The sequence below is a fragment of the Thalassophryne amazonica genome, chromosome 16, assembly GCF_902500255.1.
Source record: "Thalassophryne amazonica chromosome 16, fThaAma1.1, whole genome shotgun sequence".
Classification (NCBI taxonomy): Eukaryota; Metazoa; Chordata; class Actinopteri; order Batrachoidiformes; family Batrachoididae; genus Thalassophryne; species Thalassophryne amazonica.
Window position 1 is genome coordinate 11,728,448 of NC_047118.1, and position 144,179 is coordinate 11,872,626.

The window sequence follows — 144,179 nt, forward strand, 5'->3', positions numbered from 1 at the left end:
CATATTGAAAACTACACCACATTATTTGTCTGAACATAAAGATGCAAAAAAGGTGTAGTTTGGAATGACTGAATGTTATGGGCTAAAAACTGCAAAATGGTAACAAAGGTCAATTTCAGTTTGTACAGGGGTCAAAAGCTAAAGTTACTTCAATTTTGGTTGCCAATTATTGGTTTACTAATCGGATTAATAAATGGAATAGTTTTGACTGTGTTGACTGCTTTGTCTCCAAGGTAAAGGTCAAACATGTTGACACACATACCACACACACACTCATCTTCAACCGCTTAGTCCAATCAAGGGTCACGGGGGGCTGAAGCCTATCCCAGCAGTCATGGAGCATGAGGCAGGGTACACCAGGACAGGACACCAGTCTATCGCACACTCACAGAAATATTTACCCTAACTTTTTCAGATTTATGTAATTTTATTACATGACTAATTCCATTTACTTTTTTAGTTCATTTTAATACAAACATTCCAAATAAACCTTACATGATGCATATTCATTACTGTAATAAATCCTAGTCATTTTGAAATGCATAATCCTGAACTTTATGTATTAGTATTAATAAAATATAATTACTCTAAATCAATAATAATGGCAGTATTTATTTAAAATACATAAAGTATATTGTCTGAATTGCATAATAATTATGTTACCTATACAAGATAAATGGCATAGGTAACATAATTATTATGCAATTCAAACAATATGCTTTATGTATTTTAAATAAATACTGTCATTATTATTGATTTAGAGTAATTATATTTATTAATACTAAATTCATAAAGCTGAGGATTATGCATTTCAAATAAATAGGATTAATGAATACGCATCATGTAAGGTGTTGGGGAAAGTGTAGTGACATGGACCCACAACAGGGGGTGCAAATGAACGGTCAATAGATGAGCCAAAAGGTAACAATTTAACAAAAACACCCAGTAACAAAAACAGTCAGAAGGTGGAAAGTCACCTCACCTCTAATTACACACTCGTGCAGCTCCTGTTAAATCACTTATCTGGCTGGAGTGTGAAGCGAAGCCGTCGCTGATCACACTTTACGCCAATCCAGATAAGGAAACGCCACAGGAATACGGCTGCAAAGAAGTTCAGATTATTATTCAATGTTTAAGTCAGCAGAGACAATTACCTTCACAGGTAGATGATATCTCGGCAGCGAGGTGGAGATGACGTCCGGCTTTTATGGAGTGGATTGATGAAGTGGAGATGGATGACAGCTGTCATGAGTTGACAGCTGTCAACCCTGGCTGTGTCCGTGGCGGCAGTGCCCTCTCGTGCCTGAAGCCCACACTTCAGGCAGGGCGCCCTCTGGTGGTGGGCCAGCAGTACCTCCTCTTCTGGCGGCCCACACAACAGGACCCCCCCCCTCAACGGGCGCCTCCTGGCGTCCGACCAGGCTTGTTCGGGTGACGGTGGTAGAAGTCGGCCAGGAGGGCCGGGTCCAGGATGAAGCTCCTCTTCACCCAGGAGCATTCCTCTGGTCCATACCCCTCCCAGTCCACCAAATACTGAAACCCCGGCCCTTACGACGGACCGTCCAGGAGCCTGTGCACTGTCCATGCAGGCTCCCCATCGATGATCCGGGGCAGGAGGCGCGCCGGTCCAGGAGTGCAGAGGGTGGAGGTGTGGTATGGCTTGACACGTGAGACATGAAAGACCGGGTGGATCCGCAGTGAAGCTGGTAGCTTCAGCTTCACTGTGGCCGGACTGAGGACTTTGAGGATCTGGAATTGTCCAATGTAACATTCCTTCAGCTTAGGGGAGTCCACTTGTAAGGGGATGTCCTTCGTTGATAGCCATACCTCCTGCCCGGGCTGGTAAGCAGGGGCCGGGGCACGCCGGCGGTCTGCATGGGCCTTAGCCCTCGTCCGGGCCTTCAACAAGGCAGAGCAGGCGGTGCGCCACACCCATCGGCATCTTCGCAGGTGGGCCTGGACCGAGGGCCACACGACCTCTCCCTCCACCACGGGAACAGTGGGGCTGATACCCCAGACACACCCGAACGGGAGAGGCGGTGGCAGAGGACACCTGGCTGTTATGGGCGTACTCGATCCAGGTCAGATGGTCACCGCTTGGCGGTCCTGATATACTCCAGGTTCCGATGGTCAGTGAAAACCGTGAACGGCACAGACGCTCCCTCCAACAGGTGTCTCCACTCCTCAAGAGCCTCTTTCACCGCAAGGAGTTCTCGATTGCCGACGTCATAGTTCCGTTCAGCTGGGGTCAACCTGCGAGAAAAGTAGGCACACGGGTGATGAACCTTATCGGTCTCTCCGCTCTGGGATTGCACGGCTCCTATCCCTGAGTCAGAGGCATCCACTTCAACCACAAACTGGCGGCTAGGGTCGGGCTGCACCAGAACTGGTGCAGATGAGAACCGGCGTTTCAACTCCTTGAACGCGGCTTCGCACCAATCCGACCAGGTGAAGGGGACTTTTGGAGAGGTCAGGGCTGTCAGGGGGCTAACTACCTGACTGTAGCCCTTAATGAACCTCCTGTATAAATTTGCAAAGCCGAGGAACTGTTGCAGCTTCCTACGGCTTGTTAGTTGGGGCCAATCTCTCACCACCGCAACCTTGGCCTGATCAGGGGCGACGGAGTTGGAGGAGATAATAAACCCCAGGACAGGACAAAGAGGTGCGGGTGAAACTCACACTTCTCGCCCTTCACAAACAGCCGGTTCTCCAACAACCGCTGCAGGACCTGACGTACATGCTGGACATGAGTCTCAGGGTCCGGCGAAAAGATGAGTATGTCATCCAGATATCGAAAGACGAATCGGTGCAGGAAGTCCCGCAAGACGTCGTTTACCAAAGCTTGGAATGTCGCGGGGGCGTTAGTGAGGCCGAACGGCATGACAGGTACTCAAAATGACCTAATGGGGGTGTTAATGCCATCTTCCATTCGTCTCCCTTCCGGATCTGAACCAGGTGATACGCATTCTAAGGTCCAGTTTGTTGAAAATTTGGGCTTCCATGCAGGGGCGTGAACACTGAATCCAACAGGGGTATAAGGGTATCGATTATGAACCGTTATGTCGTTCAGCCCCCTGTAATCAATGCATGGACGTAGTCCCGCCATCTTTCTTGCCCACCAAAAAGAAACCTGCACTCATCGGGGAGGTGGAATTCTGGATCAGCCCGGCAGCTAATGAGTCAGATTGGGAGGGACTTTAACCTCCTCATTAGCTTTTACACCAGGAGGAACCGAGGATCCTAAACAATTCCGGTGGCAGGTTTCGCTCCACTGAGCCACAACCCAGACGGCCAATCAATCCAGGGATTGTGTTAATCATCCATGGGAAGCCCAAAATCACACGGGAGGTAGAAGGAGTCACAAAAAACTCAATCTCCTCCCGGTGATTCCCAGACACTACCAGGGTTACAGGTAGTGTCTTGTGTGTGATAAAAGTGAGAAGAGTGCCATCTAGTGCTCGCACCTTCACTGGCGAAGAAAGCGCCACCAGAGGGAGCCCTACCTCCCTTGCCCATCTGCTGTCCAGCAGATTCCCTTCTGACCCCGTGGCCCCAGTGCTGGGGCTTGAAGGGTTTAAAATCCCCGCTCAGGATTGTAACTGGGAGTCCGTGTTGAAAGATGTGTCAGACCCACGTGAATGTTTTGACCCCTCCGTCAGCCCAGTCTGTTTTGACCGTTGAGGCAGTCTCTCTGCTGATGGTTCACTCGGCCGCAGACAAAGCACTCCCCCGGACCAGCCTCCTCTTGCTGAATGTGCCTGCTCGTCTCCCTAGCATCGTCAGCAGGGGGAGCTGTAGCCACACGGAGCGCTGTGCTGTGGAGCATGGGGAAGACGGCTCCCTTTTGGACCTGGAGGAAGAGGGGCGGCTTGTACCTGACCACGCCCTTCGCCTCGCTCCCGTCGGCATTCTTCTAACGATTGTCCAATCGTATAACCAAATCGATAAGCTCAGCCAAATCCCGCGGTTCCTCCTTAGCCACCAGGTGCTCCTTCAGGGACTGACGACAGTTCATTTATGAAGGCGGCGCGGAGCGCAGTCATATTCCAGCCGGATCTTGCAGCCGTGATATGGAAGTCGACTGCATATTCGGCTGCGCTCTGGCGCCTCTGTCTCATTGACAGCAGCACGGTAGACGCGGTTTCACCTCTGTTAGGGTGATCAAAAACAGTTCTGAGCTCCCTCACAAACCCAGTATAAGAGGCAAGGAGCCGTGAACTTTGCTCCCAAAGCGCTGTAGCCCAAGCGCGTGCCTCACCTCGAAGCAAATTAATCACATAAGCCACCTACTGCGTCAGACGCGTACATCACGGGACGCTGTGCAAAGACGAGTGAACACTGCATAAGAAAGTCCGCACACATTTCACACAACCTCCGTACGGCTCTGGGGGGCTTATGTATGCTTCAGGGGATGGTGGGGGGGTTGTGAATGACCAGTGGAATGTCGTATTCAGCACCGGGTCGGCAGGAGGAGGAGCTGCAGCAGCGCCCTGAGCGCACGCTTCCACCTGCGCGGTGAGAGCCTCCATCCTGCGATTAAGGATGATGTTTTGCTCGGTCATCAGGTCTGTCCGAGCGGTAAAGGCGCTGAGGATGTGCTGCAACTCACCAATCACGCCTCCAGCCGACGCCTGTGCACCCTGCTCTTCCATTGGCTGTCCAACAGATGGTTGGCGCCCCTCGGGATCCATGACATTGGCCGAGATATCCTGTTGGGGAAAGTGTAGTGACACGGACCCACAACAGGGGGCGCAAATGAACGGTCAATAGATGAGCCAAAGGTAACAATTTAATGTTGTGAATGTGCACAACGATTATACAGACAATCACAGAATCTGATATTCAATACACAACGTGACGTGTGGGCAGGCTCGAGGATAGAAGACGTCTGTCCTGAGAAGAGCCGGAACCACACGATTTCCACCGCCACCGAACCTGGTGAATACTGGAGCCGCCAAGTCCCGAATTCCCAGGTGTCACCATCCCCGACTGTCAGATCTGGTACTGCGGCGAGGAGCACAACAATGAGATGTGGGTGTGTGAACACCCAGTAACAAAAACAGTCAGAAGGTGGAAAGTCACCTCCACCTCTAATCACACACTCGTGCAGCTCTGTTAAATCACTTATCTGGCTGGAGTGTGAAGCGAAGCCGTCGCTGATCACACTTTACGCCAATCCCACAGATAAGGAAACGCCACCAGGAATATGGCTGCAAAGAAGTTCAGATTATACTCAATGTTTAAGTCAGCAGAGACAATTACCTTCACAGGTAGATGATATCTCGGCAGCGAGGTGGAGATGACGTCCGGCTTTTATGGAGTGGATTGATGAAGTGGAGATGTGGGTGACAGCTGTCATGAGCTGTGTCCGTGGCGGCAGCGCCCTCTCGTGCCTGAAGCCCGCACTTCAGGCAGTGCGCCCTCTGGTGGTGGGCCAGCAGTACTCCTCTTCTGGCGGCCCACACAACATAAGGTTTATTTGGTAGGTTTGTATTAAAATGATCTAAATAAGTAAATGGGAATTTGTCATGTAATAAAATTACATAAATCTTAAAAGTTAGGGTTAAATATTTCTGTGAGTGCAGATGTTGACATCCAGTGGCTTCTATATGTGGCATATATACCTGTAACGTGATCTAAGCATGACATATGGTGCAAACTTGTCGTTTTTAAAACCCTATCAACAATAATTTGCATCAGTTTTTTTTTTTACAAAATCAAAGTATCTTTACCTTTGACCCCTGTACAAACTGAAATTGACCTTTTTCACCATTCTTGCTGTTTTTACCACATAACGCCATAACATTCAGTCACAGATAGTCCAAACTATACCTTTTTGAAATCTTGTGATCAGACAAATAATGTGATATAGTTTTCAATGTGATTGGGAGCATCCACTGTGTAATTCTCAGTTGACCCCTACCTGGCAGCCTATTGAAAATTCAAGTAGCCAGTCTGTTTTTCAAAAGAGTAATGTCGAAGGAGTATTTGTGCCAAATTCGGTGCTTGCATCACCTTTTGAAGGATTCCTCTGTAAATATTCTGTTATCTGCTGTACTATTATGGAGACTGAGATGAGACATTCTCCTGGCATTGGAGGAAATGTCAACTACAATACCTTGGTTATGTGCTGCATTTTCCGGAGTGTGATCCACCACACAAGTATATCATTGCTGTGGGACCCCGCAACTGGGAAAGGCCAATGTGACACTCACATATCATTTGGCTATGGTAGTTAGGTGGCTACTATTTGGAGGTGGTGATGGACTAGTTGTCTGCATGGGTAGTTGCCCGTCATGAATCCAGGCAGAGTATGAATCATTCATTGACAATCACAGATGGGGAGAGATTAAATTTAGTCAATTCAATTGTAACTTAAAAGAAATGCTATAAATTAGATAACGTTAGCATTATAAGTAGACGCTGATAAAATCTAATTAAGAAGCCTCTGAAGCTAAGAAAGTAAAGTGTTTAAAGCAAACAGATAGCTATTTACATTAGTGTTGTGTGTTGGGGGGTTTGGCTGGACATTTTGGTGGTTGTTTTCTTTCTTTGCTCTCCAGGTGGTATGCAAACTGGTTTTTGTCTGTGGAGAAGGTGCTGGCAGAAGAGTCCTTCACCCTCATCAGCATTATTAGCTGCACCTGTGGATGATGCTCACGTGCAAACTTAAGACTTTCAGCTGAAGCAGAGATAATGAGATGGTGTTCTGCATTTAAGCCATGAGTGGTTCAAGCAGAATTGCCGGGGAACTCGACCTTGTGACGTTCGTTTGTGAGACGCTGAGGACCGCGCCTGGGTTTGACACATCGTGCCTGTGAAGGAGGACGGGTGAGGGACACATGCTGTCAGCACACATCAGAGGTGATGATTGTCTGAATAAGTGTTAACAGTAATTTGGTATTTTGTTACGCAGTATATTTGAACATTGATGTGAATTGTGCAGCTCGCTTCTCACTGCCGTGGCGTACGGAATGATGATCCTCCACCTGTTGTGAGAAGCTGCTCATTACATAAAGCTTAAATTCAGACCTGAATGTGTTGCCGATAGTGTGTGCCTTTGAAGGATATTTGTTGTAGCTGTTGACTTACCTCACCTTTGCATCCTTCACAGAGCAGTTTGTCGTGTCCACCTGGGGGTGGTTCGGCGGTGAGTCTGGGTCCAGAAGCGTCGGGCTTCGATCCATTGGGTGCTGGAGAGCGCGCCGTCCTTCACCTCGCCAGATAACCGCACATTTATGTTGTACACAATTATTGCACAGACGGGAAATAAACTTGTTTGTTTTGGAACCGCTTCTGGTTATTTAGCGCTGGGTTCAGTCAGACGCTGGTCCGCTCCTCAACTCGCGTCTGCACATAACAATTAGCCTATTACGTATCTGTTAGAAAACACTAGACACTGAACATAGACTTAAATGAGTGAGATGTTCAACTAAAGCAAAAATGACACAGTCCACTTTAGAGGTGTCCACAAATAGGAAATATATTATATTATCATATACCTATAAATGATACGCCATATGATTGGATAAAACACAAAAGAATAAATAGCAATACACCCTTTTCGCAGACGGTTAATACTTTTCATACCACCCGAGTAATCAGCCAATCCGGGACAGCGGAGCAGTGCCACTACGAAGAGGCGTGGTCAGAGGAACTGTGAAATACTGGTGAGTCACTATTAACCCCTTAACGCCCGAATTTATATAGCTGTATATAAAAAATGTTTTGTGTGTTTTTTGACTTTAAGTAGATGGTAAATAATGTTGAGATTATTAATTTCACTTTTGCACAAAAAGTAAATAGTAATTTGGTATTTTTTTAAATTTATGTTATAATGTTATAATAATAATAATAATAATAATGGTATGTTGCAAATTTGCGACAACAGGCATACTGGTCAATTTGGTATGTTGCATATTTGAATCAAATATTGTAGCATATATGCGACAATAGGCGTTAAGGGGTTAATAATTTCTTACATGTCCAACCTCGTAGGTTGATCATTAAAATGAAATTCGTTAGTTCTAAAAGCCATCATAATTATTTATAGGAAAACATTCTATTTTTTTCTACTAAGGTTTGAACTTTGAGTGTTTACACAGGAGAGAAAAGTCAGGAAATGTTAATGCCTGTTTGAGAAAAGTGTATAAAGTGTGTAGTGAGGGGTTTTACAGCCTTAAAACATCTATAATAATTGTAAAAAATAACGCTGACTACTTTGCGGATTTCGCCTATCGCGGGTTATTTTTAGAACGTAACTCCTCGCAGTTTTGCAGATTTTTTTAGTGCAATTTTGCATGCTTCTTTTTTTTTTTTTTAACAGCACATTGTGTTCTGCGTTCTTATCAGGTGGGCCAGTCGCGGCACCGGTCGGCATCACCGTGATTGCTCTCAGTGCCTCCGATGCACTTACTGAGTCTGCGGGCTTGGTAAGCGCCTCAGCGGGCCACTCACACCGCCCCCTGTCTGCTGTGCCGAGCTGCATCCAACTGCAGCGACAGGTCCAGAGACTATGCTCGCTGTTTTGATGTGCAGCACCCGCTGCACGGTCTCGGTAACCGCAGCCGCAGAGCTCCGTGGCCATGACTTGGATTCTTTGCAGGTCCCGCATCCGTACCCCCGGAGGCAGTGAGCGAAGGGAGAGCACGCGCATTGTGTTCTGCGTGCATTTATCATTTATAGGTATATGATGAAATCGTTATCAAGTTGTTTTACCAATGAATATGGCTTTATACACCCTTACAAGTTAGAATCATATATAATGTTTCACCTCCACAGCGATCCTGATCTTACCTGAACACAGAGTGCATAAATTACATGTTAATGTTAGTTTCTTGTTTGAAAACTGAAAAAAGTACTTATTAATATAGCCATACCAATGAGAATCTTCATTAAATTCATGGTCAATATTTTTAAACAGCAGGCAAATTACTGCTCCATTACATTTTTCATTAAATGCCTGAAATCTGTGCTCATTTATAATGTTTTTGGTTTTTTTTTTACATTTGACAGTATCCATTACAGTAGCATCTACGTACGTATAAAGTGCCGAACAAAGCTCATCTTAGGATTAATTTCAAACTTACTTTTACAAGAAATTCTACAGAATGCCTCTTTTTTAATTTTATGCAAGTAAAGCGGACACATTGCCACAATATTAACTGTACATATTAACTGTACATATCAGTGCTGTTTTGAAGTATTTTGGTTTCATGGCTATCAAAGAACTGTGCTACCAGCTAACAGTGTTCAGGGACTTGGCCAGTTAATGGAGATTTATTACACACGTTTGTGGCTACATTGCCCCAATTCTAAGATACATAGTAGTGCTTCCTGTGAAGATGATGCATATGGTTATTAATAACCACAGAATGAACCAACCAGCCCTTTCCTGCCTCAAGTAGCCATCCTTAAGCTGTGGTACACACTGTGGACAGGATTACTCGTCTAACATCTGTGGCTGATTTTGACCAAATGTGATGTGCTGGTACGTAAACCCTGGAGTTGCCTTGAAACAGTTTGTTTTGGCAAAGGTTAATCAGAGTCACTGACCTTCAGCTGCTTACTCCAGTTCAGTCGATCCCAGCAGCCATAGGGTGCGAGGTGGGGTTCATCCTGGACAGGACACCATGTCTGTCACAGGGCCACATATAGACAGACAAACACATGCACACCTATGGATAATTCAATATTCCCGATTCACGCAACCTGCATGTCTTTGAATGTGGGATGAATCCGGAGCACCCGGAGGGAACCCCTGCAAACACGGGGAGAACATACACATTATTTCATTTATACAGCAAAGCTGCCTCAATGTGCGTCACACAAGTAAGGTCTAACCTTACTAACCCCTAGAGCAAGCACACAGGCAACAATAGTAAGGAAAAACTCTAATGATATTGAGGAAGAAACCTCAAGCTGACCAGACTCAAGGGGGTGATCCACTGCTTAGGTCATACCAATAAAAAACATTTTTAACAATACAGAGGAACATAAAAACTTTTGAAAATTACTAAGTCCACTCAGATGTCCAGGAAAGCACCAGTTGGTTGGGCAGAAAGGCCACAGGTGGGAATCAATCCCATGACCTTCTTGCTGTGAGGGAACAGTGCAAACTTCTAATCCACCATGGTGACTTATTGGAGTCAGTGTTAAAAAAAATGTTGTTTTCCACAGAACTTGACACACATATGTGGGTTCAAGTATTGCCCAGGCAAGGTCAAATTTCCCAAAGGTCAACCACTGAGGTAAGGTCTAGGTCATGTCTGTTGTGTCTGATTCCTGGCCATTCTTAGAATTCCTGGATATCTGCTCCTCCTACCTTTTCCTTTGGCCAGTTTCTGCCAAACTTGACATGTGGATGAAGACCCACACAGAAATTGCCCATAAAATTTGCCAATGTCATGGACCCCAATTTTAAAATTTGTATTTTTCCTCTAATTCCCATCCAGTTTGACACACATATGTGGCAATGGGTCTTCAAAGTTAATTTCTATAATTTATCATAAAAAGAGTTTAGTCTGACTATATTAATCCAACTTGTGCTTTAAACTAGTAGTCCAGGTAATGTCAAATTAGTAAAAGGTCAGTCATTGGGATCAAGGTCAATAGATCTTGGTCAAAGTCAACCAATTTGATGTGGTCTAAACCTGGCACACACACATGAAGGTGGATGCTGGAATTGCCTTGGCAAGGTCAGCCAAAGGTCAGCAATTTGGATGAAGATCAAAGTAATTTGAGATAAAAAGTTCGATTTTCACCAATCATTGAATGGCAGTGTTACGAGGAATCATATTATCAAATAGGTGAGAACATACTAATTAGTGTTAAACTTGTCCTACTAATGTGAACATCTTCATGCCCGTACATACCCGTGCCTAGTCATAAAGTCTATAAAAACAACTTTAAGAGCCACATGTACAGTAAGTTTTAAAATCTATTGACACATTTGTGACATTTTCAACCTTGAGGTGGCTTAGAGGTTTTAATAATTTCAGTGATGCAGTATGTTTATTAAAGTGCTTTGAGCTTAGCATGCGCTTTTAACTTAGTGGGAATGAAAAATGTTTTAGCCAACTACATAAAATTATTTCCATAGGGGTGGTGGCCAAGTGGTTAATGCGCTTGGTTTCAGTGCAGAAGGTTCCGGGTTCAAATCCCACCCCTGCCACATTTCTCCATGTAATGTGGAGTTGCGTCAGGAAGGGCATCCGGTGTAAAACCTATGCCAGTTCAACATGCAGATCCACCTTGGATTTGCTGTGGCAACCCCGAGTGCAAACAAGGGAGCAGCCGAAGGGACTTACTTAAATAAAATTATTTCCATCATAATTACACAGCAGTGAGCCTCATACCCGCCTCTAGGAACACACTGAACAGCTGTTTCACACAGAGAACCACAGAAAAAAACACTCACTGCCAATGTGACTTCAAATTTCTATAATTTACCACTTTGATAAAAAATAAGATTATTCTCTTTATACATTAATGCAATTTGTGCTTTTAATTAGTACATATTCAGATACGATCAAGTCACTTCATGTAGTACAAAAAAGACAAGCACAATGGCAGCAACCTGTTTTTAAGGGCTTGAATTTCTTGATCTTATCCGTTTTCTTGATTTATGTTTTATATGTCCTTTAACGTTTGACTTAGTTTTACTCGTTTTACCACACATGGTCCCAGTGGATTTTACACCAGTATTTTGGATCAATGATGTCATGTTCTTCATCAACAGCACCATTGTGAGGAGTTTGTATCTTAGCCGAAAATCACAGAATCTGACCCGGAGAAGCAGATTGCAGCTAATCCAAATTACGGAATGACTCAGTGGTGATGATTGGCCCAGCGTCTGTGGCATCTCTCTCTAAAAACCAGTGGTCACCGGGTGAAAGACTGAGTGTGCTGGAGAAGAGCTGTACTTTGTGTCAGCAGGGTCACTGTATGGAGTCCCAAAGAGGGGAACATGGAGCTGGATTACATATTCCCATGTCATCATCTGTGGGTATCCAGCTGGTTCACTGTGATAACATCCCAGATCAAGAGGAGTACTCCTCACTTGAAGCAGCTCCAAAGTCACTGGCCTCAGTAACCCAGTCATCATCTCCAAAATCATCCAGAGTACCAGCCGCCCCAACCCTCTGCTAGTGGCCACAAGAAACATCCTTCTAGTTTTGCTGTGTGGCTCTGACAAAGTCTGTAAATGAACAACCACTACTGCATAAGTCCACTGCCAGATTTAGCTATCAGAAACATCCGTTGTTGGATTTGTCCACTCAAGGTGGTTTCATGTCCAAAGTCTACAGAGCACACAAACAGATACTGTACATTTTTTGACTTCAGTCCCACTGTGGTGAGTCTTGTACATATTGGGGTGAATGATGTCTTGGCTGGGACCAAGCTTTACTAAATTATAAATAACGTTTTAATGATATGAGATAGAAACGTACTTTTTTTCCCTGAAAAATTAACGCCGCGGACTTTCGATCCACCGTCGGCCATCTTTGTACTCCTCATAGAAGCTGTGTGATGATGTGCGCAATGTGAGTGTCCAATCGGAATTGGTTCACCATCACATGGTTTTCCAAAATCCAATCGTAGGGCAGCTTTACCTCACGTGATGAACCAAAGATCGTTTTCAGGAGTGATATCTTACTAGTTGGCCCATTTGAATAGCCCCCTAATGCCTCCAATGCGCCCTGCGCCATTATGCACAGCGAAAGTGAAAGCAGATGGAGAGACAATCTCACGTGCTCAAACAAAGAGTGTGTAACTATCAGGATTGCTCCACTAGTTTGCATTTGAATGTTACTGGATTACTCTGTGGCTCTCACCCGCTGCGTAAAGCACTGTTTACCATATCAATGGGGTGAGGGAGAGGAGCCGCTCCTCAGACTCAAGCATAAATGCATAGACCATTTTTTATATATTGTTCAAAATGTGCATTTGTGTTTATTGTTTGAACTTTTTTGTTGCACAGTCTTTCACACAAGACCTCAAGTTACCTTTATAAAGTGTCAAAACAGTTGTTTATTATAGTTTGTTGTGTGTTTTGAATAAATGTGTGTGGAAAATTATTTTTCGCTTTACTTTTTCCTTTGTTATTTTTGATTGTAAACCTTTATTACACTTATAAAACACAACAAAAGCATATATATTATGAAAGAACAGGTTGTCCTGAAAAAAGAGACATAAAAGTTGATTGTGGGATGCAGGGAGAGCTGTTAACAGCAATAATAAAACATTTATGCCAGGCGAGTGAACTGTCCAAAAAATGTCCTCAGACCCCAGAGGGTTAAAATGGAATTATTTATTTATTTATTGGATTTCAGTTTCCCTCAATTGCTTAAGGTCATGCCTTTGGTTCCAGTAGAGATCTTGATTTGGCACAAGTTTTGCGCCATATGCCCTTCCTGACTCAACTCCAGTTCTACAAGGAGAAATATGCGTCCAACCCCCTGGTGTTTCAAAGCAATCTCTCAGCCAAGTACTAATCAAATAACATTTGATTTATTGTTCCATGATTTGAGTTGCAACTTGTTTCATAAAGTGATGGTTTTATAGCTCACAGATCTAGAATCACTTACTCACGCACTCACTCATCTTCAACCGCTTACTTCAATTAACGGTCACAGGGGGTTGGAGCATATCCCAGGAGTCATAGGGCGTGATGTGGGGTACACCCTGGACAGGACGCCAGTCGGTCGCAGGGCCACATATAGACAAACAAACGCACACCTGCAAACACACCTATGGACAAATTTAAAGTTTCCAAACCACCTAGCCTGCATGTCTTTGGATGTAGGAGGAAGGCGGAGCACCCAGGGGGAACACACGCAAACACGGGGAGAACACAGAAACTCCACACAGAAAGCCACAGGTGGGAATTTTTTTTTCAATATTTATTTCATTCATTTAAAAGAAAAACAGAAAAAGCAGAAATGAATATTACAAGACATTGAATGAAAAGGAGCTTTTCACAATACAATCTTTCAATTTTAAGCATCATTATTCAACATTATTTAAAAGATTACATTTTTTTGACTTTATCACAACCCACTGACTTATTTCATGGTTTCATACTTACTTAATACATCTAGTTTAATACGTTTTTTGAATAATTTAAGCGACCTTGATTCTTTGATTTCTTTGTTGAGGTTGTTCCATAATTTTACACCATTCACAGCAATACTCCTTTCCTTTACTTTGGTTCTGAATCTTGGTTTTTTAAAGACTTCTATTCCTTTCAAATTATAACTACTTACTCTTTTTTTCAAACATATTTTGAATGTTTATTGGTAAGATATTTTTATTAGCTTGGTGCATTGTTTGTAATATTTCAAATCAACTAAATCATGAAATTTAAGTACCTATACTTACTGAATAATGGGTTAGATGGATCTCTAAAACGACTGTTGCTAATCATTTTTAAAGCTCTTTTCTGCAGAATAAATAATGGTTGTGTATAAGTTTTACATGTTTTTGATCCCATGACCTTCATGCTGTGAGGCAAGAAACACAAATGTGATGATGGCTATAGGAAGTTAACCAGCCATCTCTTAGAACGTGGAAGTACTGAAGCCTATGAAGGGAAGACCGACACAAGCAGTGTGAAGATTGATGTTGCATCATACAGCAGGACAATATTCTACGTGATTTCTGTCTGTCAGTTCAGGTGAAGTGAAATTAGTGTGTTGCAGGGTATGTGTTTATGGTGCATTCACACTCTGATGATAAGCTCGGCGTTTACCGATAAAGAATGAAAAGTTGATTAACATCGACCAGCGCTGAAGTATCTGCTAGACTCTGCAGGAGTGAAGTGGACATCAGTTGGGCCATGCTGATGTCCACTGTGGTGCCTAAAAATTATTCAACATGCTTAAAATCTTTGACGGTCATGCTGAAAATGTTGCTGAAAATGCAAAAGTTGAGCCCTGCTAAAACTATAATACACCATTACTGCTCCATGACAATGTAACATGACAAATAATTACCTTTTTAGACCGCTCCAAATGCTTTCTCCAGCTCATTCAGCGAGCGCACGTGAACGGCGCTGCTGGAGCGGTCCTCTGTAATTCAGGAAGCGATTAGAGCCATTTTCAACAGACAACTTGCAGAGAAAATGATTAATCCGCTACGAAATAATTATTTTATATACGCAGCGTCCAGCGTAGAGCGCATGGCAGGTGGTGGACCAAAGGACAGCATCCAGCTGGGAACACAGCAGGTGGGATTATCACGACGACGTGCGTGCAAATGCGTGAATCAAAGTCATGCACGACGTGTCAGTGCACCTTTAGTAAGTAAGTAAAGTTTATTTGTATAGCACCTTTCAAGATAAAATCGCAAAGTGCTGTAGAAGAATTTAAGAACACAGAAATAAAAATACAGAAACCAAAAAGAGCAATAACATAAAACTAGTTAAAAGCAAGTCTGTACAAATAGGTCTTGAGCTTCTCCTTAAAAGTTCTAACAGACTCCACGCAACTTAGTATAATGGCAGTGCATTCCACAGTTTGGGTGCCACGACTTCAAATGTACAGTCTCCTTTGGTCTTCAGCCTTGACCTTGGTACAACCAACAGGTTCTGGTCCAAGGACCTCAGAGACCTGCTTGTCACATACAGGTGCAAGAGTTTACAGTTACAAAGTGGCATTTGAGCGTGCTGAGCTCTAAAAGTCATCACCGATATTTTAAATTGCAGTCTGTACTAAACTGGGAGCCAGTGCAAAGAGGACAGAATGGGTGTTACGTGAGACCACTTAGAAGACTACAACATACAACATAACCAGATGGAAATATGGTTGAGTGCAAATCTCAGCAAAATAAGGCAATAATAATAATAATAGTGCACCCCTATGTGATCTGGGTAGTTATGAGAATATTTCAAATGAGCAAAAACTATATTTTACTGTAAAACATACCAATTAGAATGTTGTAATATACAGTACATCCCCTTTAGGTATGTGCACAGGTGAGACAAGATCAGCGCTTAAAGTATTCCACCAGGTCTTGCTTACTGAACAAAATATTTTTAAATAAGAACTAAAGGTACCATTAAAGCATTTACAGTTGAAAATAAATTGCTGTGCTCTGGTTGCCGGCAGACGTAGCCACATGAGGTTCAGGAAGGCATCACCTGTGTACATATGTATCCAAATAATTAGCTCTATCTCAACTTAAATATTTTCAGATGGCGTAGAGGCTTTAAAGTGGAATTATAAAAAAAAAAAACATCAAGAAGAACCCTGAACTGTCCCTGAAATCATCCTTCACCATCCATCTGCCCACATCCCTCTGCGGTTACTTTGGAAACGAATGTCTGATAAACCAAAGCTCCCCGTTCTGAAACACGCTGCTTTTTGTAATCACATACTTTGGCATCTCTGCCTTTATTATTTTTGTTTTTTCTTTGTGAATGGTCAGCGTGAGGGACAGAGTCTAAGTGGATATGTAGGAGTGTTATTTCTTTGTTAACACAGGTTGTCTTTTTATAGTTACACTCACAACTGCAGGCTCAATTATCCGTGGAAAATAATCTAGCCTTTGGCTGAAGCACCTTAACGCTTGCCAAACTTTGCCGGCTGCCATGGCAACGGGTGACACACTGACATTTTCAGTCGGGCGCGTTTATCACCTCACACCCTCCCTGCTATGTATACTTCTGACATTTTGGGAGGGGCGGCGCTGGCACCGACTACAGAAGCAGCTCTGCTGGTGCCTTGGGAGTCTGTCGGTGTTTGTTCTTCCGCAACTTATTCAGCGTGGGTTTGTGTTCATACTTATGCATGTATGGAGATGACTGTTGTCATGTGTTTCCCAATTCAAAGTGATTTCTCACTTACGCTGTTGCAGCTTCATGTAAATGCCAGTTTTAAAAACCAACCATAACAAAAGACAAAGGCAGAGTTTTGGCCAATATGCCAACAATATGAGAAATGTAGATACGTTTGCAGAATAACAAATTATTATGTGAAAGACTATTTCTTACAGAAATGTAATCCATGCTCAGCCTCATGCTTGAAGTTGCATCTAATGGTAAGATTACAGATCGCAATCCCTCGGTGGTGAGGAAGATGGTCTCTTGGTTGATTCACAAAATTCTACATCTACAGAGTCGATCTAGAGACGCCTGTGTGTGGGTTTGTTTAACGTGGGAATGTTATCGTACACCAACAAACGCATGGTTCTTGACAGATCCTTAGCTTGGTCTGATAGCTGGGAAATGCCAGATGATGGGGGTCTGAGAACCAGCTGTAGCCTTCATTCACCTTTGTTGGGTTAGAAGCCATCACCTCCTCCACCTGATCCTCCGTTACATAGGTGTCAAACTGAGAGGGTGCAGGTTTTCTTTGTAACCACCAACTCCAGCAAGTGATTTCACTGATGAACATCACTTTGAGCAGATGGGAAGAGTTCACCAGTGAAATCACCTGCTGGAGTTGGTAGCTACAAAGAAAACCTGCACCCTCTTGGCCCTTTCTGGAATCAGTTTGACACCTTTAGGACTTCTTGTTTCACCAGATAGTGCAGCAGATAACTGAAACAATCAGTCAAATGGTGAAGCAAGCACCAAATTCAGCACAAATACTCCTTAGACATTGCTCTTTTGAAAAAAAAAAAAGGACTGGCCACTTGAATTTTCAATAGGCAGCCAGATAGGGGTCAACTGAGGAATTACACAGGGGTCAAAATTTAAAAATTATCCAGTCATGTTGAAAGCTATACCACATTATTTGTCTGATGATAAAGATTCCAAAAAGGTATAGTTTGGACTATCTACGGCTGAATGTTCTGGAGTTATAGGGTAAAAACGGCAAGAATGGTGACAAAGGTCAATTTCAGTTTGTACAGGGGTCAAAAGTTAAAGTTGCTCCAAAGTGGTGCAAATTATTGGTTGAGCTAATAAGATTAATAAATGGAATAGTTTTGACTGTGTTGAATGCTTGGTCTCCAAAGTAAAGGTCAAACAATGTTGACATCCATTGGATTCTATGACAGGTGACATGTTACCCCATAACATGATACCTAAGGATGACACAAGGTGCAAACTATTTCTTTTTGAAACCCTATTAACTTTTGTACCCTGTACAAACTGACCCCAATGTAATTCCTCAGTTGACCCCTACCTGGCTGGCCTATTGAACATTCAAGTGGCCAGTCGTTTTTTTTTTCTTTCTTTCAAAAGAGTCATGTCTAAGGAGTATTTCTGCCAATTTGGTGCTTGCATCACCACTGTCAATATTCTGTTATCTGCTGCATTAAGAGCCCTGTTATCCATTTTGTGTTCAAGGTTCCTGTTGGGCCTTCATGGCTACCATAACAGCCAAGGAGCATACAAGGTCCCAGTTGTATTTCACCCCAAAAGGCTATCCTCTACTGGACACATTACCCAGGTGTCATGATGCGGACGAGGGGTTTGGATTTTGAGACCCAAATTTCAACAAGCCATCGCTTGTCACAATATCATTTCATGTTTTCACTTATTTTGTGACAGGGATTCATGCTCCATTGCCTTGGTAGTTGCAGGTGGGCCCTCTACTGGCTGAGAAGTAGGGGTATCTTACATGGGCATGTAAGATAATTAATTATAAATATGGTAAATGGACTGCATTTATATAGCACTTTCACACTCAAAGTGCTTGACAGTGATGCTTCACATTCACCCATTCACAGACACACACTGATGTCAGTATGTTGCATTGTAAGATGCTCAACTGCACACAGGGAGCAATTTGGGGATTAAGGATCTTGCCAAAGAGCCCTTAATGATTTTCCAGTCTGACGGAATTTAAATGATCCTCTGCTCAAAAAAGCCCATTAATTTAACCTCTTAACCACTGTTCATAAGTTTGGAAATGGCTGGGCTACTGTCTCAACATGGCTGCCTCCACGAGGGGACCCGCTCCCATGCAGATATTCATTTTAAGTTTGTGAAAACACATCGATTGATTGCTGCAGGTAATTACACACTAATGAACAGATGGCTATGAATGCTATATTCCATATTTGCTCATAAACATCCCTAAATCGTACACACTGTAGCTTTAAGCCTCAAGCTCAGTAATTGAAAACGGAGTAGAACACTGAAGTTTTTTGGCTCATGGCCTAAATTGGCAGATGGCTCACTGAATCTCTCTGTGGAATCATTCCCTCCACTGAGTGTGTGTATCCCTCCTCACAGAAGAATATTCCTCAAAGTGTCCTCTGAAGGATTCAAGTTTACATCAGGATCATTGCTGTAAGTTAAAATCCAGATCATGGTGGCGGTTTTTAGTCTTTTTTTTCTTTTTTTTTTTTAGTTTCTTGACTTTCTTTTCTCCTTCTCTGTGGTCTGCTTCACCTTGTAGGGGCTCATTACCTGCTCTGCCTCTCTGAAACCTTGCTTTTATTCCCTGCTCAAACCACCACTTATAGGAAAGTCATATTTGTTTGGACTCTTGCTCTTCTACCTTGGTAAGGTGCAATTTGTATTTTAGACCTTGAGCATGAAATTTTTGAAAACTGGCAAACATGCCCTTTAAAGGTTAAAACTTGATTTTATGCTTAAAGATAATAAAGTCACTGGTTTGTTTGTGTTTAGAAACCCTTCATGGCACTGAATATGTGTGTGTAAAACCTGGTCTTGTTAGGAGAGACGGCATCCATCCCACTTTGGATGGAGCAGCTCTCATTTCTAGAAATCTGGCCAATTTTCTTAAATCCTCAAAACCATGACTATCCAGGGTTGGGACCAGGAAGCAGAGTTGTAGTCTTCCACACCTCTCTGCAGCTTCTCTCCCCCTGCCATCCCCTCATTACCCCATCCCCGTAGAGACGGTGCCTGCTCCCAGACTACCAACAACCAGCAAAAATCTATTTAAGCATAAAAATTCAAAAAGAAAAAATAATATAGCACCTTCAACTGCACCACAGACTAAAACAGTTAAATGTGGTCTATTAAACATTAGGTCTCTCTCTTCTAAGTCCCTGTTAGTAAATGATATAATAATTGATCAACATATTGATTTATTCTGCCTTACAGAAACCTGGTTACAGCAGGATAATTGTTAGTTTAAATGAGTCAACACCCCCGAGTCACACTAACTGTCAGAATGCTCATAGCACGGGCCGGGGCGGAGGATTAGCAGCAATCTTCCATTCCAGCTTATTAATTAATCAAAAACCCAGACAGAGCTTTAATTCATTTGAAAGCTTGACTCTTAGTCTTGTCCATCCAAATTGGAAGTCCCAAAAATCAGTTTTATTTGTTGTTATCTATCGTCCACCTGGTCGTTACTGTGAGTTTCTCTGTGAATTTTCGGACCTTTTGTCTGACTTAGTGCTTAGCTCAGATAAGATAATTATAGTGGGCGATTTTAACATCCACACAGATGCTGAGAATGACAGCCTCAACACTGCATTTAATCTATTATTAGACTCAATTGGCTTTGCTCAAAATGTAAATGAGTCCACCCACCACTTTAATCATATCTTAGATCTTGTTCTGACTTATGGTATGGAAATTGAAGACTTAACAGTATTCCCTGAAAACTCCCTTCTGTCTGATCATTTCTTAATAACATTTACATTTACTCTGATGGACTACCCAGCAGTGGGGAATAAGTTTCATTACACTAGAAGTCTTTCAGAAAGCGCTGTAACTAGGTTTAAGGATATGATTCCTTCTTTATCTTCTCTAATGCCATATACCAACACAGTGCAGAGCAGCTACCTAAACTCTGTAAGTGAGATAGAGTATCTCGTCAATAGTTTTACATCCTCATTGAAGACAACTTTGGATGCTGTAGCTCCTCTGAAAAAGAGAGCTTTAAATCAGAAGTGTCTGACTCCATGGTATAACTCACAAACTCGCAGCTTAAAGCAGATAACCCGTAAGTTGGAGAGGAAATGGCGTCTCACTAATTTAGAAGATCTTCACTTAGCCTGGAAAAAGAGTCTGTTGCTTTATAAAAAAGCCCTCCGTAAAGCTAGGACATCTTACTACTCATCACTAATTGAAGAAAATAAGAACAACCCCAGGTTTCTTTTCAGCACTGTAGCCAGGCTGACAAAGAGTTAGAGCTCTATTGAGCCGAGTATTCCTTTAACTTTAACTAGTAATGACTTCATGACTTTCTTTGCTAATAAAATTTTATCTATTAGAGAAAAAATTACTCATAACCATCCCAAAGACGTATCGTTATCTTTGGCTGCTTTCAGTGATGCCGGTATTTGGTTAGACTCTTTCTCTCCGATTGTTCTGTCTGAGTTATTTTCATTAGTTACTTCCTCCAAACCATCAACATGTCTATTAGACCCCATTCCTACCAGTCTGCTCAAGGAAGCCCTACCATTAATTAATGGTTTGATCTTAAATATGATCAATCTATCTTTATTAGTTGGCTATGTACCACAGGCTTTTAAGGTGGCAGTAATTAAACCATTACTTAAAAAGCCATCACTTGACCCAGCTATCTTAGCTAATTATAGGCCAATCTCCAACCTTCCTTTTCTCTCAAAAATTCTTGAAAGGGTAGTTGTAAAACAGCTAACTGATCATCTGCAGAGGAATGGTCTATTTGAAGAGTTTCAGTCAGGTTTTAGAATTCATCATAGTACAGAAACAGCATTAGTGAAGGTTACAAATGATCTTCTTATGGCCTCAGACAGTGGACTCATCTCTGTGCTTGTTCTGTTAGACCTCAGTGCTGCTTTTGATACTGTTGACCATAAAATTTTATTACAGAGATTAGAGCATGTCATAGGTATTAAAAGCACTGCGCTGCGGTGGTTTGAATCATATTTATCTAATAGATTACAATTTGTTCATGTAAATGGGGAATCTTCTTCACAGACTAAGGTTAATTATGGAGTTCCACAAGGTTCTGTGCTAGGACCAATTTTATTCACTTTATACGTTTCCCTTAGGCAGTATTATTAGACGGCATTGCTTAAATTTTCATTGTTACGCAGATGATACCCAGCTTTATCTATCCATGAAGCCAGAGGACACACACCAATTAGCTAAACTGCAGGATTGTCTTACAGACATAAAGACATAGATGACCTCTAATTTCCTGCTTTTAAACTCAGATAAAACTAAAGTTATTGTACTTGGCCCCACAAATCTTAGAAACATGGTGTCTAACCAGATCCTTACTCTGGATGGCATTACCCTGACCTCTAGTAATACTGTGAGAAATCGTGGAGTCATTTTTGATCAGGATATGTCATTCAATGCGCATATTAAACAAATATGTAGGACTGCTTTTTTGCATTTGCGCAATATCTCTAAAATTAGAAAGGTCTTGTCTCAGAGTGATGCTGAAAAACTAATTCATGCATTTATTTCCTCTAGGCTGGACTATTGTAAATCATTATTATCAGGTTGTCCTAAAAGTTCCCTGAAAAGCCTTCAGTTAATTCAAAATGCTGCAGCTAGAGTGCTAACAGGGACTAGAAGGAGAGAGCATATCTCACCCATATTGGCCTCTCTTCATTGGCTTCCTGTTAATTCTAGAATAGAATTTAAAATTCTTCTTCTTACTTATAAGGTTTTGAATAATCAGGTCCCATCTTTTCTTAGGGACCTCATAGTACCATATCACCCCAATAGAGCGCTTCGCTCTCAGACTGCAGGCTTACTTGTAGTTCCTAGGGTTTGTAAGAGTAGAATGGGAGGCAGAGCCTTCAGCTTTCAGGCTCCTCTCCTGTGGAACCAGCTCCCAATTCAGATCAGGGAGACAGACACCCTCTCTACTTTTAAGATTAGGCTTAAAACTTTCCTTTTTGCTAAAGCTTATAGTTAGGGCTGGATCAGGCGACCCTGAACCATCCCTTAGTTATGCTGCTATAGACTTAGACTGCTGGGGGGTTCCCATGATGCACTGAGTGTTTCTTTCTCTTTTTGCTCTGTATGCACCACTCTGCATTTAATCATTAGTGATTGATCTCTGCTCCCCTCCACAGCATGTCTTTTTCCTGGTTCTGTCCCTTAGCCCCAACCAGTCCCAGCAGAAGACTGCCCCTCCCTGAGCCTGGTTCTGCTGGAGGTTTCTTCCTGTTAAAAGGGAGTTTTTCCTTCCCACTGTTGCCAAGTGCTTGCTCACACGGAGTCGTTTTGACCGTTGGGGTTTTTCCTTAATTATTGTATGGCCTTGCCTTACAATATAAGGCGCCTTGGGGCAACTGTTTGTTGTGATTTGGCGCTATATAAATAAAATTGATTTGATTTGAATTGATTTGTATGAATATACGATATGCTGAAGAAAATATAAATGCAACACTATTATTTTTGCTCCCGTTTTTCATGAGCTGACCTCAAAGATCTAAAACATTTTCTATATGCACGAAAGACCTATTTCTTGAAATATTGTTCACAAATCTGTCTAAATCTGTGATAGTCAGCACTTCTCCTTTGCTGAGATAATCCATCCCACCTCACAGGTGTGGCATATCAAGATGCTGATTAGAAAGCATGATTGGTGTGCCTTAGGCTGGCCACAATAAAAGGCTACTCTGAAATGTTCAGTTTTATCACACAGCACAATGCCACAGATGTTGCAGGTTTTGAGGAAGTGTGCAATTGACATGCTGACTGCAGGAATGTCCACCAGAGCTGTTGCCCATGAACTGAATGTTCATTTCTCTACCATAAGCCGTCTCCAAAGGCTTTTCAGAGAATTTGGTAGTACAGCCAACCGTCCTTACAACTGAAGACCACGTGTAACCACACCAGCCAAGGACCTCCGCATCCAGCATGTTCACCTCCAAGATCCACCCGGGCAGCTGCTGCAACAATCGGTTTGTAGAACCAAAGAATTTCTGCACAAACTGTGAAAAACCGTCCCAAGGAAGCTCATCTGCATGTTTGTCATCCTCAACGGGGTCTTGACCTGACTGCAGTTTGTCATTGTAACTGAGTGGGCAAATGCTCACATTTGATGATGTCTGGTATATTGGAGAAGTGTTCTCTTCACAGATAGTTTTCACTGTTCAGGGCAGATGGTGTGGAATTGTGTGGGTGAGCGGTTTGCTGATGCCAACATTGTGGATTGAGAGGCCCATGGTGGCGATGAGGTTATGGTATGGGCAGGCATATGTTATGGACAACGAACACAGGTGCATTTTATTGATGGCATTTTGAATGCACAGAGATACTCTGACGAGATCCTGAGGCCCATTGTTGTGTATTCTGTGCATGACCATCACTTCATATTGCAATATGAAAATGCACAGCCCCATGTTGCAAGGATCTGTACACAGTTCCTAGAAGCTGAAAACATCCCAGTTCTTGCATGGCCAGCATACTCACCGGACATGTCACCCATTGAGCATGTTTGGGATGCTCTGGACCGGCGTATACGACAGCGTGTACCAGTTCCTGCCAATATTCAGCAACTTTGCACAGCCATTGAAGAGGAGTGGACCAACATTCCACAGGCCACAATCAACAACCTGATCAACTCTACGTGAAGGAGATGTGTTGCACTGCGTGAGGCAAATGATGGTCACACCAGCTACTGACTGGTTTTCAGACACCCCAGACCCTCCCAATAAAGCAAAACTACAAATTTCAGAGTAGCCTTTTATTATGGCCAGCCTAAGGCACACCTGTGCAATAATCATGGTGTCTAAACAGTATCTTGATATACCACACCTGTGATGTGGGATAGATTATTTAGGCAAAGGAGAAGTGCTCACTAACAAAGATTTAGACAGATTTGTGAATAATATTTGAGAGGAATTGGTCTTGGACTGGACTCCATTTATATAGCACTTTTCCACTTGCATCAGAAGCAAACAAGTGTTGTGTTTATATTTTTGTTCCGTGTGTGTCTATGTGTGTGTGTATCTTTGGTAATGGTTTGAAGAGGGGGAGGAGACAAAGACAACAACAGCGCTCTGTAATTTGAACATATGGCATCAGAACAGAATAATGTGTTTCTGAAACCCCCAAACCCTCTTGAACTGGCGACTCGGGTGCGTTCATGAGTCCAAATATTACAAACAATTTACAGATATAATTCACACCAAAAAGGAGCTGCAACATGCATTGCACCTATGTATGTGTGTGTATGCATGCATAATTAGAACAAATTTTGGCACACGTGCCCCCGAGCAAGCAGCTGGAAGCCTTCAACTTAAACTGAACTCGTGCACGCTCCTGTGTGAAAGCATCGGTGTGGCTCATCCTACTCCTTCCATATTCTCTCAGCCTTTTATCTGCACCTTTATTTAGGCAAAACTTGTGCTGTCAAGAGAAGGTTGTGTGTGTGTGTCTCCCAGCGCGCCTCCAAGCGATTGCATGATGCTGAGATGTGTCTGTCTGTGTTAGTCACAGATGTCTATTCCTCCAGCGTTCCAGCCTCCTCCAGACCTCCTGTGGCTTCTTCCCCACCTCCCTGCCCAGATCGAGGGCAGCGCAGGTGACATAAGGCAGCATGACGAGTGTGTCATATATCCATCAGATGACGGGAAGCTGTGGGAGAGAGACAACCAAGCTAAATTTGGGGAGTTATTGCTCAGAACAGACTGCTCAGAGTCATGAAGAATTTGGTAGCTTTGTTATTTCTGTTGGGGCTTCCTGGAGACTGAGGCATTTCCTTTCATTGTCCTTTCCTTTCACAGCGCTTCACATTTTCCACATTTTTTAATGTTCCAGCCTTGTTCCAAAATTGAGGAAATTCATTCTATCCTCAAAATTCTACACACAATACCCCATAATGAGAATGGGGAAAAGTTGTGGGTTTTTTGCTTGTTTTTTGCAAATTTATTAAAAACAAAGAACTAAGAAACATGTACGTAAGTATTCACACCCTTTGCCATGAAGCTCAAAATTGAGCTCAGGTGCATCCTGTTTCCATTGAGCATCCTTTAGATGTTTCTACAGCTTAATTGGAGTCTACCTGGGATACATTCAGTTGTTTGGAAAGACACACACCTGTCTACATATATGGTCCCACATCTGAGGAAACACAGAACACAGAAACACTTCTGCTGCTTGAAGGTCCCATTGAGCACAGTGGCCTCTATCATCCATAAATGGAAGAAGTTCAGATCTACCAAGACTCTTCCTAGAGCTGGCCACCCATCTAAACTGAAAGATGTGGGAAGAAGGGCCTTCGCCAGGAAGGTGACCAAAAGCCTGATGGTCACTTTGTCAGAGCTCCAGTATTCCCCTGTGGAGAGAGAAGAACCTTCCAGAAGGACAACCATCTCTGCAGCAATTCACCAATCAGGCCTGTATGATAGAGTGGCAAGATGGAAGCCACTCTCAGACCATGAGAAACAAAATTCTCTGGTCTGATGAGACAAATATTGAAGTCTTTGGTGTGAATGCCAGACATCATGTTTGGAGGAAACCAGGCACCATCCCTACAGTGAAGCATGGTGGTGGCAGCATCATGCTGTGGGGATATTTTTCAGCGGCAGGAACTGGGAGACTAGTCAGGATTGAGGGAAAGATGAGTGCAGCAAAGTACAGAGACATTCTGGATGAAAACCTGCTTCAGAGCGCTCTGACCTCAGACTGGGGCGACGGTTCATCTTTCAACAGAACAATGGTCCTAAACACACAGCCAAGATATTAGAGGCCAGACCAGCCTGGCCAGGCCAGCCAGAGCCCAGACCTGAATCTGATTGAACATCTCTGGAGAGATCTGAAAATGTCTGAGCACCGATGCTCCCCATCCAACCTGATGGAGCTTAAGAGGTGCTGCAAAGAGGAACGGGAAAAACTGCCCAAAGATAGGTGCACCAAGCTTGTGGCATCATATTCAAGAAGACTTGAGGCTGTAATTGCTGCTAAAGGTGCATCAACAAAGTATTGAGCAAAGGGTGTGAATACTTATGTGCACATTTCTTAGATCTTTGTTTTTAATAAATTTGCAAAAAAAAAAAACCTTTTTCCCATTGTCATTATGGGGTATTGTGCATAGAATTGTGAGAATAGAATGAATTTCCTCCATTTTGGAACAAGGCTGTAACATAAAAAAAATGTGGAAAAAGTGAAGCGCTGTGAATACTTTCCAGATGTACTGTAAATGTTTTTGTACATTATTTGCTTGCCCGCTAAGGTGGTTGCATTCCTCGCTTTGTCAGAATCTTTTTTATCTGGATGCGTGTTCGTGCGGCGCTGTGCGGCGGCCCTTGTTGTTCGAGTGGGAGTAATGTGGAGGGTAATATCTCCTCTTTGACTTCTGCCCTCTGCAATTCTGAGCTTATCCACCTCGCCGTAGCTCCACGCCACAGGGCCCCAAGCTGTCTGATGTCCGCTCACGCAAACACCCATGCGCTTCACGCGCACACACACACGAGTGTGCGTGTGCATACAGATTCATTGCAATTACAGTCACATGGTGTGAGCTCGCAGCCGCCCACAAATTGAACCAATAAGGTCATTTTGTAGATGAAGAAAACAAACACTTCTATTTCTGTAAGTTGCCGGTTTGAAATGTTGCACCTCACAACCTTCTTTTGTGTGTTTGTCTCTTTTTCCTAGAACTGAGTGGTAATCTGTGTTCCACTACTCATGGTGTCTTTTTCTCTTTCAGTTATCATATAGCTGCAGCTTCTGTACAATCGCAGTTGTTTGTTGTGGTTAAAAATGATCTACTTGCAGTGGCGGCGGCATTGATTTTTAAGAGGGTGCACCTTCACTTCTTCGTAAAGAGGGATTTACTATGGGGCTACATTACTTTTCACTAGGTGTACCTACTAACCTGGCAGCAGAGTGTATATTTAGCCAAATACAGTTATCTATCTATCTATCTATCTATCTATCTATCTATCTATCTATCTATCTATCTATCTATCTATCTATCTATCTATCTATCTATCTATCTATCTATCTATCTATCTATCTATCTATCTATCTATCTATCTATCTATCTATCTATCTATCTATCTATCTATCTATCTATCTATCACACACACAGTAGCACTTGTCATCAGTTGACAAAAATAATCAATGTATTTAAGGATTACGGTGTAAACTGATCAGGTGGCCCTTCAGAATGTGTTGTTATTATTACTCTGTTAGCCTATATATGAACATAGCTAATTTATCTGAACCAGCAACATGCTCCAAAACTCACCATTTAATGAGGCTGCTGAAGTGTTTCAAATTCACCCCGTGATACTAGTTACATATGACTCAAAGCTTTGAGTGCTTCGGTTGCAATGTTTGGTTCAAATTATGTGATATCCCACCTTAATATCTAATGTTATCAAGCAATAACTAGGTGTCGTAGCTTAGTTAGTTCACAGTTGGCTTCTTGTTTTGAATTCAGCCAGCAAAACGTTTTGATTCAAAGTTTGGAAGCACACTTTAAAATTCCAAAGAGTGCTTCGAGCTGATCTTTCCCTTGTTGATCTTTGCTTCAAATTATGTGATATTTCACCTTAATATCTAACGTTATCAACCAATAACTAGCTTAGTTAGTTCACTGTTGGCTTCTTGTTTTGAATTCAGCGGGCAAAACGTTTTGATTCAAAGTTTGGAAGCGCACTTTAAAATTCCAAAGAGTGCTTCGAGCTGATCTTTCCCGTGTTGATCTTTGCTTCAAATTATGTGATATTTCACCTTAATATCTAACGTTATCAACCAATAACTAGCTTAGTTAGTTCACTGTTGCCTTCTTGTTTTGAATTCAGCCAGCAAAACGTTTTGATTCAAAGTTTGGAAGCGCACTTTAAAATTCCAAAGAGTGCTTCGAGCTGATCTTTCCCGTGTTGATCTTTCCTTCAAATTATGTGATATTTCACTTTAATATCTAACATTATCAACCAATAACTAGCTTAGTTAGTTCACAGTTGGCTTCTTGTTTTGTTTTGCTCACTCAAAGCCTGCTCACAGGCGAATGACGCAACCGACAGGCGTGAAAAAACTCACGCATGCGCACGAAGGTTCAAGCTTGGCTGATGCAATCACACGTGATTCAAATCCATATGGTTTTTGAAAAAATAAAAAGGTCCGATACTTTTCTAGCAGACCTCGTAGAGCTGAATCTGGGACACTTTTGAATTGTTAGTATTATTACAACAAAATAGGCCATTTTGCTAAATAATGACTTAGTAAAATTGATATGTTTTGACAACAAAACCCACATTTAAAAAATATTGGATCAAACATGCAAATGCAGTGATAATATATTGAATTTGCACAAATGGCCTGAAACTTAAAACCCAAGGGGTTTTTTTGTTGTTGTTTTTTCCTCGTTTGTTTGATTTAGTTGGCCCATTAGGGCATGGTGGTACAACCAGTTTTTATGAACCGTGGGCCCATCCTTGAAAAGATCCTGTGGAATTATTTAGTGGATCCACATAATGATTTGGATGTAGATCCAGCACATTTTATCAGGTCTTGCAGTAAGAAATGGCAGGACACAATTGCAGGACAAAAAGCACTTAGGGTTAAGATGATTTACTGTGGTCATAAGCTGGGGCCGGTACACAAAAAGGCAGTTCAAAATAGCAACAATACCAAGTTCATGAGGCAAAAAGGCGTAGTTGAATAAACAGGCAGATGGTCAAAAAACAGGCAAGCAGGATGAGAAAACACTAGGAACAAGGCTGGAAGCGAAGGCACAAGGTGCTTCAATCTGGCAGAGGAACCAGGTGAACCAGGTGAGGCTTAAATACACCCAGGTGATGAGCTACAGATGAGAAACAGGTGTGTGAGAAAGAACCAGAATGAGGGCATGGCAAGACAGAGTGAAACGCCCACCACCAAAAACCAAGAGACAAACAAGAGAAAAGAGACAGAGAACCCCAAGCAGGAAAAAAGACAAGCAAGAAAAATCACCACATAGAAAAACAGTTCAAACTACAGTAGATAACAAAAATAACAAACACAAGCCATAAAATCCAAACCCTGACACATTTAAGGACTTTTTTAAAATGATAAATAAGTCAACTAATTAGTTGACTTATTAATTTCATTAATTAATGTTGATTACATTTTGAAGCCTGATAGGAAACGGGACCAGATTGTGAAACATCACCCCATATTGTGAAGATGTTTCACAATAGATCTGCAAAAAGGTGTGTAGCCAGAGAATTTTCCAACAATCCATTTTAGGCATTAATTTTCCAATGAGTGCTCACAAACCTTTCTCATACCTGAAGTTACTGATCTCCAGACAGCGACTGCAGGCCGTTGTTTTCTAAAAGTCAAACAGCATTTTTTTTTCTACAGGAGTACTTGACAACGTTGTTCTACATAACTTTTTCCACATTGCGTTACTGATGTTTGTTTACAAAGAAGTTTGTATGGCTTGGGTACATAATTGAATATATTAACGAAGTAAGTACTGCCTCATTACCAAGAAGCATTTTGATCTTTGTTTAAAGTGTGTTAGCTTTTTAGCCCCATTAGCGGTTTGTTCTTTGGGGTGTGTGCAACACACTAAGGAGACAGCACTTTTAAAAGGTCACTAATGCAGTCGGTTTGCTGAAGGAAAAGAAAAAAAAACACACGTTGGATGTTTGTGTTTTTTCATCTCTCTTTACAGTGAGTTCTCTGGTGATGTGGCGCTACAACATGTGAAGATGCTGTTTCAGAGAAACCGAGAAACATTTACAGCGGCGCATCCTGTCAAGTTCTGCCTGCAGCATTTGAGGGCTGACACGGGCTGCGATCAGACACTTAGGAAGAACAGCAGAGCGAGAGACAACAGATGTCAGAGGAAGGAATGATCTATAAGGGCGAGAAGCATCTGTGAGTCAGTTCTGCGCTGCTGCGGTCACCAGTATGTTACAGTCACATTGATCGAGCGTATGTATGTAAGGCAGTGGAGCGACGGGGTGGAGGTCACGGTGTCACGCGACCCCAGATGATAAGAGCCTTGGCATTTCGGGAGTGACTGTAGAGTACACCTGGCTTGGCAGCTTCGGACCGTGCAGGGACAACCGGGAAAGGCTTCGTCCTCGGCTGGAGCGCAAGCTGACAAAGGGAATCATGGGCGGCGTTGGGAGCAAACAGACCGAGTACGACAGCATTAATGTGCAACCGTGTTACCGTGCAGGATTTGTACTGTGTGTTTGTTTGTTGCATGCTTGCACGGTCGCTGGCTTCCTAACGGCTGTCTGCTCTCTTAACCTTTGTGTGTCAGCTAGAGGGGAAAAAAAAAGAAAGTCGGTGAGAAAAAAGAGAAGGTTGTGTGCAAGAGCTCATGCAAATAAAAAAAAAGTCAAAACGTTTTAATTTCACTGCATATCAAAGTACTGCATCACGACCAGATGCCCATGCAGGCAAGTTGCGTGCATCTTAAAGATCAGCGTTGACTCACTTCTGACTGACTGACATCCACTTGTAACATGTGAGTGATCTCACACCGACTAATCTGACATGTTTGTCACTGAGGAGCAGCACGCTGACATCCAGCCAATCGAGACAAATGTTCCTCTCCAAATCGTTCCAATGTCCCTTCTTTTTTGTACTGCCCCTACCGTTCAGGCAGCAATCTCACCATGAGTTAAAATAACATTATTTGCCTTTTTCAGTAAACTTATACACTACACAAACTCAAGACCAAAAAAAAAAAAAAAAAAAATCTAATCTATATATTAATCGCCAAGTGGCCTGTGGTTACATGTATGCATGTGTGTGCGCGCGTGCGTGTGGCTTCAATCACAGAAAAAACTGGGGAGAGCTGACATTTGCCGTTTGGTTTGTTTATGTATTTTGTATCAAGGATGAACTTGCCAAAATGGAACGTTGATCGGACTAATATTTTTGGAGAAACTACAGATATTAGCTAATAACAGTGAACAATGGACGGTGATAATTACATTCTGGACTCACACACCATTCCAGCAGGGGGCAGCAAATCATATATATATATATTAAAAGCAAAGGGGCCTCTGTGTGTGTGTGTGTGTGTGTGTGTGTGTGTGTGTGTGGCTGACATTTGCCGTTTGGTTTGCTTATGAATTTTGAAACAAGGATGAACTTGCCAAAATGGTACGTTGATCGGACTAATATTTTTCAATTTCAATTTCAATTTATTTTCATTTATATAGCGCCAAATTACAACAGAGTTGCCTCAAGGCGCTTCACACAGGTAAGGTCTAACCTTACCAACCCCCAGAGCAACAGTGGTAAGGAAAAACTCCCTCTGAGGAAGAAACCTCAAGCAGACCAGATGCAAAGGGGTGACCCTCTGCTTGGGCCATGCTACAAACATAAATTACAGAACAATTCACAGAACAATTCACAGACAAATATACAAGAATTGCTGCTGGTGCACAGGACAGGAGGGTCGCCAACACAAATACAACTCCCATCTCTGGATGGAGAGAAAAAACAGAATCAGGCATCAGAAAGACAAAAAAATAGTGTATAATTTGCCAGCATTAATCAACAAGAAAAACAGAAGAAATACTAAGGTGATAGCCAAAAATTCATGTGAATTTTTGGAGAAACTATGGATATTAGCTAACAACAATGAACAATGGACGTTGATAATTACATTGTGGAGTCACACACCATTCCATATCATTATAGAAATGTTGCATAATTTATTTGCACTCTTGAAAAATGTCAGCTACCTATTTTCTAAACACTACCCAATCTAGAGCCCGTGGATCCCCATGGGTAATGCGCTAGTATGTGTAATTTCTCGTAAATAAATACATAAAAATGACAAATATGTGATGCAATCAACTAACATTTAAAACATCAATAAGATATGAAAGCACACGCTTTTCGACAATGCATCTTAAAAGCTACAGTCTGTAGGATTTAGTGCCATCTGCTGGTGTGGTTGCAGTTTGCATTATGCCATTGTTGGTCATGAGGTTGTTTCTCTTCATGTTTTCACTTCTTTGTCAAATTCACCTGGAATTTAGCCTCTCTTATCTCCTCTTGTGATAATCCTTCACAAACAAGAAGGTTCTCAAACTTGTTAACGTGCACTAGCAGCCCGTAGACAGTGTAGAAGGGAGCAACTCCATTGGGTTTTATCTTCTTTTTCTTCCATCTTTCAGCAGTGTGACAAAATGCAAACGATGGAGTATGTCCCTTTTGGGGCTACTGTTTCAACACGGTGGCCTCCATGAAGGGACCCACTCCAACATAAATATGAAGAGCTAATTTTAAACTTATGAAAACATGGCGATTTGTTGCAGATAATTTGTACATGGTTGCAGTGATAGTTATTCAAGCTATAAAACATCTCTAAATCCTACACACTGTAACTTTTAAATATCTTAATATTAATATCATTGTTCACACCACTGAAAAACCTCATTTGTCATTGCAAATCTAAAGTTGGAATTTACTAAAATTGTATTACAAAGGTGTGCACACATTTTTCTTTGTGGCTGCCTCATTGCACACGTATTTGTTGAAGGTTCCCTTAAAGACCACAGTTATAAATAAATACATTATTCAACATGATTTTTAGCATTTTTACTCCTAATTGCACCAATATTTATTTAAAAGAGGATGTCATAACCCATTTATGTTTAAGTTCTCTGCGGTGGGGGCACCACAGAGAGCAGACGGAGAACGCTAGATGGAAAAGAATGTTCTCCACCATCTTAAACTATTTGAGATGCCAGAAGAAGATGGTGTCAACACATATTGATTTCCGAGACAGGTTATTCTTAAATTGGTGGATGAAAGGCAAACTATGTAGAACCACCAACTAGAAATCAGTAATAGAAATGCTAATATAAATAAAGTTTCTGTGAAGGCTCTCAGTTTTCCCAGTGGTTTCCATAGTAGAGAAGCTCGAATCTTTGACTGGACTGGGTTGCTTGACGCGAGGACGTTTTGCTTCAAATCGCAGAAGCATCCTCAGCTAAAATTCTTGCTCTGGTAGTCTGACTTCTGTCTTGACTCTTGTAGAGAAGAATAACAGAAGCCCCAAAAGCTGGAGTTTTAAACCTAACCAGACCCCTCCTACCGAGAGGCAGACTGCTATAGGCTAGTGACTAAACAATTGCTCTAATTAGTACCTATTGTGCTCTAGTTAGCACCCTCTTAATGACAGGGCAGCTGTCCCTCCTAACAATGGGACTGATGCCTCTCCTGATGACTCTTCTGATGATGTGAATGACTCATTACCATGAACAAAAGACAGAAACTGCTTTGACCTGAGTACCCCATTGTAAGGGTAAGGAAAGGAAAGGAAATGATTTGAGAGAGGAGTGAAGGAGGCATTGTATGTGAAACAGCTGAAACCCAGCCTTAACCAGAGAGGGGGTCTGAGACACGCTTTTCCCCCTGTTTACAGTGGGGTACTCAGGTCAAAGCAGTTTCAGTCTTTTGTCAATTAGAGCAATTAGCTGAGGAAGCTTCTGCAATTTGACGCGATTGTCCTCGCGTCAAGCAACCCAGTCCAGTCGAAGATTCAAGCTTCTCTACTATAATATAAATAAAATAAATAAATAAAAACATAATAATAATAGCAATTATAATAACCATTCATATTGTTATTGTTGTTCTTCCCGGTTCAAGTCCCACCCCTGATGCATTTCTCCATGTAATGTGGAGTAGGGCTGCAACAAACGATAATTTGGATCATCATTGACTCTGATGGGGTTTCGACACGATTAATCAGTTAATCGGATTAGCAGGGAATTTTTTAAAAATGTGCCAGGGAAACAATTTTTCTCTCCTTATTTAACAACAGAACATCATTTGAAAACTTGAAATACTTGAAAATCAACAAATCGTCAAATGTCCCTTGGCTGTTGAAATATAAAATAATAAAGAATAAAACAGTTTATAATAAAGAACAAAAATAATTATTTCAAATGACATTGCTTTATCAAAGTGCTGAGTTGCCATAAACCAACATTGAAACATATAAATGTTATAAAATATATGGTGAAAAAAGAGGTATTTTTGTTGCTGCAAATGAGCAATTAGCATAACCAGTGAACCATAAAACCTAAATTAAAAACTGTAGCCTGACTCATTATATGTGCAACATTCTCTGTATAACTTGTAAACTATGTGGTCAATTCACAATGACACATGTGACTCGTCTCTTTCTCTAAAACGGTATTGTAGCATTATTAGTTATTATTACTATTATTATTGTTGCTATTATTATTAATATATAAATAAAAAATATTATAATTTGTAATACATTTGACTCTTTTGCGACAACAAACGCTGAGCCATTAATTATTATACAGAAAACAAATGCACAAACATGCTGAAATGCCAGCAGCTTAATGCTAACTTTAACAATGAAAACGCCACAGACATGCTAACACATTAGCATCAGCGTTAGCTTAAAATGCATCTATCAACTGTTTCAGAAGACCATAACAGGTCAGTTTAACATAAAAAAGGTAAATATTCCTCACAGACATATGCTCTTTAGGGTTTTAGTGGAGAAAAATGAAGATAAAGCAAAATAAAACAAATGAAACCAATGAAGCAGCAGCTTGAAGCACTCCTTCATTGGTTCAAGATTCAAAGCAAAGCTCGGTTGATTATATGGAAGAAACAAAACATTTGTGGTAAAACAAAGTTATTTAGCAACTAATCGATGACTAAATTAGTTGACAACTATTTTAATAATCTATTTTAATCGATTAACTTGATTAGTTGTTTCAGCTCTAATGCGGAGTAGTGTCAGGAAGGGCATCCGGCGTAAAACGTGTGCCAATTCAACATGCAGATCCCCCTCAGATTTTCTGCGGTGACCCCAAGTGCAAACAAGGGAGCAGCCAAAGGACTTACTATTGATTGATTGATTGATTGATTGATTGATTTTCTTTTAAATGTTTGTATGTGTTATTTTGTATTTATTAATTTTATCATGTGAAGCACTTTGTGACCCTGGTCTGTGAAAAGTGCTATATAAATAAAGTTTACTTACTTACTTACTTACTTACTATTGTTGTTATTATTACTAAGTTGTGTAATTCATATAATAAACTAATTAATAATATTATTGTTTTATTATTATTACATATTATACACATATTAATAAATAAATACATAATAATAATGTAAATTTTATCCGTCTTTCTGCCTACTCCTGACCGAGTAAGAAATATAGAATGTTTCTGACACCAGTTACATGTGATGAAAAGGTGAATGATTTCTGACAAATGTGATGGTGTGAAGGGAAACTTCACAAAAAGTGACACTGAATGAAAAAAAGTATCTTGTTTCCAGAGAGATGCACATGATGTTTCTACAACATGCTTTGTTACCTCACCTCTCTCTCTCTCTCTCTCTCTCTCTCTCTCTCTCTCTCTCTCTCTCTCTCTCTCTCTCTCCTCTCTCTCTCTCTCTCTCTCTCTCTCTCTCTCTCTCTCTCTCACTTTGTGTTTTGAAATAAACTCCATGGTGTGCTGCCCTCCTGAATTCTTTAATTAAACTGTCAATGTATAAATGACCACTGTCCAGTAAAGCCCAGTAATGTTTATCTATTGTATTTATAACAGTTTGCTGTCTGTGCACGCTGTGCCCTGTGCATCTTAGCTCTGCTCCGATACACTGCAACTCTCTCTTTAACAGTGCAATAAATATCTTGTCAGCTTCTATCACATATTATTTTATTTGTTAATATACCACTTTATTTTTGGCTTATTGGGAATATTAAACAATAAAAGTCCAAACACATGAAACTGGAAAAAAATAGTTAATATTACATAATTGCTGTGGAAATTCCAATCACCTCTGGTGTATGTATGTACAATGCATCCGGAAAGTATTCACAAGCACTTCACCTTCTACACGTTTTGTTATGTTACAGCTTTATTCCAGAATGGAGTAAATTCATTTTTCCCCTCACAATCCTACTCACAACACCCCATAATAACAACATGACAAAAAGGTTTCTTTGGAATTTTTGCAAATTTATAAAAAAAAAACAAAAAAAAAAACTAGTGCATAGGTATTCACATGTTGATGCACCTTTGGCAGCAATTACAGCCTCAAGTCTTCTTGAATATGATGCCACAATCTTGGTGCACCTATCTTTGGGCAGTTTTGTCAATTCCTCTTTGTAGCATCTCTGAAGCTCCATCAGGTTGGATGGGGAACGTCGGTGCACAGTCATTTTCAGATCTCTCCAGAGATGTTCAATCGGATTCAAGTCTGGGCTCTGGCTGGGCCACTCAAGGACATTCACAGAGTTGTCCTGAAGCCACTCCTTTGATATCTTGACTGTGTGTTTAGGGTCATTGTCCTGCTGAAAGATGAACCGTCGCCCCAGTCTGAGGTCAGAGCGCTCTGAAGCAGGTTTTTATCCAGGATGTCTCTGTACATTGCTGCATTAATCTTTCCCTCAATCCTGACTAGTCTCCCAGTTCCTGCTGCTGGAAAACATCCCCACAGCATGATGCTGCCACCACCATGCTTCACTGTAGGGATGGTGCCTGGTTTCCTCCAAACATGACACCTGGCATTCACTGGAAAGAGTTTAATCTTTGTCTCATCAGGCCAGAGAATTTTGTTTCTCATGGTCTGAGAGTCCTTCAGGTGCCTTTTAGCAAACTCCAGGCAGGCTGCCATTTTGTTTTGTATTTTTAATAAATTTGAAAAAAAAAAGTAAAAAAAAAGAAGTTTTTTTTCACATTGTCATTATGGGGTATTGTGTGTAGAATTTTGAGAGAAAAATGAATTTCATCCATTTTGGAGTAAGGCTGTAATGTAACAAAATGTGGAAAAAGCGAAGCGCTGTCAATACTTTCAGGGTGCACTGTATATTTAGAGAAGACTGGATTCGGAGTTTTCTCACAAACAGATATAGAAAAAGAATTCAGGCACTTTTTTTGCAGATTTTACAGATTGCTTAAGGGTAGAGAGGCGGGTAGCAAATGAATGACTGCTATTTGGCAAGATAATTCTGTCGAGCAGCCAAAATTTGAATATGCATTTTGCTTTGCCAGAGCTTGTGTCAGGACTGCTGCTGCATTTTCATATCATACCTTCGAATCTTTTTGGAGCTCTCAGTAACTGCAATGCCACTGCTTCTGTGCTTTACCGCCAGTTGTTTTGTGTATCTTCACGTCAAAATATGGTGCATATGTCCAAAAAGTTCTTTTGAACATTGAAACACACACCACTATATATATATATATATATATATATATATATATATATATATATATATATATATATATATATATATATATATATATATATATATATATATAAAGTTATAATATAATAAACACCACTGACAGCTCTGCTGGCTTTTAGTTTTTAAGACCAAACAAAATGACATCACTGCATCCCTGGATTCAAAGTAATGGATGGCAGTGTTTGATCATGTTTCTGTAAACAGCAGCTGTACAGCATAATCTCACCGTTATTCTCATTGTGCTACTCAGTTCACAAACTGAACTTGGTTTGTGAATTTGATGGCAGTGCTGTATATGTGCTGGATTAAATCCCCAGCAAGTTTTCCAAAGCATCTGACCGGATTTTGCACAAGAAAACACATAACCGCAGGCGGGCGAGTCCATTTTCCACCAATGGCTCAACATTATGTCTTAAAAAAGTGAGTCTTTCATGTAGCATTAAATGATGGTGAAACCACCTCTTTTCCTCTAATGTGCAGTTTATGAATGGGCACCAGAAGGACATGGGTAAAATCCTGCAGAGTGAGGTTTCTTTTAAGAGCACAGCAGTGTCACATCCCATTCCCGCTGCTCTAAGGAATGTCCAGTCTTTGACACTTGTCCAGTCCGAACTCTCTCAAGTTCCCGTCTCCAGCTTCACGCCGGCTAATCTCTCCTGACACCTCAAGCCGCCCCGACAGGGAATCACTCTACCCTGAAAACAATCCCACTTCATCCCTCTCCACCACAGACTCCTTCCATCCCTTGTCATCCTCCCTCTCTCTCCACCTACTCTTTCCCTATTACTTTTCTCTGTAGACCATTCTGTCTCCATCTGTCTTTGTCAAACCATATTCCGCTCCTTTTCTATTTCACTCGGTCATCCCTCCCCCTGTCTTCTCTGCTTCTTCTTCACTTCCTTGCTGAGTGTATCTTACCTCTGTTGATGAGAAGGCAGCACAGTGGCGTCTTGGTCTGCGATGTTACCTCATAGCAAGAAGGTTCCGGGGTGAATCTAAGCTGATCTTTTGTCTGGAGGTTCCATGTTCTCTACATGTTTGTGGTTTGCTCCGGGTGCTCTGGATTCTTCTCAATTCCCAACAGCATGCAAGTTAGGTGAAATGGTGACTAAATCGACCGTAGGTGTCTCTATGTTTTGACCCTGTGATAGATTGGCCACCTGTCCCGGGTGTAACCCACCTCTCATCCAATGGCTGATGGGATAGAATCCAGCCCCCCTATGACCCTTAACTTCACCTTTTTCTTTTACTTTATCGTGGTCTTGAATGTGACCACTTAATTTCCTTTTTTTCCATCCACATTGTTTTGCTATGTGGTATGAAAGATGCTACAGAAATAAAGCTTGATTTATTGAAGGATGATGACTGAATAGATGGATTGACTGACTGACTGACTGACTGACTGACTGACTGACGGACTGACTGATAAATGGATTTGAATAAATGTGTTTGGTAAATAAACGGTAAATAGACTGCATTTTTATAGCACTTTTCCATCTGCATCAGATGCTCAAAGTGCTTTAAAATGATGCCTCACATTCACCCATTCACACAAACACACTCACACCCCGATGTCAGGCTGCTGCCATACAAGATGCTCACTACACACCGGGAGCAACTCAGAGATTACGGACCTTGCCCAAGGGTGATTTTCCAATCAGGCTGGGGTTTGAACCAAGGATCCTCTGGTCTCAAGCCCAACGCTTAACCACTAGACCATCACCTTCCAAATTAATAAATAATTGAATGAATGAATGTTGATGGAAAAAAAGGATATTTTGATTCCTAACTGAGGATTTGCCTCCGTTTCCTTAAAGGTGTCATTGGGATTCACACATATTTGACTCTGTATTTAGGTGTTGTTGAAGTTGGATGATCTGGATCTCTGAGTACACAGAGAGGAGCGCTCCACAATTACTTTCCGATGGGATGGGAGCACCAATATAGAAATCTTTCCGTAAATGCATATCACCCAAATGTGTTTTTGTTAGGATTTGACTTACGGCAGAAAATTTCTAAGTAAGTTACTTCATTTGCAGATGGGTCCATTGGTAATATATTGTTTAAACACATTCCAAATCACGTTGTTTGCACTGTAGTTAGCTCATCTCACACTTCCTTAATTATCTTAGCACGGATACAATAATCCCCGTGAGGCATGTCGCTCGAAAAAAATCCCATTTATTATTTAAATGTATTCAACAATTCCAAAAGATAAGATAGACAAACATTTCATAGATTTCATTTACAAGCTGTTTGTTCTTCTCATCATATCTATATAGAGGCGCCCCGCCCGACAGAGCACAATCTCAATGGCTGCAGAGTAAAGTATCTGTCATTGGCTGACGCTCAGAATTACTCTGAAAAGAACAATGTACGGTAGCTATGGCACGGCACATGCTAGAATGCGGACACTCACCAGTATGCACAAATACATTCGTCCTTGTGCGCACACACTCAAGCGCAGACTCACAAACGTGCAGTCATAATAGGCCGAGTCACTCACCCAATCAGTTTCATTCTCAAGCGAGCTGTCAGGCCGCCATGTTGAGTAAATATTACCATAATGCCTGTATGTCAGTGAATATGCAGCTAATAAAAGGATGACATGAAGCTCAGAGGCACTGAAACAGAAAAGTTGCCCACTCGCTGATACTGTGCCTTAACGCCCCCTCTAACTCCTCGCCATCTCGCTCACTTCTGTCTTCCTAGCTTTGTCTGTCAGACCTGCTCTTTCTCGACTGTCTGCTTTAGAAACTACAGGCCATATTCTCAAATCAACCTAAAAGGACCTCCTATTTTAATATATTTTCCGTGTGACATTCCCAAGTGTAAATCCGTTGTCACAGACCGAACGGTCCCCCTAAAAATGGGTGATGACGCGGGGTCACGGATTATCACCTCGTTTCTGCTTCTAACTGCACTCCAGTCATCGTCTATCTCTGAAGATATCTGAAGTTTTTGAACACCAGCCATTTCCACATAAATGCAGCATTATTTCATCATAAAAGGCGGTGGAAGCGTTCAGAGTGTCGCGGCTAAACGAGCTGCTAGCTCATGCATTTACTGCGCGTCTGACATTTCAAAGCATCTCTTTTCTGCTTAAAACGGCCTCATTTCTGCTTAAAATTGACCTTGGAATGATTTAAGAGGTTTTACCTTTATCATCTGATGATTAATAATCCCATTAATCCGTTTGATTGCTTTGGGTGAAGAGACTCCATCTCAGATGTGCTGCTGTGGTCCGAAATGACGCATGCGCAGATGCAAAACGCGGAACGATTTTTAGGAGCGGACTGTTCGGCCTGCAACACCGACTTCACACGGGACAACTAATCAGCCTAATATTTATACTACAGTACACTCCCATTTTCCTCAAGGTACCCAAGGCAGATACCATACGAATCCACATTTCGATTTTGTGCAAGTTCAATGCTGGATCCTCTTCTTGATGCAACTTCAGAAGTACAAGGACAAGGGGGCACCATGAGTGATTCTGAACAGGTGACCTTCCTTTTCAAAAGGAAGCGAGCTAGTAATTTTTTTTAATCACAGTGCTACAAAACACAATATTTAGGGAGTTATTCATAACCACTGTCACTAATATGGTTACCGAGGGTATAGGCATGGTCAGGGCCTTAATGGTGCATTCACACTCTGACGATTAGCCCAGTGTTTACCGAAGGAGAGTGAAAAGTTGATTAATGTCAAATAAAGCTGAGGTCTGCCAGACGCCGTAGGAGATACTATGCTGATGTCAGTCAGGCAACACTGATGTTCGCCGTGTTCCTGGAAAAATTTTCAACATGCTTAGAATCTTTGATGTTTATGTTAAAATGCCAGTGAGGGTTGAGCTCTACTACCGTCAAGTCACCTCCACTTGGACGTCATTATCTCTCTGTTCACATCTACCATCCAACATCAGAGGTTTGACTGAATGCACCACCTCCTCTGGATCCCTCGGGTATGAAGAAATATGACGAAATACGAAGGAATACTCGTATGTAGAACCTGTCTCGACAACACTCCAGTAGCAAGTGACGCAATTGCAAAGTTCCGCTGAGTTTATATAGGCTACGTCACGTGACATCTCAAACGTTGAGTCAACGATCAGCTCCGCCAGGCTATGCAACTGCTCCACAGAGTGTACTACCATTGCCCCCTCCTTCCAAGCTACGTCCTATAGTAATTCAGTGGCCCGTCGCCAGATATCACCCTCCACTGAGCTACGTCGACTTGCATTAAAGACAGGAGATTTGGACTCCTGGAGTGAGCCTTCAGTGTTTCATAGAGATTTTTGAGAATCTGTTATGTCAGCCAACATCCGCCACTTCACGTCAATGTGTGAATGGGCCCTGACTCATCTATAACACTTTGAGATGACTTATGTTGGGTTGTTAAACAACATAAATTAATTTTAATTAAAAGGTGCAGGCACAAAAATATACTTAATCCCTTCTTTGGCTTTATCCCATATTTGTGTTTGGTCAAACAGGTCAATGTGCACCAGAGTGGAGCAGGTTAGAAATGAAAGAAACTTGATATACTGTCTCAAAAAATAATTGAACCCACTAACCCCTTGATTATTAGACATGGCTGTAATAATCTGTAATTTCCGCATTAAAGGTGTAATTTCCGCATTAATATCTACGAGGGCTGTCCGTAAAGTAACGGTCCTTTTTATTTTTTTCAAAAACTATATGGATTTCATTCATATGTTTTTACGTCAGACATGCTTGAACCCTCGTGCGCATACGTGAGTTTTTCCACGCCTGTCGGTGACGTCATTCGCCTGTGAGCACTCCTTGTGGGAGGAGTCGTCCAGCCCCTCGTCGGAATTCCTTTGTCTGAGAAGTTGCTGAGAGACTGGCGCTTTGTTTGATCAAAATTTTTTCTAAACCTGTGAGACACATCGAAGTGGACACGGTTCGAAAAATTAAACTGGTCTTCAGTGAAAATTTTAACAGCTGATGAGAGATTTTGAGGTGATTCTGTCGCTTTAAGGACTTTTCATGGTGCGAGACGTCGCTCAGCGCTCTCAGGCGGCATCATCAGCCTGTTTCAAGCTTAAAACCTCCACATTTCAGGCTTTATTGATCCAGGACGTTGTGAGAGAACAGAGAAGTTTCAGAAGAAGTCGGTTTCAGCATTTTATCCGGATATTCCACTGTTAAAGGAGATTTTTTTAATGAAAGACGTGCGGGCGGATTGCAGCGTCGGCTCGGAGCCGCCGCGACGCTCCGCCACAGGAAAAACACCTCTGTTGGAAGCCTTGAGGACAAGTTGGAACATCTCCAGCTGATAAACAATTTCTCATATACTCACTCCACTGAAAGCCATCAAAAGCCGCCTGGATTTTACAAATGGTTATCAACACGGAGGTGTTTTTCCTGTGCCGCCGCGCCGCGTCGGCTGCGTCCCGACGCGCGGACCCGTCCGCACGTCTTTCATTAAAAAAATGTCCTTTAACAGTGGAATATCCGGATAAAATGCTGAAACCGACTTCTTCTGAAACTTCTCTGTTCTCTCACGACGTCCTGGATCAATAGAGCCTGAAATGTGGAGGTTTTAAGCTTGAAACAGGCTGATGACGGCGCCTGAGAGCGCTGAGCGACGTCTCGCACCGTGAAAAGTCCTTAAAGCGACAGAATCACCTCAAAATCTCTCATCAGCTGTTAAAATTTTCACTGAAAACCAGCTTAATTTTTTGAACCATGTCCACTTCGATGTGTCTCACAGGTTTAGAAAAAATTTTGATCAAACAAAGTGCCAGTCTCTCAGCAACTTCTCAGACAAAGGAATTCCGACAAGGGGCTGGACGACTCCTCCCACAAGGAGTGCTCACAGGCGAATGACGTCACCGACAGGCGTGGAAAAACTCACGCATGCGCACGAGGGTTCAAGCATGTCTGACGTAAAAACATATGAATGAAATCCATATAGTTTTTGAAAAAAATAAAAAGGACCTATACTTTACGGACAGCCCTCATACTCACAAACTTGTTTTGCTTGTTATGTGATTTTGACACTATTTGATACTTTTTATGTCAGAACCAACTGGAACACCAGTGTAGCTCATTACTGATCATTGATCTGTTTTATTCTTTTACTTCTGTTTTTAATTATGTACTTGAATTTTTTAAATTTTTATTTATTTATTTAAATGTTTATGTTGAACTGTTGTGTGTGAGGTGCCTTGAGACGGCTTTTGTTGTGATTTGGTGCTTTGCAAGCTGATTATATTGAAATGGAATTAAATTGAATTGAAATTGTTATTTTACAAATACAAAATGAGGTACCAGAGATTTAGGAAGGCTTCCATTAACAAGTCAGGCATTGGCTTTGATTTATATATAAAATCAGAGATAAATTTGAAGTTACTGAGCTCTATCTATCTATCTATCTATCTATCTATCTATCTATCTATCTATCTATCTATCTATCTATCTATCATCACTGGGCAGCTAGCTAGCTAGTTATAGCTTGCTCGATTGTAATCAAGCTAGCAACCTAGATTAGCAGTCATGGCTAGCTAGGAGGGGGGCATCAATAAACCATGAAAAACAAACAAAAAACCTCAACAACTCAATATCTTACATGGACTCTACCATGACTTGTGGTCAGGTTTAGATGTTTGTATTTAATGTGATTAAGCAAAATGTGATGTAAAAACGTCAGGAAGAATGTTTATGATGGGGAAACTATAGATCAGGGGTGGGCAATCATGGGCCATGAAGGGTCGACGCACTGCAGGTTTTCCTTGCTACCAATCACCTCAGCAGGTGATTTCATTAATGTTCAGGTGTCTCAGCAGGTGATTTCATTGAGAACCAGGTATTTATGTTCAAGGGAGAGGCTCATCAGCAACCCACCTGCTGAGGTGATTGGTTGCAAAGAAAACCTGCTGTGTCTCGGCCCTTGTTGCCCACCCCTGCTATAGATGATCAAGCAATTTGGTGATCATTTCAAGTAAGATTATTCCATCTTTTTCATTTTGTGTGTTTTGTTCAGCACGTACAGTAGTGTTTGGAATATAGTAGTGCTATGTGACTAAAAAGATTAATCCAGGTTTTGAGTATATGTCTTATTGTTACATGCGAAACAAGGCACCAGTAGATTCAGTAGATTCTCACAAATCCAACAAGACCAAGTATTCATGATATGCACACTCTTAAGGCTATGAAATTGGGCCATTAATAAAAAAAAAAGTAGAAAAGGGGGTGTTCACAATAATAGTAGTATCTGCTATTGACGCTACAAACTCAAAAATATTATGTTAGCAATCCTGTGAATCAGTAAACTAGTATTTATTTGTATAACCACAGTTTTTCATGGTTTCTTCACATCTGCAAGGCATTAATTTTGTTGGTTTGGAACCAAGATTTTGCTCATTTACTAGTGTGCTTGGGGTCATTGTCTTGTTGAAACACCCATTTCAAAGGCATGTCCTCTTCAGCATAAGGGAACATGACCTCTTCAGGTATTTTGACATATCTAAACTGATCCATGATACCTGGTATGCGATATATAGGCTCAACACCATAGTAGGAGAAACATGCCCATATCATGATGCTTGCACCACCATGCTTCACTGTCTTCACTGTGAACTGTGGCTTGAATTCAGAGTTTGTGGGTTGTCTCACAAACTGTCTGCGGCCCTTGGACCCAAAAAGAACAATTTTACTCTCATCAGTCCACAAAATATTCCTCCATTTCTCTTTAGGCCAGTTTATGTGTTCTTTCGCAAATTGTAACCTCTTCTGCACGCCTTTTATTTAATAGAGGGACTTTGCGGGGGATTCTTGCAAATAAATCAGCTTCACACAGGCGTCTTCTAACTGTCACAGCACTTACAGTTAACTCCAGATTGTCTTTGATCATCCTGGAGCTGATCAATGGGTGAGCCTTTGCCATTCTGGTTATTCTTCTATCCATTTTGATGGTTGTTTTCCGTTTTCTTCCACGCATCTCTGTTTTGTTTTGTTTTTTGTCCATTTTAAAGCATTGGAGATCATTGTAGATGAACAGCCTATAATTTTTTGCACCTGCATATAAGTTTTCCCCTCTCCAATCAACTTTTTAATCAAACTACGCTGTTCTTCTGAACAATGTCTTGAACATCCCATTTTCCTCAGGCTTTCAAAGAGAAAAGCATGTTCAACAGGTGCTGGCTTCATCCTTAAATAGGGGACACCTGATTCACACCTGTTTGTTCCACAAAACTGACGAACTCACTGACTGAATGCCACACTACTATTATTGTGAACACCCCCTTTTCTACTTTTTTTTTTTTTTTTTACTAATAGCCCAATTTCATAGCATTAAGAGTGTGCATATCATGGATGCTTGGTCTTGTTGGATTTGTGAGACTCTACTGAATCTACTGGTACCTTGTTTCCCATGTAACAATAAGAAATATACTCAAAACCTGGATTAATCTTTTTAGTCACATAGCACTACTATTATTCAGAAAACTACTGTACATGAGGAATCATGGTCCATTGTGTTGTGCTTTGCAACGAACTACCAGTGAGATGTGCCATTCCTAGCTAACTAGCTCTTTAGCTAGCTTGGTCTTTAAAAATGTCATCACAGAAATAGTCTCAACCCTGTCCTTCTTCTTTGCACTTTTTCTGTAAAAGCTGTTCTCAGCCTTATCGAACGATTTTAGAAGAGACACGAAAAACAAAACCTTGAGGTCCATTTAGCGGTGAGACAATAAGCTTTGTGAAGATGGCCCGTTTTTTTCATGTTAGCACAGTAAAAAAAGAAGTAGGTGCTCTTCTCAAGAGGTTCTCATTACGTGAAGCTTTTTCTTCATCGTCATATTAGCTGGCTGTGCCAGGCTGAGCATCTACATCAAGCTGGAACATCTGAGACAACTTAGACTTTTAAACCGTACAGCAGCAGGACATTTTCATGTCCGTGAAAATGGAGTGGACTGTGAGAAACATCAAGAAGAGATGTTACCTTCTTCGAATACATTGAGGTACAGTGCAGAATGTATTGTTCTGGGTTTTACAATATTCTCCACATGACTTATAAATATTTACCTTCAGTGATGATGAAGAATCACTGCCATGAACTGACTGACAGTCTGTCTTTCTCGGCTGTTTGGTCTCTGAGATGCGTCACAAATAACACTTCTCAAACAGGATATCTTCACACGGGACAAATATATTCTTTTCTTAAAATATCATTTGTGTAGAATATTATGCATGTCTCAAAAATAAAAGCACAATCTAAGTAGATTTTGCACAGAACAACACTATGGATTTCAGTCAGGCAAGTCCAGAGATGTCACGGCTGTCCGTCGCCACTGTGGAGAGAAGAGGTGAGATCATCTGTTTTTGCAGGGTTTCCAATTTTGCTGTTGATATTTCTGAAGAGGAGAGACGCTGAAAGCGAGAAGCTTCTGACAAGTTGGCAACATGGCGAAGAGTGCAGAAAACCAGCCCGTCTCCACCCCGTGTCCCACTCCTCCCACGAATTCCCGCGTCTTCAGACGCTTTGCATCCAGCCTCATCCGTACGGCCGAGACGTGTGGCAGATGGATACAAAGCAGAGGTGTCCGTAATCATGGAAAGAATTGGGAAAACTAGATACATTCCGGCTTTAACACACACACACAGACCCACCCCCTTTATAGTACAAGTCTTTCTCTCAGTGTCTTTCTGTCTCTCAGCACGTGTTCTCAATCTGCGTATAGGATGAAGCCAGAGAACGTGCTGTACTTGTTGTTGTTGCCTCCGTGGGCTTTGCCCCCGTCCAACTTGATGTACACCTCGTCTCCCGCATCCAGATGAAGGATGACGCTGTTGGAAGCATAGTCGTAGTTCTGATCGGCATCTTGAGCAATGGCGCTGGCACGAACCTGGAAGGGCAGATACAAGCAAACAGGAAAGAGAACGGGTAGGCTTGTTAGATACAGTCCGTACCAGAACATTTAGTTGGAATCAATTATCAGGCTTGGAAATGACCAGAACCTGCTATAGTAAGTGAAGAAGGACATTCATAGACTTTCAAAACAGGAAGATTGGTGTTTGCAGGACTGTACGTCTTATTATCATATACCTATAAATGATTCGCCAATATGATTGCATAAAACACTAAAGAATAAATAGCAATACACCCTTTTTGCGGACAGGTAATATTTTTCATACCACCTGAGTAAAACCCACAAAATCAATGTCGCCTTGCTAATCAGCCAAGTCGGACAGTGGAGCGGCGCCACGACTAAGAGGCGCGGTCAGAGGAACTGTGAAATACTGGTGAGTCACTATTAATAATTTCTTACGTGTCCAACCTCGTAGGTTGATCATTAAAATTAAATTTGTTAGTTCTAAAAGCCATCATAATTATTTATAGGAAAACGTTCTATTTTTTTTTTTCTACTAAGGTTTGAACTTTGAGTGTTTACACAGGAGAGAAAAGTGAGAAAATGTTAATGCCTGTTTGAGAAAAGTGTATAAAGTGTGTAGTGAGGGGTTTTACAGCCTTAAAACATCTATAATAACTGTAAAAAATAATGCTGACTACTTCGCGGATTTCGCCTATCGCGGGTTATTTTTAGAACGTAACTCCCGTGATAAATGAGGGACCACTGTATATGATAAAATCATTATCAAGTTGTTCACCAATGAATATGGCTTTTAACACCCTTCAGAAAACCATACAACATTTATCATTTATATGTATATGATAAAATTGTTATCAAGTTGTTCACCACATGAATATGGCTTTTTACACCGTTCAGAAAACCATACATTTATCATTTATATGTATATGATAAAATCGTTATCAAGTTGTTCACCAATGAATATGGCTTTTTACACCCTTCAGAAAACCATACAACATTTATCATTTATATGTACGAGGTCTGTGAGAAAAGTATCGGACCTTTTTATTTTTTTCGAAAACTATATGGATTTGAATCACGTGCGATTCCGTTGGAAGCCTTAAGGACAAGTTGGAACATATCCAGCTGTTAAACAATTTCTCAGATACTCACTCTACTGAAAGCCATCAAAAGCCGCCTGGTTTTTTACAAATGGTTATCAACACGGAGGTGTTTTTCCTGTGGCGGCGCACCACGCCAGCTGCCTGCCGACGCGCCAATCCGTCTGCACGTCTTTCATTACAAAATCTCCTTTAACAGTGGAATGTCCGGATAAACTGCTGATCCCGAGTTCTTCTGAAACTTCTCTGTTCTCTCACGATGTCCTGGGTCAACAAAGGCTTAAATTTGGAGGTTTTCAGCTCGAAACAGGCTGACGACGGAGCGCTGCGTGACGTCCCGCTCCGTGGGAAGTCCTTAAAGCGACAGTAAGACTCCATAATCTCTCATCAGTTGTTAAAATTTTCACCGAAAACCAGATGCATTTCTCTAATGATGTCCACTTCGATCTGCCTCACAGGTTCTGAAAAAAGTTTGATAAAGCAAAGCGCCAGTCTCTCAGGAAGAAGTCAGACAAAGGAATTCCACCGAGAGGGCTGGACCAGTGCTCACTCAAAGCCTGCCCACAGGCGAATGACATAACCGACAGGCGTGACAGAACTCACAAATGCGCACGAGGGTTCAAGGTTGGCTGATGTAATCGCCCGTGATTCAAATCCATATAGTTTTTGAAAAAAATAACAAGGTACGTTATTTTTCTCACAGACCTCGTATATGATAAAATCGTTATCAAGTTGTTCACCAATGAATATGGCTTTTTACACCCTTCAGAAAACCATACCCCCCTGAGGCCGAAACTTGATGACTGATAATATTTAAGTATTTCCAACTAAATAACACAGAAAGTCTTGTCCTGGATCTGAAAATAGAGGGACTGTGTATAAAAATGGCTGTAATTCCAAAATGGTTAATTTGAAATTTTTTTAAACTCAAACAAAGTTGAACATCTACACTACAAGTACATCTTGTTTCATTTCAGCGCCACTGATACAGAGGTAAGAATACGAAAAAAAAGCTGTCTCTGTCCAATTACTTATGGACCTGACCATACTGGCTCACTGTAGAAGGTACCAAGCCAAAGCATAACTGTTGGTAAATGCATTGTTTCATGTGAAACTGAAAGAAAAAATGCTTAAAAAATGCAACGTTGACTAAAGGAGGAAAAACTATCTATATTTGATATCCTGCTATGTGCCTTGATCTCATCAAATGAAATTATATGGAATGAAAGATATGTTATTAAAATTTCTAAAATGTTTTAGAGGAACCCTGTTTTCAAAAATACATTAACAAAATAAAATGCCCCAGTTTTGTTTTATTTTGTTGCAAAGTTCTTTCCTTGAACCGAATAAACTTGAACTTGAAAAATTTAATTAACGATGCAACAAATGCATATTGTCTCATTTGAAATAGTGACAAACAAACTCTATTGTAATTTTAAATCATTTCTATTAGACTGTTAAATCAGCACTAGTCAAGTAGTATTACAGACTAGTGGAGACTAGTAGAGTAGAGATCCACTATGATAGGGCTATCACTTTTGAATGAGACCATATACACTTGCCCCAGTGTTGATTTAACACTGCAAAATTTTGTGTTAGACTGAACCACACAATAATTTAATATCTTGACTCATGACCCAAGTAATCCTGGTGACAAACAAACAAACAAACAAACAGGCAGACTGGCAATGCTCAAAACATTACTTATTTTCTAGGGGTAGTTATTAAATATTAAAATATGCTGAAACTCAGAGTTTCTCAATCCTGGGGCCTCATGTACAAAGACTTGCGTAGATTTCTTACTGAAACATGGCATACACCAAAACCCAAAAACTAGCATAAGCACAAAAATATCTAGATGTATCAAAGTGTGCGTACGATGGATCCAAGCACTTTCAGTATGTACATCCCACTAAATGTGGAATTAAGCACACAGCCCAAACTCTGTTGTGCCACACCCCTATGAAAATATGCAAACCTATGTAAATAGGCCCTGGAGCTGGGATTCCCCATGCCGTCATATCAGACAACATGAACACAGAAAAGAATTTAATACTGAGTGGGATCTACAGATGATTGGAAATTACGTCGAGACACGCAGGGGTAACTTATTTGGTACCCTGTTAAATGGAATAATCATGAAACTGGAAAAATGTTTGTGGGAGCGTGTGCGTTTGAGGCCATAAACACGGTCGGCTCAGAATAGCGCATGCACACTGAAGTAAAAAATGCTGACAGTGTGTGACAGTCACAACTTTACACGCGTGTTTATTGAAAAATACTGAACATAGGGAGACAATCGAGGGCTTGCTAAGAAGCGCTGCTGCTGCAGTCTTACCATCAAGAAAAAGATAACACATTGATAACAATAAAAAACAACATATTTGAATGTGCACTGGTTGGCCTTGGTAACTGAAATCTGCTAATAAGCCAATGGGCTTCATTTGCAAGAAAATCCTTGCATTCACTGAATACACACTGAAGCCGGATTGCACCATTTGCAAGGTCCTCTAACAACACTAACGCCGCCATTGTTAGTGCCATTTTATGCATCGCTTTGCGCATGCTTTTATATCCAACCGTTTGTTTTGTTTGAGGAAGCTGTCATCTTTTAATATTGACAAAACCATCATGGCACTGTTTTATCGGTCTTTAATTGAATCTATTTTCTCTTGTTCTTTCGTGTCATGGTATGGTGCTTTGTCAGTGAAGGAAAGGAACAAACTAATGCAGATTGTGAAGTGGTCAGGGAAGCTGAATGGAGAGCCACAGCTTAGCCCCAAGTTGTTGTATATTAGGCATCTAAATAGGATCACGAAATCGATTCTACATGACCATTCACACCCTCTCTATGGGGAATTTCAGCTTCTCCCCTCTGGTCGGAGGTTTGCAATCCCAAAGTGCAGAACAAAGCGCTACAGGAACAGCTTTATTCCAGCTGCTATTATTCAGATAAATAAATTATAGGAGGAAAATTTGCACTAATTTAGGTCGTTTCTAAGCTGTGGTTTGATGTGGCTTTGAGCACTTTTATGAAGGTGTTGGGTCTTTAAGTATGTTAGTGTTGTCATTATATGTTCTAAGTTGAATGCTTTCTGTGATTGCAACACAAATCTACCTACGGGTATTAATAAAGTAACCTGAACCTGAACCATATAATTGCAAACACGTGGGTGTGTTAATTGTGCATAAGTGTGTCTCTGATGTGCACGTCACTCTGATGGCTTCATGTTTTCACACTATTAACAGTTTCCAAGCATCACCTCTATGTGTCGCCAGTGGAACAATAGCTGTAGAAATGTCGTACGCCAGCCAGGATTTTCACGTGACCCATTGCACATTTCTACAGTCATTTCACTTTTGATACATCTGAACATTTTTGCGCATACGCACGCTTTGTACATGAGGCCTCTGGTCCATATCCATATTTTGAACAGCTAAACCAGGTGTGTGCTGCCCGGCTTGGTTGTACAAACATTCGAGGACATTGGCAGAAGCAATGGGAAATATGCAAGTCAGGGATGCTTAAGGATCAGAAGAGAAAACCACCATACCTCAGTGATTTAACCTTCAAGCGACCAAACTAGTTTCGCGACTAAAATGATCGAGTGGGGTTATTTATGAACCCAATGACTTTATATTGGAACACTTCTATAAAAATGGTTGTTTTAAGGTTCTTCATATTTAATACAGTCATAAATAATACAGTCTGTTTACAAATCTAAAATTATCACTAAGCATTAAGCACCTTAATCATTTATTAAGCACTTTTTTTTTTTGTATCTCTAAAAAGGTCTTGTCATGAAGCTGTTCGATGTTTTTTTTAAACCTGCTGTTGTGTTGTTTTCTGTGTGTGTGTGTGTATAGCTGTTTGGAAAGTGCCATCAGAATTTCATTACAGAAATGCAATGACAATAAACACCTATTCTATTCTATTCTATTCTATTCTATTCTATTCTATTCTGTTTATTTCACTCTAATACATTTGTCCATCATTCTTTTTATCCTCACTGTGGGCATCAGGAATCAGTCTCAGTGCTTGTGCAGCTGTAAATCTTGCTATTCTAGGTCTGTTGGCCATGCTTTCCTGCAAAACAGTAAAATATAATGATTAGAGTTGGCAAATTACAATATCATCTGAAGCTATAATGTCAAAAATCTCATAGATCTTCCTGGGGGGGTCATAAGTGACCCTGCACAAGTTTAGATTATACCTGCCACACTTCTTATATGAAGAAATACAGGTCAAATAGAACTTTTTCTGATTAAAATGAGAAAAATGGTGCAGAAAAAAGTATATGCCAGGGCTCATAAATGACCCCACTTGGTCGCTTGAGGGTTAAAATAAGTGCCAAGCATCTGCATCCAGCAGAAAGAAGTAGTAAGTCCTATAAAGGTCCTGATGTCCATTGGTTTTGGTGCTTTACCTGGATCTTATAGTGTGAAATAGATGAGACTCTATGACTTCCCCTGGATAGGATGCCAGTCCATCACATGTTACTTCCCCAGTCGAAGGTGGTACCCATTTACAGCTGGGTGGACCGAGACAACGTAGATAAGGTGTCTCCAGTTCCAATGAGGCGGATGTGCATTAAAATTTAGTTACATGTTCATTAGTGTCTGTCATCATGTTGCACCAAATTCATTCTAATAAATGGGCAAGATTTGGTCCTTACTTTGGCACCAAAAAAAACAGCCTCAAGGAAAGATATCCTCCTTGGAAATAAATGTGTGAACATATGGGAGCAAGGCAACAACTTCACAGAAAAGTGTTGCCAGTTTAAAAAAAAAAGGTTTTGCTGCTGCACTGAAAGAACTGAGCAATGTTTGATACACGGGAGGATACGTCAAATAGATGATATCTTTTTAAAAGCTATAAAAGTAAAGGTTTTGAGGGACCAAATCTCTTGGTTTTTCAATCCATTCTGGAGCAAATCACAAATGAAATTAAATGATTGCCACAATAATGTTCCCAAATATCCCCGTCTATTGATATTAAAGCTGCAGGATTGAGCAGAGGGTCAGTCAAACCTTGGGCCATTCTGTCAAGCAGATTTATGGTTTCAATCAAGCCAGCCGTCTCTCATGGAAAACTTTTAACATCGGAACAAAAGATCCGACAAAACAAAAACTGTTACAAATTCAGTGACAGTACTGGCTGTGAAGGGGGCCGGTGGGATGGTGGTGGTGGTGGTGGGGTGTTCAAAAAGCCTCAAGGATAGCTGGTGAGGAACAGCAAATGTATCTAATACAAGTGCAGAATCAAAGGAATGAGCATCACAATAAAATAGAGAAAATTAATATGTTTCATCATCATGTGTTTTTCCCAAATGACCTGTCCTGGCTAATTAAGACCTCTGTCACAAACAGGCTCTGTTTCTAAGGAGACACATGCAGCTGCGGCACCAACTGGATACCAAAACAGTGCGTGCGTTTTTAATTAATGTGTGTTTGCATGGCTGACTCTGAGAGAGACAGAGAGAGAGAGAGAGAAAGAGACAGATTTTAAGACAAGAACCAGCGGAAAGTTTGGAATAACTGACAGCAGCACGCAGTTAAAGGTCACAGACGGGATGTTTGCTGAGCCGCATGGCCTAATTAAGTATTACACAGCACAAAGGTCAAGGAGGGAAACACTATTAGGAACGTGACGTGTCTGCACTCCTGCACACTGGATTTGAGATAACTGACGTTTTGAGCATCGACATCCACAACGGGTGAAGGTTTAGAACATTATAATCGAACAACAAGGCTGGTTCAGGTCACCTGATCAAGCCCTAACTATAAGCTTTAGCAAAAAGGAAAGTTTTAAGCCTAATCTTAAAAGTAGAGAGGGTGTCTGTCTCCCTGATCTGAATTGGGAGCTGGTTCCACAGGAGAGGAGCCTGAAAGCTGAAGGTTCTGCCTCCCATTCTACTCTTACAAACCTTAGGAACTACAAGTAAGCCTGCAGTCTGAGAGCGAAGCGCTCTATTGGGGTGATATGGTACTACGAGGTCCCTAAGATAAGATGGGACCTGATTATTCAAAACCTTATAAGTAAGAAGAAGAATTTTAAATTCTATTCTAGAATTAACAGGAAGCCAATGAAGAGAGGCCAATATGGGTGAGATATGCTCTCTCCTTCTAGTCCCCGTCAGTACTCTAGCTGCAGCATTTTGAATTAACTGAAGGCTTTTTCAGGGAACTTTTAGGACAACCTGATAATAATGAATTACAATAGTCCAGCCTAGAGGAAATAAATGCATGAATTAGTTTTTCAGCATCACTCTGAGACAAGACCTTTCTAATTTTAGAGATATTGCGCAAATGCAAAAAAGCAGTCCTACAAATTTAATATGCACATTGAATGACATATCCTGATCAAAAATGACTCCAAGATTTCTCACAGTATTACTAGAGGTCAGGGTAATGTCATCCAGAGTAAGGATCTGGTTAGACACCATGTTTCTAAGATTTGTGGGGCCAAGTACAATAACTTCGGTTTTATCTGAGTTTAAAAGCAGGAAATTAGAGGTCATCCATGTCTTTATGTCTGTAAGACAATCCTGCAGTTTAGCTAATTGGTGTGTGTCCTCTGGCTTCATGGATAGATAAAGCTGGGTATCATCTGCGTAACAATGAAAATTTAAGCAATGCCGTCTAATAATACTGCCTAAGGGAAGCATGTATAAAGTGAATAAAATTGGTCCTAGCACAGAACCTTGTGGAACTCCATAATTAACCTTAGTCTGTGAAGAAGATTCCCCATTTACATGAACAAATTGTAATCTATTAGATAAATATGATTCAAACCACCGCAGCGCAGTGCCTTTAATACCTATGGCATGCTCTAATCTCTGTAATAAAATTTTATGGTCAACAGTATCAAAAGCAGCACTGAGGTCTAACAGAACAAGCACAGAGTTGAGTCCACTGTCTGAGGACATAAGAAGATCATTTGTAACCTTCACTAATGCTGTTTCTGTACTATGATGAATTCTAAAACCTGACTGAAACTCTTCAAATAGACCATTGCTCTGCAGATGATCAGTTAGCTATTTTACAACTACCCTTTCAAGAATTTTTGAGAGAAAAGGAAGGTTGGAGATTGGCCTATAATTAGCTAAGATAGCTGGGTCAAGTGATGGCTTTTTAAGTAATGGTTTAATTACTGCCACCTTAAAAGCCTGTGGTACATAGCCAACTAATAAAGATAGATTGATCATATTTAAGATCGAAGCATTAAATAATGGTAGGGCTTCCTTGAGCAGCCTGGTAGGAATGCGGTCTAATAGACATGTTGATGGTTTGGATGAAGTAACTAATGAAAATAACTCAGACAGAACAATCTGAGAGAAAGAGTCTAACCAAATACCGGCATCACTGAAAGCAGCCAAAGATAACAATACGTCTTTGGGATGGTTATGAGTAATTGTTTCTCTAATAGTTAAAATTTTATTAGCAAAGAAAGTCATGAAGTCATTACTAGTTAAAGGAATACTCAGCTCAATAGAGCTCTGACTCTTTGTCAGCCTGGCTACAGTGCTGAAAAGAAACCTGGGGTTGTTCATATTTTCTTCAATTAGTGATGAGTAGTAAGATGTCCTAGCTTTATGGAGGGCTTTTTTATAGAGCAACAGACTCTTTTTCCAGGCTAAGTGAAGATCTTCTAAATTAGTGAGACGCCATTTCCTCTCCAACTTGCGGGTTATCTGCTTTAAGCTGCGAGTTTGTGAGTTATACCATGGAGTCAGGCACTTCTGATTTAAAGCTCTCTTTTTCAGAGGAGCTACAGCATCCAAAGTTGTCTTCAATGAGGATGTAAAACTATTGATGAGATACTCTATCTCAGTTACAGAGTTTAGGTAGCTACTCTGCACTGTGTTGGTATATGGCATTAGAGAACATAAAGAAGGAATCATATCCTTAAACCTAGTTACAGCGCTTTCTGAAAGACTTCTAGTGTAATGAAACTTATTCCCCACTGCTGGGTAGTCCATCAGAGTAAATGTAAATGTTATTAAGAAATGATCAGACAGAAGGGAGTTTTCAGGGAATACTGTTAAGTCTTCAATTTCCATACCATAAGTCAGAACAAGATCTAAGATATGATTAAAGTGGTGGGTGGACTCATTTACATTTTGAGCAAAGCCAATTGAGTCTAATAATAGATTAAATGCAGTGTTGAGGCTGTCATTCTCAGCATCTGTGTGGATGTTAAAATCGCCCACTATAATTATCTTATCTGAGTTAAGCACTAAGTCAGACAAAAGGTCTGAAAATTCACAGAGAAACTCACAGTAACGACCAGGTGGACGATAGATAATAACAAATAAAACTGGTTTTTGGGACTTCCAATTTGGATGGACAAGACTAAGAGCCAAGCTTTCAAATGAATTAAAGCTCTGTCTGGGTTTTTGATTAATTAATAAGCTGGAATGGAAGATTGCTGCTAATCCTCCGCCTCGGCCCGTGCTACGAGCATTCTGGCAGTTAATGTGACTCGGGGGTGTTGACTCATTTAAACTAACATATTCATCCTACTGTAACCAGGTTTCTGTAAGGCAGAATAAATCAATATGTTGATCAATTATTATATCATTTACTAACAGGGACTTAGAAGAGAGAGACCTAATGTTTAATAGACCACATTTAACTGTTTTAGTCTGTGGTGCAGTTAAAGGTGCTATTATTTTTTCTTTTTGAATTTTTATGCTTAAATAGATTTTTACTGGTTATTAGTGGTCTGGGAGCAGGCACCGTCTCTACGGGGATGGGATAATGAGGGGATGGCAGGGGGAGAGAAGCTGCAGAGAGGTGTGTAAGACTACAACTCTGCTTCCTGGTCCCAACCCTGGATAGTCACGGTTGGAGGATTTAAGAAAATTGGCCAGATTTCTAGAAATGAGAGCTGCTCCATCCAAAGTGGGATGGATGCCGTCTCTCCTAACAAGACCAGGTTTTCCCCAGAAGCTTTGCCAATTATCTATGAAGCCCACCTCATTTTTTGGACACCACTCAGACAGCCAGCAATTCAAGGAGAACATGCGGCTAAACATGTCACTCCCGGTCCGATTGGGGAGGGGCCCAGAGAAAACTACAGAGTCCGACATTGTTTTTGCAGAGTTACACACCGATTCAATGTTAATTTTAGTGACCTCCGATTGGCGTAACCGGGTGTCATTACTGCCGACGTGAATTACAATCTTACCAAATTTACGCTTAGCCTTAGCCAGCAGTTTCAAATTTCCTTCAATGTCGCCTGCTCTGGCCCCCGGAAGACATTTCTCAAAACAGAGTCGCCAGTAACCAGAGTTTGATCATCGGTGGGTGTGTCGTCGATTGGGGAAAAACGGGTTGGCGGTGTACATGGGGCTTCTGTTTAGAACTACACTTCTTCCTCACAGTCACCCAGTCGGCCTGCTTTCCCGGCTGCTCGGGATCTGCTGGAAGGGAACTAACGGCGGCTAAGCTACCTTGGTCCGCACCGACTACAGGGGCCTGGCTAGCTGTAGAATTTTCCACGGTGTGGAGCCGAGTCTCCAATTCGCCCAGCCTAGCCTCCAAAGCTACGAATAAGCTACACTTATTACAAGTACCATTACTGCTAAAGGAGGCCGAGGAATAACTAAACATTTCACACCCAGAGCAGAAAAGTGCAGGAGAGACAGGAGAAGCCGCCATGCTAAATCGGCTAAGAGCTAGTAGCTGCGCTAAGCTAGCGGATTCCTAAAAACACACAAAGTGAATAATGTGTAAATAATTTAGAGGTGATTCAGCAGAGGGATTGCTTTAGTTAAGGCACGTGAAGATTACACTGTGAAACAAATCGTTATCTAGTTAACTAGATCAATCTAACTGCGCAGATTAAACAGCTAACAAATACAGCAAAACACCGCTGTGCTCCGTAACAGGAAGTGATACAATACCGCAGTGAGAGCCAACCACCAGTAGAGGCAAGCAAGCAAAGGAGCAAAATAAGTCAAAAGTGTCATTGTTTACTGTCAAATACATATTTCATGAAGAACCTGGGAGCTTCTCAGGTTTGATTACTGTGCTGCATTTTTTTCACCACTGGGGGCAGCACAACACAGAGTCGCAGAAAGCGAAGCATAGAAGAAGCCCAGCAGATGAAGATAGTATACAAATAATGAATGTTTATGTATTCAATGGTATGAATATTTAATTTGGGGAATGTACCATTCCAGCTTTCACCAAATTAAATTTTTGTTGCATTGAAAGAATGAAAAAGCATTCATTATTTGTTTTACATAATGGCTAAATGGTAAATGGACTGCATTTATATTGCACATTTCCATCTGCATCAGACTCTCAAAGTGCTTTACAAATAATGCCTCACATTCACCCTGAAGTCAGGGTGCTGCCATACAAGGTGCTCACTACACACCGGGAGCAATAGGGGATTAAAGACCTTGCCCAAGGGCCCATAGTGATTGTCCAGTCAGGCTGGGATTTCAACCGAGGATCTTCTGGTCGCAAGCCCAACGTCTTAACCACTAGACCATCACCTCCCCCAGTTAGGCAGGTGGGGGGAGGGACAAGTATCTATTTTAGCCATAGGCTAGAATAGGCTATTTTAGCCATAGGCTAAAATAGATCCTTGTCATTTGATATTTTATTAATTTATAAACGACAGTAAAGGGACTTACATTTTGGGTGTGTCACTGCTGCTTAAAGCCCCGTTTACACATAGACGGTTTTGTCAGTGGGTAGTACGTAGACCGAAGTTCAAGGTAGTTCCGGCTGTTTTCACGGTGGAAAGGGGCGGAGCATTTCGCCGGCGTTTTGACCGCCTTACTAGCCGCAAATATGTGGATAAAATGCCGCTAAATCCGCCGAATAAAGCAGCGTTTTGACGCCGTAGCATCCGGCACATGTCAGGCAACGGGGGTTAATACCCAGTTCTATCCTTTACAATCGCAGGTTAAGACGCGCGTGAGAACGGTGGTGTTCTGCTGCCGCCGATAATGCCCTGTGTACCACTGGTTTTATCCAGGCAAATCCTGCGTTATTCCAGGAACTTTTGCATATATGCACCGCCCCCAGAGTATAATAGGCTGAAGCAGCCGGAATACATGCCTCTGTCACTGCAGGGGGAGGGAGATCATCCTCAGCCTTTTCTTCTCCTTCCTTTTCCCCTCCTCAACGTGTTGCTCCATCTCCACCTCCCCTCTGCTTCTGAACCAGACCTCTTGGTAAGTCCTTGCCGCTGCCAATTTTCTTTTAGGAGGCATACTGGAGCTTCTCTGCAAAAATATCTGGAGCTGGCCGTGATTGAGAGGCCTGCATGCAGCGCGCTAGCGTTTTTATACTGACCGCCGCCTATTGGCTGTTTGGAACACTGTTAATAACCGGGAGGTGGCGTTTAGAACGGCGTACTGTCCGCTAGCGCCACCGTTTTGTCTGCCTCTGTCGCTGATTAAAACGCCCTAGAGGACGCCGATGTGGGCTCTATCGCCATTTTACACGCCGTTGATTAGGGATACAACGCCGGCTGCCAATTACGGCGGTGTAAACTGCAGCACTACAGGAAGGGGCAGGATGAATCGGTGATTAAAAAGTATCAAACACCGTTGTTTGTGTTGTCTCCATCGTCACGCGAATTCTCCAGGAGCGCTCCTGGAATTATTCGACATGTTGAATAATTTTTTCGACGATACCCGGTAAAGTCTGAACTAAGCCACGCTCCCTAGTGCTGGAGTTAACAACGGCGTTTGATCCTTAAACGGCCAAAACCTCTTCCGGGACGCTTCCGGGAGCTCTTACCGTCTATGTGTAAACGGGGCTTAACAGTCAATCAATCAATCAATTTTATTTATATAGCACCAAATCACAACAAACAGTTGCCCCAAGGCACTTTATATTGTAAGGCAAGGCCATACAATAATTACGTAAAAACCCCAACGGTCAAAACGGTTGTCCAACACAACAGTCCAACACAAACTTTAAATTGGAGTCCAAACTTATGACGATGTAGTCCAAATAAAAAGTCTTCATGTAGTTCTTCAGTCCAGCGAAAATCACGTCAGATACTTCTCTAGCTTTTCAGCTTTTCATCCTAACAGCTCTTCATGCCTCCAAATGGCTTACGGCGTAATGGATTTGTTTGTGTGTGTGTGTGTGTGTGTGTGTGTGTGTGTGTGTGTGTGTGTGTGTGTGTGTGTGTGTGTGTGTGTGTGTGTTAGAAGAATTAGCAGCATAAATTAGCTCCTTCAAATCATTGCCCGACAGCAAAACAAACTCTGCAATGTTTAGCTAAACACCTCCCCCGGTAGTGTGAGCATGCGCGGTCATCGGGGCGTGCAATAGCAAATTTCATATAGCACCAAAATTACACGATAAAAAGAACTGTTGCATAATCAATGAAACACAATGGCAAATGGTACGAATAATCCATGTCACGTGACATACAACACACCAATCAAATGACAAAGATCCACTGATTATTGGACATGCTGATTTAGTGCAGCGGATAACTGAAAAAAAAAATCTTTCAAATGGTGATGCAAGCACCAAATTTGGCACAAATACACCTTAGGCATTACCCTTTTCAAAAGGCAGGGTGTGCACTTGAACTTTCAACAGGCAGCCAGGTGGGGGTCGATTGAAGAAGTACACCGGGGTCAAAATTAAAACATTCTCCAATCATATTGAAAACTATACCACATTATTTGTCTGATCATAAGGATTCCAAAAAGGTATAGTTTGGACTATCTATGACTGAATGTTCTGGAGTTATGGGGCAAAAACAGCAAGAATGGTGACAAAGGTCAATTTCAGTTTGTATAGGAGTCAAAAGATAAAGTTGCTCTAATTTTGGGGAAAAAAATGATGCAGATTATTGGTTGAGTTATTAGAGTTTTAAAAAGGAATAGTTTGCATCATGTGTCATGCTAAGTTATCATGTTACGGGGTAACATATGTCACATGTCATAGAATCCAATGGACAATGTTGTTTAACCATTACTTTGCAGACCAAACACTCAAGACAGTCAAAACTATTCCATTTGTTAATCCTATTAGCGCAACCAATAATTTACACCACTTTTTTACCAAAATTGGAGCAACTTTAACTCTTGACCCTTGTGCAAACTGAAATTGACCTTTGTCACCATTTTTGCTCTTTTTTGCCCCATTACTCCAGAACATTCAGTCATAGATATGATAGATGCCAAGTGCTTGCTCACAGGGGGTCGTTTTGACCATTGGGGTTTTTCTGTAATTATTGTATGGCTTTGCCTTACAATATAAGGCGCCTTGGGGCAACTGTTTGTTGTGATTTGGCGCTATATAAATAAAATTGATTTGATTTGATTTGATTTGATAGATAGTCCAAACTATACCTTTTTGAAATCTCTATGATCAGACAAACAATATGGAATGCCTTTCAATATGATTGGAGCATTTTTAAAATTTAACACCTCTGTAATTTTTCAGTTGGCCCCTACCTGGCCACCTATCGAAAATTCAAGTGGACACTGCTTTCTCAAAGGAGTAATGTCTAGGAGTATTTGTGCCAAATATGGTGCTTGCGTGACCATTTAAAGGATTCCTCTGTAAATATTCTGTTATCTGCTGCACTAATTGTAGTTTTACTTCACAATGTTCACATTTCTCTGACCACCAGTCTCTCAAGAGCCTCACACTGACCTTTCAGCTTTTACAAGAGCTTGACAGAGCTGTGAAAGAAGCTTGACTCAACTGATTTATGATGTTAAAATCGATCCATCGGCCGACTCGTATTCGGACGTCTACGTATCAATGTAGTTGTAAAATTGATTTCCAGTTCATATCAGTTCAATTGATTTTCACACCACTAATTAATCACATCAGAAGACAAAATTAACCTAATTTATATTTTACCTAGGTGATTTCATCAAGCACATTCCTTATTCAGTCTTTCCTTTGCACAGTACTGAATATAATAATTCATGTTAAAGTCTTAACAAAATTAAAACAAACTGACTTCCCCCAAATATTCTTGCAAAACTGATACGGAATTCAGAAACAAGAAAGGTTTGGGGAGCATGTTGTATTTCTCCACTAATCCAGGTGTCTTTTATACAGGTAACGAGTTCAAAGAGGTACGATTGATACAGGTAAAGAGTGCAGAATAAGAGGGCTTCTTAAAAAAAAGAGCCACAATTCTTGCAGGTTGGTAGGTGATCAAATGCTTATTTCGTGCAATAAAATGGAAATTAATTATTTAAAAATTATACAATGTGATTTTTCAGATTCTGTCTCTTATAGTTGAAGTGTAACTACAATAAGAATTACAGACCTCCTCATTCTTTATAGGTGGTAAAACTTGTAAAATCAACAGTGGATCAAATACTTATTTGGCTCACTATATATATATATATATTTCATTTCATTTATTTATTTATTTCATTCTTTTAAAAGAAAAAAAAAAACAGAAAAGCAGAAATAAAGCATCTCCATTACCAGAATGAAAAGGAGCAGAGAGAAGAACAAGTCTTATATTTTCTGCCCCTTTTTACAATACAATCTTTCAATATCCAGCGTCATTTTTCAACATTATTTAACAGATTGTATTTCTTTAACTTGTCACATACCACTGACTTATTTCATAATTATGACCATTATTAAATAGATTACATCTCTGACAGGTTACATTTTTAAACTTAAAACATTTTATACATTATTAACAAATTACATTTTTTTTTTACTTCCTTACAGCCCACTAACGTATTTTATAGTTTCATACTTACTTAATACATCTAGTTTAATACGTTTTTTAAATAATTTAAGCGACCTTAATTCTTTAATTTCTTTGTTGAGATTGTTCCATAATTTTACACCATTTACTGCAATACTCCGTTCTTTTACTTTGGTTCTGTATCTTGGTTTTCTAAAGACTTCTATTCCTTTCAGTTTATAACTACTTACTCTTTTCTCAAACATATTTTGAATGTTTGTTGGTAAAGCATTTTTATTAGCTTGGTACATTGTTTGTAATATTTTCAAATCGACCAAATCACAAAATTTAAGTACCCTGTACTTAATAAACAATGGATTAGATGGATCTCTAAAACCACTGTTGCTAATCACCCTTAAAGCCCTTTTCTGCAGAATAAACAAAGGTTGTATATAAGTTGTATATGTTGATCCCCAGATTTCTACACAATAAGTTAAATATGGGAAAATCAATGAATTGTACAATGTTAATAAACCATAACTATTTAATGAATATTTTACTTTATGCAAAACAGCAATGGCTTTCGCTATTTTTCCTTTTATGTAATTTATGTGTGACTTCCATGTAAGATCTTCATCAATTATGACTCCTAAAAATTTCATTTCTTTTACCCTTTGTATATCCATTCCATCTATTTGTAATGACACGTTATTTTTTTTTGCTCTGTCATTAAACAATATGAAATTTGTCTTATTAATATTTAGTGACAGTCTGTTTATATCAAACCAATGCTTAACCTTTTCCAATTCTGTTTTTATCACTTGTGCTACTTCCTGTGTATCTGATCCAGAGTAAAACAGCGTTGTATCATCAGCAAATAAAATGCTACCAAGCACATTAGATACATTCACAAAATCATTGATATACAAAATAAACAGATGGGTCCAAGTACTGATCCTTGTGGTACTCCATAAGCAATATTGCACAATTCTGATTTGATATTATTTATCTGAACAAACTGTTTTCTGTTTTCTAAGTAGCTTTTTACCCACTGATGTGCAATACCTCTTATTCCATATTGTTGTAACTTGTGAAGCAATCTTGAGTGGTCAATAACGTCAAAAGCTTTTTTCAAGTCAAAAAAAATACTTACAAAATAATCCTTATTTTCTATTGTTGTTGATATTTTCTCTATTAATTCCATAATTGCCATAGCTGTCGAATGTTTTGTTCTGAATCCATACTGAGCATTATTTAAAATATGATGTTTCTCAGTGAATTTATCCAACCTTGTCACAAAAACTTTTTCCATAATTTTAGAAAACTGTGGAAGCAATGATACTGGCCTGTAATTAGAGAATTTATGTTTGTCTCCATTTTTATATAATGGGACTACCTTGGCAATTTTCATTTCATCTGGAAAAATCCCTGTTGACAGAGACAGATTGCAAATATAAGTAAATGGTTCAATAACAGTTTCTATTATACTTTTTACAGTCATCTTGTCTAAATCTTCATGGTCAGTTGATCTTTTGCTTACACAGTTTTTTTACAATATTTCTTATTTCATCTTTTTCCACATTGTCCAGGAAAATACTATTGACCGTATTTACAAGTGTATGTAATGTATCTTCTACTATTGGTTTATTTCCCACCAGACTTGATCCTACATTTGAAAAATAATCATTAAACCCATTTGCCACTTCTTTTATGTCATATATCTCTTTATTTTCTTTGACAAAGTAATTTGGAAAAGTTGCTTTCGCTCCATCACTTTCAGTCACACTTTTTATAATTCCCCATGTTGCCCTCATATTATCTTTACTCTTATTTAATTGTTCACTATAATAATCTTTTTTTTGTTTCCTAATTATTGTCAATAGTTTATTTTTATATTTTTTGTATCTGTGTTCTGTTTCCTTTGTTTGTATTTTTAAAAAGCACCTGTATAAATAGTTTTTCTTTGCACAAGCATTTTTTATTCCCTTTGTCAGCCATGGTTTATTTACTCTTTTCTTACTAATTTCTATTAATTTACAGTTTTTATTATATGATTTCATCAATATTTTCATAAATGAGTTATATGCTACATTAACATCACTGACATAAACTTCTTCCCAATTTTGATTTTTAAGATCATATTTTAATGCCTCTAAGGCTTTTACTGATTTGTCTCTTTTAAAGTTTATAACAGTTTTTTTCTTGTACTTATTTTTATATTTAAATATTGAAAAGACTGGTAAATGATCACTAACATCTGTCATCAAGATCCCATTCCTGATAATTTCATCTGTTCTATTTGTAAATATATTGTCGATTACCGTTGCACTTTGCGATGTGATTCTGGTTGGTTTTGTTATCAAGTGGAATAACCCCAAACTATACATTGAATTCACAAAATCACTTATTCTTTGGCAACTGGAGCTCTCTATGTTAATGTTAAAGTCTCCACATATAAAAAGCGTTTTGTTTTTAATTTGATGGAATAACTCTATTATTCTATCTGTAAATTTCACAACACAAGTGTCTGGTGCTCTGTATACACAACTGATTAAAATATTTTTAGATGTTTCATGTACAAGTTCCACTGTTACAATTTCTATGATGTCATCCACAGTTGTCATTTCTTCTACAATTGTACATATCAGATCTACCTTTATGTACAGAGCAACACCACCGTCCCTTTTATCTCTTCTGTTCACAAAATACAGCTCATATCCCTCCATTTGAACATCAGCCATGAGATCATCATTAAGCCAAGATTCAGTGATTGCAACAATACTAAATCTATTTTTAAACTGATTTAAATAATCTTTTATTTGCAACATTTTACAATACAAGCTTCGACTGTTTATATGTAAGAGTGACAGGGTATCTTCTGCAATTTTTTCACTATTTAGCTGTTCTACCGTATAATACTCACAACCAATCGTTTTTAAGTCAGATCTACTTTCATCAATATTAGTGTCTATGTCATATATTTTATCATCTATTTCCATGTTTGATCAGATTTTTTTTTTTTTTTTGGTCCAATTACCAACAGACGTCATATTTGATTGTCTATTCAGGTCTGTATTTCGTAAGGTCCTCCATGTTTTTGATTTGTATACCGTTTGTTCCTTCTTTTACTCTAATCCACACCCTACAATTCCAGACCCATGTAGCAACAATGTGCTTCTGTTTTTTTTAATAGTCTTGCTTCCCTAGCAATATCTGCATTTTTTTTTTGTTAAATGCTCATTTATATAGACACTTGTTCCTTTCAAATTCTTTGCCTGTCTTAATACTTCATTTTTATATTTTCTGCTTGTAAATCGTATAACAATGTTAGACAGTTTATTTTTTCTATCTTTAGTTGGAACAGTATAGCAGTCTGATATTGTGTCTTGATGGATGTCAACGCCATTTTGATATAAAAAGTTTGTAATTTGTTGTTCCAATGTTTGTTGTTCTTCAGGTGGTGCATTCTTCCCACTGGTTCCACCAGAATCCACCACCCTTGCATATGTCCGATGCCTTGTTTCTAGTCCAGATATTATAACATCATCTTTTCTAGTGAATTGTTCAAGTCCCCTGACTTTACTATATATATATATTGTAAAGTCAGGGGACTGATTCAGTATGTCAGAGGAAGGCTATGTGCCCCCGCCCAGCAGTGTATGCATCCCCCCATCCCTTCATAATCATTTTCATAAAATTTTTTTGGGGGAAGGGGGGCCGAGAAAGATTAACATTGACTAATTCTAATTATTTAATAATATGAAGATTTTCCATTTTCTTTTTGGGTCATTCGAAGAAAAAATGTATTTTCAATTACTTTTAATTGTCTAGCAGCAAGTATGTGACTTTATTTAACATATGCACAATTAATTTTGACGACCTCAGAACAGACAAAATCTGTTTGACCCTCTGTGACCAGTTTCTTTCTTCTTTTTTTTTTTTTTTTTTTTTTTTTTTTTTGAGGGGGGGGTTGGACCTCAGGTTGAAAACAGAAAGCTAAATCACTGAAATTCATTTCTTAAATTTGAAATCATCTGCAATCAACATGAAATTTAAATAAAATAATGATTTTATTTAATTTTGATTCTATTGAGGTATGCTTTTATTTTGACATTAAGGATTGCATCATTTAGAATATAGAGTAACATAGTAATATAGTAACATACACTCAACAAAAATATAAATGCAACACTTTTGGTTTTGCTCCCATTTTGTATGAGATGAACTCAAAGATCTAAAACTTTTTCCACATACACAATATCACCATTTCCCTCAAATATTGTTCACAAACCAGACTAAATCTGTGATAGTGAGCACTTCTCCTTTGCTGAGATAATCCATCCCACCTCACAGGTGTGCCATATCAAGATGCTGATTAGACACCATGATTAGTGCATAGGTGTGCCTTAGACTGCCCACAGTAAAAGGCCACTCTGAAAGGTGCAGTTTTATCACACAGCACAATGCCACAGATGTCGCAAGATTTGAGGGAGCGTGAATGTCAACCAGAGCTGTTGCTCGTGTATTGAATGTTCATTTCTCTACCATAAGCCGTCTCCAAAGGCGTTTCAGAGAATTTGGCAGTACATCCAACCAGCCTCACAGCCGCAGACCACGTGTAACCACACCAGCCCAGGACCTCCACATCCAGCATGTTCACCTCCAAGATCGTCTGAGACCAGCCACTCGGACAGCTGCTGAAACAATCGGTTTGCATAACCAAAGATTTTCTGCACAAACTGTCAGAAACCGTCTCACGGAAGCTCATCTGCATGCTCGTCGTCCTCATCAGGGTCTCGACCTGACTCCAGTTCGTCGTTGTAACCGACTTGAGTGGGCAAATGCTCACATTCGCTGCCGTTTGGCACATGGAGAGGTGTTCTCTTCATGGATGATGTGAAGGAGATGTGTTGCACTGCATCAGGCACATGGTGGTCACACCAGATACTGACTGGTATCCCCCCCCCAATAAAACAAAACTGCACCTTTCAGAGTGGCCTTTTATTGTGGGCAGTCTAAGGCACACCTGTGCACTAATCATGGTGTCTAATCAGCATCTTGATATGGCACACCTGTGAGGTGGGATGGATTATCTCAGCAAAGGAGAACTGCTCACTATCACAGATTTAGACTGGTTTGTGAACAATATTTGAGGGAAATGGTGATATTGTGTATGTGGAAAAAGTTTTAGATCTTTGATTTTATCTCATACAAAATGGGAGCAAAACCAAAAGTGTTGTGTTTATATTTTTGTTGAGTATAAATGTTAATTTGTCCATGGCTGCACAAACACTTGCATATATATCAGATAAAACTGGTTGCTGTTACACATTAAAGCGTAAAGTTGAAACTTTTACGTCACTGCATTGTTTAATGTCATATTCAGTGCTCAGGTGCCCGTGTATTCGATTTACGATGTCAGATTTCCTACTTTCTAAAAGCGAATCTGTCGGCGATCTCACTTCTAATAAGCACTCCCTAAAAAGCAGAACTGCTGCGGCAATTACTTACACTTAAGTAGAACAGAATCGAACAAAGAAGGTCATTATTTTCTCTTGAGACGAATAAAAAGAAAGCACTGTACATCTTTAAAAACGGCCACCAGTTAAATAAGCCAAATAGCCACTTTGTCTGGTCAGTGATGTTGAATCAAAATCAATAATCTCCGTGCATTTGAAGTGTTTTCTTGTGGCTCATTATTGGGTTTCCACAGTCCATTTTAACCCTTGCCTTAGCTCAGCATTTGCTCACACGGCTTTAAAATTGGGTCTTTTGGAGCAGGTGTCGACAAGCCGGCCCGACAGGCGGCACAGAGGATGGCCAATAATTAGCCTGCCTATTTAGGGAACACGCACAGCAGGCATATTGACCAACGTCAGACAGAGAGAATCACATCTGCCAAACCTCACAGGCCTCTCTGGACATTTAAATACATTAAGTGCCATATCTGTGCAGGAGTAGAGCCGACACAGGGATCTGTTTTATGAACGACGCTCCAATTTAGTGGCAGTTATTTGTACATATTTCTCCTCTGCACTTGCCAGATATGAATCACTGCACCTCCAACTTGTTCAATGGATGCCGCCGACAATGTTCCAGTTTCTTGGAGGTGATGCTGCTTCCTTTGTCATTTCCGCCTCCACATCTTTGGTGAACTCAGCATAAATTGTGCAACTGTTGCTTTTAAAAAAGTGCTCTTCTGCCGAGCCCCGAAATGACAGGCAGTCAGGTTTGGAGTGAGGCCATGGAATCAAGCACAGTGTCATGCCTCCGGTCATTAAAAGCATTTAAGTGCTTTTTAGTGTAGCAGAGTGGGCAAGAAAACACCGCTGCACCATAGGCTATATGTGACATTTTATTTTGAACTCGCCTTAAGAATGCTGGCAACATTTGATCTCAGAATATCTCTGCATGACTGTCACACTGGAGCAGCTCTCATGCTCAAATTGATCACAAATCAGCGTTTCAAACTGTTATTGCAGAACTATTGAACTTTCTAACATAACGTAACCATATCCTCAAAGCATAGACCGAGTTCGCCTCCATTTCCAAACATCTTATTCCTCAGTTTTTCTGAATGATTTTTCCAAAATAAATGAAGAGCTCTTCTTTGTGATGTTATCAGCTGACATTGAGCAGGCAGAGAGGAGCAAGGCTGAACCTTCTTCAGCACTCACATTGCATTTTTTTTTTGTAGAATACAAATGAAAAAAAAGGACATAAGTGTCTATAATGATGTGGATGAATTTACACGTAGCTGTGGTCGCAAGGTCTCTGGTGCCTGTCGTGGCGGCAATCCCCAAACCCGGTGGTGGACACCGGAAGTAAGGGATGCCGTCAAGCTGAAGAAGGAGTCCTACTTATCTTTGTTGGTAGGTGGGACCCCGGAGGCAGCTGACAGGTACCGGCAGGCTAAGCGTGCTGCAGCCCGTGCGGTCGCAGAGGCAAAAACTCGGGTCTGGGAGGAGTTCGGGGAGGCCATGGGGAAGGACTATTGGTCGGCCTCGAAGAGATTCTGGCAAACCATCTGACGCCTCAGGAGGAGGAAGCAGCTCTCCACCAGCACTGTTTACGGTGCAGGTGGGGAGCTGTTGACCCTGACTGGGGATGTTGTCGGGCGGTGGAAGGAGTACTTCGAGGATCTCCTCAATCCCATCGTCACATCTTCTGAAGAGGAAGCAGAGACTGGGGACTCAGAGGCGGACTCATCCATTACCCAGGCCGAAGTCACCAAGGTGGTTAGAAAGCTCCTCGGTGGCAAGGCTCCTGGGGTGGATGAAATCCATCCTGAGGACCTTAAGTCTATGGATGTTGTGGGACTGTCTTGGCTGACACGCCTCTGCAACATCGCGTGGCGATCGGGGACAATGCCTCTGAATTGGCAGACCGGAGTGGTGGTCCCTCTGTTTAAGAAGGGGGACCGGAGGGTGTGTTCCAACTATAGGGGGATCACACTCCTCAGCCTCCCCGGTAAGGTCTATTCCAGGGTACTGGAGAGGAGAATTCAACCGATGGTCGAACTTCGGATTCAGGAGGAGCAGTATGGCTTTCGTCCTAGTCGCGGCACACTGGACCAGCTCTACACGCTCCATCAGGTGCTCGAGGGTTCATGGGAGTTTGCCCAACCAGTCCACATGTGTTTTGTGGATCTGGAGAAGGCGTTCGACTGTGTCCCTCGGGGCACCCTGTGGGGAGTGCTCCGGGAGTACGGGGGCCGGGGTCCTTTGCTAAGGGCTATACGTCCCTTAGCAAAGGTCCCTGTACGACCACAGCAGGAGCTCGGTTTGCATTGCCGGTAGTAAGTCAAACCTGTTTCCAGTGCACGTTGGCCTCCGCTCGGGCATCTTTTCCGAATGCCCCCTGGACGCCTCCCTGGAGAGGTGTTCTGGGCACGTCCCATTGGGAGGAGGCCCCAGGACACGCTGGAGGGACTACATCTCTCGGCTAGCTTGGGATCATCTTGGGGTTCCCCCGGAGGAGCTGGGGGAGGTGTGTGTGGATCGGGAGGTCTGGGCGGCTTTGCTTGAGCTGCTGCCCCCGCGACCCGACTCCAGATAAAGCGGAAGAAAATGGATGGATGGATGGATGAATTTACACAAACAACAGTGGCCAATGGGACCTCGAGAGCAGTGACAAGGTTTCATAGATTGTATGAAACAAAAGTGCGACACATCTGTTTAAACGAATATATTAAAAAATGCATTTATATATATATATATATATATATATATACACTCAACAAAAATATACACTTGGTTTTGCTCAAATTTTGTATGAGATGAACTCAAAGATCTAAAACTTTTTCCACATACACAATATCACCATTTCCCTTAAATATTGTTCACAAACCAGTCTAAATCTGTGATAGTGAGCACTTCTCCTTTGCTGAGATAATCCATCCCACCTCACAGGTGTGCCATATCAAGATGCTGATTAGACACCATGATTAGTGCACAGGTGTGCCTTAGACTGCCCACAATAAAAGGCCACTCTGAAAGGTGCAGTTTGGTTTTATTGGGGGGGGGATACCAGTCAGTATCTGGTGTGACCACCATTTGCCTGATGCAGTGCAACACATCTCCTTCACATAGAGTTGATCAGGTTGTCAATTGTGGCATGTGGAATGTTGGTCCACTCCTCTTCAATGGCTGTGCAAAGTTGCTGGATATTGGCAGGAACTGGTACACGCTGTTGTATACGCCGGTCCAGAGCATCCCAAACATGCTTAATGGGTGACATGTCCGGTGAGTATGCTGGCCATGCAAGAACTGCAACATTTTCAGCTTCCAAGAATTGTGTACAGATCCTTGCAACATGGGGCCGTGCATTATCCTGCTGCAACATGAGGTGATGTTCTTGGATGTATGGCACAACAATGGGCCTCAGGATCTCGTCACGGTATCTCTGTGCATTCAAAATGCCATCAATAAAATGCACCTGTGTTCTTCGTCCATAACAGATGCCTGCCCATACCATAACCCCACCGCCACCATGGGCCACTCGATCCACAACATTGACATCAGAAAACCGCTCACCCACACGACGCCACACACGCTACGCTGTCTGCCATCTGCCCTGAACAGTGTGAACCGGGATTCATCTGTGAAGAGAACACCTCTCCAATGTGCCAAACACCAGCGAATGTGAGCATTTGCCCACTCAAGTCGGTTACGACGACGAACTGGAGTCAGGTCGAGACCCCAATGAGGACGACGAGCATGCAGATGAGCTTCCCTGAGACGGTTTCTGACAGTTTGTGCAGAAATTCTTTGGTTATGCAAACCGATTGTTTCAGCAGCTGTCCGAGTGGCTGGTCTCAGACGATCTTGGAGGTGAACATGCTGGATGTGGAGGTCCTGGGCTGGTGTGGTTACACGTGGTCTGCGGTTGTGAGGCTGGTTGGATGTACTGCCAAATTCTCTGAAACGCCTTTGGAGACGGCTTATGGTAGAGAAATGAACATTCAATACACGAGCAACAGCTCTGGTTGACATTCCTGCTGTCAGCATGCCAATTGCACGCTCCCTCAAATCTTGCGACATCTGTGGCATTGTGCTGTGTGATAAAACTGCACCTTTCAGAGTGGCCTTTTATTGTGGGCAGTCTAAGGCACACCTGTGCACTAATCATGGTGTCTAATCAGCATCTTGATATGGCACATCTGTGAGGTGGGATGGATTATCTCAGCAAAGGAGAAGTGCTCACTATCACAGATTTAGACTGGTTTGTGAACAATATTTGAGGGAAATGGTGATATTGTGTATGTGGAAAAAGTTTTAGATCTTTGAGTTCATCTCATACAAAATGGGAGCAAAAACAAAAGTGTTGCGTTTATATTTTTGTTGAGTGTATATATATAATAAACAAAAAATAAAACAAAACCAATCAGCTTCCAGTCACATTAATCATCACATCTGGTCAATCAGTATTCACAAAAGGAGAAATTCCCGAACAAAATACGAGGTAACTTAGTGACAATAATCTTTCTAGTAAAAATAATCAGTGAATATAATAGTCTATCTTTAACTAACAGCCTGTTTAAACTTTTATGCATTGTAATAATGTTGGTCCTATAACTACATTTAAGTGCCATACGAGCAGCCCTATTTTGAATAATCTGTAATTTATTAATCATTTCACCAGAAGCATTTGACCAAACTGCTGGGCAATAATCCAGTTATACTAGTAGTAATGATTTGATAGCATAATTCAATGTTGTACAACTTAAAAAGCTTGCATGTCTCCTCATAATCAATATACCCCTGCTCATGTTTATAAAAATATTATTTATGTTTTTTCCATGATCATTTAGAATCTACTGTTACACCCAGCAGTTTAGTCTCCTGTACCTGATTCATTCTCATATTATTAATTGTAATGTTTAATAATAACACAACTAGAGCCAATAATCATACAATTAGTCTTTGCTATATTTAACACTAGCTTATTGGATGTAACCCAGTCAGCTACCTTAAGCAGTTTCATGTTTAAGACAGTTTCTAAATCATTGTGTGAGCATGCTGATGCATAAATGGCACACCACATACTACACTCCTGGTGCCTGAAAAGCTGCCATTAAAAAATACTGTCTGTGTTCTGTTGGATAAATAGCTATAAAGCCAAGTAAGTGCTGATAGCTCAAAACTGTAACCAGCAAGTTACGGTTCTAATCAACGAGTTCTATCTAATCTAATCTCTATATCAAATTCCAAAATTTCAAAGATGAATATGCAGACATTTTTGTGATGTTGTTGACAAAAGTTTTGCAGATGTACTGACTCACTGACTGACTCCGTGCAACCCAGCTCACGCCATTTCGTGATGGGATCATGAAAAGTAAATTCATCTATTAGTTCATGATAGAAGTGTCGAAAAGCACCACATTTTTGTGACAGGAGCACAAATTCATTAATTCATGATGGTATCATGAAATGTAGGATGACGCAGATGGGTTGGAGTCTGTGGGTGTTATTGTTAGGGTTAGGGGAACGGGAAGGGATAGAAATAAATCAATCAATCAATTTTTTTTTATATAGTGCCAAATCAGAACAAACAGTTGCCCCAAGGCGCCTTATACTGCAAGGCAAGGCCATACAATAATTATGTAAAACCCCAACGGTCAAAACGACCCCCTGTGAGCAAGCACTTGGCTACAGTGGGAAGGAAAAACTCCCTTTTAACAGGAAGAAACCTCCAGCAGAACCAGGCTCAGGGAGGGGCAGTCTTCTGCTGGGACTGGTTGGGGCTGAGGGAGAGAACCAGGAAAAAGACATGCTGTGGAGGGGAGCAGAGATCGATCACTAATGATTAAATGCAGAGTGGTGCATACAGAGCAAAAGAGAAAGAAACACAGTGCATCGTGGGAACCCCCCAGCAGTCTAAGTCTATAGCAGCATAACTAAGGGATGGTTCAGGGTCACCTGATCCAGCCCTAACTATAAGCTTTAGCAAAAAGGAAAGTTTTAAGCCTAATCTTAAAAGTAGAGAGGGTGTCTGTCTCCCTGATCTGAATTGGGAGCTGGTTCCACAGGAGAGGAGCCTGAAAGCTGAAGGCTCTGCCTCCCATTCTACTCTTACAAACCCTAGGAACTACAAGTAAGCCTGCAGTCTGAGAGCGAAGCGCTCTATTGGGGTGATATGGTACTACGAGGTCCCTAAGATAAGATGGGACCTGATTATTCAAAACCTTATAAGTAAGAAGAAGAATTTTAAATTCTATTCTAGAATTAACAGGAAGCCAATGAAGAGAGGCCAATATGGGTGAGATATGCTCTCTCCTTCTAGTCCCCGTTAGTACTCTAGCTGCAGCATTTTGAATTAACTGAAGGCTTTTTAGGGAACTTTTAGGACAACCTGATAATAATGAATTACAATAGTCCAGCCTAGAGGAAATAAATGCATGAATTAGTTTTTCAGCATCACTCTGAGACAAGACCTTTCTAACTTTAGAGATATTGCGTAAATGCAAAAAAGCAGTCCTACATATTTGTTTAATATGCGCTTTGAATGACATATCCTGATCAAAAATGACTCCAAGATTTCTCACAATATTACTAGAGGTCAGGGTAATGCCATCCAGAGTAAGGATCTGATTAGACACCATGTTTCTAAGATTTGTGGGGCCAAGTACAATAACTTCAGTTTTATCTGAGTTTAAAAGCAGGAAATTAGAGGTCATCCATGTCTTTATGTCTGTAAGACAATCCTGCAGTTTAGCTAATTGGTGTGTGTCCTCTGGCTTCATGGATAGATAAAGCTGGGTATCATCTGCGTAACAATGAAAATTTAAACAATACCGTCTAATAATACTGCCTAAGGGAAGCATGTATAAAGTGAATAAAATTGGTCCTTACACAGAACCTTGTGGAACTCCATAATTAACTTTAGTCTGTGAAGAAGATTCCCCATTTACATGAACAAACTGTAATCTATTAGACAAATATGATTCAAACCACCGCAGCGTAGTGCCTTTAATACCTATGACATGCTCTAATCTCTGTAATAAAATTTTATGGTCAACAGTATCAAAAGCAGCACTGAGGTCTAACAGAACAAGCACAGAGATGAGTCCACTGTCTGAGGCCATAAGAAGATCATTTGTAACCTTCACTAATGCTGTTTCTGTACTATGATGAATTCTAAAACCTGACTGAAACTCTTCAAATAGACCATTCCTCTGCAGATGATCAGTTAGCTGTTTTACAACTACCCTTTCAAGAATTTTTGAGAGAAAAGGAAGGTTGGAGATTGGCCTATAATTAGCTAAGATAGCTGGGTCAAGTGATGGCTTTTTAAGTAATGGTTTAATTACTGCCACCTTAAAAGCCTGTGGTACATAGCCAACTAACAAAGATAGATTGATCATATTTAAGATCGAAGCATTAAATAATGGTAGGGCTTCCTTGAGAAATAGTAAAATAAAAAAAGCGTTACGAAACTGTGACTCATTTCGTGACGGGAGTATGAAAGAAAAGTATGAGACATGATGATTATGCATGCTTTGCTAATTGCAGAGGGGGAAAGGCTGCAGGTTCTCCATGCATTCATCAGTAGGTTAAAGTGAACAAAATATTTATTAATTTACAGCAATGCTACTGTTGAATTAATGTGGGTGTGCACAAAAACTGCTGGAAGGGACATTGATCATATTCTTAAATATATAAAGATAGGGTGTGAAAATTTCATCAGTGTGAGCATGACTCTCCAAACTGAGGATTTGCTGTAGTATAAATGATCTTGTCGTATCTGATCAGTGGTGCCTTCACATTTTTTCTTGGTGGGTCTGAGTGGAGACATATTTCTGTGGAAGTGGCATGAAAGAATCTGCATCATAATTTAAGAATAAGCGTTTTATGGTGAATTTCAAGTGCCTGCTGTATATGTGTTGTTAATTTGTAAACAAAAATCACAACAAATAGAATTTAAAAACAGCAACTATAATAATAATTACCCTTCTGAAAGGAGTAAGTAAGACCCTTCGGCTGCTCCCTTGTTTTCACTCGGGGTCGCCACAGCAGATCCAAGGTGGATCTGCATGTTGATTTGACAAAAGTTTTACCCCGGATGACCTTCATGACGCAACTGCACATTGCATGGAGAAATGTGGCAGAGGTGGGATTTAAACCAGGAACCTTTCACACTGAAACCAAGCACATTAACCACTTGGCCACCACCCCTGCCAATTACCCATCTGAAAGGACACGAATGAACATTTGGAAATTTTCTGGGAAAAAAAAAAATCAATCAATAAATAAAATACTTCACAACAAACACCTATGGGATAGAGGCTGTTCTCATTTAGGTGGCGCTGTTGTCCATCACTGTTAATGTTTGATTGTCATCTTCACATTTCTCCAATTAACCAGGTTGTGATTTGTGGCCAGACTTACTTGACAAGCAAAATAAATAAATAAATACATTTTTAACCGTGGAAGCAGTTTTAAAAAATGTAATGACAAAAAAAAAAAAAAAAAAATGCTTTGCATTATATGAGTGATCTGAACTTGCTCAGTTGATAATAAACATAATAAAAAAAGTGAATAAACATATTGTCTGTGCCATTGGAGTTGGTGGTACTGTAGGACAAGAGCATTCAGAGAATGTGACCAACAAACAGGCTAACAAAGAATTTGGAATGGTAATTTGGAAACTAGCTGTGTACCTATGTCTCTTACATACTGCAAGTAAAATATTGAGACGTGGGCATACATCTGCATGTTGTGGGAAGTTATCAACACTGGCAGATTTGCAATAAAATTATTATTATTTTTTTCAAATGTTGCTTTATTTACAAAAATTTTTGAACTTCTGCCCTTAATGTTCTTTTCGTCTCCACTCAAAGCCAAAATTAAGCTTGACACCATTATTTAAAAATTAATTAAAGCATAGAACACACAATTGATTACCTAAATTAATTTGAGGGGTGGGGGTAGACTCATCTATCTAGTAATTCACTACTTATTACTGGGTGCATACCTAGCCTTTGGAATAATCATCACTTTTACAGCAATATTATTTTATAACCCACCTGTGTGCATATGTGTATGTGTGCATGTATGTATGTATGTATATGTATGTGTGTGTGTATATATTATTATTATTGCTTATCCATTGCTTATTATTGCACACACTGTTTGACAAACATTTTCCTCTACCTGCACCCATCTTGTGTGTTTTTTAAGAGCTGACGTAATGTGAATTTCTCCTCTGTGAGATCAATAAAGTTTTATCTTATCTTATCTTTTATCTTACCTGCCTAACTGAAAATCTTGCAAATTATAAACCAACAATTAAAACGAAGCAATGGCATGAGAAGTCGAGTGCACATTGCTAAGAAATGTGCAACATCTGTAATGGCTAATCAAGGTAATGAATATTGTCCTTTTTTTATTGTTTATCTTCTTGATTAAATCTAGCAAAGCTCATATCGGTGTGCAAACAAAGTCTCTTGCACTGACTCGCAGATGCCAGCGTCCGATGCATATTAATATGATATGATGTGCCCAGACTGTGCAAAGTCAACACAGCCTTATTAGAGGGTTACTGCTGTGATTTCGTGCAGGAGCAGCTGATGACGGCTCGGGAGGATTTGTCACTCGGGATTTTAATGAAACTTTATCAAAATATTTGCTTTGCAGGTGTTCGCGCTGCACCTGGGTGCCCCTGGCAAAGTCACAGATGCGTAATATAGCTTGAATTATTCTCTTGCTCTGCCCTTTGCAGAGCTAAATTTAAGATATGCTGAAGAGCATGACCTAAGTTTAGAAAAGAACACAAATGTCACAATATCCAAGCGCTTATGAAAGTAAACTTTTCTCAGACTCTCCAAGTTTACTCCAATGAAATGAACTTGTTTTGTGCTCTAATGGTTTTTACTTCCATTGAAGGGTTCTGCTGGATTTTAGTTTTGCTTTCTGTGGTGGTATGCTTGAATATTTTTGAAATAATGATCAGGGTAATCCTATTGGAGCTATTTTATCCCCCCCAAATCCTGCCAACTCCACAGACACACACACACACAAGGAGCTTGTTAGGGATGCGAGCCTTAGGTTGAGGTTGACGCATAGCGAGAGACGAGCGGGGACAAACCGTCGTCTGGCAGCGTGTAACCTTGACACCAAATATGCAGAGCAACTTTGACAAGACAAACAAAGCGTGAGGCCGTGAACGCCGGCTCCAGCATTGGTAAATGAGGTGTCGGGCAACGTTGTTTTCCATGTGGCTGCTCGCGCATGTTTGTATCCGTCATATCGCTGGCGTCGATGGCTTTGACTGAATAATAGTCTGAGCATGGGGAGATACGACATTCAAGGCTGAGCTTGAGCTTCACAGATAATGCACGCCTGGAAAACAGAAGCGTGCAAGGTCTTTAAGTTGTACAACTGCATCTATGGTGCCTCCAGAAAGTATTCACAGCGCTTCACTTTCTCCACATTTTGTTATGTTACAGCTTTATTCCAGAATGGAGGAAATTCATTTTTCCCTTCACAATCCTACTCACAACACCTCATAATGACAACATGGAAAAAAGTTTTTTGAAATGTTTGAAAATTTATAAAAAAAAAAAAAAAAAAAACACCTCTCAACCTACATCAGGTTGGATGGGTGCATTTTCAGATCTCTCCAGAGGAGGGATTCAGGTCTGGGTTCTGGGTGGGATTCTCAAGGAGATTCACATAGTTGTCCAGATGCCACTCCTTTGATATCTTGGCTGTGTGTTTAGGGTCATTGTCCTGCTGAAAAACATCCCCACAGCATGATGCTGCTGCCACCAGGCTTCACTGTAGGGATGGTGCCTGGTTTCCTCCAACCATGATGCCTGACATTCACGCCAAAGAGTTCAAGCTCTGTCTGATCAGACCAGAGAATTTTGTTTCTCGTGGTCTGAGAGTCCTTCAGGTGCCTTTTGGCAAACTCCAGGTGGGCTGCCATGTGCCTTTTACTAAGCAGTGGCTTCCGTCTGGCCACTCTACCATACCGGCCTGATTGGCGGATTGCTGCAGAGATGGTTGTTCTTCTGGAAGGTTCTCCTTTCTCTCTCAGGTTCTTGGTGACCTCCCTGACCAAGATCCTTCTCCCCTAATTGCTCAGTTTAGACAGGCGGCCGAAGTTGTAAATGGCAGAAGTTTAGACTTCTGCCATTTACAGATGATGTAGGCCACTGTGCTCATTGGGACCTTCAAAGCAGCAGAAATGTTTCTGTACCCTTCCCCAGATTTGTGCCTGAAGACACTCCTGTCTTGGAAGTCTACAGAGAGTTCCTTTGACTTCATGTTTGGTTTGTGCTCTGACATGCACTGTCAACTGTGGGACCTTATATGCCAGGGGTGGGCAATCATGTGCCATAAAGGGCCGAGACACTGCAGGTTTTCCGTGCAACCAGTCACCTCAGCAGGTGATTTCATTAATGATCAGGTGTCTCAGCAGGTGATTTCATTGACAACCAGGTGTTTATGTTCAGAGGAGAAGCTCATCAGCAACCCACCTGCTGAGGTGAATGGTTGCATGGAAAACCTGCAGTGTCTCGGCCCTCAATGCCCACCTCTGTTATATGCAGACAGGTGTGTGTCTTTCCAAATCATGTCCAATCAACTGATTTTACCCCACGTTGAGTCCAATTAAGCTGTAGAAACATATCAAGGATGATCAGTGGAAACAGGATGCACCTGAATTCAATATTGAGCTTCATGACAAAGGCTGTGAATACTTATGTACATGTGATTTCTTAGTTTTTTGTTTTGTGTTTATATATATATATATATATATATATAAATTTGCAAAAATATCAAAAAGCTTTTTTCACATTGTCATTATGGGGTATTGTCTGTAGAATTTTGAGGAAAAAAGTGAATTCAATACATTTTGGAATAAGGCTGTAATATAACAAAGTGTGGAAAAAGTAAAGTCAATCAATCAATCAATCAACTTTTTTCTTATATAGCGCCAGATCACAACAAACAGTTGCCCCAAGGCGCTCCATATTGCAAGGCAAGGCCATACAATAACCATGAAAAACCCCAACGGTCAAAACGACCCCCTATGAGCAAGCACTTGGCCACAGTGGGAAGGAAAAACTCCCTTTTAACAGGAAGAAACCTCCAGCAGAACCAGGCTCAGGGAGGGGCAGTCTTCTGCTGAGACTGGTTGGGGCTGAGGGAAAGAACCAGGAAAAAGACATGCCGAGAAGGGGGGCAGAGATCGATCACTAATGATTAAATGCAGAGTGATGCATACGGAGCAAAAAAAGAAAGAAACAGTGCATCATGGGAACCCCCCCACAGTCTACGTCTAAAGCAACATAACCAAGGGATGGTCCAGGGTCACCCGATCCAGCCCTAACTATAAGCCTTAGCGAAAAGGAAAGTTTTAAGCCTAATGTTAAAAGTAGAGAGGGTATCTGTCTCCCTGATCTGAATTGGGAGCTGGTTCCACAGGAGAGGAGCCTGAAAGCTAAAGGCTCTGCCTCCCATTCTACTCTTACAAACCCTAGGAACTACAAGTAAGCCCGCAGTCTGAGAGCGAAGCGCTCTAATGGGGTAATATGGTACTACGAGGTCCCTAAGATAGGATGGGACCTGATTATTCAAAACCTTATAAGTAAGAAGAAGAATTTTAAATTCTATTCTAGAATTAACAGGAAGCCAATGAAGAGAGGCCAACACGGGTGAGATATGCTCTCTCCTGCTAGTCCCCGTCAGTACTCTAGCTGCAGCATTCTGAACCAACTGAAGGCTTTTTAGGGAACTTTTAGGACAACCTGATAATAATGAATTACAATAGTCCAGCCTAGAGGAAATAAATGCATGAATTAGTTTTTCAGCATCACTCTGAGACAAGACCTTTCTGATTTTAGAGATATTGCGTAAATGCAAAAAGGCAGTCCTACATATTTGTTTAATATGCGCTTTGAATGACATATCCTGATCAAAAATAACTCCAAGATTTCTCACAGTATTACTAGAGATCAGGGAAATGCCATCCAGAGTAACGATCTGGTTAGACACCATGCTTCTAAGATTTGTGGGGCCAAGTACAATAACTTCAGTTTTATCTGAGTTTAAAAGCAGGAAATTAGAGGTCATCCATGTCTTTATGTCTGTAAGACAATCCTGCAGTTTAGCTAATTGGTGTGTATCCTCTGGCTTCATGGATAGATAAAGCTGGGTATCATCTGCGTAACAATGAAAATTTAAGCAATACCGTCTAATAATACTGCCCAAGGGAAGCATGTATAAAGTGAATAAAATTGGTCCTAGCACAGAACCTTGTGGAACTCCATAATTAACTTTAGTCTGTGAAGAAGATTCCCCATTTACATGAACAAACTGTAATCTATTAGACAAATATGATTCAAACCACCGCAGCGCAGTGCCTTTAATACCTATGACATGCTCTAATCTCTGTAATAAAATTTTATGGTCAACAGTATCAAAAGCAGCACTGAGGTCCAACAGAACAAGCACAGAGATAAGTCCACTGTCCGAAGCCATAAGAAGATCATTTGTAACCTTCACTAATGCTGTTTCTGTACTATGATGAATTCTAAAACCTGACTGAAACTCTTCAAATAGACCATTCCTCTGCAGGTGATCAGTTAGCTGTTTTACAACTACCCTCTCAAGAATCTTTGAGAGAAAAGGAAGGTTGGAGATTGACCCAGCTAAGATAGCTGGGTCAAGTGATGGCTTTTTAAGTAATGGTTTAATTACTGCCACCTTAAAGGCCTGTGGTACATAACCAACTAACAAAGATAGATTGATCATATTTAAGATTGAAGCATTAAATAATGGTAGGACTTCCTTGAGCAGCCTGGCAGGAATGGGGTCTAATAAGCATGTTGATGGTTTGGATGAAGTAACTAATGAAAATAACTCAGACAGAACAATCGGAGAGAAAGAGTCTAACCAAATACCGGCATCACTGAAAGCAGCCAAAGATAACGATACATCTTTGGGATGGTTATGAGTAATTTTTTCTCTAATAGTCAAAATTTTGTTAGCAAAGAAAGTCATGAAGTCATCACTAGTTAAAGTTAATGGAATACTCAGCTCAATAGAGCTCTGACTCTTTGTCAGCCTGGCTACAGTGCTGAAAAGAAACCTAGGGTTGTTCTTATTTTCTTCAATTAGTGATGAGTAGAAAGATGTCCTAGCTTCACGGAGGGCTTTCTTATAGAGCAACAAACTCTTTTTCCAGGCTAAGTGAAGATCTTCTAAATTAGTGAGACGCCATTTCCTCTCCAACTTACGGGTTATCTGCTTTAAGCTACGAGTTTGTGAGTTATACCACGGAGTCAGACACTTCTGATTTAAAGCTCTCTTTTTCAGAGGAGCTACAGCATCCAAAGTTGTCTTCAATGAGGATGTAAAACTATTGACGAGATACTCTAGCTCCCTTACAGAGTTTAGGTAGCTACTCTGCTCTGTGTTGGTATATGACATTAGAGAACATAAAGAAGGAATCATATCCTTAAACCTAGTTACAGCGCTTTCTGAAAGACTTCTAGTGTAATGAAACTTATTCCCCACTGCAGGGTAGTCCATCAGGGTAAATGTAAATGTTATTAAAAAATGATCAGACAGAAGGGAGTTTTCAGGGAATACTGTTAAGTCCTCTATTTCCATACCATAAGTCAGAACAAGATCCAAAATATGATTAAAGTGGTGGGTGGACTCATTTACTTTTTGAGCAAAGCCAATAGAGTCTAATAATAGATTAAATGCAGTGTTGAGGCTGTCATTCTCAGCATCTGTGTGGATGTTAAAATCGCCCACTACAATTATCTTATCTGAGCTAAGCACTAAGTCAGACAAAAGGTCTGAAAATTCACAGAGAAACTCACAGTAACGACCAGGTGGACGATAGATAATAACAAATAAAACTGGTTTTTGGGACTTCCAATTTGGATGGACAAGACTAAGAGACAAGCTTTCAAATGAATTAAAGCTCTGTCTAGGTTTTTGATTAATTAATAAGCTAGAATGGAAGATTGCTGCTAATCCTCCGCCCCGGCCCGTGCTACGAGCATTCTGACAGTTAGTGTGACTCGGGGGTGTTGACTCATTTAAACTAACATATTCATCCTGCTGTAACCAAGTTTCTGTTAGGCAGAATAAATCAATACGTTGATCAATTATTATATCATTTACCAACAGGGACTTAGAAGAAAGAGACCTAATGTTTAATAGACCACATTTAACTGTTTTAGTCTGTGGTGCAATTGAAGGTGCTATATTATTTTTTCTTTTTGAATTTTTATGCTTAAATAGATTTTTGCTAGTTATTGGTGGTCTGGGAGCAGGCACCGTCTCTACGGGGATGGGGTAATGAGGGGATGGCAGGGGGAGAGAAGCTGCAGAGAGGTGTATAAGACCACAGCTCTGCCTCCTGGTCCCAACGCTAGACAGTCACAGTTTGGAGGATCCAAAAAAATTGGCCAGATTTCTAGAAATGAGAGCTGCTCCCTCTAAAGTGGGATGGATGCCGTCTCTCCTAACAAGACCAGGTTTTCCCCAGAAGCTTTGCCAATTATCAATGAAGCCCACCTCATTTTTTGGACACCACTCAGACAGCCAGCAATTCAAGGAGAACATGCGGCTAAACATGTCACTCCCGGTCTGATTGGGGAGGGGCCCAGAGAAAACAACAGAGTCCGACATTGTTTTTGCAAAGTTACACACCGATTTAATGTTAATTTTAGTGACCTCCGATTGGCGTAGCCGAGTGTCATTACTGCCGACGTGAATTACAATCTTACCAAATTTACGCTTAGCCTTAGCCAGCAATTTCAAATGTCCTTCGATGTCACCTGCTCTGGCCCCCGGAAGACAATTGACAATGGTTGCTGGTGTCGCTAACTTCACATTTCTCAAAACAGAGTCGCCAATAACCAGAGTTTGATCCTCGGCGGGTGTGTCGTCGAGTGGGGAAAAACGGTTAGAGATGTGAACGGGTTGACGGTGTACACGGGGCTTCTGTTTAGGGCTACGCTTCCTCCTCACAGTCACCCAGTCAGCCTGCTTTCCCGACTGCACGGGATCTGCCAGGGGGGAACTAACGACGGCTAAGCTACCTTGGTCCGCACCGACTGCAGGGGCCTGGCTAGCTGTAGAATTTTCCACGGTGCGGAGCCGAGCCTCCACTTCGCCCAGCCTGGCCTCCAAAGCTACGAATAAGCTGCACTTATTACAAGTACCGTTACTGCTAAAGGAGGCCGAGGAATAACTAAACATTTCACACCCAGAGCAGAAAAGTGCGGGAGAGACAGGAGAAGCCGCCATGCTAAATCGGCTAAGAGCTAGTAGCTACGCTAAGCTAGCGGATTCCCAAAAACACACAAAGTGAATAATGTGCAAATAATCCAGAGGTGATTCAGCAGAAGGAGTGCCCCAATCAAGGCACCAAACAGGCCATGAAGCAACACAGGCAACGCACGACAACGGTGCCAAAATAAAACAAAAATAAAAAAAAATAAAATAAAAAAAATAAAATAAAAACGAAAGCGTTAGCAAGCTAGTTAGCCTGCCAACGCTAATGAAAGTTAGCTGATAAAAGTGCTCCGTCGCGATGTTTCGACCGTTAGAGGTCTTCCTTAGGCGTTGGAGCACAGTAAAAAGTTAAAAAAAATTAAAAAGTAAAAAAAAAGTAAAAAAGTCTTGAAAAAGACTGTTAGTTCAAGTCCAAAGCAGCAGGTAGCAGTCTCTGTGTAAACAGTCCCAACAGAGAGCCCTCCAAAGTTGATGTGAAAGTGTTGTGAATACTTGCCGGATGCACTGTAGAACTGCAGATATGATATTGAGAATTAATAATAATGGTCCCTGTGTTTAGAACCTCGTCTGCAATTGTTGATTTTTGATACACAATTGCGTTCAGAGACAGTCAGAAAAAAATTTAGTGTTACCAGTTGGGGCCTGAACATGTGTGTGTAATCTGTGGTCACGTTGCACAAAAATTGTGCAATCAGGTTAAATAATAAATAAAAAGCATAAATAATCGGATTTAATTGGCGCAGTTGAGTGTACTCGTGTGTAAAAGTAGGTGAAAGTAGACTAGCTGGTACAATGTGCAGTAATCTGGAGCTACTCTGCAACGTGAAACCTATGAAAAGCATGTTACTCACTTTTTAACATTGGCATGCTGTACTTACATACATCACCACTACTGGCAACCTCCGAGCATGCCTGAATGCCTCATCTGAACAGAGTTCAGCGGCGCTTCATCTGGTGCTTCCTGGTCAGTGCTCTCAACTTTTGTCTTTGTTTATTCCATGTTGACATGGATTTGGAGTTTCTGAACAACCTGGTGCTCTCCAGCCTGTCATACATATGGAGTGTACTTGGCGTGTGTATGGCGATTGCGTGACATGTTTGTGATGGATTGTGGCAAGTACTGCACGTGCCTCTAAATGCCACAAACAGGAGCTTTATTCATGCGCTGGCTTACATACAAAAACAATCATGTAATGGGAATCTTACACAATTAGGTGCATTTGCCAATATTAGGTTACACTTGTGTGAAAGTGTTATTTAAAAAAAAAAAAAATTGGGCCTGTTTTCAACAATTTTGAAATCGTGACAGAAATCTGAGCCAAAATTTGTAATGGGATACCACCCTGAGGCTGAAGAAAAGCCTTTTTCTGTGGGTTAAATGGTGACCATAATGACATAATAACGGCTGTACCTCGACACGAGACAGGTTTCTTTTCAAAGAGGTACACGACAGGCAGCTCAGTGGGGTGAAGCACTTCCAATATATAGACCTGGGTTTGATTCCTAGACACCATACCTGTCTGTGTCCTTGGACAAGATTCTTCATCTACATCTTCCCAGTCCACCCAACTGTAAATGGGAACCAGCCGAGGTGTGAGTGTGTGCTGAACTATATTACTATGATTTTCATTATGTTCAATGCAGCATTCACATGCTGGGTGTAGAAAATACATCATACCGGTCATTAGAGTACATCACTCCCATCCTCCATTCGCTTCACTGGCTTCCTGTTTCTGCTTGGATCACATACAAAATTTCACTGCTTACTTTTCAGTGTTTATAAGGAAACGCCCCATCATACCTAACAGAACTCCTCACCCCTCACTGTCCTGCATGTTCTCATCACTCCTCCAACACCCATCTTCTTCTCATTCCTTGGACTCGATCCCACACCATAGGAGACCATGCCTTCTTCCACGCAGCCCCTCGACTGTGGAATGCCCTGCCTCCTCATGTGAGGGTGCCACAGACCACTGAATCTTTTAAAAAGGGCCTTAAAACATTTCTTTTTACCCAATGTTTTAATTGACATTTGAATTTTTGCTTCCCCTATTGTTCTAGTGATTGTTTTAATAATCTGCCTACTTTTTGTTTCTGTTTTTATTCGTCTTTCCTTTTAATTGCTTTAGCACTTTGAGATTTATTGCAAATGTAAAGTGCATTATAAATTATTTTTTATTATTGAGAGTTTGTTGCTCTATAAGAAAGCCCTTCGTGAAGCTAGGACATCTTTCTACTCATCACTAATTGAAGAAAATAAGAACAACCCCAGGTTTCTTTTCAGCACTGTAGCCAGGCTGACAAAGAGTCAGAGCTCTATTGAGCTGAGTATTCCATTAACTTTAACTAGTAACGACTTCATGACTTTCTTTGCTAACAAAATTTTGACTATTAGAGAAAAAATTACTCATAACCATCCCAAAGATGTATCGTTATCTTTGGCTGCTTTCAGTGATGCCGGTATTTGGTTAGACTCTTTCTCTCCGATTGTTCTGTCTGAGTTATTTTCATTAGTTACTTCATCCAAACCATCAACATGCTTATTAGACCCCATTCCTGCCAGGCTGCTCAAGGAAGTCCTACCATTATTTAATGCTTCAATCTTAAATATGATCAATCTATCTTTGTTAGTTGGTTATGTACCACAGGCCTTTAAGGTGGCAGTAATTAAACCATTACTTAAAAAGCCATCACTTGACCCAGCTATCTTAGCTAATTATAGGCCAATCTCCAACCTTCCTTTTCTCTCAAAGATTCTTGAGAGGGTAGTTGTAAAACAGCTAACTGATCACCTGCAGAGGAATGGTCTATTTGAAGAGTTTCAGTCAGGTTTTAGAATTCATCATAGTACAGAAACAGCATTAGTGAAGGTTACAAATGATCTTCTTATGGCTTCGGACAGTGGACTTATCTCTGTGCTTGTTCTGTTGGACCTCAGTGCTGCTTTTGATACTGTTGACCATAAAATTTTATTACAGAGATTAGAGCATGTCATAGGTATTAAAGGCATTGCGCTGCGGTGGTTTGAATCATATTTGTCTAATAGATTACAGTTTGTTCATGTAAATGGGGAATCTTCTTCACAGACTAAAGTTAATTATGGAGTTCCACAAGGTTCTGTGCTAGGACCAATTTTATTCACTTTATACATGCTTCCCTTGGGCAGTATTATTAGACGGTATTGCTTAAATTTTCATTGTTACGCAGATGATACCCAGCTTTATCTATCCATGAAGCCAGAGGATACGCACCAATTAGCTAAACTGCAGGATTGTCTTACAGACATAAAGACATGGATGACCTCTAATTTCCTGCTTTTAAACTCAGATAAAACTGAAGTTATTGTACTTGGCCCCACAAATCTTAGAAGCATGGTGTCTAACCAGATCGTTACTCTGGATGGCATTTCCCTGATCTCTAGTAATACTGTGAGAAATCTTGGAGTTATTTTTGATCAGGATATGTCATTCAAAGCGCATATTAAACAATATGTAGGACTGCCTTTTGCATTTACGCAATATCTCTAAAATCAGAAAGGTCTTGTCTCAGAGTGATGCTGAAAAACTAATTCATGCATTTATTTCCTCTAGGCTGGACTATTGTAATTCATTATTATCAGGTTGTCCTAAAAGTTCCCTAAAAAGCCTTCAGTTGGTTCAGAATGCTGCAGCTAGAGTACTGACGGGGACTAGCAGGAGAGAGCATATCTCACCCGTGTTGGCCTCCCTTCATTGGCTTCCTGTTAATGCTAGAATAGAATTTAAAATTCTTCTTCTTACTTATAAGGTTTTGAATAATCAGGTCCCATCTTATCTTAGGGACCTCGTAGTACCATATTACCCCATTAGAGCGCTTCGCTCTCAGACTGCGGGCTTACTTGTAGTTCCTAGGGTTTGTAAGAGTAGAATGGGAGGCAGAGCCTTCAGCTTTCAGGCTCCTCTCCTGTGGAACCAGCTCCCAATTCAGATCAGGGAGACAGATACCCTCTCTACTTTTAAGATTAGGCTTAAAACTTTCCTTTTCGCTAAGGCTTATAGTTAGGGCTGGATCAGGTGACCCTGAACCATCCCTTGGTTATGTTGCTTTAGACGTAGACTGTGTTTCATAATTATTGTATGGCCTTGCCTTGCAATGTGGAGCGCCTTGGGGCAACTGTTTGTTGTGATTTGGCGCTATACAAGAAAAAAGTTGATTGATTGATTGATTGATTGATTATTGTTATTATTATTAGAGTAGTAGTAGTAGTATTAGTAGAATCCCTGCAGTGGCAGACAGGAGATGACGCCATCAGACAGGTTCATTTTTCAGTATGAACAAGAAGAACAATAATTTACTTAACTGAAACAGAACAGACTTTTAGCATTTTGCACAGTGTTTTAGTGCTGAGTGAACTTTTGAGGAACTATAGCTTAGTTTGTTTCTGGAATAATAATAATAATAATAATAATAATAATAATAATAATAATAATAATGACTTGGATTTGTAGAGTGCTTTTGAACACACCGAAAGCATTTTACAAGTTGCATTATTCATTCACACACATTGGTGGTGGTAAGCTACTAGTGTAGCCACAGCTGCCCTGGGGCAAACTGACGGAAGCATGGCTGCCATTCTGCGCCTACAGCCCTTCCAACCACCACCTCATTCATACACCAGCAAGGTGGGTTAAGTGTCTTGCCCAAGGACATAACGCCGATATGCAGATTTTTGACTGGTTGGGAGCCAAATTCGAACCGCCAACCCTTCAGTCATAAGACAGCTTGCTCGACCAAATGAGCTACCACTGCCTGGAATATTACACAAATTATTTACAATTACGTGATTACAACCGGGTGATTCTCTGCACTTAAATAATCGATCTCTCAATGGTTGTCTTTTCTCCTCTGTAAAAATAAAACAGCATCAAATTTGTCCTTGTTGCTACAACAGGCAGTAAAAGTTGAACATTTTTCAATTTTTTTGGCAGCAAGTTCTGTCACAGTGCGTGGTTGCTGTGCTTATAACCAGCTGAGACATAATTTTCCTCCATCCTCGTAATCTGAAAACAATGGAACACCCAGTTTACCGTTTGCCTCTTACAGCCAACATGTAAATGCAGCATAAGGCTAATTCTGGTGCAATGCATCAAATAGAAATGTTTACATTTAATATTGAAAATCGCTCCTCACGATTTAAATTTAATTTAATTTAACTTAATGTTCAATCTAAGTCCAGCCTCTGCCTGGACAGATCATATATTATAATAATAATGGGGTGGCACTTGGGGTGGCCAATCAGATTCCAGTGGTGGCTTTGGCAACCCAAAGCTGCCACCTGGACATGCCTATGATTCAAAGTTTTATCTCCCTCTTGTGGTGCAGAAAACAGCTGTAATCTCTCCTTGGGGCAGTGAGCCTTTTTCACTGTGACAAGGACACGTCTCCTGTCTGCTCTGGAAGGGATTTGTTGATTGGATGTTGATCCTTCCATTTTGGATCAACGAATCTATTGGCCGGCTTTTAAATCAAAGTGTGCTGCTGTCTAATTGTGTTTGAACATCCCAGTCGTGAAACGCATGCTTAATAACGACTTTGATAGCCTGCCACTGCTATTGAGCCGTGTCCAATGTTTCACAGAACCACCCCACCCCTCCACTGCCACCGACATGTACATACATGAGTGCACATTTACACAAAATGTTATATTAAAATGATGACAAGAGGAAACTACAACCGGCTGCTACAGAACCGTGTCAGACGTCGTCCATCCTGCCATGTGTTAGAGATTTATTTGTCAGAGGAACCTAAGTGAAAACATGATAAGAGGAATGAAATGGTAACAGGAGATTTGCCATCTGTCAGAGGAGTGCGGAAAAAGCTTCCTGAATTAATTCCGCCAGCTGTTCTGTTTGTACCTGCTCTGCCTCCTTTGAAACACAGCAACTTTGCCAGCTCGTGCCTCGATTGCTTCTCACAAAATCGCCCACAGTAATGCCAAAGGTGATGCCAGCGTCCCTACATTATTTCATCACGTGTGTAATCATCACTCAGTTCTTGCAAGGAATCTCAGAGGGAGAACCGGGATTAGGGAATCCAGCGGCCGGAACAAATCGAAACGGCTTCTCCTGGGAGGGGCTCGTCAACGGAACGTGTGGCGGAAGAAGGAGGCAACAACTTTGACCCGTAGTCCAGCCATTCTTTTCTCCCCGCTGTGTGACTCATCACGTTCAGTTAATTACTGAGATACACAGTGCTGTCTGCCTCCAGCACCGACTCCAAAACCCCAATCACAGGTCTCAGCATTGTCTGAAAAGAGCCTGAAAAATTGTCAACCTTTGTTCGCGTTAAGCCTGTTTTTTCAGCGTGCTTCCTCGTAACCCCGAGGCACTGCACAGTGAAGATTTTTCTCCTTTTTCTTCAAGAAAAAAAAAAAAAAACTCTAAAATGAGGCACAGTGAGACTGTGAAAGTGTTGGATGGACTCTTGGCTTTGCTGTAGCATGCATTTTTCATAAAGTAGTCGATTTATCCTCCCTCACTGAGGGGACTGTTGAAATGGTTTTAAGAGGAGGGGTAGAATGTGTTAAATACATTCAGCTGTGGAGCCGACTAGTTGAAGACTCTGCCCGGCTACTTTTGTGATGAAGAGGAGAGGATCATTGTGGGTATGACTGAAAAGTGAAAACCAGCGATGGCTAAATGTCAGAGGTGTGAGGGGAACGAGAAGAAGAAACGTTTGCATAAGAGGGCCAGGGGCACTTGCCTGTTTCCCTCATGGCGCCTTATTATAATGAAGCCTCCTGAGTCACCGGCCACTATAGAATCCTTGAGTCAGCCAACCACAGGAGACGATCCATAGGCTGATGTTTCTGCTCTTACAGCACATAAAACATTACAAAATGATTTTCTTTATCAGGCTGTGCAAGGCAGAATTCAGAATTCTCTCTAAAACACTCCCGTGGGGATAGGTCCCAGTGGCAGTTGACCAAGCACCTAACCTTCCACTTCCCTATTCCCTGCCAAGTCCTCCAACTCTTACCAAGGGATCCTGAGGCATTCCCAAGTCAGCTGGGAAATATAACCCCTCCAGTGTGCCCTGAGTCTTCCCCAGGACCTCTTCCCAGTTGCACGCACTTGGAAGACTTCCCTCGGGAGATGGCTCAACCACCCCTTTAATGCAAAGAAGCAAGCAGCTCTACTCTGGGTCCAACCTGGATATTTGACTTTCTCACCCTGTCCAGGAGTGTAACTTAATGAAGGAATCTCATTTCCACCACTTGTATCCATGACCTCATCCTTTCAGGTGAGGATAGGAGCATAAATCGAGTGGTAAATTGAGAGCTCAGCTCCTTCTTCACCATGATGGTGATGCGGTATAGTGTCCATAAAACATCAGACATCGCCCCAGTCTGTCTATCAATCTCACGCTCCAACTTACCCCTGCTCGTGTACAAAACCCCAAGATACTTAACCTCCTCTACTTGGGGCAAAAACTCACCTCTGACCCAGAGGCAACAGTCCACCCATTTCCGACAGAGGACCATGATCTTAGATTTGCAGGAGCTGATTCTCATCCCGATTGCTTCACACTCAACCCCAAACCTGTCCAGTGCACATCAGAGGTTGCTACCTGATGATGCCAATAGACCCACATCATCCACAAAAAAGAGAGATGCAACTTGGAGGTTACCAAATGGAGTATGAGGTACTGAAACTGCTGCAAAATGCAATCAGAGCCCAGTTTCATTAAGCAGTTTAACACTGTTTAGTCGAATAAACTCACTTAGTTGACTTTTTTTTTTACATTAGTTGTTGCCACAAAGTGCTTAGTCTGCTAAAGGTTTGCATTACCCAACTAAAGTTTTATCCTGGTACAGAAAAGGCTAATCTTGTTTTAGTCGACAAAACAGTTCAGTTCAGTTCAGTTTATTGACCATTTACAGTTACAGAAACCACATTGGAAAAAAAGGTGCAAGAAGCTCAAGTGCGCTGTTGACATTAAAAACTATACCACAAGACGTGCACAAACAATTTAACAGACATACATGGTAAACAAATGCCATGTAAATTCTAAAAGATCTAAAAACTATATCATGAACAAGAAAACAACCAAACGCCTGAGGAAACAAATATGTACAAATCTAAAATTAAGGAGTTCATAAAAAACAAATTAACAATGGAAATGTCAAAGTGCATTGTTAACGTGCAATAAATAAATAAAATGCACTATATAAAGTGCATTGTGCAAATCCAAAATTCAAAGTGTGCCATTCAGAATCATCACAGCTTGTGGAAGAAAACTCCTCGAGTGTCAGACAGTAGAGCATTTAACACAACGGAATCTTTTTCCAGAGGGAAGAAATTCAAACATGGCCATAGACGGATGACTTGAAGTGTCATTAATGATAGTCAGTGTATTAACTCAAAAATGGTGGCTATCATGTACCACCACTTGATAGAACAATCAAGAGCACCCCTACGTCACTCATATTCCTCCAAAAGGGTAGGTTCCTGTCATGATGTGCTTGTAACAGTTCTCACATTAGTCACCAGGCATCACTGTTAAACTGAACAGCATTGTGTGGACAAAAAGGCTTGATGGAAGTGTAGAAGAAGAACTGCTAGGCTCAGAGGTAAACACATCGTTCGCCAGTTTGCATGTGTCTGTAAATGTTAGTAAAGCCAGTTAACAAAACAAAGGCTGGATAGTTCAGGACATGACCAACCCGCACGTAAGCAAAACTCTTGTGCACTGGAGATGTTTCTTGGCAACAGTGCTTGCAAGGCCGCTATGCCCGTGAAAATCATGGACTAATGTAAGACGTATAATCTACAAGTTTAGCCATCAATGTGAAATGGAGATTAGACGGATAATGTTGGGAGACTAACCGTAGTTGACTAAGTATAATAGACTAAAAGATTAGACTGCTTTATGAAATGACCACAGTATGAGCTGTGTCCACATTCTCAGCATTACCGCGGACCTGTTCCCGGTGGGCATTGGACTCTGCCAAGGCTGCCCCTTATCACCAGCCCTGTTTGTGATGTTCATGGATTGGATTTGAAGGCAAGGCACAGGGATATAGGCAACATGTTCCTGAAAGTGACAATTTCTCTCAGAGAAAACGTGTGACTCTATAAGGGGATTATATCTTACACAGAACCTTATTATTTGAGAGTCTGTAATTCTCTTTGAAAACCAGTGTCAAATATTTTTAGGCAAAATAAAGTTGTCATAGTCAAATACTGAACAGTTTTCAAGCTAGTTATGAATCTTCCCCTATAAATGATAGATTTATTCCTCCCTCTGTTTGCAGATGACAGCCTGATGTCATCTTGACATTTCCAATTGCGCGGTATTTCCTAACAACATAGGCCAATTTCTTTAATAGCTCTTGAGCCTAATTAGGCTAGCTCTAATGTTCTACTCGGAAGATTGTCAAATCCGATGTCCAATTTACACAGCAGATCAGGCAAAGGTCCGCCTCCGCTACCTCTCTAGCTGATTATAGAAGAAGTGCCTGGTGTACATCACCCACAAAGAAATTCACGCATTAGAAGAAGGAAAGCAGCACACATACTTGTGCTCACATTCGCACATACACACCAGCAGATCAATACTGCAGGCGAAGAGGCTAAGCGACTGAGGTTGGCTCTCTCAAACCCTGGCTGTCTGTTTCAGACAGAGTCTCTCTGTTACAACACACACAGGCTTCTCAGTGCTGGACGAAGAATAGCAGGTGCAAACATTACTGGAATGTTAAAATCAAAAGTCAAAGTATCGATGTATATCTGCTCATCAGGGGGAGGATATGCAATTATACATTGGTGTCAGTCACTACTGTATTAAAATAGAACATTTTAAAGGAATAGTTTTCACATAAGAATGAAGAATCTTTGAAAGATGGCAAAGAATGCAATCTGGCATAATTTACACCTGAATTTATGTTGTTAATCAATCAAATAGAGCAGCTCATGAACAGCGAAACTAAATTGTTAGGATTAACCCTTAAGCGACCAAGCCATTTTAGCAGCTAATATGGTAGGCTAATTATAGCATCAAACACAGAAGAACCAGTGATCAGCAAATATGCCAAACTTTAACACAAATCTCAGTGAACCCATCAGTCATCATTTGTGACTATCATGAGCTATTTTCATCCTCACTCTGGGCATCAAGAATCAGTCTCAATGCTTGTGCAGATGTAAATGCTGCTATTCTAGGTCTGTTGGCCATGATTTCTTGCAAAATGTAAAATAGAATGATTAGAGTTGGCACGTTACAATACCATCTGAAGCTATAATGTTGAAAATCTCACAGATCTTCCCGGGGGGGAACATAAGTGACCCCGCACAAGTTTTGATTATCCTTGCCACACGCATCGGCCGATCCCTGCAAAATTCTACAAACAAATGCCAGACAAATAGATTGGCAAATTCGTAGTAGGTAACTTTTTTCTGATTAAATTTAGAAAAAATGGTGCACAAGTCGGTCGCTTGAGGGTTTAAAAGGGTCGTACTAAGCAAAATACAGGTTTAACTACCTTTCACGGTTAAACATAGTGGAAGATTCATATTAAACACACTCAATCACATAATTCTATGACTGTGTATGTAGAATATTTATGCCTGAAAATATCCATTTTACCAGCCTCCGCTAAAGCTCACTTTGCGACTGTATAACCAGCATGAACGTCCGCAAATCATCAGACACAACAGGGTTATTCCCATTCTAATCCAATTCCATCTTTGGCATGGTTTATCTTTCTGTAGGTAATTCGGTCGGTGAGGCTTACTGTTGAGGCTCCAACAACGGTCAGGGTGTGGAGTAATCCATCAAATGTGAAAATTCATCAAATGTGAAACGGTAATTCTGTATCAGAATCCACATCAGTACTTTCATATGGTACATTAAATTCACCCATTTCGGCATAGTCATCGGGACGCGACTTTCTCTCACTCTCAGCTAACCTCCCCATTCTGACATCCGCGTAGCAGTGGTCAGGGCTTAGCGTAAAACATCCAGATGTGAAATGGTTGAATATTTTGCCGCCGTTACCCCGATATTATACGGTCTGAAATCTCACAAGATTCACAACCAATCAGATTTGTGGAAAAAATGCAATTGGATTAGAACATGATTTACACAGCATGGAATCTCAGAGCAAAATAAAGCTGTTTGCGCAAATGGGCAGCCCTGTTAAAAATAATAATAATTAAAAAAAGAAAATTCTGTTGTTTTTATGGTGAAGGGGGGAATGGGGAAAATGGGAGTTGTAGTTGCTGGAATAATTCTGGCAAACACATACCTTCACAGAAAATGGTGTAAGTTTTACATTAAAAACCATTATCACTTGAAACAAAAAAGTAATTACTTTAGAGAAAATAAATAAATTTTATCCTATTAATATATAGCCTACTCAATATGGCAATATGATAAACAATTCATTACATTTTCAGCGTAGTTCTTGTTTCGTGACAGCGAAGTGGCTCAGCCAGAGAGCATGCTGGCCTCCCAAATGAAATATCCCAGATTCAGAGGCTCATTCACCTGTTATATAGCTGGAGATGTGTTTGGAAAAACGAGAACTACATGTGGATCCCATCCCGAAGCCCCTGTGGTGGCCTAGAGAAAAATGGGAGTCAGTGTACAACAAATAACTGGTGTTTAAATTCTGCCAAATAATCCATTTAACACAGCATTGTAATGTTACTTACAGCAAATCATGTTTTCTGCTGGTTGAAAATGTCATTTTTGTAAGTTACAACAACTTTATACAGAAACATTTGCAGGTTGTGGCAAAGTTCACTTGTTTTCAGTGAGGAAGGTTTTGGTTCGAGGCCACTCCTGCCTCTTCTCGATTTAATGTGGAGTTGCATCAGAAAGAGCATCCGGTGTGAAACTTTTGCCAAATCAACACACAGATCCACCTCGGCTCTGCTGTGGCAACTCTGAGAGAAAACAAGGGAGAAACCAAAGGGACTTATTTTACTGTATTTTTTACAGAATTATTGTGGCAACCATAGCTGCAGATTTTGGGTGTTTTACCATAAAACAACGATTTATTGATTCCCATTGACCTATTTCTTTATTTACACTGTTGGACTTATTCACTAAACTAGTCATGGGTACAGTGCATCTGGAAAGTATTTACAACGGTTCACACTTTTCCACACTTTGTATGTTACAGCCTTATTCCAAAATGGAGTAAATTAATTTTTTTCCCCCGCAAATTCTACTCACAACACCCCATAATGAAAACATTAAAAAAGTTTTTCGAAATTTTTGCAACTTTATAAAAAAAAAAAACACACAACTAAGAAATCACACGTACATAAGTATTCACACCCTTTTCTCAATACTTTGTTGATGCACATTTGGAAGCAATTACAGCCTCAAGTCTTCTTGAATATGATGTCACAAGTTTGGTGCACCTATCTTTGTACAGTTTTGCCCATTCCTCTTTGCAGCACCTCTCAAGCTGAAAAAAATCCCCACACCGTGTTGGTGCCACTACCATGCTTCACTGTAGGGATGGTGCCTGGCAGTGGTGGGCACAGACAACCAAAAAATTAACTTAGATGACAGATAATAAGATAACTGAAAAGTTATCTTTGATAAGATAAACTGATAAACCACTCAAAAATGTATCGGAAGTTACAGATAATCGATAACTGATAAATTCCGGTGTTGTCTATGGGACATTTGCAGTTACTAAAGAGCTGTTTTTCATTTTAACACAATCACTTTTGAAAGCATCAAAAGCAGTAAAAGACCTAAAGAATAAGCAAGAATGTTTAACCATGCTGCCCTCTGCAGGAAGCAGCACAGACAAATCCTGAGAGCACCACAAAATCAAAATCCAAGTTGGATCTGCATGTTGAATTGGCACAGGTTTTACGCCGGATGCCCTTCCTGACGCAACTCCACATTGCATGGAGAAATGTGGCAGGGGTGGGATTTGAACCCGGAGCCTTCTGAACTGAAACCAAGTGCATTACAACCACTTGGCCACCACCCCTGCTAATTCTGTCATTTGGTACAAGTTAAAATATAACATATATCTTTTAATATTGAATAAGGCACTAATTCTGAGGTTTTGTAACAAACACAGACTGCAAAGCATTCTGGGTAAAAGTGCTAAACAGTGATTGGTCAGTAATCCATTATGTAAACCAACACGTTAATGTGACGTGTGTCATGTGTTGGTTTAAAGATAAATGTGCTTTTTGTAAAATATTCCATTTTATTTGTAAAAACAGGCATTTTTACAGAGCCCTGGAAGTTGTCATCGCAATTGCATGTTTTAAACTGTTTATGATGTTGTAAAACGTGCACGCAATATTAGAAAGTAATTTAAGTAACTTCGTTCGTGTGGACCGATAAGGAGTCGGAATAACTTCTAACCGTAGTTTTTAGAATACAAAGTTAAATATATGCACACAAAAAAGTGCCTGGACAATGGACAATACCAACACTTTGAGAGCAGCCATGTACCAAGATGTTTAATACTGCCATGAACACTCCTGGCTAGTAGATGGCAGTAGCGGCCTTGAAAAATGTCAAACAAAATTCCAGATAATCCGTGTCTGCTACATTTAAGATGCGTGGAATTTAACAAACGCAAATACACTAACGTCTATAAACCCAGGAGAATATATTCCGAGAGTTTTAGGCACTGTATTTCATTGCTGTTATCTGTGGGACCCTGAACAGAGTGTCTGAAATGGCATTTGTCCTGTCGTGAACGTCTGAGACTACCTTATGCTACCATAATGCATTGCTGCCTGGCACAGCATGTGCTCACACAAAACCTTAAAATTAGCACATTACTTTTAAAACGAAAACATATATCTGATATTTTACTTTATAAACTTCAGACATGACAATAATTTTAAATAATTGTGTCTAAAATGAGTGGTTAAAATTTGACCATAAGTTAAACATGTATGCCTAGGATGACTTGGTGACATTGCGATTATATTAGTATGGTGTTAAAGGAAATTATTTTTTCTTGTCACCAGTCTCCTTTGCTTACAGACGATAGCGTGGGTTCTGTTTGTAGAGGATAGAACAACATGCTTATTAGGAAACTTTTAACAGATAGATCTCAACAGCTTTAACAGTTTTAAAAATGTTTTTCACTGTTCAGCTTAGTTTAGTGCATTATTGGTCTAAAAGTTATCGGACGGTAATTCATCGGAAGATAATTAGTCCGATGATGGTTTTTAAATTTATCTAAAAAGATAATCCGATAATGAAAACATTATCGTCGATAATTATCTGTTATCGGATTATCGGAAGTGTGCCCACCACTGGTGCCTGGTTTCCTCCAAACATGTTACCTGGCATTCACACCAAAGAGTTCAATCTTTGTCTCATCAGACCAGAGAATTTTGTTTCTCATGGTCTGAGAGTCCTTCAGATGCCTTTTATCAAACTCCAGGTGGGCTGCCCTGTGCCTTTTACTAAGGAGTGGCTTCCGTCTAGCCACTCTACCATACAGGCCTGATTGGAGCGTTGCTGCAGAGATGGTTGTCCTTCTGGACAACCATCCTTTTGTTGGCATTAAATAAAACTCCTAAAAGAGAACCAAGGTCCACGGCTGACTTCTCTGCAGCTGGGGATTTACAGTATGTTGTTGGAATGCAGCAGCTATTACATCGTTGAAGATCTCCACAGCTGGACTGGCACTGACTGGCAGGTATGTCACTTTCTGCCTCATATAGTACTTTGGGTTTACGTGATGTGTTTGTTATGCAGTCACAGATTGTCCGCAAATCAGCTGCAAAGCAGACATAATCCAGATGCTTTATCCGTGGCCAATCTGTATGCATTTGCTACAACTTATTTTAGTCCATGATGTGGACATGATAGGCACGCATATATATCCATTTTACACACTGTCCCAGTCTTCTGCCAAGCCACAAATCCCCGTCAGTTGCGGATATCAGCGGATAACGGCAGATATACAGAGCATAACATCAGTATGTATTGAGTATGTAAGGCGGATGTCGTCCGCAGCCAAACTTTTGTGGATAATTGCGGACGTGTGCGGGTGTCGGCCGACTCATACAAGCATGTTTCACGGATATTGCGGATGTTTGACAAATATGAGCCAATTTTGTGTGCAATCCATACGCAAATCTTCCTAAACACCAGTGGGGCTGGGCCCTAAGCTCAATTTTGAGCTTCTTGGCAAAGTCTGTGAATACTTAAGTGCATGTGATTTCTTATCTTTTTTTTTGATTAATTTTTAATACACACACCACACACACACACATACAGACATACGGGCTGTCCATAAAGTATAGGTCCTTTTTATTTTTTTCAAAAACTATATGTATTTCATTCATATGTTTTTACGTCAGACATGCTTGAACCCTCGTGCGCATGCGTGAGTTTTTCCACGCCTGTCGGTGACGTCCATTCGCCTGTGAGCCTTGTGGGAGGAGTCGTCCAGCCCCTCGTCGGAATTCCTTTGTCTGAGAAGTTGCTGAGAGACTGGCGCTTTGTTTGATCAAAATTTTTTCTAAACCTGTGAAAACACGGTTCGAAAAATTAAGCTGGTTTTCGGTGAAACTTTTAACGGCTGATGAGAGATTTTGAGGTGATACTGTCGCTTTAAGGACTTCCCACGGAGCGAGATGTCGTGCAGCACTGCCAGGCGCCGTCGTCAGCCTGTTTCAAGCTGAAAACCTCCACATTTCAGGCTCTATTGATCCAGGACGTCGTGAGAGAACAGAGAAGTTTCAGAAGAAGTCGGTTTCAGCATTTTATCCGGATATTCCACTGTTAAAGGAGATTTTTTTAATGAAAGACATGCGGGCGGATTGCAGCGTCGGCTCGCCACAGGAAAAACACCTCTGTTGGAAGCCTTAAGGACAAGTCGGTCGGAGGTGGCGTCCGTCTGGCTGTTTCATGCTGAAAACATCCTAATTTAAGGCTCTGTTCACCCAGGTCGTCGTCAGAGAACAGAGAAGTTTCAGAAGAAGTCGGCATGAGGAGATTATGCGGACATTACACTGTTAAAGGAGATTTTGTAATGAAAGAACGTGCAGGCAAATTCACCGAGTCGGTTCCGTGACGACGCTGCAAATCCGTCTGCGCCGCGACAGGAAAAACACCTCCGTGTTGAAAACCATTTGTAAAATTCAGGTGGCTTTTGATGGCTTTCAACAAGTGAGTATCTGAGAAATTGTTTAACAGCTGGGCATGTTCCAACTTGTCCGTTAAGGTTTCCAATGGAGGTGTTTTTCCTGTCGCAACCCCCCGCGGTCGGGTCCGGCCGACATGCGAATCTGCCCGCACGTTCTTTCATTACAAAATCTCCTTTAACAGTGGAATGTCCACATAAACTCCTCATGCCGAACTCCTCTGCAACTTCTCTGTTCTCTGATGACGACCTGGGTGAACAGAGCCTGAAATGTGGAAGTTTTCAGCTTGAAACAGCGAGACGACACAGCCGCCTCGGAGCGCAGATCCCGTCAGGCGCCGTAAGCGACACTTACACACCAAAATCTCTCATCAGCCGTTAAAATTTTTACCGAAAACCAGCTGAATTTATCGAATGGTGTCCACTCAGTTGTGCCTTACAGTTTTTGAAAAAACTTTGATCAAACAAAGCAGCAATCTCTGAGCCATTCCTAAACAATGAAAAAATCGACGAGAGGGTGGGCCACTCCTCACTCAAAGACTGCCCACAGGCGAATGATGTAACCGACAGGTGTGAAAAAACTCTCGCATGCCCACGAGGGTGCAAGCATGTCTGATGTAATCACACGTGATTCAAATCCATATGGTTTTTGAAAAAAAATAATAAGGTCAGATACTTTTCTAATAGACCTTGTACATATATATATATATATATATATATATATATATATATATATATATATATATATATATATATATATATATATAATTTTCACTTGTCATTATGGGGTCTTGTGTGTAGAAGTTTGAGGAAAAAAATGAATTTTGTCTATTTTGGAATAACGCTATGACGTACAAAAAAGTGAAGAGTTGTAAATGCTTTCCGTGGGTGTAACATAAAGTATCAACTATCATTCCCTTAATTCACAAGTACACAGTATTAGATACATTGCTATCAAGGATAAGGATGGGTGCAGAAGTGACATGTTTTCTGGTGATGACACCAGGGTGCAAAAAACTGTAGCCAGAATCGAAGGAGACATAATGCTGGAAGTATAGGGTTTGCTTTGACACTTGGATAACCATTTGCTGCATCAACTGCTATGTGTGAAAAATTCGTTCTCAGTTTGCAGAATATCTTTACTATCCATCAGTCCGTGCACCCAGGGACCTCATACTAATTCCAGAATGAATGGACAAGGACAGACAGTTCCACACAAACACTGTGAGAATGTTGAGAAAACTTAAAAAGTTGACATAAGTTAGGTCATCTTAAAAACATTGGTTTGACGTTGTGTTGTGAGGTTAATTAAACTCAGAAACATTTAACTCATTCATTTTTTTACAGAGACACACTTTCCCATTTAATTGAATGGGCACGTGTGTCCAAATTATCGACTGGCGGTGTTGGTAAGTAACCAATTTGCATTTTTAAGATATATTACGAATAATGAATTTGCAATTTCTGCTTGATGATATTTTATACATTAGTAAGGATAATTTGATACTAATTATGAGAATTTATATTTTTATTTACAATATAAAAAAATAACTATATATGTTAATAAATTAAGAAAAATGAAATAGTTTTGTTCCAATTGATAAGGAAGCTGGATAACTATTTATGACGGCTTAATCCTTTTCTACTCACTCCTTTTCAAATATGTAAACTAAGTCCAGTGTCTGACAATTTCTGTTTGACTTATACTTTTCATTGTCGGTGAAAAATTTTCCTCGATCTGCATTTGTTTTCCTTATTTTATTTCTTTATTATTTATCATGTTTAAATAAACTTGAATCAATCAATAAGTGTATTAGTATAATAGCGTCTTTTTTCGCTGCTCCTGTTAGGGGGCACCACAGCAGATCAATCGTTTCCATCTCCCCCTGTCCTCTGAATCTTCCTCTGTCAAGCCAGCCACTGCATGTCCTCCCTCACCACATCCATAAACCTCCTCTTTGGCCTCCGTCCTTCTCATCATGCCTGGTTGGCTCCATCCCTCAGCATCCTTCTCCCTATATACTCTGGTGTCCCTCCTCTGCACATGTCCAAACATCTCAGTCTCGCCTCTCTGACTTTGTCTCCAAACTGTCCCACACTGAGCTGTCCTTCTGATATGTTCATTCCTAATCTTGTCCATTCTCGTCACTCCAAAAGAGAATTGCAGCATCTTCAGCTCTGCCTCCTGTCTTTTGTTAGTGCCACTGTCTCTAAGCTGTACAACATAGCTGGTCTCGCGTACTGTCTTGTAGACTTTTACCCTTCACTCTTGCAGATATCTTCGGCCACCTTTATTTCACCCACTCCACCCTGCCTGTACTGTCTTCTTCACCACTCTACCGCACTCTCTATTACTTTGAACAGTTGACCCCAAGGATTTTAAACTCATCTACTTTCCCCACTTCTACTCCTTGTAACTCATTATTTCTACTGGGCTCCCTCTCATTCACACACATGGGACTCAGTCTTGCTCCTGCTGACTTTCATTCCACTGTTCTCCACAGCATATGTCCACATTTCCAGGCTAGACTCAACCTGTTCTCTACTCTCACTACAGATCACAATGTCATCTGCAAACATCATAGTCCATAGAGACTCCTGTCTGATTCATCCGTCAACCTGTCCATCACCACTGCAAACAAAAAAGGACTCAGAGCTGATCCTTGATGTAATCCCACCTCCACCTTGAATGAATCTGTCATGTTACTGTGCATCTCACCACTGTCACACTATTCTTGTACATGTCCTGCACTACTGTCACATACTTCTCTGCCCCTCCAGACTTCCTCATGCAATACCACAACTCTTCTCGTGGCACCCTATATAAGCTTTCTCTAAATCTGCAAACAAACAACACCTTCTGGCCTTCTCTATACTTCTCCATCAGTATTCTCAGAGCAAACCTTGCATCTGTAGTGCTCTTTCTCGGCATGAAACCATACTTGCTGCTCACAGATCTTCACCTGTTTTGTAAGCCTGGCTGCTACTACTCTATCCTATAACTTCATGCTGTGGCTGATCAGTTAATGCCTCTGCAGTTAGTGCAGCTCTGCACATCACCCTTGTTCTTAAAATAGGAACCAGCACACTTCGCCTCCACTCCTTAGGCATCCTCTCACTCTCCAAGATTTTATTAACCATCTGGTTAGAAACTCCACTGCCATCTGTCCAAAACAGTTCCATGCCCTCCACTGGAATGTCATATGGACCACATGCCTTTTCACTCTCATCCTCTTCATACCTGCCCTCACCTCAGCTGACTGATCCCTTGTACCTTCCTGATTTACTCTCTCCCATCATCCAAACTTTCTCTCTCTTCATATCTTCATGCATCAGCTCCTCAAAATATTCCCTCCACCTTCTGCAACACAATCTCTTACTTGTCAGTACATTACCATCCTGCATCTTTTACCACCCTAACCTTCTGCACATCCTTTCCAGTTCAGTCCCTTTGTCTGGCCAATTGGTACAAGTCCTTTTCTGCTTCTTTACTATTCAACTTCTTGCACAGCTTGCTAAATGCCTTTTCCTTCGCTTTTGCCACTTCTCTTTTTGCCTTAGACACATCTCCTTGTACTCCTGTCTAATTTCTTCATCTCTCCGACTATCCCAGTTGTTTTTCACCAACCTCTTTCTCCTTATGCTTTCCTGGACATCTTTGTTCCACCACAAGTTCCTCGTCTAACTTCCACTGTCCAGATGTCACACCCACAACTTTTCTAGCTGTCATCCTCTCCACATCTGCAGCACTTTTCCAGTGGTCTAAAACTGCCTCCCCATCCATCCAGTGCCTCTCTTACCTGCTCACTGAATTTCACACAACAGTTTTCCTCCTTCAGCTTCCACCATGTGATCCTTTGTTGAGCTCTCACTCACTTCTTCACCTCTGAAGTCATCCTACAAACCACCATCCTATGCTGTCTAGCTACACTCTCTTCTGCCACTACCTTACAATCTCTCATTTCTTTTAGCTTGATTGGCAAACTGTGGTGCACCTTCCTCCACTGTTATATGTTACCCTGTGCTCCTCCCATGTTCTTAAAGTACGTGTTCACCACAGCATTTCCATCTTTTTTTGCAAAATCAACTACCATTGGCCCTTCCACATTCCTGTCGTTGATACCATATCTAACCATACTTCCTCATCACCTCTGTTCCCAACATGCCCGTTGAAGTTTGCTCCTATCACCACTCTTTCATGCTTGGGCACATGCTCCACCACTTCATCTAATTCACTCCAGAAATCTTTTCTCCTTTATCTCGCAACACTACCTATCGGGCATATGCACTGATGATATTCATCATCACCCCTTCAATTTCTAACTTCAACCCTCATAACCCTGTCAGACACTTGCTCAACCTCCAACACACTCTTAATATACTCTTCCTTTAAAATGACCCCAACACATTTCTCTTCCTATCCAGACCATGATACAACAACTTGAACCCACCACCTATTGTCTTACTCATACTTCCTTCCACTTAGTCTCTTGCACACACACACAATATGTCTACCCTTTCTCCTCTCCATCATATCAGTCAGCTCTCTCCCTTTACCAGTCATACTGCCAAACATTCAAAGTCTTGACTGTCACTTCCAGCCTTCTACTTTTCCTTTTCTCCTGCTGGTTGTGGACAACGTTCTCCTCCTCTTCTTCTTCTTTCGCACAGCAGTATAGCCAAATTTCGGCCGGCACCCTGTTGGGCAACAGCACTTGGTGGCGGTCGTTGCTAATCTGGGGCCTGGACTGATCTGGTATGGAAATTTGTTTTGTAATCTGCATCTTTAATTTTGGCTTGTTTGACACCGGATGCCCTTCCTGACGCAACCCTCCTCATTTGTCCGGGCTTGGGACCAGCATTCAGATGTACTGGCTGCACACCCCATGTGGCTGTTATTATTTTATTATTATTAATAATTATTATTATAGACTTTGAGCCCCGTGATTCATATCCATAAAAGTGAGAATAAAACTTTCATAACTTTTGGTTTGTACTATATTTTTGCAAAGCCTGGTTTCCTCCAAGGTTGGTGGCATTCAACAGGGGGTCCAGACTTTAAAACATGGTTGAAAGCAGTCATTGTTGTACTACATTATTGGTATTTATTCTTGATTATTGGAGTTTATTTTGTTTAGCGATATCTGGAAAAGCCCAATATACAATAGTTATCATTATTATTTATAATAACAACAACAACAACAATTACAACAATGATTAATTTCAAACCATGTTTAAAGCCCAGACCCCCTGGTGAACACCACCACTTGAGGAGGAAGCAGCCATTGTAAAAATATAGTACAAACCAGAGTTATGAATCAAGGGGCTCACGGTTTATAACCATGATGATGTGCAGCCCGACGATCATGGTTGGCTCCAAATATGACAAAGTGCACTGTTTGATGGTGTAATGCGCCAGACTCGATAGCAAGGTGTGATGATGTAACTGCAGATCATTCGTAAAGACCTGCAAACCAGCCGTATCTCGTGTAAGTAACCGTCTGTCTGTTACATGATGTGTCTCCAGCCTTGTCCACTTGTTAGAGTCCTATGCAATGAGGGACCTGCATGATGGGTTACGCTCAGGAAAACACACCATGTGACTGATGCAGCTTCCTGAAGCATGTCAGACACAAAAATAAAAATAACTTTTAATTTGACAGACATTTTGCCAGGATGACACCTGTTCCCAGTTCTTCGACTAAACAAATCATGAACAAGTGAATCTGTTGTCAACTTTCACCTACCTTCACTGTGATTGGCTTGATCAAATTTGAGCTAGGTTGTGATTGGTCAGTTCATTTAGCAAAGCAATGATCTGTTTTTTTTTTTTTCAATAAAAAACTAAGGGTGAAATACTGGACATTTTTCACAGTATAAAGTAAAAATTAAAGATCGCTGAAGAAAAATCAGTGAGTCTCTAAATCTTTTATCTCTTTGGATTTTTCTTTTCAATTAAAGTTATAAAAAGTATTTCATTTATCACCATTATAATATTATTTCTGAACCTTGGCTTGAAGGACTCACACACTTCTTGGATCAAAGTTACTATTGTCTGGGAAAAAAAAAAAAAAAATCTAAATTTGAACCACATGGTTAAAAATTGCAGCAAAAAGCCTCCTCTTTGGCCATGCTGGAAAATCAGTTTCCCAGCATGCTATTCAAGCATCTACACTACATGTGCTTGTGTTAGCTTCGTCAGGCTGAAGAAATCTAACAGGCCTTCAGTTGTGACTGAAAGTGCTAAACAAAAAAAAAAAAAACACATAAAACAAAGGACACAACTGCAGTCATATACATGCAGCCCACCAGACACCCAGTTGAGTAGAACATATTTCATATGAAAGTTTTGCTGGATAGCTGCAGTACAGACAACTTTCACATGGACCTGCTGGTGTCAGCTGTCAGTACTAAGGGCCCCATCACACGTAGTATGAATAAGTACAAATCAGGGCAGAACAGCTCTGACCATTTCTGTTGCGACCACTTCATGCACGCTCATGCATGAAACGGTCACAGCGGGAACACAGTACAAGCAGCTGGAGTATGTGTAACGACATCGCGCAGCTGCTGTGAAAAAAAAAGAAAAATACATGCCACCCATGGGATTCGAACCTGCAATGTACAAAAGCTCTGATTGCCAGCCAGAGACTTTACCACTGCACTACCATCACTTCCTATAAAAGGTTGCAGAAAAATGACCAGAAATCAACAAAGACATGTTTGTATTTTTAAAAAAGACACAAAAAAAATGCAGTGATAACTGACCAAATGGCGTTGTTATGGTGAATTTCTGCTGATACATGACTGAAAGTGGCGTATTTGTCGCACTGTTGGCTTGTCATATATTCCTGCGGCATACCACTCACAGGAGACATGTGTCCTGTCAGACAGATGCGACATTCAAATTGCCTGCTGCCTGCTCCCCAGCCCATCGCAAAAGTGATATATGTATTTATGTATTTCCACGTGAGGACAGCAAGAACACACACACGGAGTGGGGGGAGTGTGCGAAACACACGCACACGTGTTGTGGGGGGAGCAGACACTCTGGCACACTACGTGTACTTGGCAACTCCACAGTTGTGGAGGTACGTAGACAAATTTCACCGCCAGTTCGAGAGTGATCATCTGCTGACTGTTTCCATGCTAATAGTGTGAATGGCCACACATTTTGTAAGTGCCAAGCGAATGGTGTTAGATGTTTGTGTGTGTCGCCTGGAATTTGGCTGACATCTGCCATGAGAGGGATCGATGGGCTCACACAGCGCACACTCTGTCGTTCAGCGGCTGATCTGCGCAAATAGTTGTAGCAACAGGTGTACGACGTGTTGGAGGCAGCTCTGATTTTATACGTATTGCATACGATTCCTGCTTCGTGCGCAATTCATGCAAAATTTGACCACATTCATATTTTGTGTGAAGGGGCCCTAACTTTTGTTACAGTTAAAGGCTTTTTCTCAGTTTGCCAAAATAAGTTGAATAACATTTTGTCATAGCTTTATTAAAAGTATCTATCTGAACTGTGTGTTGGAAGTTCTGAGTTTCCAGTTTCTTTCAAATGCACCACTAACTTCAAACCTTGTGCTTTTCTTCCATGCACTATGCAAATGGGAAATGTTCCAGAATTGGACCTGGACCACATCAGAAATCTGTTCCTTCATAATACGCAAAAAGCCATTTTACATATGCAGATGTTTTATTCAAATTTCCAGTTTTTTAACCCTTCAATGTTCAGCTCAACCGTTTGGTAGAGAATATTTATATCTACTACATTCTACTGAAAAATGTGAGGACATTAAAGGGTTAAAGAATTTTTTTTAAATGATGCTCTAGCTATTACCTTATCGGATTCCTGTTAACTCTAGACCATTCATAGAAACTAATTACAAGGTTGCTAGACAGTGTGAACATTGATCTGAAACTACATATTAAACAAATATGTAGGACTGCTTTTTTGTATTTGTGCAATATCTCTAAAATTAGAAAGGTCTTGTCTCAGAGTGATGCTGAAAAACTAATTCATGCATTTATTTCCTCTAGGCTGGACTATTGTAATTCATTATTATCAGGTTGTCCTAAAAGTTCCCTGAAAAGCCTTCAGTTAATTCAAAATGCTGCAGCTAGAGTGCTAACAGGGACTAAAAGGAGAGAGCATATCTCACCCATATTGGCCTCTCTTCATTGGCTTCCTGTTAATTCTAGAATAGAATTTAAAATTCTTCTTCTTACTTATAAGGTTTTGAATAATCAGGTCCCATCTTATCTTAGGGACCTCATAGTACCATATCACCCCAATAGAGCGCTTCGCTCTCAGACTGCAGGCTTACTTGTAGTTCCTAGGGTTTGTAAGAGTAGAATGGGAGGCAGAGCCTTCAGCTTTCAGGCTCCTCTCCTGTGGAACCAGCTCCCAATTCGGATCAGGGAGACAGACACCCTCTCTACTTTTAAGATTAGGCTTAAAACTTTCCTTTTCGCTAAAGCTTATAGTTAGGGCTGGATCAGGTGACCCTGAACCATCCCTTAGTTATGCTGCTATAGACTTAGACTGCTGGGGGGTTCCCATGATGCACTGAGTGTTTCTTTCTCTTTTTGCTCTGTATGCACCACTCTGCATTTAATCATTAGTGATTGATCTCTGCTCCCCTCCACAGCATGTCTTTTTCCTGGTTCTCTCCCTCAGCCCCAACCAGTCCCAGCAGAAGACTGCCCCTCCCTGAGCCTGGTTCTGCTGGAGGTTTCTTCCTGTTAAAAGGGAGTTTTTCCTTCCCACTGTTGCCAAGTGCTTGCTCACAGGGGGTCGTTTTGACCGTTGGGGTTTTTCCGTAATTATTGTATGGCCTTGCCTTACAATATAAAGTGCCTTGGGGCAACTGTTTGTTGTGATTTGGCGCTATATAAATAAAATTGATTTGATTTGATTTGAAACTTGAAGTGTCATAACTGGAAGTGGTCAGTTACTGACTTTGTCTGCATGGAGCAAACTCTATATAGTTGCCATGAATCTCCCAAAATAAAAACTTTACCAGCAATAAAATTAGTCTTAGCTTTGCAGTCTACCACAGAAAGAAAGCTTGTTAACTGCCTTTGAACACTTATCAAATTGGGAAGACTCAGACAGGGACTACACCTTTGAAATGAACTCAGTGATGACTTTGACACAGAAATGATGCACTTAATTTAATTTGATGTAAGCAATAATGTAAAATGCAAGAAAAAGACAAAAACTCAAAATAAATCTGTTCCATTATTCAAAAACAAGAGCAATCAGAGATTTCTAATGTCTGCCAAGGGTCGAGGACTCAGAATAAAAGATATGTGATTCACATCATGACCCGGATTTTACCTGGATCTGGATTCCACAACACAATGAAATAATTGCACACTGATCCAAAATGGTCCGACTGATCAAAATGTTGCAATCTGATATTTAATTCACAAGTTGAAACAAAATAGTGTCTTCCTGATCTTGGTTTTACATTGTGATGTTGTATCCGTGAACTCGTTTTGACGTAACCCTTAAAAGTCTACAAAGTGAAATCCTGATCCAGAATCCAGATCCAAATCACCTCCAAAATTTAATGGAGTCTCCCATGACCTAATATAGATCTGTGGTGCAAATTTGGTGAGAATCCGTGAAGTAGGTTTTTTTTACGTAATCCTTCAAAGCCTATATAAAGTGATATCTTGATCTAGAATCCAAATAAGGATCCGGATCACCTCCAAAATTTAATGGAGTCTGTATCTGTGGTGAAAATTTTGTCAAAATCCGTGCAGTGGTTTTGACATAATCCTGTTAACAGACAGACAGACAAATAAATAAATAAATAAATAAACAAATGAGGATGATTTTACTACACTGCAAAACATGATACTTTGGATCAACTTTAAAAAAATGATGTAATTTGTTACAGCTAAATTTTTTAGTTTTTCACAATGCATATTTATGATTCAGTAAAGTGATTCCAGCAGAATTAAACTGGAAACCACAATTTTCCGTTACACCAATGTAAATGAGTACTTTGAATGAAGTGCACTGATGTTTCACTTTTTTTTCAGTGTACGTCCTTGGCGGACGTTGTTGCATATTAACAAATTTTAACTCTTCATTTTTCTCTCTTTTTTTTTTTTTTTTTGAATAAAATTGCCTTTTTACATGTTAAATTTCTCCACCCATCGAGAAGTGAGCTGGTGCAGACAGAGGAGAGATGGAGGGCAGCTCACAGCTGGGGTGGGTTGAGGCACTGGGTTTGGAGGGTGTGGCGGTGGAGGTGATGGCAAGTGTGTGCATGTGTTTGTGTGCATGTGCATGTGTGTACGTGCAACTGCGTATGAGAACAACATTCCGTAGCGGTAATTGCTCGGGAAGAGCTATGTGCACGAAGGACGTTGAAGCTTATTAAAGGAGGAGACAGAGTGATTATTCACGATGGTCCTCTTGAGAGACGAACGCTGAAGTCATTGCTTTTAATTAACTCTGAAACGGTTTTGCGGATTAATAACAATATTAAGAAGGGAACGGCAAGGAGAAGCGCAAACACATTCTGGATCCGGTTCAAGCTTTTTAATTACAATTAAACTGACTCGACGGCACAATAGCACAATAACTACAACTTTTATGTCCTCTTTTCTTTGTCACCCCACCTGGAACAGCCAATAAATTTGTCTTCATTGTTACCACCGTCTATCTCAGGCTGCTTTTAAGAGGGGGTACAAAGAAACATTGACTTTTTGGAGAGCGTTTAGGATTGGTTGGAAAGTTTGGCAGGCAAATAGAAGAAGAAGCCAAAGGAAGGTGCATCGGAACGCCAAAAATAGATGGTTGACTCTTGAGCTCGCTTTTGTGTTCTCAGTCGAAACTTGTCAATGTTCTGGGGACAATGCCTCAGAAACCCATAGGTGCTGGTGTTATATGCACCGCCTGTGAGAACCCCTGGAGTAGGAGGGGCACATGATGGAGAGCAACAACGCCGCAGGGCATGGAAACCTGCCGTTTTGCTAAAGCCAAAAGATGATAAAATACTAGTATTGTCTGCAATTCCTTGCTCCCAACTCACAGTGTAGCTGTTTTTTTGCAGCCTTAATGAGCTGAGGAAAGCACCAGTGTGACTGTAGGAGCATCGCTTTGCCTCTCAGCACTTCATCAATGATGAAGCAGAAGTCGGACCAACATTTATAACCATTCAGAGTCTGAGGCTCTGGGGGTCATCGCCGCCCTCCTGCCTAATAAACACCAGCAAACGACCGCACGCTTATGTGTTTGCACTGCAGAAGAAGAGGAGAAGTTAGCACTTTATAGACATTACGCGATCATCTATGCGCCCTGCGTTCCTCTCACTTAAGTACCTCCACACCCTCCTCTTGGGAACACAATGAAACAGCAACAGAAGGCGTTTTATGGGAACATATGTTCTCCTTCCCCTATTATATATCAATGCTTTTACGCCCACTCATAAACATTATTGTTGAGTGAGACATTATAAAAAAGGCATCTTTGTAGTTTTGGTGCTCTGTGTGAACTTAGAGACGAGAGTAAACGAATTAACCTCTAGCTGCAGGGTATCAGCACCGAGCTGATGCCAAGTGCACGTATCATGCACGCTGATTCAAACACTATAGACCCCTCTCACACACTGATACTTTATTATGGAATAGCAGAAAACTAGTGCTCTGTGAGGAATCTCACAAAAATGACGTCCCACTCTCTGCCGTACTGGTTGCTTGGGTATATACGTATTATACACTTTAATTCAGTTGCTGCCTTAGAAATGTGAGTAAATTCAACTTCAAAATAAGTTTTGTTTCAATGCAAAACTCACACTGTTATGCTGAACTGACACTTTGACATTTTCTTTCATTGAACTGACTCACAAACCCGATTTTGGATGATGCTGAAATGTTATAAAGTGAAAGTAAATTAAAGAAAAAGCTACTGTGACTTAATGACTATTGTTTTTGACAGTGATATTGGTGGTGAGAGTACATTTCATTTTTTGTAATGAAGTACCTGAATTAACAAATGTATCAACTTCTGTTGATGTAATTGACAAATATGTATTTTTTTTAAGTACAATTATCTCCACTTGACAACATTGGACTGGAATTCTGGGGTGGTGATGGTGTAGTGGTTAAAGTGTTGAGCTTGAGACCAGAGGATCCTCGGCTCAAATCCCAGCCTGACCAGAAAATCACTAAGGGCCTTTGGGCAAGGTCCTTAATCCCCTATTGCTCCTGGTGTGTAGTGAGTACCTTGTATGGCAGCACTCTCACATCGGGGTAAATGTGAGGCATTACTGTAAAGTGCTTTGAGCATCTGATGTAGATGGAAAAGCGCTATATAAATGCAGTCCATTTACCATTTTCCTTCATGCACGTTTATGGTGCACTACCATTGTGTTAAAAAATGCAAAACTTTAATTATCTCTCCTTGAAGACATCAGACCAGAGTTATTTTCCTTCATGCACATTCCCTAATGGTGTGCTACCACTGTGTAAAGTTTCACTCAAATCCGCAAAAGGGTTTAGGAAGAGTTGCACCTATGAAGGCAATATCATATGAAGGGTTCACATGCAGAACTCTATTTTTTTATGGAGAAAACTACAGTTTAAACTGAAAATTTTAAAGGAAATGCATTAAAAAAATGCAAAGATTTCCATAAAATGGAAATGGTTTAATATTGTGCACAGTGATAGATATCTAAGCATCCAAGTGCATGTTGGCCTCAATTAAAAGTTTGTAATTTTGGAGATACTGGGTTTTGCATCTGAAGTCTTCATATGATGTATGAATTAAAAACAAAATTCCAGTTATCGCCACATGAAGATGCTAAACCATAATTATGTTCCATCATGTACATGATGTCCTAACATAATGTTGTTTGTTGTGACTCCATAAACCAGTTTAGGAGGAGTTGCACTAGTGAGGTTCATAACATATGAGGCGTCAGCTAAAAACAAAATATTAATTATATCCTCTTAAAGATGCTGGACCAGAATTATTTTCCCTCATGCACATTTTCACTTTGTGTACTATCATTATTTGTAGTTTCGTTAAAATCTATTAAGCGGTTTAGGAGGAGCTGCACTTACAGAGTCCATATCCCACAGTATTACTCTCCTTCATGCACATGTTCATGTGGTGTGGTCCACTGTGTAAATCTTAACTGAAATCCACCAAATGGTTTCGGATGAGTTCGCTTCCAAGACACATGGTCGGACAGCCGGACAGAGTGATTCCAATGTCTCACCCCTTCCTCACCCTCCACCCCGCTCACCCCTAAATTTATGATTTTGGGTGATATGAAAAAACAACATGAAATTAACACAAATCAAACATTTCTCAATTCTTTCATAAAGTTATAAAGGTCATGCTGGTGGGCCACTGTGGCTGATAAAGGACAAGCATAGAGGATGAGAGTACTTTTAGTCAAATTTATTCATACTGCATCTGTGCAAAAGCACAATAGTTCAACAGTAGTCCCTAATGTTTACACAGAACATAATATTTTTCTCTTGTATATATTGTGTTTCCTCACACATTCATCATATAATGAAATTATCAGTCACGATTTCTCATTACCATGTTCATATATTTCACTTTGAGAACAAACACTGTGATGATGCAAAATGCATATGTTGTTATTTATAAAACAGAAAAGCACAGGACGATGCACATGCATCTTCACTTTTGTCATTGCCTCAACTTTGTCACAGATCTGGGCCATTTATTTGCAGGTCCTTCTGAAAAATGAAAGCTGAAACATGTCAGAGAAAACGTGCATGTTGTCTGAGAGTATTTTCTTCAAAAGGGGAACTGTGTTTGTTATGTATTTAATTTCTCCTCTTTTTTAATGAAAAGGAGCAGAAAATCTGTAGACAAGATAAATGAAAATAAGAGTAAATTACTTTTTAAATTCGGAGTAAGTGAGATAACAACAAATCTGGCACCAATTAACCTGTGCGTAAAATTATAGTACAACCTTGTGAAATAATTACAGAACACAAATAGACCAAATGCAGTTCGCACTGACAGACATATCACATAATTATGATCACACAGTTCTGATTTAAATGTTCTGAATGAAATATTCCCCCATCTCTTTGTAATTTAGCGCACAAAAATACCAAGTGCGCGAAAGGTTTTCCATGAGCCTCATTTAGAACAGAACGCGCACCGCTGCTTGCAAAAAAAAGTAATGTCAATTTAAAATTGTAAAGTGGCAATAAATACCTCTAAAATTCCGGAAACATTTTCAGTCATTTCAGCTTTTCCGCCTTAAACCATAATAAAAAATAAAAAAAATACATTCCAGAAATAACTGTCGCTGGATTCCTTGAAACGCGCATCCACAGAAACGTGACACCGGAACGTCCGTACGATTTAAAGAGAAATTAAGCAGCGTGTCGGTGTCGCGCTGAAGTCAGGACACATTGTGCGCGGAGGTATGACTGCCGACACTGCGCGCTCGGTGCCACAGCTGTGCGCTCCGGAGGGTTTGGATGCGCAAAGACGGAGCGCGCGCCCAGCAATGTGGGGCTTTTTATCAGTAAACTTCATTTAAAAAAATATACATGTATAAAGACAGAGAGAGAGAGAGAGAGAAGGGGGGAGGGAGAGAGAGGGAGGGAGAAAGAAATTTGAAGAGAAGACGGAGAGACATGATTAAAAGTTCCAAAACACTCACCTGACCGTTTTTGCAGAGGTCTGCCCACATACTGGTTCCGTCCCCTCCTCTCATCAGCACATGATAGATGAAGAAGTATGTGCCCGGTATGCTGCAGATGAACTTGCCAGAAATACCATCATAGTTGTTTCCAAGGTTGGTGACAACATCGTCAAACTTGAGGATCTCGTAGCCTTCGTGGGGGTTCTTAAGCCCTGCGTAAAAAGCCACCCGAGGCACTGTGCTGTAGGTGGCTGTGCTGATAGCTCCATTCTCCCCCAGGCCCAAAATCCCAGTCCTACCCTGATCCCCTCTGTCGCCAGGAGGTCCCACTGGCCCCGGTGGTCCTGGTTCCCCCGGCGGTCCCGGCGGTCCTGGCGGTCCTGGCTTACCTGGCCTGCCAGGCTTCCCCTGTGGGCCCTGCAGTAAGGTGGAGGGTGGAAGCACGTTGCTGTGGTCACTCAGTGCCTCTGCCTCCGCTTGGAGACCGGTGGAAGTGGTGCTGCTGGCCGCTGTGCCCTTGTTCAGGTACGGGTCGCACACCATACGACAGGCACCCAACATCTCATAGTGGCTGGCGTCTGTACCCACGGAGCTGACAAGCACAGGGATGAGTACCACCAACACCAGGACCAGCATAACCCCCACGGCAGCCGCCACCAGGGTCTTCCTCCCGATGCTGAGTCGGGGAAGGGGCTGCGCTGCCAGCGTGGGTCTCCCGGGGGCAGAAATGGTGACTGCTTTTTGTGGGGAGCCCGTCAGCTAGGAAAGGGACTCGGAGATCCCCAAAAGAGTTGTGAGAGGAGCGGTGGGTGCGTGAGGGTAAGCCAGCAACCCACATACACTTTGATGCACGTCGCTGCTCTGCTCAGTCACACTTGGCGAGGAAAGTCACACACGGGCAAAAGGTCTTCAGCGACAGCCAAGCGCACGGGGTGGACGCTCGGCACGCACTCGCAAACACAAGCAGAGTTGTGAGAAGATGCAAGGAGGAAAGGATGCAGAGCAAAGGGATGGAGTAAGAGACAAGGAGAGAGAGAGAGAGAGAGAGAGAGAGAGTGGGTGAGTGTGCGAGCAGAGTGGAGAGAGAGAGAGAGAGAGTGTGTGTGTATGTATGTATGTGGTGAGTTTGTGATGCTGAATTCTCAGGCTTGGCTTTTTATACGGCATAGCAGCGGAGTGCCCCCTCCCTCATATCCCCTTTTGAGTGAGAAGGTTGGTGTGGTATTTCTCTCTCTCTCTCTCTCTCTCTCTCTCTCTGACTCACTCAGATGAAGGTCTCTCATCACATTGCATGTCTTTCCACCACTCTTTGGAAACACAGCGGACCCATCACCAGCACCCCCTCCACCCCGACCATCTTGCTCCTTCTCTTTCATGACCCCCCTTTTTGCTTCATGTTTGAAGCCGTTTCTCGCTCACACTCTCTCATCAGCATACAGCCTCTAAAAATAAAGATGGAGCTGCAAAGATTCATGCATATACAGTATACAGGCGTAAGACAACACATAAATCTGCCGTTGGGGGAAAAAAATGTTTGCAACCTCTCAAAGAAAATGTGATAATTGCAGAAAATCTGTGCCAAGAATTATCAACCAAACTTGTCATTATACCGCACAAATTAAAAAACCACATGCGGTATACAGCCAAAAGAAGTTTCACAAAGTGGCAGTTGCCCTTAATATCAATTTTATCAGTAGTTGTCGTTTGGCTGTGAATTTAATACGGACCCACTTTATGATTTGGCACAAGTTTTACTCTGAATGCTTGTATTTTTGCAACTCCAGTTCTATATGGAGAAACAAACACACACACACACACACACACACACACACACACACACACACACACACACACACACACACACACACAGAGACACTGGTCTTCCTAAGCAGATTAACAGCCAAGTACTAATCAGGACCTACTCTCCTTCACTTCTGAGATCTAAAGGAATCAAGTGGACACAGAATACATACATATATATATGTACACGTATGTATGTATGTCCTGAGTACCTTAAGTCTGGATGTTGTGGGACTATCTTGGCTGACACGTCTCTGCAACATCGCGTGGCGATCGGGGACAGTGCCTCTGGACTGGCAGACCGGGGTGGTGGTCCCTCTGTTTAAGAAGGGGGACCGGATGGTGTGTTCCAACTATAGGGGGATCACACTCCTCAGCCTCCCCGGTAAGGTCTATTCCAGAGTACTGGAGAGGAGAATTTGACCGATGGTCGAACCTCGGATTCAGGAGGAGCAGTGTGGTTTTGGACCAGCTCTACACGCTCCATTGGGTGCTCAAGGGTTCATGGGAGTTCGCCCAACCAGTCCACATGTGTTTTGTGGATCTGGAGAAGGCGTTCGACAGTGTCCCTCGGGGCATCCTGTGGGGGGTGCTCCGGGAGTACGGGGTCCGGAGTCCTTTGCTAAGGGCTATCCGGTCCCTGTACGACCGCAGCAGGAGCTTGGTTCGCATTGCCTGTTTCCAGTGCACGATGGCCTTCCCCAGGGCTGCCCTTTGTCATCGGTCCTGTTCATTATTTTTATGGACAGAATTTCTAGGCGCAGCCAGGGTGTAGAGGGGGTCTGGTTTGGGAACCACAGAATCTCGTTTCTGCTGTTTGCGGACGATGTAGTTCTGGTGGCGTCATCAAATCAGGACCTTCACCGTGCACTGGGGCGGTTTGCATCCGAGTGTGAAGCGTCCGGGATGAAAATCAGCACCTCCAAATCCGAGGCCATGGTTCTCGACCGGAAAAAGGTGCTTTGCCCTCTTCAGGTCGGTGGAGTGTCCTTGCCTCAAGTGAGGGACGGATGGAGCGTGAGATCAATAGACGGATCGGTGCAGCATCTGCAGTGATGCAGTCGCTGTGTCTGACCGTCATGGTGAAGAGAGAGCTGAGTAGGGGGGCAAAGCTCTCGAGTTACCGATCGATCTACGTTCCGATCCTCACCTACGAAAGAACGAGATCGCGAGTACAAGCAACTGAGATGAGTTTCCTCCGAAGGGTGGCTGGGCACTCCCTTAGAGATAGGGTGAGGAGCTTGGTCACTCGAGAGGAGCTCGGAGTCGAGCCGCTGCTCCTCCACATCGAAAGGAGTCAGTTGAGGTGGCTCGGGCATCTTTTCCGGATGCCCCTGGACGCCTTGCTGGAGAGGTTTTCCGGGCACGTCCCATTGGGAGGAGACCTCGGGGGAAGACCTAGGATACGCTGGAGGGACTACATCTCTCGGCTGGCTTGGGAATGCCTTGGGGTTCCCCCGGAGGAGCTGGGGGAGGTGTGTGTGGATCGGGAGGTCTGGGCGGCTTTGCTTGAGCTGCTGCCCCCGTGACTTGACTCTGGATAAAGCGGAAGAAAATGGATGGATGGATGGATGGATGGATGGATGGATGGATGTATAGGTGGTGCCTAGGTTATCTATGCCAACAGTGACCCCTGGACTGACTTCTGTATCAATAACCCCATTTCTCCACCTGAATCTGCGAGCACGATTTCTTATTAGCGCTGTTTTTTAGGAATCGATTTCTTGTTTCTGCCCAATTAAGGGCCCCATTTGTGAGAAGAAGAAAAAAAAATCTATATGGACCAGTGAAGTAATTTATTTGATATTTTCATCCCTTTGAGTGATGAATAGTCGAGTAAGAAAGAAAATGGTTAACAGATGCGGTCATCATATGAAATATGTGCCTTTGGCTGCAGAGAACTTTGTCATATAAGCTGTTGGTCTACAAATAGACAAATACATTAAGATGAATGGAGAATGTCACGCGTTCGTGTCAATAAGAAGCAGCGATGGAAGTCAGCGTCTTGGTGGCAATGTTTAAGACTCAAAGGAGATTGTTTTCTGCAGAGTTAGGCAGAAAACAAGGAGTGAAATGGCATTTACACACAGTTTACAGATCAATTTGGTACATGTTGCAACATTCCTAAAGTTACTATAACACCATCATTGTGGATGGAGTGACATCAAAATAGGTGACAGTAGGGTTAAAAGTCAAATCTACACAAAGGAGGTATTGGCTGGACTTGATAGTCAGAAGGGTCATACAGTTATGTGATTTGGATGCACAGGATGACATAACGCTGTCAAAAGAACAGCACAAGTGCATTTAAGGCCGTGGAGGTTTTTTTGACATGCACATGCTAATTCTACAGTTTTTGTAAAACTCTAAAATGCATACAGCATGTACAGGGCCAGTACTGCTGTCATAAGCCTGACCCAAGGCAGGAGCATGGCTAGTAGGGACTCCGCCATGACAGCAAGACGCACGGTCATTGCACAGGTGCTGTGCACCAGAAGTACTACACAAGTAGTCCACACCTACCAACTGTGCGGACTGCAAGACAGAAGTTCATCTCACTCTCTGCACCTATGTGTGGTGTACACACAGCGCATATGACCTGCATGCCACACAAGTGCCAAGACCGGGTATATACTGTATTTATTGGGGAGATTGTCCAGCATGTAACTCTGGAGAAAGGAAGAAGAGGGCACCGCCAGGATTATATTCCATAATACGCACCAGGATGCCCACCACCACCACCACCACCCACATAATCTGATCCATGGGTTTTTATTTTAAAAAGAGAGAAGATGTGATCAGATGTGACCTCAGTGGTGTTAAGTGCCGGTGTTCTGTCGAGATGAGGTGCGTCATCGAGATGAGGTTACGCGCATAACTGCATGTGTGCACTGAAAAAATGACTTGACAAAGTTCGCTTGTTTTGATGGGCAAGTAAATGTATAAATTGTTCATCCGAACGTAGTAATGTATAAAATCTACTCACTATAAAATGATAAGTATTTTTAACCTGGAGTTAGCTTATTTCGACAGGCAAAATATACATATACATACATTTATGCTCCTAACGTAAAATACAGAAAATGTTTTACTTACTAGGATATAAATACACTGAATATATCTATCCATCCATCCTTTGACGGAAAAAAAAAAAACAAAATCAAATCAAATCAAATCAATTTTATTTATATAGCACCAAATCACAACAAACAGTTGCCCCAAGGCGACTTATATTGTAAGGCAAGGCCATACAATAATTACGGAAAAACCCCAACGGTCAAAACGACCCCCTGTGAGCAAGCACATGGCAACAGTGGGAAGGAAAAACTCCCTTTTAACAGGAAGAAACCTCCAGCAGAACCAGGCTCAGGGAGGGGCAGTCTTCTGCTGGGACTGGTTGGGGCTGAGGGAGAGAACCAGGAAAAAGACATGCTGTGGAAGGGAGCAGAGATCAATCACTAATGATTAAATGCAGAGTGGTGCATACAGAGCAAAAAGAGAAAGAAACACTCAGTGCATCATGGGAACCCCCCAGCAGTCTAAGTCTATAGCAGCATAACTAAGGGATGGTTCAGGGTCACCTGATCCAGCCCTAACTATAAGCTTTAGCAAAAAGGAAAGTTTTAAGCCTAATCTTAAAAGTAGAGAGGGTGTCTGTCTCCCTGATCTGAATTGGGAGCTGGTTCCACAGGAGAGGAGCCTGAAAGCTGAAGGCTCTGCCTCCCATTCTACTCTTACAAACCCTAGGAACTACAAGTAAGCCTGCAGTCTGAGAGCGAAGCGCTCTATTGGGGTGATATGGTACTATGAGGTCCCTAAGATAAGATGGGACCTGATTATTCAAAACCTTATAAGTAAGAAGAAGAATTTTAAATTCTACTCTAGAATTAACAGGAAGCCAATGAAGAGAGGCCAATATGGGTGAGATATGCTCTCTCCTTCTAGTCCCTGTTAGCACTCTAGCTGCAGCATTTTGAATTAACTGAAGGCTTTTCAGGGAACTTTTAGGACAACCTGATAATAATGAATTACAATAGTCCAGCCTAGAGGAAATAAATGCATGAATTAGTTTTTCAGCATCACTCTGAGACAAGACCTTTCTAATTTTAGAGATATTGCGCAAATGCAAAAAAGCAGTCCTACATATTTGTTTAATATGCACATTGAATGACATATCCTGATCAAAAATGACTCCAAGATTTCTCACAGTATTACTAGAGGTCAGGGTAATGCCATCCAGAGTAAGGATCTGGTTAGACACCATGTTTCTAAGATTTGTGGGGCCAAGTGCAATAACTTCAGTTTTATCTGAGTTTAAAAGCAGGAAATTAGAGGTCATCCATGTCTTCATGTCTGTAAGACAATCCTGCAGTTTAGCTAATTGGTGTGTGTCCTCTGGCTTCATGGATAGATAAAGCTGGGTATCATCTGCGTAACAATGACAATTTAAGCAATGCCGTCTAATAATACTGCCTAAGGGAAACATGTATAAAGTGAATAAAATTGGTCCTAGCACAGAACCTTGTGGAACTCCATAATTAACCTTAGTCTGTGAAGAAGATTCCCCATTTACATGAACAAATTGTAATCTATTAGATAAATATGATTGAAACCACCGGAGCGCAGTGCCTTTAATACTTATGGCATGCTCTAATCTCTGTAATAAAATTTTATGGTGAACAGTATCAAAAGCAGCACTGAGGTCTAACAGAACAAGCACAGAGATGAGTCCACTGTCTGAGGCCATAAGAAGATCATTTGTAACCTTCACTAATGCTGTTTCTGTACTATGATGAATTCTAAAACCTGACTGAAACTTTTCAAATAGACCATTCCTCTGTAGATGATCAGTTAGCTGCTTTACAACTACCCTTTCAAGAATTTTTGAGAGAAAAGGAAGGTTGGAGATTGGCCTATAATTAGCTAAGATAGCTGGGTCAAGTGAAGGCTTTTTAAGTAATGGTTTAATTACTGCCACCTTAAAAGCCTGTGGTACATAGCCAACTAATAAAGATAGATTGATCATATTTAAGATCGAAGCATTAATTAATGGTAGGGCTTCCTTGAGCAGCCTGGTAGGAATGGGGTCTAATAGACATGTTGATGGTTTGGAGGAAGTAACTAATGAAAATAACTCAGACAGAACAAACGGAGAGAAAGAGTCTAACCAAATACCGGCATCACTGAAAGCAGCCAAAGATAACGATACGTCTTTGGGATGGTTATGAGTAATTTTTTCTCTAATAGTTAAAATTTTATTAGGAAAGAAAGTCATGAAGTCATTACTAGTTAAAGTTAAAGGAATACTCGGCTCAATAGTGCTCTGACTCTTTGTCAGCCTGGCTACAGTGCTGAAAAGAAACCTGGGGTTGTTCATATTTTCTTCAATTAGTGATGAGTAGTAAGATGTCCTAGCTTTACAGAGGGCTTTTTTATAGAGCAACAGACTCTTTTTCCAGGCTAAGTGAAGATCTTCTAAATTAGTGATGTTGTGTGGGCCGCTGAAGAGGAGGTACTGCTGGCCCACCACCACCAGAGGGCGCCCTGCTTGGAGTGCGGGCTCCAAGCACGAGAGGGCGCCAGACCCAGAAGAAGTGACAGCTGTCACTCATCCTCTGCACCAGCTGTCACTCGTTATCATCACTACCATAAAAGCCGGACTGCAACTCCACCTCCCCGCCGAGAAATCGACTACCGTGAGGTAAATTCTCTGCTGACTGACACATTGTGTTATTTGCAGCCCTATTCCTGTGGACGGAGCCTTATCTGGAGTGGCGGAGATTAACGACGACGACTGCGCCTTACTCTCTGGACAGATAAGTGGTTACACAGGCGTTGCACGAGTGTGTGATTCGGAGGTGGAGGTTCCCCCTCCTAACGGTGTACAGACCGAGAACCACTGAGTGTAAAGACGTACACTCATTCATCTTGTTTCTGCTTTTGCCAGCAGTACCAGGGTCGACAGTCGAAGACAGAGGTCACCTGGAGATTCGGGACTTGGCGGCTCCGGTGTTCTTCAGGCCGTTGGTGGTGGAAGCCGTGTGGGACGCGGCCTCTCTCTCATCGGGGTCTCCTATCTTCGAGCCTGCCCACACGTCACCTGGTGTTAATTGACTTTGCAGATTTTGTGTATTTAGTTGTGTATTGTCACAACATTAAATTGTTACCTTTTGGCTTACTCATTGTCCGTTCATTTGCGCCCCCTGTTGTGGGTCCGTGCTACGACACCTTCACAACAAGTGAGATGCCATTTCCTCTCCAACTTACGGGTTATCTGCTTTAAGCTGCGAGTTTGTGAGTTATACCACGGAGTCAGGCACTTCTGATTTAAAGCTCTCTTTTTCAGAGGAGCTACAGCATCCAAAGTTGTCTTCAGTGAGGATGTAAAACTATTGACGAGATACTCTATCTCACTTACAGAGTTTAGGTAGCTACTCTGCACTGTGTTGGTATATGGCATTAGAGAACATAAAGAAGGAATCATATCCTTAAACCTAGTTACAGCGCTTTCTGAAAGACTTCTAGTGTAATGAAACTTATTTCCCACTGCTGGGTAGTCCATCAGAGTAAATGTAAATGTTATTAAGAAATGATCAGACAGAAGGGAGTTTTCAGGGAATACTGTTAAGTCTTCAATTTCCATACCATAAGTCAGAACAAGATCTAAGATATGATTAAAGTGGCGGGTGGACTCATTTACATTTTGAGCAAAGCCAGTTGAGTCTAATAATAGGTTAAATGCAGTGTTGAGGCTGTCATTCTCAGCATCTGTGTGGATGTTAAAATCGCCCACTATAATTATCTTATCTGAGCTAAGCACTAAGTCAGACAAAAGGTCTGAAAATTCACAGAGAAACTCACAGTAATGACCAGGTGGACGATAGATAATAACAAATAAAACTGGTTTTTGGGACTTCCAATTTGGATGGACACGACTAAGAGTCAAGCTTTCAAATGAATTAAAGCTCTGTCTGGGTTTTTGATTAATTAATAAGCTGGAATGGAAGATTGCTGCTAATCCTCCGCCTCGGCCCGTGCTACAAGCATTCTGGCAGTTAGTGTGATTCGGGGGTGTTGACTCATTTAAACTAACATATTCATCCTGCTGTAACCAGGTTTCTGTAAGGCAGAATAAATCAATATGTTGATCAATTATTATATCATTTACTAACAGGGACTTAGAAGAGAGAGACCTAATGTTTAATAGACCACATTTAACTGTTTTAGTCTGTGGTGCAGTTGAAGGTGCTATATTATTTTTTCTTTTTGAATTTTTATGCTTAAATAGATTTTTGCTGGTTATTGGTGGTCTAGGAGCAGGCACCGTCTCTACGGGGATGGGGTAATGAGGGGATGGCAGGGGGAGAGAAGCTGCAGAGAGGTGTGTAAGACTACAACTCTGCTTCCTGGTCCCAACCCTGGATAGTCACGGTTTGGAGGATTTAAGAAAACTGGCCAGATTTCTAGAAATGGGAGCTGCTCCATCCAAAGTGGGATGGATGCCGTCTCTCCTAACAAGACCAGGTTTTCTCCAGAAGCTTTGCCAATTATCTATGAAGTCCACCTCATTTTTTTGGACACCACTCAGACAGCCAGCAATTCAAGGAGAAGATGCAGCTAAACATGTCACTCCCGGTCCGATTGGGGAGGGGTCCAGAGAAAACTACAGAGTCCGACATTGTTTTTGCAAAGTTACACACCGATTCAATGTTAATTTTAGTGACCTCCGATTGGCGTAACCGGGTGTCATTACTGCCGACGTGATTTACAGTCTTACCAAATTTACGCTTAGCCTTAGCCAGCAGTTTCAAATTTCCTTCAGTGTCGCCTGCTCTGGCCCCCGGAAGACAATTGACTATGGTTGCTGGTGTCGCTAACTTCACATTTCTCAAAACAGAGTCGCCAATAACCAGAGTTTGATCATCGGCGGGTGTGTCGTCAAGTGGGGAAAAACGGTTAGAAATGTGAACGGGTTGGCGGTGTACACGGGGCTTCTGTTTAGAACTACACTTCTTCCTCACAGTCACCCAGTCGGCCTGCTTTCCCGGCTGCTCGGGATCTGCTGGAAGGGAACTAACGGCGGCTAAGCTACCTTGGTCCGCACCGACTACAGGGGCCTGGCTAGCTGTAGAATTTTCCACAGTGCGGAGCCGAGTCTCCAATTCGCCCAGCCTGGCCTCCAAAGCTACGAATAAGCTACACTTATTACAAGTACCATTACTGCTAAAGGAGGCCGAGGAGTAACTAAACATTTCACACCCAGAGCAGAAAAATGCAGGAGAGACAGGAGAAGCCGCCATGCTAAATTGGCTAAGAGCTAGTAGCTGCGCTAAGCTAGCGGATTCCTAAAAACACACAAAGTGAATAATGTGTAAATAATTTAGAGGTGATTCAGCAGAGGGAGTGCTTTAGTTAAGGCACGTGAAGATTACACTGTGAAACAAATCGTTATCTAGTTAACTAGATCAATCTAACTGCACAGATTAAACAGCTAACATATACAGCAAAACACCACTGTGCTCCAGAACAGGAAGTGATACAATACCGCAGTGAGAGCCAACCACCAGTAGAGGCAAAGTGCGCATGCGCAGTTGCATGTCCAGTGAGTTACATCATCTCCACATGTTCAGTTGTGCGAGGCATCTCATCTTGACGGTTGACGTCTTCAAGTCCAGGGTAGAGCGATGTGCGCATGCGCACGCATGCACAGTAGTGTGACGCACCTCATCTCGATGGGACACCGGAGCGCTGTGCTATAAGGCAGCACAGACCCACAGTGGGCATGTTCACTCTTTCAGAACCTTGGACAGCAGCACAGCCATGAGGCTCATATCAAAAAGATGCATCATAACCACGCGGTATTTTTATTGTTGTAATACTGAATAGTCAGTAAGTCCCTTCAGCTGCTCACTTGTTTTTCACTCAGGGTCGCCACAGATTATCACGAACAAAGCTGTGACAAAAATGCAGGCCAATGGCTGCCACCATACCGCTGCAAAGTCTGAGGGTGTTGGACCTCCACAGGCAGATGATAGAAGCTGAGGAGAGTCATGAAGCGATACTGGCTATGCAAATACAGGAACACTGACGTCAGAACGCGAGGTGGCAGAGCTGGTGGTGAGCCTCCTTTTATGCACACTCCTGACTTGCATCACACACTAGTCAAGAGTGTTGTGCATGAGACACCTCATGCATAACACCATTGCAGCATGTATGTAACAAGTACCATGCCAGTACTCTTTCCAAACTTTTCCCCCAGATATGGCTGCAACCTGCTACTCCCTGCAACATGTGTGTGACCAACACATGTGCAGTGGGTTGTGACTGAGGCTTAAAGAGGATGGTGCAAAGAAACTGTGTTTTGTCTTTTAAACAACTATGAATGTGTTTTTGGCATCATTTAAAGAGCCGAGTGCACTTGATCCTGTTGCATTGCTGTATCGCTGGTGAAGAGGTGAGAGGTTATCTGGCCAGTAAATAGATCTGCAGGCACATTTTCAAAGTGCACAGTTATAAGAGTAGCTCCTTCAGCTGAGCACTTCATTCCTGTAACACTTCATCCTCCATCTCCATCCACTCATTCTCCTCCAAATCCCGTCAGACAACCCCCCCCCCCCCCCACTCATGGGCCATTATGTGCTCACATTGATTAGTAAAGTATTTGTGATCGATTAGTATGAATTAGTGTTTCATAACCACTGCCCCAAAGCCCATTAATGGGCCATATAGCACCATCTAGTGGGTCTTGATTATTTTTCCAAGTTGGAGTTAATTTTTAGTATTGTATAATATTAATATTACAAGTTTCTTCTAATCTGCAATGGAAATGAGATGTTTTAAACATCATACAAAACATATAAACAACAAATGTGATTTGAAACTGAGTTTGTCAGCATTTGGGTTCAGGGATAAATTCACTTTTTACAATTTTAGTCACATTGAAACATTGTTTGGAATCAGGTGCCTGAGGGCTTTTCTCCCCTTCAATGATTGCCTGTTTTGTAAGAAATCCTTATTTAAAAGTTGGCTCAGCAAGATAGTTCACTAGTCATCTTGGGTGTTAAGAAGAAGAAGGAGAAGGGCCATTATTGTCACTGTACATATATGGCTGCCCACTTTTTTGGTCGTGGGGGGAACCATAATGCCCAGAGGACACCCACTTAGACATAGAGAGACCATACAAGCTCCTTAGAGACAGGACCAGGTGGGAAGCGATCCCAGGACCTTCTTGCTGTGAGGCAACAGTGCAAAACACTAAAAAAAATCCACTGTAAGCCAAAAATTAGCAACAAAATAATGCTGAAACCTAGGTTTTTAAGTTGTCAACACAATAGTGATGTAAAAGTTTGAAAAATAATGTCAGTCTGGTGTAACTTCACCATTATACCAGTTTATATCAATATGGGCAGGTGTGGTGGCCAAGCAGGTTCCTGTGATTATTTCCATTGTGGAAGGTTCCCAGTTTGATGCCACTTCTCCACGTAATGTGGAGTTGCACCAGGAAGGGCAGCCGTCAAATCAGCATGCAAATTCACCTCAAATCTGCTGTTGCGACCCAGAGAGAAGCCATAGAGACAATTATCAGTTTACCTCAATGCTGTGTTCATGTTAGAAAATGTGGATATGTTGTAAGGAATTATAAAATGCACAAACACATAACTGTGAAATCCAGGCTTCAGCAAGTCTTGAATATTCTTCTCTAAAATGTGACCTACATGTCAGAAAAAATTATGTGGATCTCAAAATCATTGAAATATAAATTAATTTCGTCAGGCGTACAGTACATCCGGAAAATATTCACTGCGCTCATTTTTTTTCAACATTTAGTTATGCTACAGCCTTATTCCAAAATGTATGAAATTTATTTTTTCCCTCAGAACTCTACTCACAACACCCCATAATGACAACATAAAAAAGCATTGTTTTTCTTTTTTTTTTTTGCAAATTTATAAAAAAAAAACTAAAATCACGTGTACATAAGTATTCACCCCTTTGCTAAATACTGTGTTGATTCACCTTTGGCAGCAATTACAGCCTCAAGTCTTGTCATTATGGGGTACTGTGTGGAGAATTTTGAGAAAAAAAATTTATTTCATCCATTTTGGAATAAGGCTGTAACATAACAAAATGTGGAAAGAGTGACATGCTGTGAATACTTTCCAGATGCACTGTTAGTCAGAAAGCAAAACAGTCCAAGGTGCCCTACATTTGTACGCTATAAACCCAAGTAAATAATTACTTCAATTAAGTTAATTTTCTCAAATATGAATTAGAACATTAGCTGACATATTTTGATTAGGTAAAATGAACTTGGCTAATTTGTATTTACATCGAGTTAAATATGTATAATAATAAAACATACTATAAAGGTTATGTTGAGAAAGGTTTTGCACCAGAGAGTTTGTGGTTTATGAACAAACTGTTCTACCATCTCAGCCATATGCATCGACCCGGATCACGAGACAATATTGTTTTTCATTTCTGGTTTCCTGAAGCAGACTCAGAGAGTATACACGCTGGAATCAAACAACAAAAGGAACATAGTTTGAGTTGTACACATTTCTGGGAAGCGCACTGCTTTGGGACGATGGTTCAGATTTTAAATCATGTTGTTCTAAAACTAGAAAGTTGTTGGATTAATTCCCCAGTACTCCTTATGCCAAAGTGTCCTTGAAAACGTCAGTAAACCTCAGCTACATTAACAGTGTCCTCTGTGTTGAATCTGAATCTTTGAAGAGTGTATTTTGTACATGAATTTGTTCAGTTTTTTTACTCGATTACCATAAATAGAAGTTCACAAATTAGTTTATTTAATGTATCTGCAGTCAACAGATATTTGTACACTAACAACAAATATTTAAGCTGTAATAACGTATTTTAAAGTACACCATTTTACTTATAAAAATATGTGGAAATCAGTTATCTCATTTTTTGTGTTCTGCCAATTTATTCTGGCTTACAGTGCACGTTATTTGATATGAAAGTGGATTGTTGTAATTAAATGTCATGCTGTTATTCAGCCTGTTCTATGCTGTGGAAATGTCTGGATAAAATGGAAATCACTTCTGTGAAGATTTTGGAGCTTCTGCTTCTATCAGACGTTTTCACAGATTATTCACTCTGCTGAACGTGTTAATCAGCAAATGGAAGAAGAATCTGCACACTGGCACTGTTTCATGCCACATGGGTGTCTATTCATAGTTTAAATCAGACTGTTTGCGGTCGAGCTGGAAGGACTGAGATGGATCGGCAAACAGCCTGCCTCAAGGCAGGGTCCACTACTCCAAGGATCCACTGGTCCTAGGGTCTATTAGTCCTAGGATCCACTGGTCCTAGGGTCCACTAGTCCTAGGATTCACTGGTCCTAGGGTCCACTAGTCCAAGGATCCACTGGTCCTCAAGTCCACTGGTCCTAGGGTCCACTAGTCCTAGGGTTCACTAGTCCTAGGATTCACTGGTCCTAGGGTCCACTAGTCCAAGGATCCAATGGTCCTAGGGTCCACTAGTCCTAGGGTTCACTAGTCTTAGGATTCACTGGTCCTAGGGTCCAATATTCCTAGGATCCCCTGGTCCTAACACCTTTATATTATTTGATGCTGTATATTACACCCCCAAACTGATTTTGAAGTTCACAAATAAATGTAATACTTTCAAATAGCAAACAAACCAAATCCAGTTTTGTTCAATTTACAAAAATAAAACATGATTCTGTTGATAAACACCAGTAGTCACCTTTAATTGCACTGTTAACTACAAATCTGTTGAATTGATATTCAACAAATAATGGGAATCCACCATAATTAGATGTTGTTTTTTTAATTGGCACACTTTTGTAACATTACTTAACCTACTTTAGTGCAACATATAGCCTACCATAAATGGAAAAACAACTTCAACATGCTCCCCTTAATACTAGGACAAGGACTAGTGGATCCTAGGACTAGTGGGACGTTCCCCTGGCGGATTGCTTGCCACCACTACACTTAACATACTGTATCAGGAGGGATTTTCGCTAGATTCTGTTTCTTCGTCACATTAAACTTTAGTTGCAAGTCGATGGTGCAACCAATGGGTTGTCTAATTTTTCAGTGAGTAAATTCCTTGAGCTATACCTAAATAATTGGCATAGCAGGTGTGCCTCTGGTGCCTGTTTTGTTTTATTTCTCATAACAGACATGGAGTTTGTCTATATAATGAAGCACACAAGATCCAAAATTGGTTTTAGGGGGTGCGGGGGGAGTTGTTCACAGAGGCATTGTTTGTTCTTTACACCTGCTGCCTGTCAAATGATTGTGTCCCAAATCTGAAAATCTCAAAACCTTGGAGATCAGTGCACACCAGAGAAGACAACGGTGATGAAAGATGGGGAGGAACCCCTTCCCATGATAGACAGACAGAGCAAGATGTACAACACAGAGAGGGAGTTAACTACCATGACAACCAGTGATGGCATCAACAGGGCTCTGTTTTCTATTGGGGGGTTCATAAGTATCAATGGCAGTCTCAGTGAAATATCTTGAAATATCTCTTAAACTGTTTTGAAAGCTACAGTAGGGATAACTAGTTGTAATGTCAACTACAACTAGCTGGTACTTGACTAGTCAACTATTTTTCTACAAGTCGGTGAGTCAGCTTGTAGGTTTTCTGGAAACAGGTGTGAAGCTCAAACTGGGTGTTTTCCAAATGTCGTCGTCTTGGCAGTGCCTTTTTTCCTCTAGTTGTCGTCGAGTCCATAGCAGTTGGCAGCCACTGCTAACAAGTCTGGACTCCTTAAAGCACTCAAAGCAACCACAGTGCTAGTTATTGGTAAATGGAATACGTCTATATTGCACTTTTATCCTCAGAGTGCTTTATAGTGATACCTCACATTCACATAGATGCTATTGTTTTGGATGAAGGAGCTTGCTCGAGGCCCAGTAGTGATATTCAGGTCAGGTTTTCTGTCACACCCCCTTAAACCATATATGCACTCTGTCCAAAGTGCACACCTTGTCCTGAAAAGTATGTTTCTTGTCTTTTAGAAGCTTAACTACAGAATCTTGACCTGATGTGGAACTTCTTTTGTGCTCACTCAGAGGCTTGTGGAGCAGTACAGTGCATCCGGAAAGTATTCACAATACGTCACTTTTTCCACATTTTGTTATGCTACAGCCTTATTCCAAAATGTAGTAATCTAATGTTTTCCCCTCAAAATTCTACTCACAACACCCCATAATGACAAAATAACAAACATTTAGTAATTTATTTATTTTTGTAAATTTATTAAAAAAAACAAAGAAAGAAAGAAATCATATGTACATAAGTATTCACACCCTTTGCTCAATACTTTGTTGATGCACCTTTGGCAGCAATTACAGCCTCAAATCTTCTTGAATATGATGCCACAAGCTTGGTGCACCTATCTTTTTGCTCATGCCTCTTTGCAGCACCTCTCAAGCTCCATCAGGTTGGATGAGGAGCGTTGGTACACAGACATCCTGAGATCTCTCCAGAGATGTTCAATCAGATTCAGGTCTGGGCTCTGACTGGGCCACTCAAGGACATTTGCAGTTGTCCTGAAGCCTCCCCTTTTGATACCTTGGCTGTGTGCTTAGAGTCATTGTCCTGCTGAAAGATGAACCGTCACCCCAGTCTGAGGTCAAGAGCCCTCTGGAGCAGGTTTTCATCCAGGATGTCTCTGTACATTGCTGCATTTATCTTTCCTTCAATCCTGACTAGTCTCCCAGTTCCTGCCACTGAAAAACATCCCCACAGCATGATGCTGCCACCACCATGCTTCACTATAGGGATGGTGCCTGGTTTCCTCCAAACATGACGCCTTGCATTCACACCAAAGAGTTTAATCTTCATCTCATCAGACCAGAGAATTTTGTTTCTCATGGTCTGAGAGTCCTGCAGGTGCCTTTTGGCAAACTCCAGGTGGGTTGTCATGTGCCTTTTACTAAGGAGTGGTATCCGTCTGGACTCTCTACCATACAGGCCTGATTGGTGGATTGCTGTAGAGATGGTTGTCCTTCTGGAAGGTTTTCCTTTCTACACAGAGGAATGCTGGCACTCTGACAGAGTGACCATCAGGTTCTTGGTCACTTCCACAACTAAGGTCTTTCACCCCAATTACTCAGTTTAAACGGGCGGCCAGCTATAGATAGAGTCCTGGTGGATCCAAACTTCTTCCATTTACGGATGATGGAGACCACTGTGCTCAGTGTGACCATCAAAGCAACAGAAATCTTTCTGTACTCTTCCGTAGATTTGTGCCTGGAGACAATCCTGTCTGAGGTCTACAGACAATACCTTTGACTTCATGCTTGGTTTGTACTCTGACATGCACTGTCAACTGTGGGACCTCATATGTAGACAGGTGTGTGTCTTTCCAAATCATGTCCAATCACTTTACCCCAGGTGGACTCCAATTAAACTGTAGAAACATCTCAAGGAGGATCAGTGGAAACAGGATGCGCCTGAGCTCACGTTTGAGGTTCATGGTAAAGGCTGTTAATACTTATGTACATGTGAGTTCTTTTTTTTTTTTTTTTTGATAAATTTGCAAATATCAAAATAAAAATAAAAACTTTTTTCACATTGTCATTATGGGGTATTGTGTTTAGAATTTTGAGTAAGAAATTAATTTCATCCTTTTTGGAATAAGGCCGTAACATAACAAAAAGTGGAAACAGTGAAACGCTGTGAAAACTTTCCAGATGCACCGTCCCCTTAGTTTGTCCGATATAGATTTCAGAATCATCCTCACTGCACATTACAGATTAAATAACACTTCCTCTGATGTGAAATCAAATCAGATTCTGTCTTTTGAGGAAAACAGATGCAGTGAGAATAAAGAATTCTTGGTGCAACTTAATAATGTGCTTTGATTGGCTACACTTGAATTAAGTTCAACCAAATTAATATATTAATATTTATGGAAACAGATGTGGTCAATTTGCACAAACTTAATTTATCTGAGAGGAACAAACTTAAGGCAGCACAGTGACCTCGGTCACACTATCGTAAAACAGGAAGGCAAACTCCTTGAGACTGAGTGCGCTTACTCTCTGACAAATTGGTGAAGGTTGCAGACGATCAACATCTAATTTATAAAGACAGACAAATGTTAAAATAATACTTTGGGCAAAGAATCTTTCTCAAAACTCTTTTGTCACTAAACTAAATCATTGTCTCAAAACACTAAATGCAACAAATGCTGGTGTTTGATGTACAGAATGAGTGACAAACACAGCTGCGGTGACATCAACAACTGCATTCACAGAGTGGAACATGCACATCTTATATTAATGACACAGAGCCATTCAAATGAATACTTTACGACTCAATAATGCCAAATTATATGGTCCTGTGTGGCACTGGCATTTGATCAATCAATCAGTTTTATTTATATAGCGCCAAATCACAACAAACAGTTGCCCCAAGGCGCTTTATATTGTAAGGCAAGGCCATACAATAATTACGGAAAAACCCCAACGGTCAAAATGACCCCCTGTGAGCAAGCACTTGGCGACAGTGGAAAGGAAACACTCCCTTTTAACAGGAAGAAACCTCCAGCAGAACCAGGCTCAGGGAGGGGCAGTCTTCTGCTGGGACTGGTTGGGGCTGAGGGAGAGAACCAGGAAAAAGACATGCTGTGGAGGGGAGCAGAGATCAATCACTAATGATTAAATGCAGAGTGGTGCATACAGAGCAAAAAGAGAAAGAAACACTCAGTGCATCAAGGGAACCCCCCAGCAGTCTACGTCTATAGCAGCATAACTAAGGGATGGTTCATGGTCACCTGATCCAGCCCTAACTATAAGCTTAAGCAAAAAGGAAAGTTTTAAGCCTAATCTTAGGTAGCTACTCTGCACTGTGTTGGTATATGGCATTAGAGAACATAAAGAAGGAATCATATCCTTAAACCTAGTTACAGCGCTTTCTGAAAGACTTCTAGTGTAATGAAACTTATTCCCCACTGCTGGGTAGTCCATCAGAGTAAATGTAAATGTTATTAAGAAATTATCAGACAGAAGGGAGTTTTCAGGGAATACTGTTAAGTCTTCAATTTCCATACCATAAGTCAGAACAAGATCTAAGATATGATTAAAGTGGCGGGTGGACTCATTTACATTTTGAGCAAAGCCAATTGAGTCTAATAATAGATTAAATGCAGTGTTGAGGCTGTCTGTGTGGATGTTAAAATCGACCGCTATAATTATCTTATCTGAGCTAAGCACTAAGTCAGACAAAAGGTCTGAAAATTCACAGAGAAACTCACAGTAACGACCAGGTGGACGATAGATAATAACAAATAAAACTGGTTTTTGGGACTTCCAATTTGGATGGACAAGACTAAGAGTCAAGCTTTCAAATGAATTAAAGCTCTGTCTGGGTTTTTGATTAATTAATAAGCTGGAATGGAAGATTGCTGCTAATCCTCCGCCCCGGCCCGTGCTACGAGCATTCTGACAGTTAGTGTGACTCGGGGGTGTTGACTCATTTAAACTAACATATTCATCCTGCTGTAACCAGGTTTCTGTAAGGCAGAATAAATCAATATGTTGATCAATTATTATATAATTTACTAACAGGGACTTAGAAGAGAGAGACCTAATGTTTAATAGACCACATTTAACTGTTTTAGTCTGTGGTGCAGTTGAAGGTGCTATATTATTTTTTTCTTTTTGAATTTTTATGCTTAAATAGATTTTTACTGGTTATTGGTGGTCTGGGAGCAGGCACCGTCTCTACAGGGATGGGGTAATGAGGGGATGGCAGGGGGAGAGAAGTTGCAGAGAGGTGTGTAAGACTACAACACTGCTTCCTGGTCCCGACCCTGGATAGTCACGGTTTGGAGGATTTAAGAAAACTGGCCAGATTTCTAGAAATGAGAGCTGCTCCATCCAAAGTGGGATGGATGCCGTCTCTCCTAACAAGACCAGGTTTTCTCCAGAAGCTTTGCCAATTATCTATGAAGCCCACCTCATTTTTTGGACACCACTCAGACAGCCAGCAATTCAAGAAGATGCGGCTAAACATGTCACTCCCGGTCCGATTGGGGAGGGGCCCAGAGAAAACTACAGAGTCCTACATTGTTTTTGCAAAGTTACAAAGCTACCTTGGTCCGCACCGACTACAGGGGCCTGGCTAGCTGTAGAATTTTCCACGGTGTGGAGCCGAGTCTCCAATTCGCCCAGCCTGGCCTCCAAAGCTACGAATAAGCTACACTTATTACAAGTACCATTACTGCTAAAGGAGGCCGAGGAATAACTAAACATTTCACACCGAGAGCAGAAAAGTGCAGGAGAGACAGGAGAAGCCGCCATGCTAAACTTGCTAAGAGCTAGTAGCTGCGCTAAGCTAGCGGATTCCTAAAAACACACAAAGTGAATAATGTGTAAATAATTTAGAGGTGATTCAGCAGAGGGAGTGCTTTAGTTAAGGCACGTGAAGATTACACTGTGAAACAAATCGTTATATAGTTAACTATATCAATCTAACTGCACAGATTAAACAGCTAACAGATACAGCAAAACACCGCTGTGCTCCAGAACAGGAAGTGATACAATACCGCAGTGAGAGCCAACCACCAGTAGAGGCAAGCAAGAGCTTTGATCAATGTAATCACTTTAACATGGGTCCCATGGGTCCTTGAAATCCTTGAAAGTTTGTGAATTTGACAAAAGAAATCAACACTCTTGAAAGTTTTTGAAAATATACAAGGTCATTAAAAGTGCTTGAGTTTATATAATTCATTTCATTTCATTTATATAGCACCAAATCACAGCAAAGCTGCCTCAAGGAGCTTCACACAAGTAAGCCGTAGTGGATTCGGACATCACTACGGTTTTGTTGCTGTTAGATCTCAGTTCTGCATTTGATACAGTAGATCATCATATTCTACTTGATAGGCTGGAAAATCATTTTGGGATTACTGTTAGTGCCCTTGCATGGCTGAGGTCATACTTGACCAGTCGTTCTCACTGTGTTTTGTACAGTAACACTACCTCTAACCTTAGTGACATGAATTTTGGGGTTCCACGGGGGTCTGTCTTGGCCCCCTGCTTTTCTCCCTTTATATAGCACCCCTTGGGCACATATTGCAGCGTTTTGGGATTACCTTTCACTGCTATGCAGATGATACTCAGTTATATATGCCGATAACTGCTGGTAATCTCATTCACATAAAATCCTTAGAAGATTGCCTTGCAGCAGTGAGAAGTTGGATGTCTAGAAACTTCCTACTTTTAAACTCTGATAAGACTGAAATGATGGTTCTTCGTCCAGTGAGACATCGGCATCAATTTGACCAGTTAACGCTCAGCCTCGGCTCATGTGTCATACATCACACTGACAAAGTGAGGAACCTTGGGGTCATTTTTGATCCTTCGTTGTCCTTTGACCTCCACATTAAAAATATTCCGAGGACTGCTTTCTTCCACCTGCGAAATATAGTGAATATTCATCCCATCCTGTCTATGGCTGATGCTGAGACCCTGATCCATGCATTTATCTCTTCTAGACTGGACTACTGCAATGTTCTATTTTCTGGTTTACCTCAGTCTAGCATTAGGGCTCTCCAATTGGTTCAAAATGCTGCAGCCAGACTTCTGACATGAAGCAGAAAGTTCGACCACATTACACCCATTTTGGTGTCTCTTCACTGGCTTCCTGTCCCAGTGAGATCAGATTTTAAAGTTCTGCTACTAACCTATAAAATTATTCATGGACTGGCACCTCCCTACCTAGCTGACCTAGTTAAACCTTACGTACCGGCCCAGGCTTTACGTTCTCAGGGTGCAGGACTACTTTGTGTCCCTAAGGTGAATAAGAAGTCTGCGGGTCACAGAGCTTTCTCTTATCGTGCCCCTGTTCTGTGGAATGATCTCCCTGTGTCAATAAAACAGTCAGATTCTGTGGAGATTTTCAAGTCCAGACTTAAGACGCACTTATTTTCCTTTTCATATGGCTAGCATACTGGTACAGTTTTATTTTATGCTTTTTACTCTTTTAATTCATTTTATTAGTAACTGGAGCAGGCCACGGCCTCAGCTTTACCTAAATTCTAGGTCTTTTAGTGAAGTTTAGGGCTAGCGGCTGGCGATCACCTTAGTATTTCTCTGTTTTCTTGTTGATTAATGCTGGCAAATTATACAGTATTTTTTGTTTTTCTGATTCCTGATTCTGTTTTTTCTCTGTTTAAGGTGCAGCTCCATCCAGAGATGGGAGTTGTATTCATGTTGGTGATCCTCCTGTCCTGTGCGCCAATAGCATTTCTTGTATATTCGTCCGTGAATTCTTCTGTGAATTGTTCTGTAATTTATGTTTGTAGCTTGGCCCAAGCAGAGGGTCACCCCTTTGAGTCTGGGTCTGCTTGAGGTTTCTTCCTCAGAGGGAGTTTTTCCTTACCACTGTTGCTCTGGGGATTGGTTAGCTTTGACCTTACCTGTGTGAAGCACTTTGAGGCAACTCTGTTGTGATTTGGCACTATATAAATGAAAAAATAAAATAAAAAATAAATAAGGTCTAACCTTACCAACACCTAGAGCAAGCACACAGGTGACAATGGTAAGGAAAAACTCCCTCTGATGATTCTGAGGAAGAAACCTCAAGCAGACCAGACTCAAAGGGTTGACCCACTGCTTAGGTCATACTACTGAAAACATTTTTAACAATACAGAGGAACATCAATTTTTTTGAGAGTTAGTAACTCCATGCAGACGTCCAGTTGTTTAGAGAGGGGCGGTGGGGGGATGGGTCTTCAAATCTAGTCTTCGAGCATAGTCCATTTTGCAACTGCCGTAGTCAACCTTTGTGTTCTATTTTGTTTTATTTAATATTTGTGCTCTACAGAGTTTATCTCTGTTTTTCTGCATATGCCTTCCAACGTTGATGTGTCCTTGTTTATTATGCTACCACGCCGCAATGTTATATACCGCCGCAATGACTCCATGCAGAACTATAATTCGCGAGTCATACTGGTGTGATGGTCGCAACACAACTTGAGCAACATGTCAATCACGGCCATGTAAGAATTGAATTGAGGGCAGCGATCATATTCAAGTCCAGAAATTGACATTTTGACTTCATGCCGGCAACATTAAATAATTAACACCTTTTACTAGACTTACTACGACTGCGAAGGAATTCACATGTGTAAAAGTATTAATTAATTTTCTATACCAGCTTACTTCAATCAAGGGTGATGGGGCGGGGGGGGGGGGGGGTTTGCTGGAGCCTATCCCAACACTCATAGGGCAAGAGGCAGGGTAAACCCTGGACAGGGAACCAGTCTATCATAGGGTCACTTACAGACAAATGCATTCATGCATTCACACAGCAATAGTCAATTTAAAATTTACATTTCACATTAGCCTGCATGTCTTTGAAAGCGTTCACGCCAAGGAGTTTGAGCCCAAGATATTTCATGTTTCATTTGTTAATATACATCCATTCCTGCATTTAACACCCACAATACATTCCAAAAATATTGAAACAGGGTAAGTTATTTCCTAAATATGAGGATAAGGATTAAATCATCAATTTTTCAGCCAGACTTCTTGAGACAAGTCAGAGAATGAACACATGAGCATTTCCAAGTCAGTCTCACGCTTCATTTACATCAATCATTAAGAAATACAGACAGTATGGTGCTGCTGAGTAAATCAGTGTCAAGTAGACAGCTCTCAAAAACTGAGCCATGCTGGAAGGAGACTAGTGAGGGAAGCCACCAAGACACTCAAACTGTCTGCGAGGAAACAGAAGTCAAAGCAGATGTAAGGATCACTGTGTTTGTCAGCGGTTTTGAGGCTTTTCAAATATGTCGTAGTTCTGTTGCTCTTCTCATCCCATAACGTTTCGCTGTGATGTGTTAAGGAAAGCAAGAGACCATCATCTCTCATGTCCCTGTAACGCAACACTGTTGAGAAATATTCACAAATTCAAGCCTCTCACTTCAGGTGTTGTTCCTGAGCTTCCATTAATTCTGCAGGTCTCGCTATAAAATTTGTAGAAGTAGCTAACATGCTGTTCCTGCCATCTCAAACCGTCACCACAATCGTCCTTTAAATGGGGGAATTGGACTGTGAAAGTCCTTGATCTTCAGATAGCTGATGTGTGACCACATATTAGTGTTTAATAGTAATCATAGGTGACTCTTTAAGAAAGTCCTCAAAACAGACATTACAAATGTCCCATATACATAAGCATCAGTCCCACATTTTGACCTTTGCTTGTGATTTTGTTTTTTTCACAGATTTTTCTCATAATTAAATCGCTTTATTCTTTTCCCATCCTCCATCATTCTACCAATGTTTGGCCGAGTTACAGGTTTATTAAAATTGTTTTTTGTTCACACATGGACAGTAGGACAGACACACAAGACAAAATAACTAACACGTTGCCCGTGGGGACCCACGGGCTCTGGATTGGGTAGTGTTTAAAAAATAGGTAGCTGACATTTTTCAGGGGGGTAATAAATTATGCAAAGCTCCTATAATGATTTAGAATGGCGTGCGACCCCAGAATGTAATTATCAATGTCCATCATTCACTGTTGTTAGCTAATATCTGTAATTTCTCCAAAACTATTAGTTATATTAACTATTAACTTATATTAAGTTATATTAAGCATACCAAATGGCAAATGTCAGCTCTCCCCGGTTTGTCCGTGATCGAAGCCATGTATATATATATATATATATATATATATATATATATATATATATATATATGACTGAGCCAGTGGGGGTCGGTGGTTGTAATGAAGTTCACTGTGGGCTTTCTTTTCTTTATTGTGGTTGTGCACAACACATCAGGCAGACTTGTGACATGTCAATCAATGAAAGGTCTGATATTGTTTTAGATTATGAGATGTTGCAGCGTCTCCAGACACCAGCAGATGAGCTCACAGGAATAATGCCAGGCCTGCAGAAATAAAGTTTACTTTGGCCGACTTTTCAGGGTTGATTTTCAATCTGGCATCAATTGTTATTGAGTAGAGCTCGGACGGGCATGCTGTGGATTTGGTACAACACAACAGCTTTTTGTTTTTATATATGTCATTTGCAAAAAGTGAGCAGCTGCTTGGACAAAACAGCAATAAGAAGAAAAACCAAGAAATCAGGCAACAGCTGCATTCGAGCACATATTTTAAAAAGTTGAATTGCTTTGTTCTTCCAGAAATAACTAGAGATGCACAACAAATGTGTTTCTGAGGGTTTCGTACGTATGTGCACGAGGGAAAAAAACACACAAAACATGGACGGATAGAAAAAAATACTTTGAAGGATTTGATTTTTTTTTTTTTATCATTATTTTGACTAGATGAAAGTTTCACAGGTAAAAGACAAAAAAAAAAAAACAACAGAAAAGTATATATATTAAAAAATAACATCACAGCCATAAGAGCAAACACAGTAGATGCCTCATCCCTGTGTCTTTCTCTGATTGGCTCCCTTGTGTTGCTCCTGGCCAGGGCTGAACAAGGAGCTCCTTTCAGTGTTGCCTGGATCAAGCCGTGGTTGTGACTGCTTGGCACCCACTGAGGTGGTTAGTAGCCAGGGAGGGGAGGAGGGGCTTCAAAAGCAAAGGAGGTGAGGCAGAGGAAGTCAAAACGTGATGAGTGAAGGGGAGCTGGCCTATTTGTGCATTTGAAGGAAAAATAGCAGGGCGGGGGGAACTGCCGGGCACCAGCAGGAATCGCTGATGGCTCCTGCAACCAACAAGTCTGGGATCTGCAGAGAAGAAGAGAAGGGAAGAAAGACGGCAACGTTTGGCTTTTTTGATATATGTGCCGAAAAAATTAATATGCATTTGCTTTAAGGCTCGCTTGCATCGGTGCGTTCTTGCTGATGCACGCTAAAACAAAAAAACAAGCAAAACAACATGCAGAGTATCCAGGTGAATGCAAAGTGCTGAAGGACATGACTGCAGAGGAAACACAACAGATGCCCTCAGGCTGTGAGCTCCTCCTCAACACGGCAGTCACGGTTCCATCAAGCCTGATGTCTCCCGCTTTTACCAAAACACGCAACAGCAGTGCAGTTTTGTAAAAGCATCCTGTAACCCCAACTTTGCAGAGGAAGGCTGAGCTCCTCTGGGTTTTACAATACACCCTGTTACCAAAGTAGCACCAAAATGTAGTCACCACAATATATGGATTATCTGATATAGAAGCAGGAATAATGGTTGAAATAGGTATTGAAAGAATCTGGAGTGGTGTTCGCAGTTCGTGTTATTGATTTGTACAACGGATGAACAGTTTTGGCACCAATTCTATCTGTTGTTTAATTTTGGTTTTAACAAACACAGTGTCTCCAGTTTTCAGAAGGCAGACAAACTACATTTGAGTTTTAACAACAGCATTTGTATTTTCGACAGGATCCCTGATCCATTCCTAACTTGTTCCTGGACTAAGCAGCCAACAGATTGCAGCATATTGTGGATAAAAAACATTGCATCTGGTGCATCAAAACTTTTTTGCACAAATTGCTCTAGCATTTGTCTTCATTATATTATGTTCTTTTAAATAGCTGGGTCGTGGTCCAGAAACGAGCAGAGTTCATACAAATGGCGTCGAGGAGTAAAACAGGCTGAGTTCAGGGTAACGGTAAGGCGGAGGTCGGAGTACACAAGCAAGGTCAAAAAACACAAGAGAGCAAACAGGACAAGAACTAGAGGCGAGAGAGTGAATGAAGTCAACAATCAGGCAGTGAGCTGTGGAACTGTGAGGGCTTAAATAAGGAGCAGACTAGTTAGGGTGTAATGTGGTGCAGGTGTGTGGATGGTTCTGGAAATAGGTGTGGTTTAGTGAATCAAAGAAGAGGGGAGAAAGGCAAGAGAGTGTGGGAGTGAAAAACAAAGCAGTACAAAGCAAGAGAAGTAAGTGACAGAAAAACAAAAGTAAGTGAGCAAAACAAAAGGGGCAAAACTAAGAAATAATGTGACTAGTCTAAAAAGGGGAAAAGAAACAGGAAACCTAATAATAAACCAAAACTAGAACAGAACCGATACTGGCTGAGACAAAAGTGAATACAATAAATCAATCAATCAATCAATCAATTTTTTTTATATAGCGCCAAATCACAACAAACAGTTGCCCCAATGATGATAAATGATGATGGCAAAACAAACTATTGGTTAAACAGAAGATAAACAAAACTGGTGACTACAGAATAATGCAGTAAATTAAACAAGATAACTGATAAACAGAAACGGCAGTAAATAACAAACGGAACATAATCTGATAAGAAACACTGAAAATAAATAATAACCAAAACATGTGACTAAAGCATAATACAATAAATGTGATAAACAGAACTAAACTAAGACGAAAGTAACTTAAGGGACCAAGAGTGAAAGAATAAAATAACCAACTACAGAATAAATGATAACCAAAGAATGAACTAGTGATGAAAGTGTAACACAAAGAAAAGCAATAAACAGAACCAACCTGAGATTTACATCACAAAGTAACAACCGATGAAAAGTATAACCTGGAAACCACTGAGGAAATTAAGTCAAGAATCCAGACCTAAACCCTGAGCCAGAGCCGAGCGTGACAGCAAACAACTACAGCAACTCCAGACTTCACTATGTTCACAGTGAAACAACCAAAAGAATTCTTAAAGTACTCCAAAATAGTCGCCTTTTCAAGACGTTTATCTCCTTTGACGTAAAGGCTTTGTTTCTACTCATTTTGTTTTGCGTGGTTGGAGGTGATCACTGTGCCTGAAATAATTCAAGTTGTACATTTGTCTTTAAAAATATTACCACTGATGGCATACATTTCACATTTGCTTCCTGTGATAGCACTGTCACTAGGGAGAAATAAACACTTGTAAAACTGAAAATGCTGTTTTTTGGAACCTCTGGAGTGATTTACAAAACATTATATATATATTGAGACAGAATTACCATCGACACACACAAGAATACGAGGTCTGTCCGTAAAGTATAGGTCCTTTTTATTTTTTTCAGAAACTATATGGATTTCATTCATATGTTTTTACGTCAGACATGCTTGAACCCTCGTGCGCATGCGTGAGTTTTTCCACGCCTGTCGGTGATGTCATTCGCCTGTGAGCACTCCTTGTGGGAGGAGTCGTCCAGCCCCTCGTCGGAATTCCTTTGTCTGAGAAGTTGCTGAGAGACT

The 144,179-nt window shown here is 41.2% G+C and overlaps 1 protein-coding gene and 2 long non-coding RNA genes across 3 annotated transcripts; 1 reads left to right on the forward strand and 2 right to left on the reverse strand.

Moving 5' to 3' along the window:
- Positions 1-37,386: 37,386 nt before the first annotated feature.
- On the reverse strand, positions 37,387-46,823 carry LOC117527835. Its single transcript, XR_004565615.1, has 3 exons — positions 46,677-46,823; positions 43,356-43,360; positions 37,387-37,396 (listed from the first exon to the last, which is right to left on the reverse strand). It is a non-coding gene; the product is annotated as an uncharacterized LOC117527835 (long non-coding RNA).
- A 572-nt stretch (positions 46,824-47,395) lies between these two features.
- On the reverse strand, positions 47,396-117,128 carry LOC117527834 (C1q-related factor). Its single transcript, XM_034190335.1, has 2 exons — positions 116,256-117,128; positions 47,396-47,922 (listed from the first exon to the last, which is right to left on the reverse strand). The coding sequence occupies exons 1-2, from the start codon at positions 116,871-116,873 to the stop codon at positions 47,743-47,745; spliced, it is 798 nt and encodes a 265-aa protein (XP_034046226.1). The 5' UTR covers positions 116,874-117,128; the 3' UTR covers positions 47,396-47,742.
- A 6,268-nt stretch (positions 117,129-123,396) lies between these two features.
- On the forward strand, positions 123,397-140,609 carry LOC117528462. The gene is made up of 3 exons (XR_004565772.1): positions 123,397-123,408; positions 129,434-129,440; positions 140,408-140,609. It is a non-coding gene; the product is annotated as an uncharacterized LOC117528462 (long non-coding RNA).
- Positions 140,610-144,179: the final 3,570 nt, after the last annotated feature.

What these genes read in the sequence shown, in the direction of transcription:
- LOC117527834 (XM_034190335.1), bottom strand. Translation starts at nt 116,873, where the DNA reads ATGCTGGTCCTGGTGTTGGTGGTACTCATCCCTGTGCTTGTCAGCTCC. An exon ending in ACCTCTGCAAAAACGGTCAG is followed by an intron (nt 47,923 to 116,255) that starts GTGAGTGTTTTG and finishes CTGCCCTTCCAG; the next exon opens with GTTCGTGCCAGCGCCATTGC.